Source organism: Spea bombifrons, chromosome 8, assembly GCF_027358695.1.
Source record: "Spea bombifrons isolate aSpeBom1 chromosome 8, aSpeBom1.2.pri, whole genome shotgun sequence".
Classification (NCBI taxonomy): domain Eukaryota; kingdom Metazoa; phylum Chordata; class Amphibia; order Anura; family Pelobatidae; genus Spea; species Spea bombifrons.
In genome coordinates, this window is record NC_071094.1 from 21973177 (window position 1) to 22117355 (window position 144179).

Consider the following 144179-nt stretch of genomic DNA (forward strand, 5'->3'; position numbering starts at 1 on the left):
TCCATACCTTTGTCCAACATTACAGACTCGATAAATTGGCACCGGAAGACTCACTTTTCGGCCATAAGGTCCTTGAGGCTATTTATTTCCTCTTAATGCTTTTCCCCACCCTTCTTCTTGGGTATATCTATCCATAGTGTCACCTGGGATGGCAGGAAAACTAAGTTCTACTTACCGAGAGCTTCTTCTACCTGCCGATCGCTGGTGATGCGTTTGTTCCCTCCCTCCCATCAGATTTGTTTTCCTGTGTGGTCTTTGTTATTCACTGGGGATATAAGGAGGGGAGGGGCTTTTAAGTATTTGGGGTCCTGCCATATCTCAGGTACGGAGGAGGTCTATCAGTATCCATAGTGTCACCAGGGAAAAGAAGCTTTAGGTAAGTAAAGCTTACTGTTTTAGCGATATACCGACCATAATCAGCCGAAAATATTTGTCTGCAGGGGCCAGGCTGCTTACCTGCGCGTCTCTTGTGCTGGCCAGGAAAAGCAGGAACATAGCGGAGTCACGTGACTGCATGTCACATAACTCTGCTCCGTTCCTTCTCCTGGGGGCACGGCAAGAGAAGTTGTTCGCACAGACTGAAGCAGCAGGGCCCCTGCAGAAGTCTGCAGTTCAGGTAAGGGGGTGGGGGAGGTTGTATGCGTGATTACGGGAATGAATAAGTATCTGTGAATGAATGTTTGTGAATGAGTGTGTGTGTGATAGCATAGATGGGTTAATTGGGCTGGGATAGCATGGCATAGGGAGCCTGTAATTGCAATCCTATCATGGTTCTAGCATGTACTGGCTGATTTAACATGATAGGAGTGTGATTGCTGTTAATTATATTTATAATAATCTGACTTTTTTGTCCAAATTTGGTGTTACTTTATAATAATAATAATAAAAACCCCACACTTTTAATAAAAGGTTTGTGTGTGGGGGTGGGGGGGGTCATCTTCAGTTTCGACCAAGTGAATCGTGAATTTTCGGTTTTGGTCCAAAATTCTCATTTCGGTGCATCCCTACTTATTTTAACTATTTTCCATTTCAAACCATAATATCTGTATATTATTAGAGCTTTAAAAAAAAATTGAATGACATAATTTAAACTTGAACTTGTTTTTTCCTTTTGTTCTACAGCTATGTGAAAAAAGCAAAACACGAAGCAAAAAACGGAAACCTTTCAAAATCAATAGAGTATTTCCGAATAGCAGACAACATATATCCTAGTGAAAAGTTAAAGGGTCGTATAGAAAAACTTGAAGAAGCACTTAAACAGCTTGATCTGCAAGAAGAGCAAGATGACGAGTTTGTGGATGTGTTAAACAGTGGATTGATGGTTTACAAAGAATTGTATGCCAAGCTGTTTGAACATCAGAAAGAAGGTGTTGCTTTTCTTTATAGTCTCTACAGAGATGGACGAAAAGGAGGCATTTTGGCTGATGACATGGGCCTAGGAAAGACTATACAAGTTATTGCATTTCTCTCTGGAATGTTTGATGCTGAGCTCATCAAATGTGTTCTACTGATTATGCCAACCACACTAATTAGCAATTGGGTAAGGGAGTTTGAGAAGTGGACTCCAGGCATGAGAGTAAATGAGTTCCATGGCACAAGCAAGAAAGAGCGGACTAGAGATCTAGAAAAAATACAAAGAAAGGGAGGTATCATAATTACTACTTACCAAATGTTGATCAATAACTGGCAACAGATCTCCACCTACAATGGAAGAGAGTTTGTGTGGGACTATATTATTCTAGATGAAGCACACAAAATTAAAACCTCGTCAACAAAGACAGCAAAAGCTTGTTATGCAATTCCTGCAAAGAATCGTATCCTCCTTACTGGGACACCCATCCAAAATAATCTTCGTGAGATGTGGTCGCTTTATGACTTTGCTTGTCAAGGAACTCTTTTAGGAACATTAAAGACTTTTAAGATGGAGTATGAAAATCCAATTACACGAGCAAGGGAGAAAGATTCCACACCAGGTGAAAAAGCTCTTGGACTAAAGATTTCAGAGAACCTCATGAAAATCATACAACCCTATTTCATCAGACGGACAAAAAGTGACGTGCAAAAGAAAAAGGTGCCTGAAAATCAAACCAGCACAGAAACAAGCACAAGAGGCCTTACTATGCCATCTCTATCAAGAAAGAATGATTTAATAATATGGGTATACTTATCATCAATTCAAGAAGATGTGTATCGCAAATTTATTTCTCTAGACCAAATCAAGGAATTGCTAATGACTACTAGATCCCCTCTTGCTGAGTTGACCATCTTAAAAAAGTTATGTGATCACCCCAGGCTTCTCTCTGCACGAGCTTGTGTTCAGCTTGGATTGGAAGGAGATGATTACCAATACAATGAAGGTGATCATGAAACAGTAACAAAGTTTGATCATCTTTCTGATGAGGCTCTAATTGAGGAATCTGGAAAGCTGTCATTTCTCATTGAACTTTTACAACAACTCAGAGAGGAGGGGCATAGAACTCTTGTTTTTTCTCAGTCACGAAAAATGCTAGATATTATTGATCGTATCTTGTGCAACAGAGGTTTTAAGATTATGCGCATTGATGGAACTGTCCCCATTGTAGAAAGGGAAAAGGTTATAAACAAGTTTCAGAGCAATAGAAGTTATAGTGTGCTGTTGCTTACAACGCAGGTTGGTGGTGTTGGGCTAACACTAACTGCTGCTGATCGTGTGGTTATCTTCGATCCCAGCTGGAACCCAGCAACCGATGCTCAAGCTGTTGATAGAGCGTACCGCATAGGACAGCAAGAGAATGTGGTGATTTATAGGCTTATCACATGTGGCACAGTAGAGGAGAAAATTTACAGAAGACAGATCTTTAAGGATTCCTTAATTAGACAAACAACAGGTGATAAGAAGAATCCTTTTCGCTATTTCACAAAGCACGAGTTAAAGGAATTATTTTTATTAGAAGACACCCGAACATCTTCAACACAAATTCAGCTTCAGAATATGCATGCAGCTCAGAGAAAAACAGATACTCACCTAGATCTGCATATTGCTTACCTGCATACATTGGACATATTTGGCATTTCAGACCATGACCTTATCTATGCACATGAAGTGTGCTCACAAGATGATGATGATCAATATGAAGATGAGTGTGAAGGTCATTACATTCAACAGAGGGTGCAGAAGGCTCATGAGTTAATGCAGATGGAATCACAAATGAATAAGCAACTAATGGAACAAATACAAAATGGAACTGAAGGAGCATGGTTAAGACAAACTGAAGCCCCTGAAAAAGTGAAGGAAAAACGCAATACCAATCCTAAGGAGTACAACTCTCATCCTGTGACTGTTGATCTCACAGTAGATGATATTGGCAACATCAGCTGCCAAATGACCAGTATAGTGATAGGAGATTCCAGTGGGGATGAGGATGAAAGTCTTCAACCTGCTCCTTTTGCCATGACGGTGCCTAGCCTAAAAAATGGAAACACCACTGGAACTAGTTCATCTCCCACTACTTCTTTAGCTGAAAGAAATTCTCCGTTTACCAACTACCAAAACATTTTAAGTCCTGAAGAAGTAAGAGATGCTGATATGATTCCTACTAAGAAAGATGTCGGTTTTGAACTGTTAGGTGAGCCACATGGGGCAGAGGGTAATGCTTATAGTGTTACTGTAGTTTCAGAAAGCATTTCAACACTGAATACAGCTCATAAAACATCAAGTGACCCTAGAAGACATTCAGAAGGTATTGATAGTACTGTAGAAGTTAACACCACATTGGGTATGAAAAAAGAACATTGTGAAACTAGCTTGTCCATGCAAAAGTCCCAATTACCGTGTGATTTCAATCTTTTGTTGGAGGACTCCATGGAAAAAGATGTGTCCAATTGTTCTATGAGGGAGACAGAGAGTGTTATGGAGACATCGGTGGCCCCGGAGATGGAACCAATGCTGGTGCTAGAAGATTCCATAGAAAACACTACAGAAGAGGTCAAACTTTTGCACACATCCAAAGAATTTAAAAGCGAAACAAATGAAATAAGTATCTCAAACTTAAAAACTGAAGTAGACTGTTTTCAAGTATCGGTGGACAAAAGTAGTGATGAAATCGATGATTTAGCAGTTAATGAAAATGCTAAAATTGATATTGGTAATGTGGATATTCAGTTTAATGTCAATTTAGATAGTGAAGATGAAGAGGAAATGCATTTCACTGTTAAAAACAAAGCAAAACGAAGAGTCTTGTCTGACAGTGAGTCAGATGGCTCGGTGTTTGTTGTAGATGAGATTGATAAAATAAATTCTCCTTTTAACAGTCCGTCCATAAAGGGAATAAGTGCTTCTACACCAAAACTTGAGAAATCTTTATCAGACTCACTTTTTGCTCAGAGGAGGAGTTACGGAGGTCGCAGATCTATTGCATCTAGAAGGTCTATTGTCCATGTTGCAGTTGAAGAAGCAACAGATGTGCAGGAAACTATTGATGATGGCACCACAGAAGATAGTGAGGAGGGAGAAGATGAATTTATTGCGGGGGAAGCCAAAGAAACTGAAAATGAAGAGTATGTGGAATTGGAGGAGGAGCCAGTTGGAGAGACTCTCCCACTAGAGGAAAGCATAGTGACTTCTCAAGAGGACTATGAATCAGATAGTTTTGTAGTCAAAAGTTCATCAGAGCAAGAAGAAGATGGCAGCACAAATGAATCTACTGGTGAGGTGGAACTAGGCTCTGGAGAGCAGATGGACTCCCTTGCTCAAGAAACTGATTGTGGGCAAGTAGTTTCATTAAATGAAAGTTACACCTCTCTAGTGAAACGTGGAAAACAATTTAAAGATGATGGATGTGTGAAAGAAGCATTGGACTGTTTCTTGAAAGCCCTTGACATAAAATCAGGGGACCCAGAGGTTATGATGATGACATTAAGCTTATATAGACAGTTATCGTAGATGTAGGTATTTATCCCATTGTTATATCTCTGTTAATCCTGTGTTTGGAAGTAATTGAACTATCTGCTTTGCTTACAGAGATACAACAGGGCTTCTGGAAATTACATTCCATAAATTTCATTACAGAATTCAGTTACTGATGCACATTTACTTATGCAAAAATCCACTTATTTGGTTCTAATGCTTTTTGTTTTGTTTACATCCTTCAACACTTTTCTAAAATAAAGAAAAATAAGCAAGCTGCAATTTAGAACTGATCAGATTACAGGTTGTTAATCTAACTAAACGTATTATACTTTGCTGAACAGCTTTAGATTGTAAAGCCGCATTTACAAATGTGTAATAAACATTGCTTGTACAAACATCCAAATACATCTTTGCCTACTATATTGACCTTTCAGATATTTTTATGGGATTAAAGGGCTATAGTTTAATATTTTATTTAATTAAAACTTTCAATTTTACATTTATACCTCCTTTAAGGTATACCTTTAAGATATGTGATAGCCAACAGGAGTCCCTTTAACACCTTAGTGACCAATGACAGGCCAGGAACATCATGGGGAAAGCTACAGTTAAGGACCAATAAAGTGTCTGGTATGTAATGAGGTTAAACAAGTTTAGCAGTTAAGGATCACGTTCTTCACTTAGCCAAAGTTGCTGCAATGCCTTGATATTGGGGCGTTCATCAACACCAAAGAAACAGGAGCTGTGATTGCTCATATTGAATATATAAATACAATTTTTAAAAATATTTACTTTATTGGGTACACCTTGTTAAAACTGGGTTGGACCCCCCTTTTGCCTTCAGAGCTGCCTTCATTCTTCGTGGCATAGTTTCTACAAGGTTCTGGAAACATTCCTCTGATTTTGGTCCAAATGGACATGATGGCATCATGCAGTTTCTGAAGATTGGTCAGCTGCACATCCATGATGCAAATCGGCTGTTCCACCACATCCCAAAGGTGCTCTATTGGATTGAGATCTGGTGACTGTAGAGGTCATTGGAGCACAGTGAATTCATTGTCATGTTTAAGAAACCAGACCAGGCAACATCCAATTTTGGTGAGCCTGTGTGAATTGTAGACTTGTTTCCTGTCCCTAGCTGACAGGAGTGACACCCGGTGTTGTCTTCTGCTGCTGTAGCCCATCTGCTTCATGTTTTGCCGTGTTGTGCATTCAGAGATGGTATTCTCCATACCTTGGTTGTAATGAGTGGTTATGTGAGTTACTGTTGCCTTTCTGTCATCTCAAACCAGTCAGCCCATTCTCCTCTGACCTCTGACATCAACAAGGCATTTTCGTCCACACAACTGCCGCTCACTGGATATTTTCTCTTTTGCGGACCATTCTCTGTAAACCCTAGAGATGGTTGTGTGTGAAAATCCCAGATGATCAGCCCATCTGGAACCAACAACCATGCCACATTCAAAGTCACTTAAATCCCCTTTCTTTTCCATTCTAATGCTCGGTTTGAACTTCAGCAAGTTGTCTTGACCACGTCTACATCCCTAAATGCATTGAGTTGCTGCCATGTGATTGGCTGATTAGCTATTTGTGATAACAAGCAATTAAACCTAGTTTATAAATGGCCGGTGTGTGTATATATATTGTATGTATATGTATATATGTATGTGTGTATATATATATATATATGTGTGTGTGTATGTATATATATATATATATATATATATATATATATATATATATATATAATATAGTTCTGCTTCTGATTTAAAGTTTTTGGTTGTTTAAAAGAGTGAGTCTAAGGTTAGACTTAGATTACTATTTAATGCAGGAAGCTAGGAAGGAAATAGGCCTAATTGCAAGATTAATCAGTCTCTTCTACTACTACTGCCTGTTTAAAATCCAAAGAGTTAACTACTAGTTAATTATAGTTAAACTTCAGTTAACTAGTGGCTTTAAACATTTTTTAAATAACTTAAATTTTCAAAAAGAAAAACATTTTGTATTGCCTGTGTCGCTGTTTGCACTGCAGTTGTTTCACAGGGAGCATTTTTTTTGCAGACTCTACGCGAGAGCACAGTGCAGTTGCGCACAGTTTTTCAGCAGTAACTATGCCAATAAGAACAACCACTGTCACTCGTAGTACATTACATTTATTTACAGTGTTACAGTCAGTAGAACAATTTATAAACGCATACAATAACATCTGGTGCAAAAGAGAAGAGGGCCCTGCTCTTGCAAACAATCTAGTCGGTGGTTGAGGGGGAAGTGAGACAATAGGCGACTGCTTGGATGGGGATAAGTAGATCTGGTTCTGATGTGTTGAAGCTGTTGATTGTTTAGATGGCTTGATTATGATGGTTGGGAGTAATGGGAAGGAATGCTGTACGCGTCTCTGAACAGGTGGGTTTTTAGAGAGGTTTTGAAAGTTGCGTATGAGGCAGAAAGTCTGATGGAACGGGGAAGGAAACTCCAGAGGAGCGGTGCAGGTGAAATCCTGAATACGGGAGCGGGAAGAGTTAGCAACAGTAGAAGATAGCCACCAAGTCATGGGAGGAGTGAAGGGGCAGGTAGGGGTGTATTTGGATAGGATGATAGAGATGTAAGGGGGTGTAGAATTATTAAGGCCAGGGTCAGAAGTTTAAATTTGATTCTGAAGGGTATGGGGAACCAATGAACCGATAGGCATAGTGGAGCAGCGGATGATGAACGGCGGCAGAGAAAATGTAATCTAGCTGCAGTATTGAGGATGGATTGAAGCGGTGAAATGCGGGAGCGGGGTAGACCAGTTAGTAGTGAGTTGCAATAATCCAAGTGGGATATCACAAGGGAGTGGATTAGTCATTTGGTGGTTTCTTATGTGAGGAAAGGGCTGATTCGGGAGATGTTTTTCAGGTGGAGGCGGCAGGATTTGGTGAGGGATTGGATGTGAGGGATGGAGAGAGCAGAGTCAAGGGTGACACCAAGGCAGCAAACCTGGTCTGTTGGTTGGATAGTGGCTTTGTCAGTGGTAATGGAGATATCAGGAAAAGTGGACAGAGCATATGGCGGGATTACCATGCGTTCTGTCTTAGAGATGTTGAGCTTTAGGCAACGGGACGTCATCCATGATGCAATTCCTGATAAACAGAAGAGAGGGGGAAAGGTCAGGAGCAGAACTATAGATTGGGGTGTCTTCTGCATACAGGTGGTACTGGAAACCAAAGGGGGAAATAAGTTGTCCAAGGGAAGAAGTATAGACTGATAATAACAGAGGACCAAGAACTGAGTCTTGAGGAACACCAATAGATAGCGGTAGGGGAGAGGAGCAAGTTCCAGTGAATGAGATTCTAAAAGTACAGTCAGAAAGGTAGAATTTAAGCCATGAAAGAGCAGTGTCACAGATGCCATGAGCATGGAGGGTTTGTAGGAGGAGAGGGGGTGGTTGACTGTGTCAAAGGCTGTTGAGAGGGCCAAGAGAATAACCAGTGAGAATAGGCATTATTAATTTTAGTGCAGTCTCTGTTGAATGCTGTGGATGGAAACCGGATTGTAGAGGGTCAAGTAGAGTTTGAAGAGAGAACGTTTGTTAGTTGACGTATTAGCCAAAGTAGCAGCGTAGAAAGGCTAGAGAGTGAGACTATTAATGTGCAATCTCCTTGTCTGCTGTCCTGTTGCTCCTCATCCACCCAGAGCATAAGGAGCAGCAAACATTGTGGAAAGCAAATAAGAAGGAGGAAGTGCATCTGATAGTTTCACCGGTTCCTAGGATGAGCCGTCAGCTCTGCACTCAACAGAAGGCTGTGTCATTGAGGAAAGAGGCAGAAGAAAGTCTTAGGGCAGCCCGCATAGTTGGTTCTACAACAATTGGTACCATCGCCTCACTAGAGACAGAGAGGGACAAAACAGGTGTTCCAGAGACAATAGCAGCTACGGCTAGTAGTGCTGTCAGCCAGAGAGCAAGACCGGTTTGAGAACTGCAACACCCCCAGCACACACTTGAACAATTAGGGCATTCCACTACAGGAGGTCAATGTCCAAATAGCAGGCTTATAAAATATTCAGACTTATTGGGCAGTTGATTGCTGTTGGGGCTGCATCATTTTCCATGATTGAAGGGGAGTCTCACACAATGGCAGCTGTCGCTCAGCAATACAAACTTCACTCACATTCCCCTTTTAGTAGGAGTATTGTCCCCTTGTTGTATTATTGGTCCTGTGTTGCAGCAGTGAAAGAGGAGCTTTCCAAGGCTGCTGGTCAGGGTGTGCATTTAACACATTTGTGGAGTACACTCAGCGGGCAGCATGCCTTTCTTTCCTTGACAGTTCTGTCACACTGCAGGAAGATTGTTAGGCACTTCCACCACTGTGTTAAGGCTAGCCAAACTGTGAGGGAAGAGCAAGAGAGGGCAGATCTTCCCATACACTGTATATGACAAGATGTGAGTATGTGGTGGAATTCAACTTTAGATATGCTGGAGAGGATTTTTGTTTTCCACTGGTGTTTTGTATTCCATATCGTGACTTCGCTGGCTGGACCAGGACGTCACCGTTTGCAGCAGAGGGACTCACTGTAGATTTCGGGCTCCTTTTTGCAGATGTTGTGCCTTTTTTGTATGTAAGTCACTTTATGCGATTGCGGATACTGCACCATTGGTTTTATTTATATTTTAGATAATAAAGAGGATTTTCTACTTATGATTGATTGTCACCTGTTTGTATGCTACACCGAAGAAGAAGTTTGTTTTTTTTTTTTCTTTCTAATCGGGCTGAAATTAATGTCCACTAAAAGGCCTGATTATCATCCACGTTTGTGAGTGAAATTCATTCTATATACACCACATATTGCTTCGTACTATATTACACTATCTTTGTTTTGTTTCTTTATGTATTTGCTCCCCATGTGAAGGAGTGAGGATTTTTGAGCAGCTGAGGGCAATCTATAGTCCTGCATCAACATCGGTATTGCATTCAGCACAACATCAGTATTGCATTCAGGGCCGGCCCTACCATGGAGCAGAGTGGGGCATTGCCCCAGGCAACGCTTTTGAAGAGGCGCACACCGTAGCAGAGCAGGGAGACTCGCCGCAGGACTGCTGAAAGGTAAGTGAAGTACAAAGGGGGGATAGGGTAGATAATGAGAAGGTAGGGAGCGGAAGGGTAGATAATGAACCCTGGCGTCGGCAGGGGGGGTGGCATTTTAAACTTCGCCCCAGGTGGCGTTATGTCTTGGGCCGGCCATGATTGCATTGCCATTGAATAGAGGATTGTACCGTGATTGCTTTTGTACCCTTCGTGACAATGGCTGTTTTTTACCATTTCTACAGTGCTCGTGTTTAGCTGTAATTTTCTTCTTTCCCGTTTACTGAACCCACGCAAGTTATATATTGTTTCCTGGACAAAAAGGGCTTTTTTTATACTTTGATTGTATCATACCGTAAACTATAAACAAAAAAAAAAAGCTAATGAAAAAACCTGCTAAATATTTTTGCTTTCTTTTTTTCTGCACGTTATGGGGAAATAAGTACAGATAGCGTTTTGCTATTTCAAAAGCATTTTTTCCAAATCTGGTAATTCTTCCTCATGTGCCATTTCGGGTATCTTTTGAAGCTGGCCAATGCAATTAACCCCATCAAACCATATATTTTTGAAGAGTAGACACCCCAGGGTATTACAAATGTCAGTATTTTATCTCTTTCAATGCACTTTGTCTTTGTCAGACTCTGTGGTAGTCATTGTTTGTGTTTGTTTTCACACACATTTCATTTCATGTATGAGTTAACAGATCCTGGTATATGTCACTGCCACACAACATCACTATATGTGTTCAGCAACATCTGAGTAGAGTAATACCACCCATGGGCCATGCATGGGTGTGTTGGGTTGTTTGGGGGCTAAATAGCCACATTTGGGATGTGTGAATTTTTCAAATTGGAAATTAGACATGTGGACCCGGCCAATTCAATTTACCCCATGAAATCATTCTTTTTTTTTTTTTTTTTTTTTTTTTTTTTTAGTAGACACCCCATGGACATTTAACATGCTGGTATTTTAACTTTTCATGTAAGAAAATAAAGCACAAATTTCAGGATTTCTCATAAAAATATTTATATAAATATCTCACAAAAGTGAGTACACCCCTTACATTTTTGTAAATATGTTATTATATTCTTTCATGTGACAACACTGAAGAAATTACACTCTGCTACAATGTAAAGTAGTGAGTGTACAGCCTGTAGAACAGCACACACAGCCATTAATGTCTAAACCTTGGCAACAAACATGAGTGCACCCCTAAGTGGAAATTTCCAAATTGGGCAAAATTACCCATCTCCCCTTCCCGGTGTCATGTGACTTGTTAGTGTTACAATGTGACTGAGGAGCAGGTGTGTTAAATTTAGTGGTTTTTTTTTTTAGATTCTTTTTATTCCAAGGGGTATATCCCCCCCCCGTTTTTTTTTTCTTTAACAAAACAAGAATAAATATACAAAAAACAATTAGACAAAAAAAAGAAAAGAAAAAAAATAAAAAATTACATAAAATACATGTAACACATAACATGTCAACCGTTGTTGTTAGATGTATATATCACAATCATTATATCTTAAACAAGTGCAGGATAGGCTAGTGGGGTTTTTGAGAGATCAAGAATTGTATCTACCTTATTCGTTCAGGGATGTCACAAAGATGTTTGTAACAATAGTAAGTGTGTCTTTCCACATTTTCTTTGTTTTCAATGATGAGTCTAGAATCTAAATTTAGTGTTAACGCTCTCACACTCTCTCATACTGGTCACTGGAAGTTCAACATGGCACCTCATGGCAAATAACTCTGAGGATCTGAAACAAAGTATTGTTGCTCTACATCAGCGGTTCTCAACCTGTGGGTCGCGACCCCTTTGGAGGTCGAATGACCCTTTCACAGGGGTCGCCCAAGACCATTGGAAAACACATTTCACAATATATAATTTTATAGTTGGGGTCACCACAACATGAGGAACTGTATTGTAAAGGTTGCGGCATTAGGAAGGTTGAGAACCACTGTTCTACATAAAGATGGCCTAGGCTATAAGAAGATTGCCAAGACCCTGAAACTGAGCAGCAGCAGGTGGGCAAGACCATACAACAGGACAGGTTCCACTCAGAACAGGCCTCGCTATGGTACAATATGGGTAAGCATTGTTTATAATTTGAGGACCTTTGTCTTAATTATTTATGTTTGTATTGAAGATATAATTGGTCCAATGAATCTATGTATATGTAGTGTGTGCACTCCATGGTGAGTTGTGATATAAATGTGTAACATTCAAGCACTTTACAATTGACTCCCTATTTATATGCACTCAATGCACTTTATATTTATGCTGCCATAGTCCCTCCATGTGCTCAGATTAATCTTGCAAAAACCTGTTGTCTATATATACTATGTTTTTATATTTGACTGATTTTTTGTGTAATAAAATTATTTATTTTAATTCAAAATACAAGGGCTTGTGTATAACTCTATTTCATATTATGTGTATAAACTTTGTTGGAGTTTCCCTTATTTAAGAATGAGATCCCTATATGCACCGCAATGTTTCATAACATGATGATATATATGGCAGGTGAAATTGGATTCTTGTGTATTATACTCTACATGCTGATGGAGCATCCATAGACTGGAAGCTGAAGGATCAGCTCAGTTTGCCTTTGTGGACAAATGTCCTGAAATGATGCTACTGTGCCTTTGTGATACAAGGATTAAGGGAAAGCTAGTACTTTAAATTTAATCTTCTTACTACCTATCGGAATGAACTGATCAAAAGGGGTGCGTGACTGGCAGCAGAAAAGGGGAATGCTGTCAGAGGATGAAGTAGTGCAGTAGGAGGATGAGATGATGTGTGCTATTCCTAGAAGCAGCGTCAGCAGCATATCCACAAGCAGCGAAACAGCTGCATTTTGGAAAGAGGCGTTGGGAGTATAGTTGAACCCACTGACAGAGCGAGCAGTAAAAGGAGAGTAGTGCTGGTGAAACCTCTGTGAACTTCCTTCAGCACCTAATGTGATGGGGGGGGGGGCGTGTGGCCTGCCCTCTCATGGGTTGCACTGCTATCATGTCTGCCAGCCACTGTTCAAAGTGCATGCTTGTCAACTCATCTAATGGAGCAGAATGCCTTTCTTAAATTGAATCTGCTCAAGCTCTTAACTTGGAGAGTTAATTATCCCAAAAGTAACCCCCCCAAAATGGTAAAAGCAGTAGTTCTCCCTTCTGACTGTATCTGTTTGCGATGTGGTAACTCCTGCTATCTCCGCCAGAGTAGCAAGCTAAAGTTAGGGCCTGGGGTTTGTGCTTCTGAAATCCGCTTCCAAACTTCAAGGACTAACAGTGTTTGGATGCTTTGTCCTTAGGATGGAACAGGTGAGTGGGTGCCCAATGTCATGCAAAATGGTAAAGGTAGTTATTTTTAAATTTTATTAATTATATATCTTATAGTTAAACTTAAGGGTAGTAGTAGACTGGTTAATCTTTATTGGGTGATGTTAAATTATTGATATTAGTTAATTAACACCTAATTACACATTAAGATCATTGAACTAGTCCACTACTATCCTTAGCCCTATAACTCTAAGCTAATTTTGACTATCTTTCTTCCATCCATTGGCATCTAATTCCCTATTCAACATCTTTACACAAGCACAAACTTTTCTCCCATGTCTACTTATAAATACTGCTGTTTTAAATGTGGATGGGGTATCTAGTTTAAAAAAAAAAAAAAAAAAAAAAAAAAAATGATTTGATGAGGTCAATCAAATTGGTCCAGTTTAAAGATGCCCCAAAAATGCACGCAGCGCAAAGGTGGCCTTGTACCTTCCACATAATTGAATTGGCCGGCTTAAAAAAATGTCCGAAATGGGACATGTGCACTTCAGTTTATCAACTTGGAATTGGACACATGTCCCAAATGTGGCCTAATGCCCCCAAACAACCTGACAAACCCAAGCATGGGCGGTGTCATTGTACTCAAGGGATGTTGCTAAACACATTGGGGTGCTATTTGACAGTGTCATGTACCAGGAGCTGTAAATTTATACCTGAAGTAAAATGCGAGTAAAAAAAAAAAAAACAAAAAAAAAACGCAATCAAAATTACTACCACAAAGTCTTTCCCGGGACAAGCACTAGAAATGGTTAAGCTCAACCCTCCCAAGAGGACCAACCAGTAGGACAAAAAAAATCTTTATTAATGAAACACGTACTGCCACTATACTGGGGAAAAGATCATTTACAGTAAGTAAAAATTTCCTGGCATATAGTGGCGGTACCGGTGGAATATATCAATATCCCCCAAAACAAAAAAAGGGAGGGAGAAATTAAAAGCGCGAAGAACGACTCCCAAACTCTGCTTCCGAAGCAGAGGAAATGTCCAGTCTGTAATGTTTAATGAAAGTGTTCCAGGAGGAAAGTGGCTGCTTTACAAATCCCCTCTGGAGAGACTGAAGAGCTGGAGCCTTAATCTGAGCTGGAAGAACCGCACCACAGGACTCATATGCCAGACGGATGGCGTCCATGAGCCATCTGGCTAAGGTTGATTTTGACACTGCTTGACCCGAAGACTTGCCATGGAACTGAAGGAACAGATGGTCAGATGAACGAAAGGAAGAAGTACGCTTCAAATAAACGGTAAGAGCTCTAACATCCAGAGAATGCCATTCATTTTCTTCTGATAACGAAGGGTCTGGGTAAAACATTGGAAGGACTATAGGCTGGTCAATATTAGCTTGAGGCACCAATATTAGCACCTTAGGAAGGAAGGATGGCCTGGGATACAGAACCACTTTGTCTTGATGAAAAACTATAGTCTTCTGAGGCTGAGAGAGCCTGGAATTCCCCAATCCACCGTGCTAAGGTGATAGCTACCAAAAATGCAGTTTTCAGGAGAGGGATTTAAGCGAGACATCCTGAAGAGGCTCAGAGCACAGAGCCTTGAGTACTAAGGTAAGATCCCATGGTGGAAAAAAAGATCTAACAGGAGGCCTTTTAATCGTAATGGCCTAAAAAAATCTTCGAATGAAACGCTCCGATGCTAAATAGACTAGCAGAAAGTGGCTGAGAGCAGAAATCTGACCCTTAAGGGTCGCGACCTTGAGGCCTGTTTCAAACACCAAATTCAAAAAGTGCAGAACGACCGGAATGGACGGAGGAGAAGTCTGCAGTCCTTGAGATTGACACCATTCAAGAAATTTTCTCCAGGCTCTTAGATAAATTTTCGCTGTAGATAGTCTTACTGAACCCAAAAGGAGATTAGCCATGACTGGGTCTATATCTTGCCCTTTCAGGATTAGCCTTGCAGCAGCCATACCGTCAATCTGAACATTTGAAGAGTGTGGAGTGGATCTTGTTCTCCAAGATGTCTGAAGATAACGGAAGTTCCCAATGATTTACTGAAAGTTGGCAAAGGTCTGAAAACCAGCTCCGGTTTGGCCAAAATGGGAGAACCGCCAGCCCTCTTGCCTTGTCCATTCTGATCTTGAGTATCAGTCGAGGAATCATAGATACCGGAGGAAAGATGTACGCCAGATTGAACCGCCACTTGATCTCCAGACCATCCAGGAAAGGAGGGTAATCCATCTTGTAGAGAGAGGCAAAAAGGGAAACTTTCCGATTCAGTCTCGTCACCATGATATCCACTTCTGGAAGGCCTACTTTCGCAACTGACGTTTTGAAAACAGTCGGGTGTAGAGACCATTCTGGTTGGGAGCATCTTCTGCTGAGATCGTCTGCGAGTACATTGTTTGTTTGACCTCTGATGTGGACAGCTGAAACATCCTCTAGATTCATTTGTGCCCATAGCATGATTTTGGTGCATAGATTTTGAAGACTGGTTACTCTGGTGCACACTACCGTCGTGGTGTTGTCGGTTTGAATCTTCACCGGCTTGCCCAGTATCCACGGTTTGAAGAATATCGGAGCCTTGAAGACTGCATTTAATTCCCTGAAATTTGAGGATTGACCTGCTTCTTGGGCTGACCACTTTCTTTGGGCTATACGAAACTGGAGATGGGCTCCCCAGCCGGTTTCGGACGTGTCCGTGATAACTATAAGCCAGTGCTTTGGTTAGAATGATAGACCGCTTCTTAAATTTCTTTTGACTTTCCACCATTCTAGCTGCTGAAGTACTTCTTGAGATATAAGAATGTTCGTGTCTAAGTAATCGTCCCTTCCGTACCAGTGGGACAGAACATGCCATTGCAGACGTCTCATTCTTGCTCGTGCCCTGGCAACCGCAGGAATGGTGGATGTCATTAACCCCAATATGCTCATTGCCTTTCTGACGGAGCAGAGAGGATTAGTTTGTAGCTGGGTGATACTTAGCCGAATGGAAGGTACAGACGTAGAGAGATTGAGTCTACCAGAAAACCCAGAAACTTGATCTCTGTGGTTGACTTGGCTACGTTTAGAATCCAACCGTGGTCTTTGATAAGAGCAATAGTGTCCTGTAAATATATTAAAAGTTGGGCAGAGGATGAAGCTTTTATCAGCCGCTCGTCTAGATATGGAACCACTGCTATTCCTCTCAAACTCAGCTCTGCCGCCAACAGAGTGAGAATCTTGGTGAAGACTCTTGGAGCAGTTGATAGACTGAAGGGTAGCGCCTTGAATTAGAAGTGACTTAAGCCTTTGTTTGTATTTACTGCAAATGTTAAGTCTTCTTGATCTTTCTGCTATCGGCACGTGCAGGTAAGTGTCCTGGAAGTCTAGGGAAGCCATATAATCTACTCTCATCTGAGAGTAACCGAAGAGATGGTTTCCATACGGAAGTGTTGATATGGAATATATTGATTGACGGACTTCAGATCTAGTACTGGCTTGGAACCAGGAACAAGCAAGAGTAAACTCCCTGAAATAGATATTTCTTTGGAATGTTTTCTATAACTCCCTGCTTGAGGAGTTTTGATGCTGCCATGACTAGCGCTGCATTCTTTTTCTTCGGGTATGAGACTAGGAAAAAAATCGTGTGGGGGGGCTTGCAAAACCTGATGGTGTAGCCTTCCGATATCTGACGTATCCATGGGTTGCTGGTAATATGGAACCATTTTTCCCGAAACATCTGAAGGGCACCTCCCACTTTGTTAGAATCTTTATTCTAGACTCTTTATTTTGCTTCCGAATGGAAGATTTATCTGATGATAAATATCTGATGATATCTTTGCCTATTGTAGGGATATCTAAGATTCCATTTAGGTTTGACATCTTGTGGAAGCGCTTTCTTAGTGTCAGACATTTGTTTTAAAAGTTCTTCTAGTGGAGAACCAAAAAGTTTCTCTCTCAAATGGTAGATCACATAATGAAGATTTGGATGCGGAGTCGGCATTCCAGGATCTGAACCTTATTGCTCTCCTGGCAACTGTCGAAAGTCCCATGTTGCGAGTGGAGAGCTTGACCAATTCCTCCACCGTGTCAATCAGGAATTCATTTGATAGTTTCAAATTTTTTTAAAAGATGAGATCTTTATCTGCATCCTCCAGAACCTGATCTTCCAATTTCTGGATCCATAGGCCTTGAGCTCTAGCTCCGGCTGATGCTGCTTTGCATTGAAGACCTGATGCTTGGAAAATCCTTCTATTAGCTGTCTTTGCTCTTTTGTCCATGGTATCTTTAAGACCGGACACCTCTCCAATTGACAATGTAGTCTTTTTAGATAACTGAGCAATTTGGACATCCACTTTAGGGAGTTCACCCCACATTACGTCATCTTGTAGCTTGAAACTTTGTTTGAAGTGTTTTGAGAGAAATGCTAGTTTACTTGGATTTTTCCACTCACGCTGCACAAATTCCATTAGTTGAGGCAAGATGGGAAAACCATTTTTCTTAGCTTCTGGGTTAAGTAATATCTGGTTTACTTCTTTCACAAATTTTCCCAGCTCTTGAGAAGGAAACCCGGACTCGAAATCTGAATCATCAGAACTAGACGAATCCATCGAGGAGCGAGAACATTCTCCAGATGACAAATCTGATGTAGATGAACTTCGCGTTTTTTACTTGGCTTGTCCTGCAAAGTCGGTTTGGCAGCCTCTTTAAATGCCTGAAAAGACTGAGATAAATTGTCCTTGAGCCAGGATAAATGCTTAGACTTGCATGAAGGCTTTTTGGGAGGAGCAGCAGGCATTTTATCCTTCTCTGGCGATGAAGGGGTTAACATTTTGGTATATCCAAGTTAAGGATCACCAAAAAATGTGTGGGGGGTCAGACAACAATGAAACCTGTCCTGACACACACTCTTGTGGTCAGACAGGTTTGCGCAGTATAAATAGGCAGCCAAAATTTGAATCTCGTGCCAAAATCAGATGATCAGAGCCGCGAATGCGCTGTAGCACGGCCGGATCATCAGTGAAACGCATAGCCACCCGCGTAGAGCTGATGGGAGGAGGAGGAAACACTTTCAAACCCTTTGAGGAACACCACATAAGGAACTTCTTCCAGATATGAAAATATATTCTCGAAATAGACAGTCTGACAGAATTCAAAAGTAGTGGACGAAGTTCCCTGTCGTCTAATAACTGATCCGAATGTGGGAGTTCCCAACATGCCAGAGTCATCTGACGTAGGAGTGAAAACCAACTCCGGTTTGGCCAGTATGGCCCGGGCATTGTCTAAACGGATCTTCTGAAGGACACCGAATCAATGCTACTGGAGGAAACGCCTATCCCAGTCAGAAATTCCACCTTATGGACAGCCTGTGGCGAATCCTGTTGGTTGATTGAGGCAAAAGCCGAATCTTGCAACCAGGGAGGTGACTGTCTTTTTGGTTAAGGACCATTCCGCTTGCGACCACCTTAACCTGCTAAGATCGTCTGCAATCCAATTGTCGCAGCCTCTTATATGGGTGGCCGGTATGTCCTCTAGATGACGTTGGGGCCAATTAATCAAAACTGCACAAAGACGGCACCTTATCCGCGCCCCCCCCCCTGCTTATTTATGTAGGAGACAGTAGTTGCGTTGTCCGACTGAACTTTCACGGAGAGACCTTCTATCTGGAGTCTGAACGCTAAGAGGGCTAGAAGAACCGCCTTCAGCTCCCGGAAATTGGAAGAAGGAAGCGAATCTTCTGGAGACCAACTGCCTTGCCTGAAGTGACAACCTAAATGGGCACCCCAGCCGATTCCGGACGCATCCGTGGTCAGAGTGATCCACTCGAGTGGATGAAAAGAGAGGCCTCTGGAGAGATGAGAAACGTTCTCCACCAGGTTAGTTGAGATAAGACCTGCCCCGATATCGTGATGTCTAGGTCTTCCTCCCGTCTTGACCAATTCCAGGAATTTTTCACTGCAGGGGCTGGAGCTGAGACTTTGCCCATCTGACCGCTGGGATGGAGGCTGTCAGCAGATCTAGGATGCTCATGGCCATTCTGTTGAATTTAATTGAAGAGACGCGATCTCCCTTTTGATCTTCGCAGTTGGTGGATCCTGGTGGAAGGCAGGAGGTTGGATTTCTTCCGGATGATGATCCAGTCATGGCTTTCCAGAAATTGAATCGTGGTGGCTAAATCCGCCAGGAGCCTCTTTGAGCCGCTTTGGTAAGCCAGTCGTCCAGGTAAGGTATAACAGAAATCCCCCTTTCTCTGAGATCTGCAGTCAATGGATACAAAATTTTGGTGAAGATCCTCGGAGCCGATGACAGACCGAACGGAAGTGCTCTGAACTGGAAATGATGAATTTTCTCGTTTGCTCGGATCAAAAACCTGAGAAACTTTCTGGAAGCCTCTGCAATTGGGACATAAAGGTAGGCGTCCTTCAAGTCCAGCGTGACCATCACGTCTCCCTTCTATAGTAACTGCGCGACCGATTAAATATTTTCCATCCGAAAGTGGTGATACTGGATGCGGCTGTTCACCCTCTGCAGTTCCAAAACGTGGAGGAATGAGCCGTCAGGCTTTAGAACTAGAAAGAGTCTGGAATAAACCCCCTGGAAACATTGAGAAACTTGAACTCTCTATAACATTTTTCACTGAGGATGGATACGAGGAGATCAGGAAATGACTCCTGGGAAGATGTATGAAACTGATCCTGTACCCATCTTGGGACGGGCAAGGAATTTTCTGTCTCCATACAGACCATGACAATTCTGCCATCTGGAAGACGTCTGGAAAGGCCTGGTGTTCTTATATGGATATCTCCTATTCCGCCTAGTACGTCTATCCTGAGGGAGAGCCCTCTTGGTATCTGACATCTGTTTTATCAGATCTTCTAAGGGGGCTCCAAACAATTTTTTCCCTTCAAATGGTAAATTACAAAGGGATGCTTTGGAGGCAGTATCTGCTGTCCAGGTTCTCAACCATAGGGCTCTCCGAGCTACAGAGGATAAACCCATATTCTTAGCCGATATCTTCACCATCTCGAGAGGAATCTGTCAACAATTTATTGGACGGTCTCAAATTTTTCAGTAGCCTGGAGATTTCAGAATCTTGGTCTTCTGGTAAACATTCTTCCAAGGCTTGGATCCAACAACTTTGTGTTCTAGCAACTGCTGCACTGGCTACTCCCGCTCTGCATTGAGAACCCGAAGCCTGAAAAATCCATCTGCAAGAAGTCTCAACTCTTCTATCCATGGAGTCTAAGGCCAGAGACCCCTCGAATGGGAATGATAGTTTTCTTAGACAACTGCGCTATGTGGACATCAACTTTGGGGGGCTCATCCCACTGCTCTTCACTTTGGAGCCCGAATAGATGTTTAAAATGTTTGGAGAGAAAGGCCCTCTTACCTGGGTATTTCCATTCCCTCTCCATAAGCTCTTTAAGCTTGGGCAATAAAGGGAATCTCATAATTTTATCAACCCCCACATATGATAACATGTACGTCACCTCTTTTTAGTGAATTTTCGAAGCTCGTGGGGAGGAAAAAATGCTTCATTCTCAGAACTGTCAGAGGATGTAAAGACTGAAGATTGGGAGATTTCACCAGATGACGGATGCGACCTAGAAGATGACCTAGATCTCCTGCAGGAAGATTTTTCCGTTACCCTGGACTGTGCTTGAGCGGCAGAGACCTGAAACGCCTCAAAGCTCTGTGCTAGATTTTCCTGGAACCAACCCAGGAAGGATTGCAAGTCCTTTTGTTTGTCGTGAGTTACGCTGTCGAACAGGCATTACACATTTTTTTTCCTGCATCCATCAGGAAGTGGGGTAGCACACTCTGAGCAAGACGCATGTCTTTTTTGGAGCAGGTGCATGTCTTTTTTTTTTTCTTTTTCTGAAATCCCAGGCAAAACGGGACTAGACATCTGGTGAAAGAAAAGAAACTGATAAGCTGAGATTTTTTTTTTAATTATTTTCTCTCGGAGGAAAGAGGAAAATGAAGAACAAGATAACATATCTTACCTTCAAATACTCTGAACTGGGGGGGGGGGCTGGCAACACGGCATCCTGTGCTGAGAAATGCCCATGCAGACAGGAACGAAAAAACCTTTTAAACAGGTTCAAATTTGGTGCCCTTCATTAGATCCTATTTGCGCATGCTCAGCAGCGCGATCGGATCTTTGGTGGAACGCAACGTTGCCTGGGCTTCAACCTACTGCGCATGCTCACCAACTGGCCGGAATAAAAAGAAACCGCCGTCAAACCCCTACGTAACGTCCGCCACTACGGAGGGGACCTCGCTCTGCTCACCACCCGGGGAGCAATCGGAGGAAACCCCCCAGACAGCAACCCGTGCGCCTCACCAGACTGCCATCCGGATCTTGGACGGAAAAATCTCCCAGCAGGAACGCATCAACCGTCCATCCCTGTAAGGGACAAGAAAAAAACTGGGGATTATCGTAGGAGGCTCGCATTTATGGTAAGGAGGAGGGGTTTGTTTGATTTAACCCTTTATTGTTTCAGCGTCTTCTTGTCCAGTGAGAAGCACTACCCGCTCAACTGCCACTGTATGCCAGGAAAATACAAGTTTACTTGAAAGTTGGGGGATGCTTGTCATGTTACAAGGAATATGTACTAACCCCTTAATGACAATTGCCGGTTCTGGCACGTCATGCACTAACATGCAGGACCGTGCCAGGACTGCCATGACTTTAAACGGGTGCAGAAAGCGATCTACGTTCTTTCTGTACCCAAACGGTGTCGCTGTAATGCCTCGACCTCGAGGCATTCAGCAACGCCACGATCGGCACTAGAGGCGTCAACATCTGTCATAGTGCCTGCGGACGCCCGTTTTAAAAGCGTTTAGGAGGCAATCAACGATCACCTCTTAAACTTCAGTGGTGTCGCTGGAATGCCTCGATTAGGAGGCATTCAGCGACACCAAATACTTACCCCAGGAGAGCGGTCACAGCCCCCGCTGCAAGTGATCTTCGCCAGACCCTCTAGAGAACTCTGGCTCCGCTTGCAGGTTGAATGCAGGCACTGCATTCAACCATGCAAGTCAATGGAGCCCAGCTTTTCCCACTGATGTCACTATCAGGGGAACCTTCAAGTTGAAAAAAAAATGTAAAAAAAAATTAAAAAGGCAAAAAAATATTTGTGAGCAAGTCCTAAAATTAGCACATTAGCTTAAAACAATTCTCGCATGGAAAGAGTTAAAATACTGGCATATTAAATGCCCATGGGGTGTCTATTTTTAAAAAATGTATGACTTGATGGGGTAAATTGAATTGACCGGGTTCAACAATGTCCCAATTAACACGGAGGTGAAGGATGGCCACACATCTAATTTCCAATCAGAAAAATGCACACGTCCCAAATGTGGCCTTTTAGTTCCCCCAAAAAATTACAAACCCATGCATGTGGGGTATCACTGTACTCAGGAGAGGTTTCTGAACACATATTGGGGTGTCGTGTGACAGCGGCATATACCAGGAGCTGTAAATTCATACATAAAGGAGGTGTGTGTGGGAAAAATACACACAAAAAAATACTACTGCAAACTTTGAAAAAATGCTGGTGGTAAAATGTGTGCATGCAAAGAGTTAACATACCCTGGTGTGTCTAGTTTTCAAAAATATATGGCTTTATTGGGCACACTGAAATGGCCCGGCTCAAAGATGTACCAAATAGGGCATGGGCAGTGGATCAAATGCCAAATTTCAACATTGAAAAATGTGCATGCCCCAGATGTGGCCCTTCTACCTCCCCCCCCCAAACAGCCAGGCAAAATCATTCATGTGAGGTATCGCTGTACTCAGGAGATGTTGCTGAACACATATTGGGGTGTTTTATGATAGTGACATATACCAGAACCTGTTAATTCATACCTGAATTACAATGTGTGAAAAAACAAATGCAAAAATATGACTACCACAAAGTTTGACAAAGACTGGTGGTAGATATGGTGCATGGAAAGAGTTAAAATACTAGCATTTGAAATACCCTAGGGTGTCTAGTTTTCAAAAATATGATTTGATGGGGTAAATTTCATTGGCCGGCTTCAAAGATACCCAAAATGGCACAAGGGGGGAAGAAGTACCAGATTTGGAAAAAATGGCTTTGAAATAGCGAAACGCTACCTGTACTTATTGCCCCATAAAGTGTAGAAAAAAAGAAAAAAAAACATTGGGTATTTCTAAATTCAGGACAAATAGTAGAATCTATTTAGCAGGTTTTTTCATTATCTTATTACATTAGATGAGTAAAAGATTTTTCAACTAAAAGTCACTCTTTTCTAAATTTTTCACCATTTTATACTTTTTTTTTTAATAGTAACATGATACAATTAAAACAATGTAATCTAAAGAAAGTCCTCCTGAAAACCATCAATATATAACTTGTGTTGGTTCAGTAAACAGGAAAGAAGAAAATTACTGCTAAACACGAGCAGAGCAGAAATTGTTAAAATGGCCATTGTCACGAAGGGTACAAAAAGTAAAATCAGCCTTTGTCACCAAGGGGTTAATAAGCTATGTTTGAGTTTGGTTTCCAATATTGTTGAATGGACCAGGCAGTGGCTGAGTGAGATAATAAGGGGTTGCAGTCGATGGTATATATTCCAAGTGACGTACCCCAGGGATCTGTACATGCTCCCATTCTCTTTAATATTTTTATTAGTGATATTGCAGATGGTCTTGATGGTAAGGTATGTACTTTTGCTGATGACATATTTGCAACAGGGTTGATGTTCCTGTTGGGATAAGCCAAATGACAAATGATTTAGGTAAACCAGAAAAACAGAGCTGTGGCAACTGATGTTTAATGTGGATTTAGGTTAAGTACAGGATAATGCACATAGGGCAGGGGCGTCCAACATGCGGCCCAATCGGCAGCCAGGGCAACCAGGATCACAAGAGCCCTGCTACTTACCTGGGGAGGGTCTTTTGTACTGCACAGAGGAAGCACATGACTCTGCTCCAGTCCTGCTTCCTCTGTGCAGTACAAGAGAACGCATAGGGAGGCCACGCCCCCTGCTTAAGTCTGTGAGCGGTATAGAGAGCTGCAGTGCAGGTAAGGGGGTGGGGAGAGTGTTTGAATGAGTATGTGTGATTGAGGGAATGCATCTGTGAATGAATGAGTATATGAATGAGTGTGTGTGTGAGATAATGGATGTGTAAGTGCTGGAACCTAGGCATGATGTGACTGTGATTACTGTTGGCAATCACACTCCTATCATGCCAAGTCAGCCAGTACATGCTGAAACCTGGCTAGTTGCACCCCTTGTGTATTGATGCTGCCAGCAGTATGGGGTCTGCACATCAACTACAGCCACCTTGTACCAGCATGTACTGGCTGACTTGGCATGATGGGAGTGTGATAAAAGTGTGGTTAACACACCAAAATTGGACAAAAAAATACAATGACAATATTAATTTATATATGACTGTTGACAGCAATCACACTCCTATCATGTCCAGCCAACCAGTACATGCTGGAATCTGGTTATGCCTGAGATTGCTGTGTGTATATATGTGTGTGTGTGTGTATATATATATATATATATATATATATATATATATATATATATATATATATATATATATATATATATATATATATATATATATATATATAATTTTTTTTTGTACAATTTTGGCATGTAACGTACTTTTATGAAGTGTGATTTTTTTTTTTTTTTTTTTTTTAAAGGTGGGGGGGGGTCATATTCGGTTTTGGCTAAGTGAATCCTGAATTTTTGGTTTTGGTCCAGAATTTTCATTTTGGTGCATCCCTAGGATAAATAGTTCTTTCATTTTTACTTATCCAGAATCCTGAATTTGTAGTCACAAAACTTTCTAGGCCCAGAAATCAGTGAGAGGAAAAGTAAAGGTTTTGTGTCATTTACATTATTTTAATCTGCATATTTTATTAAAGGCCATATTTTCTCACAGTAAAAAATGAGTACGGCCTGCCCACTGCAGAAAAAACTTGGACACCCCTGACATAGGGCATAAAAAAAACCCTGGGGAAGAGTGTAGATTTGATATTAGCGCCAACATCAGTAGTTGAATAAAGGGATTTAGGGGTAATTATTTCAGAGGATTTTAATGCTGCTCTCTTGTATTGTCTAGCAGAATGCTTGTTTCTATAGGGGAGGTATTAGCAGCAGAAAGAGGCATGTGCTTATGCTGTTGTACAGAGGACAGGTGAGACCTTACTTTGGAGTATTGTGTACAGTACAGGACTAACGTCTAAAGTATTTAGAAATTAAGCAGACTAGACTGCCCGAATGGTTCTTCTCTGCCAACACACTGTCATTTATTTAAACTGTTATGATGTGGTGTAGGTAACAACCTTAGAACAGGCAAAAGGTTAAAACTACAAATTCAACAAATCCTCTTTTTTATTAATAAATATAAAACTTTCATTTTCTTCCTTCCACCATGATAATATGATATCCAAACTTGGTCTTCACAGGAGGGTCAGTGTAAATAGGTTTGTCCATTGTACTGACTGCCAGGGCAAATGCTGCATCTTGGAACGGTCCCACCATTGAGCCTCTTGTCATCCAACCAAGGTCTCCCTAAAATAAGCGCAGAAAATGTTGACAGTTCTCAAACTGTTAATCTATAATATTTCTACAGAATACTTATACTTACATTCTTGGATGAAAGTAGGAACAAGTCAATTGAAACTGGTAAATCAGTGTCACTGCCTGTTTCATTTTTGCCTTTTATATGGGAAAATGTATATTAATAACCTCTCGTAAAATACAACTCCAATAATCCTCTGTTACTCAAAAGGGGTGTCATACCTTAAGCTGGTTTCCAGGTATAACCCCCCCATCTTAACTGAGCCTAGCCTGCAACACATTGTGTACCATCACCTACAGCTGTGTGAAAAAAGAAAGCACATCCTCTTTGAATTATATGGCTTTACATATTAGGGCATAATCATCTGTTCCTTAGCAGGTCTAAAAATTATGTAAACATAACCTCAAATGAACAACACGACATTACACTGTGTGATTATTTGTTCAACAAAATTAAAGTCAAAATGGAGAAATGTAGAACTACCTTTAGCAGCAATAACTTGAAGTAATAGTTTTCTGTATGACTATCAGTCTTTCACATCATGGTGGTGGAATTTTGGCCCACTCCACTTTACGTTGCTTCAATTCATTGAGGGTTGCCTGCATTTGTTTATGCACAACTTTCTTAAGGTCTTGTCAAAGCATTTCACTCAGGCTGAGGTCTGGACTTTGACCGGGCCATTGCAACACCTTGATTCTTTTCCTTTTTCACACATTTCTGCCAAGCTTTAGCTGTCTGATAGATGGCTTCACATTTGACTCTGGAATACTTTGGTATACAGAAGAGTACATGCTCAATTCAACAACTGTAAGATTACAAGGTCCTTTGGCTGCAAAACAAGCCCTCATCACCCTCCACCACCGTCATTGACAGTTGGCAATAAGTGTTCGTGCAGATATGATTTGTTTGGTTTCACCAAACGTGGCGCTGCGCATTATGGCCAAACATCTTCACTTTGGTCTCATCTGTCCAAAGGACATTGTTCCAGAAGTCTTGTGGTTTTCTTAGATGCAACTTTGAAAACCTAAGCTGCACTGCCATGTTCTTTTCAGAGAGAAGAAGCTTTCTCCTGGCAACCCTTTCAAACAACCCATACTTGAGTCTTTTTGTATTTGTACAGTCATGAACTTTAACATGCTGAGGCCTGTATAGTCTGAGTATTTTTTTTTTGCGCAATTTCTGTGAGAATTGCATGGTCTGAACATGGGGTGAATTTGCTGGGACATCCACTCCTAGGAAGATTGGCAACTGTCTTTAATGTTTTCCACTTTAGAATCTTTCTCATTGTAGAATGATGGGCTGTAAATTGTTTGGAAATAGCCTTATAAGCCTTCCCAGATTGATGGTCAGCAACAATTGCCGATTTTTTTTTTTTTTTCTTTTCTTCTTGGCACTGTTTTAAAACACACACATACACACACCTGAATGCTCCGCCCCGGGAAATTGCTAAAACTCCAGTTTTTATAGCAAGTGTGACCACCTCCGATGATCAATTAATCAAGGGCATTTGATTGGCAGCACCTGTCTGCTACTTGGTATCTTAATTCCTATGGAAGCAGTAAGGAATAGTTTTTCACAGATGGCTTCTCCATTTTGGCTTTATTTTTATTAAATAAATTGCCATGTGTTCTTCACCTGAGGTTGTATTTTACCTAATACTCGATGTAAAACCATAGACTTCAAAGAAGATGTACTTTCTTTTTTCACACGACTGTACATCTATTGAAAACCGTAGATACTAAAGTGGGATCAAGGCTTTTCAAGAACAAGAAACGTTTTGTTATGCTTATTATTTGGCTTGGCAAAAGAGTATGTATGGATGGATTTATGAAAAGTTTTTAAACTATTCTGGGGAAAAGAAATTGGTAAACTGCGACCAGCTTAAGGTTACCACATAAACCTATAGCAAGACTGCACCAATCTGGCTGCTCTGAGGGGGAAGATATGTCCAAATCATGGATTTAATAGGGTTAAACCCAGCTCCTATGTGATGGACACAGCCTACGTTTGGCAGCATAACATGTATCTGGGTTTAGCAACTGGATCCACCATAGCTTTGTTCAATAGACTCATGTTATCGGTGAGCGTCTCCTGCAATAATCACCGACCAGGTCCCGTATAATTTTTAGAGCAGTGAGTGAGGTGAATTTCACAGACTTATGTTAACCAGACTGTCCCCTCTCAGCCACACAAGACATATACTCAAAACAAACATGCCGCTAACTAACACACAGTATTCTTAACCATGTGACACTCGCTCAAAAGATACACATCTCAACCACACATACCCGACTCAACCAAATAATCTTACCCCTGTCTGGGTCAGAGGACAATCACTCTCCCAACTGAGTTTCAGTAATAACATAACTTGTTTCAATTCCAGCTCCCACAACTATCAGCACCTGCCTTTGTGTTATTGATGGGAGAGTGGTCCAAAAGCACAAATCAATACCATTACCCAGAAATACTGTTGACTCTGTAATTGCATCCTTGCTTTTATTAAGTGGGTGGGACTGGAGCTATAATTTAAAAGACTCAGTTATGGCACTAGTTTCAGACTCTACATTTATTATGCAAAACCAGGGCAGCCTTTCGTAATACATAAAATTAGTAAAAATATATGTGCTATTGAACAGACCCACAATGTACACGAGCGCAAAGCCTTACCCCTTGCCTGGCCTTGTCTTCACTATACTGTGCAGCCACTTCACTGAATCGTACTCCAGATTTTAGCTTTTCCATGGCTTCCATAACCTTTCCATGCTTCTCACACAGGATGTGTCTTACCTGAGAAAACACAAGCTTTTCTAGTTTAGTATAGTATAGGTCAGGGGTGTCCAAGTTTTTTCTGCAGTGGGCCACTTCATCAGAATTGTATAAGTGCGAGGGCCGCACTCATTTTTCACTGTGAGAAAATATGGCCTTTAATAAGATATGCAGATTAAAATAAAGTAAATGACACAAAACCTTTAAATTTCCTCTCGCTGATTTCTGGGCCTAGAAAGTTTTGTGACTACAAATTCAGGATTCTGGATCAGTAAAAATGAAATGGTTCTATTTATCCTAGGGATACACCGAAATGAAAATTCTGGACCGAAACCAAAAATTCAGGGTTCACTTAGCCGAAACCGACCCCCACACCTTTAAAAATAATGAAAAATCCCACACTTTTATTAAAAGTAAGTCACACACCAAGATTGTACAAAAAAAATTAATGTTATATATATAATAACAGCAATATGTGGCATGCCCAGATTCCATGATAGGAGTGTGATTGCTAACAGCAATAACACTACTTTTATAGCCAGGCAACCAGTAAATGCTGGAACCTAGGCATGATGGGACTGTGATTGCCGTTAGCAATCACACTCCTATCATGCCAAGTCAGCCAGTTCATGCTGGTACAAGGTGGCTGTAAGTAAGACCCAATACTGCTGGCAGCATCAATACGCAAGGGGGGCAGCTAGCCAGGTTTCAGCATGTACTGGCTGACTTGGCATGATAGGAGTGTGATTGCTAACCGCAGTCACAGTCCCATCATGCCTAGGTTCTAGCACTTACACATCCATGCTATCACACACACACTCATTCATATACTCATTAATTCCCTCAATCACACATACTCATTCAAACACTCTCCCCACCCCCTTACCTGCACTGCAGCTATCTGGATGCTGCTCAAAGACTTCAGCAGGGGGCACGGCCTCCCTCTGTGTTCTCTTTTACTGCACAGAGGAAGCAGGACTGGAGCAGAGTCATGAGATGTCACGTGAACTCTGCTGGGTTCCACTTCCTCTGTGCAGTACAAAAGACCGTCCCACAGGTACTAAGCAGGGCTCTTGTGATCCCGGTTGCCCTGGCTGCCGATCTCACGCAGGCCTCACCTCGAGGGGCCGCATGTTGGACGCCCCTGGTATAGATGCTACCATCAAAGATTATGTGATTAACTATAGCAAAAGAAGAACCACCACAATGGTATAATAAAAATAGTTATTAACTGGATTTTGGAAATAAAAAGGTTGCTCACTTAGGTGTGATATATAGACTCCTGGGGAAGCAGAACAGTTTAATCATTTTATGGCGACTATCATCTCTAATATAGACTAGGAAGAAAACAAGCTGGGTCAGCCATGAGTAGGCACATCCAAATTTAATACAGGGATTGTGTTTTAGGCAATTGTTTGAGGAACCACCAATGGAGACTGTTCTGTACTTCGTATTCACAAATGGAGACATTATTTAGATGTCCCACTAAGGGTTGTGTTTGGGCTCCAGTCATAATCAGTGTGGTTTAACATACGGAAAGATGTTACAATCAGATTTTACAAAGGCTGATTTTTTCTGCAATGGAAATATGCTTTTTGATAGCATTTGATAGCATTTGACAACCTGGACATCTTTAGATGGAGTCCAGGAAAACTGAATTACCGAATACAAGACAAGGTTTTTTTCTTGAGAAAATACCCCATCTCTTATATTCGAAGTTGTCTTATAATTAGATCTCAAATAGAGGTCTGACTATAAGACTAAAATCCAGATCCCCCACAGCGCTGCAGGGGACCTGGATCCTCCTCTCTGGCAGCCGGTGGACATCTGCGTGAGGCGCTTAGACAACCTCTGCTGCTACCTGGCGCTTCTGCCGGAGCTTCTATGACTGAGCACCGGAACGTCATGTGCTCCATCATAGAAGCCCCAGCGGAAGGGCCGGGCAGAAGCAAATACGGTATTTCGGGGTTGTTTTGCTAAAGACTAGAGAATAGGGCTGCAACAACTAATCGATAATGAAAATCGTTGCCAACGAATTTCATTATCAATTAGTTGAATCGATTTTTATCGATTACAAAATTAGGGTTTTTTCAGAGCAAATGCTCTGAAAAACACCCCTCATTTTATAATCAGTTTGTGACTCACAGCAGCAGTTACTACTTACTAGTCCCTCCCTGCAATCACTGCCGGAGAAAGAAAGGGGCGTGGCCAATCGGCAGTGACTGCAGGGAGGGATTGGCTCCCCTCATTTCCTGAAGCGTCCACATGGCTGTGACACTCATCTAACCGAGTATAAAATTAATATTTGGGCTGCTGAAAGTTAGGGGAGGTGGGGGTTAATTTAGGGGCAGTTGTGGTTGATGGGGTCTTCAGGGTTAAATTAGGGAGAGTTGTGGTTGATGGGGTGTTCAGGGTTAATTTAGGGGCAGTTATGGTTAATGGGTTCTTCAGGGTGAATTTAGTGGCAGTTATGGTTAATGGGGTCTTCTCTTCAGGATTAATTTTAATGCTGAGGACTGAGGGTTAATTTAATTCATTTAATAAGGTTAACTTAAGGTGCAATTAGAGGTAAAGGGGGACAAACTAAGAGGAAAATAAATCCTGGGGGCAGTGAAGATTAACCCTGTATTTATTTATAAAGGTATTGTGTCTGTGAACGAGGCTGTAAATCTATGAGTGCACTATGGCATATCAGGGGGGGTGTATAAGGCATACCTGGGGAGGATGGAGTGACATATCAGGGGGTATAAGGCATACTGGGGTATATAAGGCATATGTGGGGAGGGCAGTGTGGCATGTCTGGGCTCAAATGTGCATAACTGGGGGGCAGGTTGGGAAATAAAAACAAGAAATGCTTTATCAAAGTTTTTTTATTCTGCCATTTGTTTAACATCCTACGTTACTTTATTAAATTTTAAATAAATTAAAAATGTACATTTTTTTTTTTTATCCGATTAATCGAAAAAATAAATCGGCCAACTAATAGATTATGAAAATAATCGTTAGTTGCAGCCCTACTCGCGAACATTGCTTGTTGGTTAGACCACAAGAAAACAGAAACCACTGTGGTACTCCACAGAAGTGGCAAGTATAGGCGAAAGTAGCATTTAGTAGTTATAAGCAAACTCTGAATACAGAAGATGAGAACAAATATAAATCTAAGCTAAAAGGATCAATAGGTATTGTTAGAAGCGCCAAAACAAAGTTAGGAGAATACTGCTATGTTAACTAAAAAGGGTGCTAACAATTCCTACATATGTAAGGAGAAAGTGTAAATTAGCATAAAATGGAGAGTTTTATAAAGGAGGATAAATATCTACCCAAATAGGTACTTTTGTAAAATGTGTGGTTACAGATGAAGTTCTCCATAGTGAAAAGGATTAATCAATGGGACCCAATTGGATGCACCCCGATTATTAAAAGATCTTTGGAATATTCTTGACAAGCCATTAGCAAGGTTATTTAAACAGCTGCTATCAAACCAGGCCCTCATTTACAAAAAAAACCCCACAGTACATCTTTCTGCACTGAGCTCACCGGTACTGGGGGTTTACTTGAGCACCAGAACTGTGATAAACTGGTAAATTAGAAGGTCCAAAATGAACTTCTTGGCACTTCCTCTCTTACCACTACTACCCACCCATGGATACATCTGTGTTTCTTCTGGTTTAACAAGACAGGGGCAGTTTGTTGTTTTTTAATTGAAACGTTGCATAAAGCAAAAAAGGTAGGCACATGCGTCAAGTGTGAGATTGCATTGAATCAATTTGTGGCTCAATGTTGTTTCCCCATCATTAAACGCTGTATCTGTTATTAGTGCCTTGTTGCAAATAGTTTCGCAAAGGGATTAAACTGGGAATGCTCTACAGTACCTTGACAGCAGTTCCACCTTTGGGTGCTTGCGCTTTCTTATCAGCTGCTTCCCCTCCAGATGCCCCACCTAAACCAAAATATAGAAAGATTATGTTATGGCAGTTCACAAGTTACAATCACAGAATCAAATTGCACTTGGTTGGAAGATAGACACATTCATTATGTATTCTATGGAACCACCGACTGAAATTCACAGCGTTGTTGCTCCTATGTGTTAAAGTTAAAGAGAGCTCAGCTCCTTTCACCAGAAGGCCAAATCTTTATGTAATACGACAATTGAGCAGTTATGTTATAAATGTGTAATCACCACAACTTGTAATAGTTTAGCGATTACATCTACATTATTCAATACTGACATCTTCCATGCCGCTTTCCTTCGGTTACCGAGTTGGACTCATCTTGATTAACAGACACTAACACGGTATTAATTCTGTTATTGTTAGGCAGCCATAAGAAAATATTCCACCACTAAATTACCTTTTCCCCCCTTTCCGCTTTTTGGTTTCGGCGGCATCAGCGCACAAAATTTTCGAGCCTACCTACGAAAAAAAATAGGAGGAAAAAAATCGCTTTCGTCGCATATTTGACGTCATTAAGCGACGGGACCCATAATTCCATCAGCGAGACGCTGTAGTGGAGCGCAGCGTAAACGTGAGAATTGCGTGTTATGAATAACAGTTTGCAATGTGAATATTATTTACGTAAAATTAATGAAGCAGCTGCTTCTGTTTTCTTTACTATGTGAACGTGCGCTGGCTGGTGTTAGCGCCAAACCCAGCGGCCTCCTGTTTGTACGGGAGACGTGTATGCCGGTGAAACAGTCCGGGTTGTGTGACGCGTTTCCACAGCAGATAATTATACTGAGACCGAACCCATGTAGCTGTTCATGTCTCTAATGACACGTGCTTTAAATCCTAATTCATACTCGGAGCCTATACAGCTTTCGCAATATAGGATTAGAACGGAAATTTTAAATATAAATACGAAATACTTACATTCGCATTGTTCAAAAGCGTCGTTGGGTAGCCGAACAAATCACGAGGTCTGTATCCATATCTGGAACAACATGGTTTTATACCCAGATCTTACTGTTTTTTTTTTTTTTTTTTTTTTGCATGTCCCTTTTTTCTAGCAGCTGAGAGTATAAATGTGCCGCAATCATCTAAAAAGTTATGTGTAGAGAGGGAGCAGAAAATGTTTGACACATTAGTCTGCCCATTTTTCTTGGTTTTGTCACAGATTCAGAATACATTTAGCACTTTGCCTATCCCATGCGTGTTTAAATTCCCCTGCTGTATTAGTCTTTACTGGGAGTGTGGTGGATACATGGGACTGCCTCCCAACAGAAGCAGTAAAGTAAAAATTCCTTACATTACAGCTATATGTCTGGCCCAGTAGTTTTAGATCATGACCTCTTGTCCTAAAATTTCACCTCTTTCCCTCCGGCACCTTGTTAAATCACTTAAAGCATTTGAATGTTTCTGTCACATCTCACTGTTCTCTTTTTTCCTGAAAGCTGCACCTACTGAGGTCCATTCATTCGCTTAGCTATAGGATATGGATATTAAAAACAGTTTAGTATCCCATATACCCTCACCGATGAAGAATGCATGTTAAAAGTACTTTGTAAGTACTTTATTATGCATTCTTCAACCTGTTAAAAAAATACATTACCTTAAGGAGAATCTGCAGCCCCCTTCATGGTCCCATTCACCCACTGTTGGCATTATATATACCATGCATTGACAGGGGGAAAATTGTTATTTAAAGGGACCACTCGGCAATCGTGCATTTAAGTATAGCTGATGGCTGGATGGCATCACATAACAATTTGGACATAGTAAAACGTAAGGTGGAGAGGGCCCTGCTTAAATAGGCCTATAATCATAAAAAGCTATCGATAAAAACCAACTGAAAATGTTTTAGTCTTGTATTGTTGCCCCTTGGAAATCCCCTCTGTTTTAAATAACAGTTTGCCCCAACTTATCTAGCGGTAATAAGCCAAACACGGGCATCCCGAGGGTAAGAGCTGGAAATGAGTTCCCCCTCTTGTGCAAGTTTTTCATTTCCAGCATGCAAGTATGGTTCTAGGGTCCTTATTTGAGTTTTGTGCGTGTTAGGATGTTTGATCAGAAATATGCATATTTGCATCTCATGAAGCAGTGCCCTAGAAGGTTGTTAACTAGACTGTAATTCCAGTGCTACAAAATTCTAGTTTTTAACTATACAAACAATGTAAGTAAATGTACAACCGTCTTTTCCTATGGTCTAATGTGCATAAGCGTAGGAGGAATACTTCTCACTGTAATTATGGTGACAGCTCTATCAAAATGTTCCATTTGCCTCCCACTCCATGCTGAACAAAAAGATTAACGTGTACCCAGTAAAGTGGAAATATAAAGCTGAATATTGGAAATATCTCCATCTTTAAGAGCGCCTTTGTATTGAACAACATGATAATCAAAAGGCTTAAGTAAGAAAATATCCTTTTTCTTTAATTTATGGACCTTCATATCTCCCTGTTAGTATGGTAAAAATACATACAGTATATTTTTTCATAAATATATTGTGTGAAGTCCCTAAATGATCCCACAAGTTTCTGTCTGACTGAAGGAATAGGTATAGAGTTGTGACATGTCAGCCATAGAAAGAGAGAAAGTAAATTTGTTAAAGATGATACCTCTATTGGCTAACTGACATATAATGGATTGCAAGCTTTCAAGACAATCCAAGTCTCTTCTTCAGGCATATATGCGGGCATAATATGCCTGAAGAAGAGACCTAGATAGTCTTGAAAGCTTGCAATCAATTATGTCAGCCAATAAAGGTACCCCCTTTACCAAATTTACTTAAGAAATAGTAATACTAGTAAAACTATGAACTGTTTTTACATTTGTAATTATGTACCTTTTGGACCTTCTGAATCTGTGTAAATAGATTTATAAATACAGTTGTGTAGAAGTACACACTCTTTGAATTCTATGGTTTTACATATCGTACTTACAAAGGTGAAGAATCAGTTGCACGCAAAACCTCACAATGTTGAACCCAGTAAACACATTCATATTTAGTAAACTGATACATTTTTATTACTTTTATGCAAAATAAAAAGCAATACGGATCAATACATTGCAAACTGTACACAAATTCAGTTAATAACTGGAAAGAGACAATTGAAAATATGCAATAGATCCTCTCTAACAAAAGATTTGGCCATGATCCATCAAAAGAAAGCCCAACATCTTTTGTATCGAAAACAATGAAAATTAGCGAATTTAAATCATCATCATAGCTCAAGACTCCGATGGTTACACTGTAAACAGAAATCAGCATGTCCAATAATTACAAAGTACAACATCGAGGAATATATATATATATATATTTATATTTTCTATTTATAAAATACATTAATGTACAAAGATGTGGATTACTAGAATGTAGAATGGCTGGTATTTATCAGGAACGAGTGCAGGGTCATTTTTACAGTGGCGTGGCTGACCCGAAGTCTCTGGGTTTTGAAGGGACAGATTCTCAGGGTCATACTGTCTGGAGCTGATTTGGTGCTTTAGCTTTCAGTATGTTATGGGTGATATCCCTGCTTTGATGCATATTAATTATGTCTATCTTTAGTTAATAACAAGCCAAGGTTTCAATGAGGACCGGTATTAGAGCCATTTCAGTAACACATTTGATGAGTCGCTACATAGAATGTACATAGCAGGCTATTAAAAGGTTAATATTTAAAGAGTCTCGGAGTCGGCTCATTTAAAACGTTCCCAGGTATGTGTACTGATAGGAGGAGGCTACTTGTCGCATGAAATGAGCAAACTTTGTTTAATGAGCACTATGGTCATATTTACTAAGGCAAAACTGGTGCAAATCTGTGTCCAACTTCTATAAATCAATTACCATGGTGACCAGAACATCACAAACATGGTCTAAACCTCACTTTGTCCAGAAATTTCTAAATTTTGCCTTGAGAAATATGGCTTAGAATACTGGCACCTTATACATGGTGGAATACATACATATATGTAATACAAAATTAACATATATACACTATTACCTATACAGTATATGTCTATGCAGTCTCACAATATGTGAAAATGGAGTAGGAGGTAAAGCAAAACAAAAATAGACAATAGGCATTCAATTCTAGCGCTTTGTCCACTGTTAAAATATGTTCTTCTGTGCCACCATCAGCAGATTTTAGTATCTCTTCTTAGTTTGTGATGTTTCAGTATCTGTTAGTGTAATGTACCTAAGGTAATAATGCTAGTGATTTGTTTGCTCATTGACCACAACAACACTGCTATAATGTTGCAGCAATAGTATCTAGGATGCACTTTGAATATACCACAAAGGTGTGTGCGGTCATTTTATACATTTTTGTTTAGTGAAAAGCCTGGGATCCTCAGGAAAATACTCAGAACACGTTTCTTTATCAAAAAGCCACTACTGCTGTTCCTCCAGCCCCTGATTGTCAAGTTACAGATAACCAATTATCAACATGTTAACACATAACTTCTAGTAATGGCTTCCGTTCAGTTCTAGTTCATTGGCATGTGACAGGCTTTAATAAACAAGGATTCTCAAAAAAAGATTGTATTACCTACAAATATACAATTTAATCATATGGGTAACAGTTTCCACGCAAGGCTTGGTAAGTGCTAGAAATGCTGTGCGCCAATGTTTCGCACCTCCATCGATGTAGATAAATAGGTGAATGCATTAAATCCAAACTGTTAAAAGTTCAACCAAATCATGATGATGTTTTGTGGAATGTGAAATGAAATATTGAATCCTTCTGAGATATTAAATGTTTTAAAAATAATCATAGAAATAGACAGTCAAATGATGTGTACATGACTGCAGCAGTTTTTATAATGCAATACTGAGTTAGTCACACTGACACCCAAGGGTTGCCTTAGGACACTTATATAATCTTTAAATTGGTCAACAAATTAAAATTCAATAGTGGATTTAGTGGAATAGAAAGACAGTCCTATATGTCGTATATTCAAAATTCAGTCTCCATTTGCCTAGTCACAGACAGAGCTGTATTCTAAGCTCAATATTTTCCCTTAACACCCCCATCTTTAAAGCAGTAAAATGAATAATGGAGCACAAAATATATAATCAAAATGCAAAGCTTAATACCATTGTGAAACATATTTTGGGTTACATGCAGAAGATCCTGTACATTCCAGTAGATATATTTTGAACGAGATCCTGTTTTGTAATACACTTACTATATTTCAGTCTGTGTTTGGCACAATTTGACTTCAAAGACCATTCATTATTTAGTTTGGGTATAATGTTAACTAAAGCAGGAAGCACATGTGCCTGTCTCAAACAGTCTGTGATTGTGTTTCAAAAGAAACCCACTCTTCATTATGTATTCAGGAAACCAATAATGAAGCCTTTAGATGCTTTATACACTGAAATCCACCAGTTAAAATTCAAAGTTAAAAAGGATCAGTCTGGAGATTAACTGAAATGCATGTTCAACAAATCACCTTTTTTATATAATTATTTTTCAGTTATTTTGTTTCATCAATTGATTCACTCTTGTGTACTTCATGGTAAAGTTTTGGAATTGCTATTTTTCTCAATTTCTGGAGCAAACTCATTCATGACTCTTCTTGCGAGAGGGTTGGTAGTCTTCAGAAGTTCAGCAGCTGAGGGACGAGATCCCAGGCTACTCTTGCTGCCTTTTCTCTGGAGAAGAGCTTTAAAGTCCTCATTTTTGCTGGATGTCCCAATGGTACTCAGGGTGCCAGTTGAAAAGTCGCTATTTGTGGAGCCAGATGAATTTTTAATAGGTGATACTGAACTTTGCCTACTTCCAAATGAGTCTCCAGAGTCTTTCCATCCTAATAATTTTCTTTTGGACCTGGAAAACAAGTAACAAATATATATATTTGTACAGCTCAAGCATTATTCAAGCAACTTTATTAAATACTCACTATACATTTTTGCACCTGCACATCTGCTACTTCATGCAAAAATGGATTTCTGATTAGAAGTTGATAGACTTGTGCACATGGACCAAAAATAATTCGGATACATTTTTCATTTTTTTGTCCACTCCGTTTCGGACAATTAATTTTGTTTCCTGCCCTTCCAGTTCGTAGAAATTCTGAGGACTTTTTACATTTGGAAACAACTCGCTCACACTCTCTCACCCACACTTTCAGTGTTTCCCTTCTTTCTCTGCAAATTGCTCCTGTCTCTCTACAGCTCAGCTTCTTGTTCTTCTACTTATTTGTGTTCTCCCCTTCTTTTTTCTCCAGTGATTCGCTGAGTTACCCTGGCCTCCCGCATCAGGGCAGAGCCACGGCGTGCATCACGGGAAGAGACACTCCCCCATTCCTAAAATCGGGGAGAGGTTGTCCATATAGCACTTGGCAAGGCTCCGCTCTGACGCAGAGAGTGCTCCAGAGGGCAGAATAATGCAGACAGATCTGTGAAGAAAGAGAAGCATTTCTGCACTTTTCTTTCTCTGTGGATTTTTCTGTATTATTCTGGCCTACTGGAGGACTTCTGAATCAAGGCGGAGCCTCGAGGGATAGGTTGTCCCAGTGGTGTGCCCTGATGCGGGAGTGCTCCAGGAGGCCAAGGTAACGCAGCAGATCGCCTGAGACAAAAAAGATGAAGAAGGCGAAGAAGCGGAGAGCTTACATCCGTAAGTATTCACTAAACGTGCACATTACATTAAATATTAAAATTCATAGGAATCTGCACTAGAGTCTGGCGGTTAATTCAATATTTATTTACACATACCTGTGTATGACTGTAAATAAGTCTTCAGTAGTACGGGAACTCACAAACACTTCATCATCATCTTCAATAATAGACTCTGCTGTTTTCCTTGATACACACCGATTTTCTGATGTATCTGCTAAAGTGCCTACAGTATAAAAAGAATAACTGAAAAACACTAATGGAGTGATGGCGTTTTATGTTGCTGTCAGAAATGCATATGAGTAAATAAACCTGGTGGCTCACTTAAGTGTGTTTTTCATAGTCCATTCCAAGGTGTATATTTTATGTAAGTTAAATAGAAAACAAAAACTACTTGTTCTCACTTATGTTTATAAATTATATATTCTTTCTATTACAAACAGGAAAAAGTACCAAAAATATATTCATTGACATGCCCTGATTTGGAAACCACCATATATGCCCATATCATTTTCATTTATTTTACATTTCTCTATTTTATGGTTTATTCTTAGGGTTTTTATTTTATTTTTTAACCCAATACCGAACTCTGTTTATATCTAACAAATTCCCTCATTAACTAACCACCACCTCACTAACTAAAACAATTATGTATCTTAAAAAATGGTCAAAGTAAAAAATAAAAATGTATTTTTATAAACCTGGGACCAGGGAAGCACTGGTTTATTACAGTTCTCTGTCTCGCTCCAACTCATGATCAAGGTGAGGAGAGAGGCAGAGAACAGAGACAAAGGCAGTGTCTTTGTCATCTGATGTTAACTATACATGTAGAAGCGATCACGTGGAAGGGGATCAGCTGTACTGTAGAGAGAGTGCTTAGGTTATAGAGCAATGCAATGTAGGAATAATTTAGACCAATGGCTTACAAGGAACATTATAGGTCCTATACGATCATTTTGTTACATACCTGGTATGCCATTGGTTGTGAAGGTGTTAAGGCATTGGTAAGAGGCCATTCTTAAAGATTTTTTTTCTTTCTTAAAGAAATTCTTTTTAGACCCTAGTATCCGTTCGGCATATTTGCTATCTATAGTATGATTTATTAGAAGAGCTAAATGTATTTGTAGTAGTAGTTAGTTTGTTTTGCTTTATTAAAACAGTAAAATCAGTCTTAAGAAAAAAATTATCCCTAGGACTAAAAACATTGGTTGGGGCGTTCTTTGCCCTGTGCATTTATCATATACAACGTATAGCTCTCCTCCTTGTGCACTAATCAATGCAGGTAGAAATAATTGCTGATAGCCAGGAGAGATTTTAGTTTTATTGTATGGTGCAAAGCATCACAAATCATTGTATTAAAAAATATTTACCTATAAAGTAAATATTACTGGGTATTTTCAAAAGTGATTAAGATCAGACACAAGGCTGTGGTGAATATGACTATATTCCTTTTATATACGCAAACCACAGAGGATTGGGTTTCTTAATTTATGCATTAGCCTAGAGGTTTACATCTTAAAAGAGCTTCAGTATCATAGTTGGAGCTTAATGCTACATACATTTAACCACATTAAAATGCATATATAGTTTGAATAAACATTTTACGAGGATGTGTTCAATGCAAATCTATTTATAATTTACCAATGACTTTTCATTTTTAATTCTCCTGTTTTTACACAGATACAGAGAAAGATTAAGGACCAAAGCGATAACTTTTTTTTATGTTAATCTAATTTATGGACTGCAACAAGGGCATATGGTGCCTGTATAGGCATTTGTTGTAATGTAGCAATGGTACTGGACTGATATTTCTAAAAATTTTCAAGAATCGGTATCTTAAGTTTCGCTTACCTGCCAAACTCTCGACAGATACAAGATCTGGTTGTGCAGCAGAAATAGTTCCTCCTGCATCATATTTCTTGAATTCAATAATGTCAGGATAGGATTTTGCTCCAGCATCAAGAGTGATCACAAGGCTTGGGGACAACCTCTGCTCAGAGTTAGTACATGTTGCTTGACTTGTTGGAGGTGGACTAGGAACTGGCAAGTGTAACACACTGGGTTTTTTAGGAATAGGCGGTGGAACCTTTACCTTTTTTTTATCTGCATAAGCTAGGCTTTGTATGGTGATTCTTTCTGGTATGTGCTTTCCTTTTATCAGTTCTTCCTCTTCAGCACTACTCTGGGAAAAGCTCCTATCCCCTAAGGGGACTGCATACAAATAGCCTTCAGAAGGAGGTGAGGGTTCTATAGAAGGTGGTGTCTCCACACGAGTTTCTGCTTCATAGCTCTTTTTGTGTCTGATTGTCCCAATGACCATGTATGCATCCTGAGGAGATGACTGGTCTCTGACATATTCTCCAGGGGAATTCGGAGACATCACAGGAGATTCTGGTGTTACAGCAGAGGATCTGTAAGCAAGATTTATGGGTCTTCTGGACATTGGAGGTTTCTCTGCAACAGGAGGCTTTACCTTTTTATCTGGCAAAGGGAAAGCTTCATCAACAAGTTCGTCAATAGGATCTATACCATCCAAGTTATCCTCTGGCTCTGATTTGCTTACTGAGCGAAGCCGGATGGATCTCAAATCTGATTGTGTCACCATTGGCATTATGGGCTGCACAGGACTAGTCTTTTGATTTAACTTAGTGCCAAATGTTGACTCAGAATGATTTCTACTGGTTTTCACTTTTCCCTTTGAAGATTTTCTCACACAAGTTAAGTCAAGGTGTGTAGGTGGTGTTAATGGTACGTCGAATGGTTGCCGCACCTTAGGACTTCTGTCGATGGGTGAAACAGCTGGCAAAGATGACTTTCTTTCAGGAACAATTGGCCTCACCCTATTACTTTGGTAAGGAGAGTGCCCAAGAATCAATGATGTTGGGACTGCAGTTGGAGTCTCTGACTGACTAGAGTAACCACTGGAAGGAGACATCAAAGCAAGAGGTTTTCCAGGTGATGAGATCTTTGAGTCTGGCCCTGTAGAGACTTGGGAGGGAGTTGTAGCCCTCGAATTGGATGTTAATGACTCTGAACTTCCTTGTGTCTTTGTGTACTCAATCACAGTGTTTCCTGTTGCCATGGTAGATGCAGATAACGTCTTGTATAAATCATTAGATTTGTAGTTACTGTGATCCCAGCTTTGTGAAAAAAACATGCTTTTTGCTGTTGGCATAGTTGCCGTACCTTGAATGGCTGACTGAATGTAACTATGCCCCTGGCTGTCAAAGGCAATGCAAAGACTTTTGGGTCTCTGGTCTTTAGGCATAGTGGATGCGGGCTGTAATTTCTGGGTGCTGCCATCTTTGATCAAAGAAACACTGCGTGCTGGAGGTGATGGCTTTTTCTTTGGCTTCCTCAAGGAAATACTTCGTGACCTCCTTCTTTCCTGGTTATCTTGCTCAGCAACTACAGATACATTCTCTGTACTGGTACTCTCCTCTGAGCTCCCACTAGGATAGTTCAAGGCATAATCACCACTACCTCTCCTGTTCTCTGTGTAAGCTATATCCACTGAGGACAATGAACCTGAGTCTGTTGGCATAGAAAGTGACCTTTCACGAAATGTGCATTCCCCAGACAATATTGGCATGGTAGAAGAATTACTAATACCTGGTTGGACGGGATGGAAATTACCCTTGGATTCAACATCCTTTGCATGATTCACAGAAGGGCTTGGGAGGGTAGTACATACAGTGTTTCCATTGCTCCTTGTCACATTCTCTTTTCTAAGTTTGTAAGAGCCCCCGCCTTTAGAAATTCCAGGAGATGCCATTGATAATGTAGAACATTTCATAGTTTCACTAGGCTGGCTTTTCACTGGGCTAGATGGGGTCATATAGTTGAATGAGCATCCCTGGGTAAGACTGCCAGAGTCCTTTGCTCCATTGCATGATGCATTAGCATACATCACACCTGTACTGTCACCGTCGCTAGGGTTTTGCAAAATATGGCCAAGGTCACTGAAGGTCTTTCTTAAAGGCAGTTGTTGAGGATGTGGAGTAGCTGCTCTACCACCTGGGTGCCTTCCATGAGAACTCTCGGGTTTTGAAGGTTGCTCTTCTGTGACAGGGGGCTGTTCACTGCACGTCACACCATTGGCATTACCTATTAAACAATTAAAAGAATGTATACGTATATTAAACACACATTTAACCCACCCCAACTCTGGTTTGCTTAATAATTATATAATTTATAATTGGGATAACATCAAACAATGATAATGGAGAATAATCCCATGTAAAATTAAAACTATCGTTTTGTACTCTAGTCATAGCATAGTTTTTCACTTTGCTAAATAATGGGACTTGCAAAGGCATGAGGAATAGCTATAGATAAAATTACTTACTGTATAACATATAAGTTCTCTGTAAATAATCATATATGCAATATGTAATACAAGCATGCTATCTTAATCCATATATGATATACAAACATATTTATCAATAATCCTGATTTGCTTCCAGGTGTCCTGAGAGGCCAACATATTTCTAGTATGTTTGGCTGTTCCCAGGTCATGTCTACAATCCATCTAAACATTGCCCCTTTTACAAATTCATTTAATCAATAGGTGATAGTACAATGAGACACTAGGCATTATCCAAACCAGTTTGAGACTGTTGGCAATTACGTAATTATATTTTGTTTTTAACGAACCTGCAAATTCTGAGCCTGAGTTGTATGAGTAAAAGACAAAATTAAACTTTGTACTTTTATTAACCTGTTTTTGCTGGAACTGCTGCTGATGCTCCTTGTTTTGTGTTTGACTCTGTTGAGCATGCCTTGCTTTCTCCATGGTCCTGTTGTGGTTGATGGGAGAAACCAATAATGGTCCTTCTGCGTCTCAAGGTTGTTTTGGGGTTTACTGCAGTCTCAGTATTAAATAAGGAGTGGCGGGAAGTTGCATGTTTATCAAACACTTCACCTGCAACAGAAAGAATGAGGACAATAAGGCAAAACAGTCTGGACTTTTTTTAATATATATTGTTACAGCTTTGATCTTGGTACTCTTTTAATTGTATTGTTAACTGTTGAAATGAAAAATTGAAGTTATCCTCATTCAGTTATCACAGGTTGACCATATCTGTACAAAAGGTGCATATTATTTATGTATGAAGCAAATGTACATTGCAAAAGAAGAGCTTTGTGTAAGGAAGATAAGCCTAGCAGCAGCATTTTGGATAGATTGCAGAGGAGAGAGTCGAGAAATATCAACCAGAAGACGGTTATTGTGGCTTCTTGGGTGAGGAATGGGCAGGAGGAATTTTTTAGGTGCAGGTGGCAGGATCTGGCAAGGGACTGAATGTGAGGGATGAAGGAGAGGTTTGAGTTGAAGATGACTCTGAGGCATAGCGCATGGTTAGTGGGGAGAGATAGTGGTGTTAATGGAAGGAGGGAAGATACTGAGTTCTGTTTTAGGTAGATTACATTTCAGGTAGTGTGACATCCCATAAAGAAATAGGAGACAAATAGTTGGTAATACTAGACATGAAAGAAGATGAGAACTCAGTAGGAGACAGGTAGATTTGAGTATCATCTGCATATGGATCATAACGGAAGCCAAATGAGTTGATTCTTTTTTCAAAGAGACGAAGTGTAAAGAGAGAACAGTAGAGGGTCAGTAGAGGGTCAGGGACTGATCCTTAGAGGACACCAACAGAAAAGTGGAAGAGGTGAAGCTGACAGAGAAGGAATGGTTTGACAGATATGAGATCCTGGAGAGAGCTATTCTATGAGAGGGAATCAGAGGAGATACCTATGTTTAAAAGGTGTTTATGAACTGGTAGCATGAACGGAATATACTTGGTTTTCAACATATCTAATTACTTCCATAACCTATAAACATTGGTGTTTTTCTGTCATACAACGTGTTTGTTAGCAGAATATGTATATTTTTATCTTATCCACCTACAGTACTATAGACCACATACTATAACATTACACAAGCAGATATTTATGAAATTATGTTCTATCATGTACCTGATACATTAATGGGCACAATATTGGTCTGGATAGAGTTAGACTGGTGCCATCGTCTCTCCTCTGGGATAGGAAAAGGGAATGCTTTAATCCAGGCCACTTGCTTGTCGGGTGTAGTTGGTAAACTCAGACATGTCTCCCGTGGCCTGACTCCTACTGTGGTTGTCTCATCTTCACTCACCCTTCTGTTGGCCGGCTGGCAAGACATAACATATTAGTTATGGACATCTAATAAATGGTTTAAACACTTATTGTCAACTAAAAAAAAAGGTCCACCTAATAATATAACTATCACACAAAACAAGCCACTCATGAGACGTGACACATTTAAAATTCAATCAAAACAGCAAGCTTTGGTATTACCAACGCTTTGAAGTATGGAACACTTACCAAGTAGACAAACTCAAGCCGTTTGGGTGTGTGTCTTGTAGGAGTTTCTGGAGGAATTGTCGTAGACTGTGAGAGGGCGGAATAACGAAATGTCTGCCCGGTAACTTTAGTATCTAGGTATCGATCTTCAAATTCTTCAGAAAAGGAATCACCTAATAAAATAATAGGAGAAGATAACATAACCTAAAATGCTGCTGCCATTGATCAGCTTTTTGAGATATTATTGCTTTAGCACAATTTTGACACTTACAAATTACTAAAATACTAGTAATATAAAAAATACAATTATGTAAAATTATAAAATGCCCAGGGAAAATAAAGACAATGTATTGACTTTAGGATTTTATTTACTTAACTTATGTGCACAGAATGTCACCATGTAATCATTATGTGGTAAAGTACTGCACACACTTTTATCTGGATATGTCTGTGATACACCTCTGAATGTACTTTGTTGTACAATTCGTGACTTTACCTCATTGTACTATTATGAATAAAAGAGACTTGAACAGGAAAAAAAAACTTATGTGCACAGCAACAAAGCCATAATACCACTGTTTCCAACACAAAAACATAATCATACAAAATTTCCTGCCTTCCTCAACTTCCCCAAAAAATCTTTTTGATCATTGCCACGTTCACCATTGAGCATATTAAATCTGATATGGTGTGAGACAAAGGGATCTATTCTATATCTAAAAGGAGAGCTGATGGGAGAGTTGTTTCAACTCCTTGCCTTCACTACAGATAATGAAGGGCCAACAACAATGTATTCTGACCCAGGTCAATTAGGCCCTTCAGTTTGCTGCTGCTCAATAGCCCCCCCAACCATCCCATTTACATTATGGCTGGCACAGCCTCCATAGACTATATTAATAGGTACTACACGCCTTTAGACACAGAGATCCGAATATGATGTAATTTCCCAGTGCTCTGTAATGAGGATGGCATCTATGGAGGGGACAGCTGCGGGGGCTGCCACGGGGTAGGCCTTGGGCAGTGTCAGAGGTAATTACGTCTCTGCCAACACCAATGAGCTTCTACTGCATCAACATCTTGGGAAGACACCAATTAAACATTCACAGTGCTGGTGGAAAAAGTAAGTGAACCCTTGGATGTAATAACTGGTCGAACCTTCTTTGGCAGGAATAACCTCAAACGTGCACTTCCAGTAGCTGCAGATCAGAGCTGCACGCCATTCAGGAGGAATTCCTTGCATACATTTTTAAGCTAAGCCATATTCTTAGACTGTCTGGCGTGAACTGCTTTCTTCAGGTAATTCCACAGCATTTCTAATGGGTTAAGGTCAGGGCTCTGACTGGGCCACTCCAAAAGGCGAATTTTCTTTTTTTAAAGACATTCTGTAGTAGATTTACTTTGGTGTTAAGGGTCATTGTCTTGCTGCATTGCATTACATCTACCGAGTTTCAGCTGGAGGACAGCCACCCTGATATTATCCTGTATGAAAAATTAATTGTCCCCTCAAGGATGGCAAGCTGTCTAGGCCCAAAGACAGCAAACCATGATGCACCTTCAACTGTACTTCATCGGTGGGATGATGTTTTCATCATTTGTATGCCCTTTTATGCCATATGTAGTGATGCATGTTCTTCCTGAACAATTCAACCTTAGCACACAAAATATTTTCCCAGTGGCGTTGTGGAGTGTCAAGATGCTCTTTGGCAAACTGCAGGCTTGCAGCAATGGTTTTTTGGGGGGAGATCAGCTTCCTCTGTGGTGTCCTGGCATGGACTCCATGCCTGTTCAACATTTTGCATATTGTAGACTCATGAACAGAGATATTGACCATTTCCAATGCCTCCTTCCTCATTTAGCATTCTGCGTTGTGCATCTTGGCTGTGCGCCTACTTCTAGTACTTCTAAATCAGCTCCATTTATAGACACTGTTTAACTGTGAACTGATGAATCAGTAAACCTTTTGAGATTGCTTTGTAACGCTTTCCAGCTTTATGCAAATCAACAATTCTTGATTGTAGGCCTTTTGAGGTTTCTTTTTTGTGAGGTATGGTTCATGATGTGTCTTAAGAATAGCAAACTCAAAATAGTTTTATTGTAACTAAATTACATTTCATATTTTAACCCCTTAAGGCCTGGGTTGTTTTATTTTTTGTACCCTTCCTGACCGAGGCTGTTTTAACATTTTTGTAGTGCTTGTGTAATTTTGTTGTTTAGTGTACCCATACAAGCTATATTTTGTTTTTTACGACAAGACCATTATTTTTATCACATCATGTAATTTCATATAAACAAAAAAATAAAAATATGATGAATTTGAAAAAAATCACTTTTATTTGGAAAATATTTTACTCATCTATAAAAGCTAACGAAAAAAAATGCTAAAAAGTTTAGAAATACCCAATGTTTTTTTTCCAAGTTATAGGGCAATATACACAAATAGCATTTCCAAACCATTCTTTTTTTCCAGATCTGGTAATCCAGTCCCCATGTTCTATTTGGGACATCTTTAAAGCCGACCAATTCAATTTACCCCGATGAAACCATGTATTTTTGAAAACTAGACACCCTAAGGTATTTCAACACTTTCCTTGCACTAATTTACTACCACCCTTTGTCAAACTTTGTGGTATTAATTTATTTTGTGTTTCTTTTCACACAAATTGTACATTAGGTATACATTTACAGCTCCTGGTATATGTGACTTCAAAACATCCATATATGTGTTCAGCAACATCTCCCAAGTACAGGAAAGCAGAGAGAGTGCTGTCACGGGCTGGTGGACTGCCTCTCCTGAGTCAGCAAAAGTAGGGTTGTATGTTGGTGTGTGTGTAAGCATGTTAGTGTGCATGTACGTAGGCTAGTTTCTGTGTGAGTATGGAAGCAAGGACAGTTAGAGCTTTCTTTGCATTGTATATAGATAACTGTCTTTTAGTATTAAAAATACATAACAAAAAAAGAAAATAATTTTTTTGAAGCAGCCAGCTTGCTGTGTGATGCTGCAATAAAATACCCCAACAATCCCTGAGTAAAGTGATATCATCCATCAGAGGTTGTGGGGGTAAAAGGCCACATTTGGGACATGCACGTTTTAGTTTTTCAACTTGGAATTTTGACATCCTGTCATCCTGAGCCCATGTCTTATTTTGGAAATCTTTGTAGCTGGCCAATTTAATTTTACCCCCATCAAACCACTTTCTGTGCACTAATTCTACCACCAATCTTTGATATTTTTTAAGTAATTTTTTGTGCTTACTTCCTTTTCATTATACTTCAGGTATGTATTTACAGTTCCTGGTATATGTCACTGCCAAGCAGCCTGATATATGTCCAACAACATCTCCTGAGTACAGTTATACCACTTGTGCATAGGTTTGTGGGGTTGTTTGGGGCTAAAAGGCCACAATTGGAACATGTGCATTTCCGTTTTTTAACTTGGAATTTTGACATATGGTCATTTTGTGCCCATGTCCTACTTGGGACATGTTTAAAGCTGGCCACTTCAATTTACCGCAGCAAACATATATTTTTAAAAAGTAAACACCCCAGGGTATTTAAATGGTGCTATTTGCACTGATTCTACCACCAGCCCTTGTCAAAGTTTGTGGTAGTAATTTGCTTCGTGTTTTTTTCATGTATGAATTTATCGCTCCTGGTATATGTCACTGCCAATTCAAATGCTGGGAAAAGGGATGCATAGCTTAAGGAGATGGCCAACAGATTCCATCAAAAAGGCTACACCAGAATCATTACACAAATGGCTCTACAGAAGGCACTTAGTGATGAATTATCCTGCCAAGGTCAAGGACGATCCTGCAAGAGTGGTATTCTGCACCTGAGTAAAAACTGCCTTTCAAAATTTTAAAAAGATTATACAATGCAACTGGAGCATCGCAGCCAACGACAAATCTCACATGATCTCGTAAACTCATTTTTCTCATCCCCATACCGGCAAGAGATATCACATTAAACATGCAGAGTAAGGGATCTATATGATTACTTGTCCGTGCGGGTTTAACACTTGCCCCCCTTGGAAATTCAAAGAGGCCCACTGGAGCAGATGAGAAACGGTAGGCTGTTCAGGGTAGGTTAACTAGACACAGAGAGCAGAAGAAACACCTGGCAGTCGGCAAACAAGGGGCTGTAATTCTGTAAACCCCCTGGTGTCAGAGTGGCTTGGTCTGTTCTCTTCCTCTCCCTATAGCTGATTTCTTCCTCTTCACACTGGTAGCTGCTCATTCACAGGCACAGAGTCCCCATCTGGGCAGAGACACAGTGTGTATGCTGCAGACACAAGGTAGTTTATTTCAAACATGTATTGCAGCTAGGGTTAGTTAATACTCCAGCTGCTGAGACTACATTTTCCATGAGTCTCAGCTAGTCTGGTATGTTAATGGAAAGTGAGTATTCAACAACTGTCAAAGGTTAGCTTTCACATCCTTATGGATTGGTATTGCAGCTGCTGTGGAATGCACATCTCATAACCCATTTGGATAGCTGAAGATCATGAAAAATGTTATAACAGTCATTTTACTACCAAATGTTACTACATTTTACTACCATGACTGCTGCAAAGCTACCAAGCATCCTATATTCGCTCCAAGCCTTTATGTCCCTTTTTACTACCCTCTTTATTTGTAATACCTCTTTGCTTTGCATACACAGAGCTACACTACATTAACTTTTCTTGACTGCAACTCCCATTATGCAAAGCAAGCAACATTGCTAGCTGATTATTATGGGGATAGTAGCTAGAAACTGTAGACTGGGCTTTGGGGAGGGGGTACACTAAGTCTACAGTACAAACACTAACCTTTGTTGACTACATCTACAATAATATTCAGCCAGTCATATTGCTAGCTGAACATCATGGGAATTGCATTTATAGCCTGGGGTTGTGGTGGCCTAAAGTATACACTAACTCTTTGTGGTTGACTGCAGCTCCCATTATATCCAGGCAGACATTACTGGCTGAACATCATATGTATTGTAGACTGGGATAGTTGTAACTAATCTTTACCACTCCAGCTATTGTAGACTAATGTTCTCATGTTGTGTATGTATGTGCTGGTCTGTTAGCTACTATTGTGGTCATATAATTTTTCCCATTAATGGGCGGCTAACATTTCCCTCCCACCAGGAAACCCCCATGTCTATTAGTGTATGAAATAATGTAAGCAAATAATGTAAACAAATGACAATAAAGGTGCTGTGAGGGGCAATACGTGGGCTGTGGGGGACAATACAAGAGCTGAGGTGACAAGGGACTAGCATATGACAGGGGGCAGGGAACTAAAAAGCTAGCTGGGGATATTACATCGGGACTGGGTATATGACAAGGGCAATAGATATGATAGGTGGCAGATAAACTGACAGGGTGGGAGTATGACATAAGAGAGATGCAGAGACCCCATAACTTTTATTCATTATTTATTCAAGTTTGACTATTAATGTTATGAAAAATTCCTTTAGTTTTTATTTAAATAAATTACATTGTTATTTGTCTTTTAATTTAATTACAATTGTGTTTGTCGGAAAGAAATGGGGGAGGGGCATAAGCTATCTTGCACCAGGGCCCTCAGCTCACTAGTTCCTCCACTAATGAGGCAGGCATCAAAATCAATTAGCAAATTTTTCTATCAATGTATACTGGAGCAGCAGAATGCTTACAGGTGATTTACGTTTTCAACAGCAAAATTATTAATTGATTTACATGGCACTATCATGTTCTGTAGCAGTGTACAATGGAACCTAAGGACTAGTACATTACATGATAAAAATAAACTTACAGAAACAAAAGGTGAGGAGTGCCGTTCTCAAATGAGCTTATCTAGACGGGGGAGACGGTATACACTACCGTTTAAAAGTTTGGAGTCACTTAGCTTTATTAATGAAAAAAAAGGGAATTTCTAGCTTAAGAGTTTTCTAATGACCAATTGACCATTTAAACTAAAACTTGTATTAGCGAAGATGACGTGCCATTGGAATACAGAGGTGGTGGTTGATAATGCACCTCTGTACTCCTATGAGTATATTCCATTTACAACATTAACACTGTCTACACTGTGTTTCTGATCTATATGATGTTATTTTAATGGATGGAATTTGCATTTCTTTCAAAATCAAGGACATTTCTTAGTGACCCAAAACTTTTTAACAATAACTTATATCATAGGTGAAAGTACAATTGTTCAGGGTGGATTATCCACACAACTGGATCTAAGTAAATAAAATAATACTACTAACCATATGAACAGGCTAAGTGAAGAGTAAGAGGGTATAGTGAGGCAGTAGTAGATGGGAGGAGGGGAGTTAATAGGCTACCCTGAATAAGTATGTCTTAGGGGTTTTTAAAGCAGTGGAGAGATAGGGAAACCATGAATTAGTCCAGTATACAAGCATAAGAGATAGAGATTACAGCAGAGTGGAGGAACCAGGTAGGTGGAGATAAGTGGGGAGATAAACAGCAAATTGTTATTGTGTAATGTAAATCCCACAATGTTTATTATAAGTTATATGTAATGTTATAGCTATGTAGCACATCACACACTATATAGCAAATATACAACAAATTTACAACTCTATGAAATATTGGCCCTAATAGTTAGAGTAATATATGACTGACACCAGTGTCATGTATTCAGGTTTATTCATTGAATTGTGAGTTCAGGTAAGTAGAAGAATGTTTTCTAGCTGATTTAACTATGAATTATGGAAAACTAACCTTGGCAAATTATTCCACAAGATGTCCTGAGTTTGCCATGCATAAAGCATTGCTACGTTGGTGGAGCCAAGAAGTGATGGGCATTTAGTAAGTAAAAGTGCTTAGTTACACAAACACAATATAAATTAAGAGCAAACCTTACTTTTTATATTTGTAGGGTTTACCGGCACACACATTTTGCTATACGTATCAAAATTGTAAGGCAGTCAGAGGAGGTAACTGGATAAAACCCTGAGATGAGTGTTATCTATATGTTTGTAAGCTGTGATTGCCCACAACCAAAAATACATTTGAGAACCAAAAAACACATTATACTTACACATTTACAGTCCAAGTCCTTACCTTGAAGAATACTTAGGTTGAGCTCAGCTTCCTGATGAAGCTCCTCAACACAAGGCGGCCGTTTAGAAGATAAGAAGACATTCACAGGTTGTTGTTGCCAGTTTGCTAATTTGGAATGATCCACAGGTGCAGCAGCTGCAATAAAAATATTTTGTATGTAATAACAATGATAATGCAGGTTACCCAACTTGCACTAAAAGGTCAAAGTAGGAAATTTTTATTATACATGTTGTATTTGGCCAGTAGCAAGCCAGGAAGCCCTGTGACATGTAAAATTCATATGCATCAGGTAAGATGCTGCAGCACTGAAGTTGTTTGGTATTAATTTTTTTTCATCATAAGAAACAGAAGCATCATATTTTCTTATTTAGCATGAGACACTTGTTAACATACTATAAGAACAGTACCTATGTCTCTCGACACTGCAAATTCTGGATAGATTAGCCATAATAATCTCATCATTTTTCTATGGAATGTATATATTTTAATAGGTAAAATAGCTCTATATAAGGGTCCAAATGCGAATTGTACGTTTTCTTCTTGAAATGGAAAACATAGATACATAGAGTTCGACTGATCAATTGTACATGAAATATTTGTTATAACATTAACAACTTAAGGACCAGGGATTTTCCTGGGTCAGAGCAACTTTTCAATTTTTGATACGTGGTTGTTTAAATGTAATTTTCCTCTCTGTCATTTAACATACCCATACAAGTTAAATGTTGTATATAATAAATATATATACCGTATTTGCTCGATTATAAGACGACCCCGATTATAAGACGACCCCCCAAAATCAAAATATTAATTTAGGAAAAAAACAAAAAGCCTGAATATAAGACGACCCTATAGGAAAAAAGTTTTACCAGTAAATATTAATTCATGTAAATTATTTTTTCATGTTTAATAAAAGCTATGATTGAGAAAAATATATTTTTTAAATTTCCTTTTATTTGCCAACCTGCCCCCCCCAGTTATGCCACTCTGCCCCCAGAAATGCTTTATACCCCCCTATTTGCCACTCTGCCCCATGATATGCCTTATACCCCTATATGCCACTCTGGCATATAGGGGGTTAAAAGGCATATCATGGGGCTGAGTGGCATATAGGGGGTTAAAATGCATTTCTGGAGGTATATAGGCATATCATGGGGCTGAGTGGCATATAGGGGGTTAAAATGCATTTCTGGAGGTCCAGAAATGCATTTTAACCCCCTATATGCCACTCAGCCCCATGATATGCCTTTTAACCCAGCATGTACTGGCTGCCTTGGCTTGATAGGAGTGTGATTGCTGTTAGCAGTTTGATATATATATATATATATCAAACTGCTAACAGCAATCACACTCCTATCAAGCCAAGGCAGCCAGTACATGCTGGAACCTGGGGATGATAGTAGTGGGATTACAGCCTCCCTATGCCATGCTACAACCCCCACCCCCCTTACACATCCATGCTATCACACACAAACACATTTAAATACTCATTCATTCCATTAATCACACATACTTCACACATTAAACACACATTAATCACACATACTTACCCAAAAACCCTCCCCCACCCCCTTACCTGAACTGCAGATCTCTCACTGGAAGACTTCTGCAGGGGACCGGCTGTAGAGCAACTTCTCTGGCCCCGCCCCCAGAGGAGGGAGGGGGAGATAGAGCTCTGTGAGGACGCTGCAAGCTTCCTGTCCTCCTGCTTCTAACAGAAGAGACGCTGCTCGCGACCGGTAAGCAGCATGGCCCCAGCAGACATTTTTTGGGGGGTCTGAGAAGACGACCCCGATTATAAGACGAGGGGTATTTTTCAGAGCATTTGCTCTGGAAAAAACCTCGTCTTATAATCGAGCAAATACGGTATATAATAAAAAAAGGTTTTTTTACTATTTTCTCATCCATTTTGTGTGTTGCTGCAAGAAAATACCTACATTTTTGTTCAGCAACATCTCATGAATAAAATGCACCATATATTTTGAAAACTAGACACCCAAGTGTATATTAAATGCTGATGTTTTAGCAATTTCCGTGCCCTCATTCTACTGCTTCTCTTTGTCAAAGTTTGTGGAAGTATTTTTTTGTTTCACACACATTGTAATCCAGGTATAAACGTACAGCTCCTGGTATATGTCACTGCCGAACACCACCCCAATATGTGACATTTGTCAAATTGTTTGGAGGTTAAAAGGCCATATTTAGGACATGCACATTTCAATTTTTCAATTTGGATCTGGTCATCCTGTGCCCATGTCCTATTTGGGACACACTTGAAGCCACCAATTCAATTCCTGCCATCAAGTCAAAACTAGACACCCCAGGTTATTTCAGATGGTGGTATTAACACTTTCCATGCACAAATTCTACCACCAGCCTTTGTCAAAGTTTGTGGAAGTGATTTGGTAATTCAGGATATGAACTTACAGCTGCTGTTATATGTCATTGTCTAACAATACCCCAATATGTGTTTCTCAACATCTCCTGAGTGCAGTGATACTACATGTGCATAGGTGTGTTGGAATTTTGAAATCTAGTCATCCGGTACTATTTGGGACACCTTTGATGACGACCAATTCAATTTACCCCAATCAATACCCTGGATTTCTTTTTTTTTTGTGTAATTTCATGCAACCATTTTGCCACAAACGTATGCTAAACTTGTAAACTTTTTTTGTGTATGCTGCTATGTTATTCACTTTGTGTCAGCTTAAGGTGTATTTTCTGCACCCTAGGTAAGCAAATGCTGCTTTAGCTTAGTAAATATTTTTGCAATGTAAACAAGCTATATACATTTTTAACTCAAAAAAAAATCAGAGGTTCTCCACTGAGCATCATACTGAGCTGTGAAATCGATCAAGGTCTTTGATTTTGCAGCTCCCACGTGGCTACTGTGCAATGCTATGAAACAGTGCATTAATATGCCATCCCAGAGTTCTGCTTCAATCAGTCACAAGGGGATTAGGGTAAGGTCCTGATCCTACCTCTAACCACTCCTACCAACAAAGGTGTTCCATTTTGGGCACCTGAATTGTTGGAATATGTTTTTGGGGTGTGTCTAATAGATACTGGCGTAATCCAAAGGAAATGGACCAGCTTGCTATATATATATTGTAAGGCAAACCATACCTCACAGAACATCCCTTATTAAAAGTGTTTTTTATTGTGTAATGATATGCTACTTGTAGTAGGCTAATATAGCTGACATTAACATAGGGACTGGGGATGCTGCAATAAGTAATCACCGGCAAACATTAAGTACACAGGGACATAAATACATCCGTATGCAAATATTCAAAGTGCCTATCACATTAGGGACGTAACGTTTTCTCAGTGTACATACTAAATACTTATTGTCTATGAAGAGATGAGGCCTCTCTGGGAGATAATATCTAGCTCTCTGAAGGTAGATACAATTAACAGATCACTATAAACTAGAATACATGGCATTTCAGTTTAAGGAAGAGCTGATTTTTCACAATCGTTATATTTCCTTCCTAGAAACTGTTTCCTGAGATCAAAACATTTGCCAACTGAAACACAATCAGTTCCTCTTTTGTTTAACTCGGGTTATTTGTGATGTAACCACTTTTGTTAATTTACAGAGCAACTTATGGTTCTTAAACACTATTAAAGGCCCAGAATGGCCATCTCCACACTGAGCAAACCACCCATACTCGCCTGGTCTGCCGCTCCAGTGGCAGGATATGGCTAGCAACACACTACGTGAGCATACAAACATAGCGTGCAGCTGCATGTATCCAGCCATCTGCACCACCTATGTCACCAAGTGCCTCAGCCCTGGCTAGAAATCAGTGTAACATATTATATATGATAAGAAGTAACAACTATGCTCCATATATACCAAATATATATATGTGATTTGTTAGATAATCAAACACAATGATTGTATGCACCTACAACTAGAGTTAGAACTCTGAATCTACTTCTATTCATACAATTCATATTCTAACATTCAATGGTAGTACATTAGGTTTCACTTTGTATTCCTTATGAAAATGAGTTACATTCTTTTCATACCCAGTCAGCTTGCTACCTATTGCAAACACAACTGCCAAGAACACAGAAATTGCCAATATCCTGTCAGTATTTCAACGGCCCTGCGGTTATACAGCACAATGACACGCTGTGTCCTCACATCTAAGTTCTAAAGGCTGATTTTTAAACTGTTTATGCTGGTACTCACTGTTCTATGTTAGGTACAGTACAAAAATATATAAAAATGGGCACTATTTCTGCTATAAAACATCTTCTTCCTCCATGTAAGTGAGATGTCTTATTTTTCTACCCTATTACTTGAATGGTCTATATTCCGATATACAAACTATTATCAACAACAGGCATCTAAATCACATTCATTTTTCATTTTGCCAATTACCTATAATTTTAGTTCCCATAACAACTCATCTTTCAATGCTATTGCTCTGTCCTCATTGGGAATTCTAATAGGATAGTTTCTATGTGAACAGAACTGGATATTCTATGCTACACATGGAGCAAGGCTATATATATATATATATATAAATAATCGTAACATTTCTTGTTATCCTTCAATGTACAAAAATTGACAAGCAATATCCAGTAGCCAGGATAATTGGGTTTCTCTCTATCAGCAATATATGCAGCATTGCTAGCCAAATAAACAAACAAAAAGTACCCTGGGGATATTATCTTTAACTATGTTCGATTTTATTAAGCAATTTGGTATCACTTTCTTATAAGGCAAAAACTTCACATTTGAAATAAATAACCATTATTATTTATTGCATTACATATCATAATATAGCAGAGTGTCACACCTATATCACACTTATCTTGCTTTCCACTAACATTAAATCATTACACTATTAATGGACTCCCACCCCGTATTACCTTAATATATCACCAATATACATCTGACGCTGATAACTACTTTATGGGTTTCACCCTCAAAAACAGTAGGCAGATGTCCTGTTGCCCCCCTACAGGCTTTACGCATCTTTTTTTCCCAGGTGACCTCACTCACCATTACTCTACAATAAAAAAATTATATACAGCTGCTAAACAATCAGCCAACCGCTGAACATTGCAAGTAATAATGGAGAATAGCAGAAGCCTGCAGATTTCCCCACCATGCCCCAACACAGGTTATAATACTATAAGACTTCATATTTTCTTATTATCCTATGTAGTAAAAGGAACCTTACAATCTATTAAATATATCACTAGGTCCCTTTTATTCCCTAAAGGTACTAGACACTAATGCATGTAACAGATCATGGTTCAAGTGTACCCTACCTTTCCATTGAACATCCTTTTCTTCTTGAGCTCTCCAGCTGCGATGCAGTACATTTGCCAGGGTGTGACACAGTTCCCCAACAGTAAAATATCAAAACCAAATGCGTCAAGAGGCTTACATTTTACTATAACACACCCAGGTTCTATCTGTTAAAAAGGGAAGGGGGAAGCCGTGACCTTGTGGTTAAAAAGAGGGAGTAGGGCTGCATGTTATTATCTCTTTTTATATGTTGCATATAATGCTTTGCTTTACGCATACATTTATACAGGAAAGGAGACAAAAATAATTAAACCCAAGATTAGCAAATACTAGTGTTACAACTGAGACAGTCACAAAGATGGGTGATATTTCACTGGGCCTTACAGAGAATTTTGTGAGGCTTGTTGTTATATATTGTTGTTCTGCATGTAGTCCAAGAATGTGCCGTTAGTGTAGATAAAATAACAGATTCTGGGGCTACACATTTACAAAAGGCCTCCTCCAATATACATATACCGGTATGTCTATATACACACACACACACACTCCAAAACAAAAGGATGATGATGTATACAGCATAATTTTACCCTTAACCTTACCCTTGATAAAAAGTTAACTTGGCAAGGCATACCTACTTTGTAACTTATGTACAATTTTCATGTCCACAAAATGTACAAAGCTGATACAATCTTTGGGCAAATATGTGTTCACTCACAGCTATTCTACTTGTCTTAAAACAAAATTAACAGCAATGCTACTTTTTTTAATTTAGGTTTTATTAAGAATCAAAGGTACCTAATCCCATTCCACAGCAAAGCATAGTTTTACTATGAGAAACGCTATGTGTTGTGCCTACCTCCTCCCATTACATGCACTGGTACCTACCAGGCTAATGCGCCAATGGCAAAGATGGGACAATACCGGATTCCTTGCTGAACCTAGTTGTAAGAAGAATAATGAACATGGAACACCTGTGCATATGTGCCAACAACTTCTCTTCTTAACTGTTATCACTTCTTCCAGCTCATTGCCCCAGGATTTCACCAATGCCTACCTCTATCAGTTAGCTAAGTCAGCTACTTGAGTTTACAAGCATACAATCTTTCCCCATTTCTTCACTAGTAGTCAGTCACTCTCTATCCCATTCCTCCTTACTTTCTAATACATTATGATTTTTGCTCTCCTCTCTTTATGTACCAGTTAAGTTGCCAAAGTTCTGCTTATTCCAATGCTGAAGAGTTCCAAACTTCCATTGGCATTAATATCATTATAAAAACTCTATGGCGGGAGCAGCTGCATGCAAACCACACATCACCAAATACAATACTAAGCGTCGGATTGAGTAGTGTAAAGCACGCCGCCAACCACTGGACTCTGGAGCAGTGGAAACGTGTTCTGTGGAGTGACGAATCACGTCACTGAATCACGTCACGTCTCTGTTTGGCTGATGTGTGCGTCTGGGTTTGGCAGATACCAAGAAAACATTACCTGCCTGACTGCATTGTGCCAACTGTAAAGTTTGGTGGAGGAGGGATAATAGTATAGGGCTGTTTTTCAGGTGTGGGGCTAGGCCCCTTACTTCCAATGAAGGGAAATCGTAATGCTTCAGCATAGCACAACATTTTGGACAATGCTTGGCTTCCAACTTTGTGGGAACAGTTTGGGGAAGGCCCTTTTCTATTCCAGCATGTATGTGACCCAGTGCACAAAGCAAGATCCATAAAGACATGGTTGGATGAGTTTGTTGTGGAAGAACTTGACTGGCCCACACAGAGCCCTGACCCCAACCCCAATGAACATCTTTGGGATGAACTGGAACTGAGACTGTGAGCCAAGCCTTCACAACCAATCAATGCCTGACCTCACAAATACTCTACATGATGAATGGGCAAAAGTTTCCACATAAACACTCCAAAATCTTGTGGAAAGCCTTCCCGTAAGAGTGGAAGCTGTTATTGCTACAAAAGGAGGACCAACTACATTTGTCTATAATGGTTATGTATTTAGAATATAATGTCATAAAAGTCCCTGTTGGTGTAACAGTCAGGTTTCCTAATACTTTAGTCCATATAGTGTATAATTTCTGCTAATTTAGTGAAATTTGGCTAAACTATTTTTGATGGCGTCACCACTTTTTCAAGGAGCAAAAGTGTTAGGGCAAATGGGAGTTCCTCTTTAAGCATCCGCATAAGGCACAGTGATAAGTACCATTATAGTTCGTTTCTGGCAAAATGCAGTTTCTTCATAAAATAGAATGTAATCTGGGGTGTTTGAAATGGTAATATTTGCAGGTTTACTATTGTTGAGTTACTCTAAACTAGGGCAGTGGCATTCATTCAAGGTTAAAAAAAAAAAAACTTTTGTAGTCGGGGTCGTCAATAAGATGGGCTGCCCAGGGTCCATGCATTCTGAACTGGCCCACAATAGTTCACCTATTTGTCCTATGGTTACTTTGTGTTACTTCTCTAAGAAGAACACAAAGGCTTGATTATATAGAGGGCTTCAGAAGGAGCAGGTGGCAATAAGAGCACAATTAGGAACAGCAGTAAGAGAATTATTGTGAGGGCCCACAAACAAAAGCTTACCTGATGTCCCCCCTATAATAAAGATGACCCTGTCTGTGGTTGTTGCAGGTTAGTTAACATTTTTGATACATGAATCAATTGTGCCCAAAAAATATCTTATGAATTATGGATCACAGTAATATAGATCAAAGTTTCCTTCGTGATCTGTAGTAAAGTATTGTTACCTCCATGTTTCAGGTACTAATGGAACTTGGAAAATAATTAAGTATCAAGGTAAATGTCACCTTCTGTCACTGCATTTATCAATGTTGCCTTTATTTAAATGGAAAATAAACTCAATATCCAAAATACTCCCATTTCAGAAAATGAAATTTCTCTTAACATGTGGAGCTTAAATATATTAAGGCTTTATTATCACTTTATTAGATACTTTGTGAGTTGTTTCACTATTATCATCTGTAGATCAGTGTAATTCTAACAACTCCTGCTTGGTATTCCTGACCAGTGCTTTGATTTCTGCAACTGCTGCATAATGACAACCCCAAATTAGCAGAAAGCCCACTGCTGTTCAATATTTTGCACACTCAATATTTTGTGGACCAAACCAATGCATTACAAGAGTGAACACCACATGACATGTTGGTCATAGGCAGGGGCAACAGGAAAGGTGAATAGTAGCCGCCTAACCTGCTCTGATTTTAAGATAATGGAAAACAAGTTTTTTTTATCTTCCAGTTCATCATATAGGTATTTGTTTCTACTGTTAAAAAAAAAAAAATATTCATACCATGATCTGGTCCTTTCTGTGCATATTTATGGGTTTCATGTCTGGTTCTTTTGGTGAAGACTATCTGGCTGCACTTTTTTCCTGACACTGTAGTAGCCCAATAGGCTTGTGTGCCATAAATATATTTTTTTACACTTGATTCCCTAGATTATACTGTTATATCATAAGGAGACCTTATAGAATGATAATCTCCATTGACCCACAGGCACTTCCAAAGTCTATATCATATATGGGGTGTTAAAAGATATATGATCCAGGTAAAGTTAATTATGTGGGGGATCCTTGATTCCCTGTAGGCTTTAGAAAACAAGAGATCAAGAGAAAAACATTATTGTACCAATAGCTGTTTGATCTTCCATTAGTATTATGATTTATTAACTTTGTGTAGAAAATATTTTAGAGACTTAATGACCAAGGTATTGCCTGTGAACACCCCAAAATAATGTTTTGAGAACATTCTGACACTTTAAGGAATGTCCCTTTCTTGTTTTGTGAGGGGATTAAATCAGCTAGCTCAACTGCTTTCCAGTATCCATGGTAACTGTGCAGATACAAATATATACATATGCACTTATACTGCATAAACATATTGCACCAATCAGAACAGTATCACCACCAACTCTAAATATAGTACAGTTTAGTTCTGTGGCATCCATATCATCGTATGCAATCATGATTTGCAGATAAATCTCTTACCAGAATGTAGGTTTACACATGGAAACACATAATTACACGATTGTTCCCACATCAGTGCACCTGACAAAGAATATCAGATACAGATTTCATTTGACATACAAAGGGGTATTTCTTTGAGGACTGGCTATATGTATATTCCTTGTTCAACATTTTATATTTGCAAGATAGGGTTAGTATACTTCTGCTCTTAAAGAAACACCTAAAGGAGGTTTGCGAACTGTTAATTGTAATTTGAACAATTTAATCTAATTTTTGCTCTCAACCTTTGCTGCCAACACTTCTGCTTAAAAAGCCCAATGTAGAGCAAATATTTGGGTATATTATATTATTGCCATTTGTAAATCCAATATCAAAATAATGGTGGTCTGGGTAGCAAAAATAAGCCCTGTATATATTTTTAGTATAGTAAATGAAATTAAGGAGATGGAACATGTGACACTCGATACAAGACACTTCATCGGCATACAATCTGGGCAACCTAGCTAAAATATAATTAATGTCTTTGGCACATACAACCCTGATAAGCAGTGAAATGTTTTTTTGCGTTCTTATTTTTGGGGTACTATATAAATCGTATTGTAAGTGCCTACATGTAACAATTAGCAACATACCGTATTATAGTACCAGACTCGTACTGTTTCCTTTTCTGACATTGTGGGGTTTTTTGTTTTTTATATATATATATATATATATATGTTATACCTTTTGGGTCCTCGATTGATCTACTTGCAAAGGGAAAAACAACAGTGCAGATATGATATTATTTCTTATGTAGAAATGCTCCTTCTGTTTTTTTGTAGTAACTAAGCAAGGTTCTAAGTTCGATGAGTGAGGAGAAGGATGGAAAGGGGCAAATACATATGATAGGATTCTGCAAAATCCCCCCCCCCAAGCGTTTGCAAAAGGGACAACACGAAAATGCAAAGGGATCACACATTAAAGTGCATACAATGGTTTGGGTGCATGGTGTATGAAACCGATTCTGTTAAAAAATGTATATAGTAGTCTAACCACCTTATCAATCTATAGAATCTACAGAACAATCTATATTCAACTGGAACATTCTGCTCTGTTGCTATCGTTATAACACCAGTTTTAAAACTTTGTACCAAGATAATTTTTAAACAAAAAGGATATACAAAAAGGAAACTATAAACAGGCTGGTCATGAACTTCTTGGGCTGGAGTTTGATTGCACCTGCATGTTTCATCCATAAACAGGCCATTAATTAAAAACATGTGGTGTGACATAATAATGGCAGCTTTCACTCCCAGCAAAATGTAAGAATGATAGTTTTTTCAAGTAAAGCAGGAAAGTGCACAGTAAATAACATCAGGTGTTTCATGATTATTTTATACATCAAGAGTTTTGAATAATTTGAAACATGACAGTTCCTCTTTAAAGTACCATGTGTCCTCCTCTCATTCTCTCTTTTTTTCAGATGCTTCTCACTGTAAAGATTTAAGTTACACCATATGGTCTTCTTTGCACAAGTAAACGTTTTTAATTTGTTTGCTCACACATTCTATAAATCACAGTACTTGCAGTGATGCACAGTCATCTCCATTCCATTTAAGTGTCTCCATGGAAACCTATTAAATAAACCTATTAAAGGTCCCTGACAACTGACCAAAGAAGAACGCATATTAAAGAACTTTGTGCAGTCTTTAAAAATAAATAAATAAAAAACACTTTGGTATGATATGCAGTTAGGTAGCTGCAGCACCATGCCTCTTGTGTGGTCAGATAGTTCTTGCCACTGATTGGCTGTCTGAAGCAGCCAATTAGTAGCAGGAAACCGCTCCTATTGAAATCAACACATGTGCAACCCCTCCCTGTGACGTTCGCAGAGCCAGAGCTATCATATGAATTAGAGTGCATATGATGGCCGGAAGGATACTGACACATTAAAGAGGGAATTCAGAGAAGGGCTCCTAAAACAGTGAATAGTTTGCAGGATAAAAATTATCAAGAAAGACCAAGGGATCTCAATGTGTGTAGCGTGGAGGAGAGAAGAAGGAAAGGGTATATGATGAAAACGTAAGAGGATTTAACACCTTCACAACGGAGGGCGTACTACTTAGATCATCAGAAAATGTCCCTTGAGGACAATGACGAGCCTGGCATGCCTTTGTTTAAAAAAATTGCCCCCACGTGACCAAGATGGCGGTCATGGGGGAACTGCTGGACCAGCAACAGCAAATAAGATTCCCCCCCAAGCCTTTGATTGGGAGCAACCACTGAGGCTTTCCTTCATTTCCCAGCTGCCATAGACAGTTTCTGGGACAAAAAACAAAAACTGTCTGCGTTTCTCACCCTAATTAAGTTGTTTTTTTGTTTACACTGTACAGCCAATACACTGTATTTGCAGCATGCTCACACCTGTTTGGTAGGCCTTATTTTACACATTTGTATTATTTGAGTCTGGAACTAGCTTAGCGCACCACCATTTTTCTTTTCCCTATGGACTAATGATATATGGTACCCAAAGTAAAAAAAAAATCCATAGAAACAAGTCAGAAAACAGCCTGAGGGTACTCTGGAGAGTACTTTGGAAAACTATGCTGACACCTACATGATATCAGAGTGAAATTCCAGGCTAGATTACCCCTTTATTATCTGTAAATATGCTTTTTTTAAAAGAGTGCTGGGCACATTTCATCAAAAGTTAACAACTGAAGGAGGTATACTGTCAGGGTCCCAACAGGGACACAGTCTAATAGTGGAGCCCAGTTGCAGGGAATGCATTCACTTACAAAGCACAGTCTTGCAGGCCCCAAATCACACAAGCAGTGTGAGCAGGCACTAAGCCAGGTCCAGCAGCACGGTACAGAAGGATAATCAGAAGCGTAGTCAGATAGTCCAGATTCAGGGACAGGCAGCACCGATTCATAGTCAGGTACACAGACAAGAAGTCAGATATCCCATACCAGGCCACAAAACAAGCTCAACAGTTTAAGTATAACTGAGCAAGGCAGGGGTGTACCTAGAGTATTTGGCACCCAGGGCAGATCCTGCATATGGCACACCTGGTAGGCCTCTGCCCCTAAAACAGACTGCCTGTGCCACCGTTGCCCCTGAAGCAGCCTGCCTGTGCCAACTCTGCCCCTTTAGCAAGCTGCCTGTGCCACCTCTGCCCCTGAAGCAGCCTCCCTGAGCCACCTCTGCCCCTGATACAGTCTGTGTGTTCCAACTCTGCCCCTGAAATAGCCTGCCTGTGCCAACTCTGCCCATTTAGTAACCTGCCTGTGTCACCGCTGCCCCCCTAAACAGCCTGTTAACAATTTATTAATTCGGGGGGGCACAGGAACCTGGACGGGAAAAGAGTTTCCTTTCACATTGTGCGAGCTCTACAGTGGTAAGCTGTGAGCCCGCATTAGGCGACCATCGGGCCACAGGACACCCCCCTGATGAGTGGCACCCAGGCAGACCGAACCCTCTTGCCCCATTTTGGTAAGCTAATGGAGCAAGTAATCTGGGGTAGAAGCAGGTTTAAATAGTCTTCTGAACAGGTACCAGGTGATCAGTACTTAGTAGCTGCAGGTGGAGGTACCCTGAGTGCAGATACCAAAATACCAATACTATGCATCAGCAGAACAGCCAGAGAAGTGGAAGGCAGAACAGAGAACCTGCCTGAAGATTTGAAGTCTCAGGTTGAACTCCTGTACTAGGCACAATCCCAGCAAGCCGTCTGCAGGCCTTTAATATGAGCTGGAGCATAACCCTGACAGGTACATACACAGAGAGGAATATAAAAAGTAACATAACATAAAAGTTGGGAAGCAAATAATTTTGGTACAACCCTCTATAGTATTACTGAGCCAGAAGAACAGCTGGGAATGTCATCAATAAGACCAATATAGAAAAAAAAATAGTGCTAAAAAGAGAACAATGAGCTAAAGTAATTATGGCTTTGAGAAGAAAACCTATGAAACCAAAATTAGCCTAAATTTGTCAGGTTCCCATTTGTTACAGTTGTTTGTTACCCGTGTTCCCCCATGATGGACACTGGCAGTAGTGTCCAAAAGGGCCTGGGAGCAGTACTAAGGTGTATAACGGAATGTTAATGCTAAGAATAATTAAAATGATCAACAGAGATCATCGTGTTGCACACAATCCTGTGGATAATTACACGTTCACGTTTGCTATATTCATACCTACACCCAAAGTAGCTGAAGTTAACCAATGGTGTATATATGGGAGTCACTACCCTAGTTCTTTCTGCACCTACATTGTGCAGGGTGTTATTTTTGCACCACCCATCCTCTGTGCTGAATCCTGGGACATTAAGTCAAATGCCAGCACTCAGCTTCAGAAGGATATGTGGCCTCCGTAGCGTAAATGGATTGGTTACAAGCAAACCTGGGAAATCTACGGGTTTCGCCACTGGAAAACTGCTGACATGCCCCACTCCCTGCCCATTTCTCTTTTTAAACTGCGGGGTGTCTCGCAACATCAGCAGGACCGCCTACCGACATCAATGGGACCGCCCACCAACACCAATGGGACCACCCACCAACATCAATGGGACAACCCCCAACATTAGCAGGACCGCCCACAGTCACACCATGGAAACACCTTAAATTTATTTTTCTTAGAATTCATTTTTTACAGTGCCTTCCAAAACTGCATATTCTATAAATAAATGAATGTTTATATTCACAGCATTAATTCAAATTAAAAGGTATTTCAAAATCTTTAAAGGAAACTGTTTTATAAATTATGTTTTTGTGGCATCTTAAGGAAATGCCCCATTCTTCTAAATAAGTAAGCAACTGCTAGGCAGAACTATTAGTTAAAATGATTAAAAGGCATATTTATACTTGCACTTATAGAATGCTTTATATAGATATTCAAACAGCATTTGGTCAGTATTTCCAGAATCCAGATGGATAATGTCGGTGGGAAGCACAAGAGAAAAGAGGGGGATGTATAGTCATGGAATGTAGAATGATAACCCTATTAACCCTCTAAGAACATCTTCATACATGTTTGTATGCACTACGAGAGGTAGGTTCTGCTATACTATGTTAAAAAAGACATTCTCACAGCTAAAATATACATTTTAACTGATATAGTATTCACATATCATATGACTAATGTAATGCATAACCACAGATACAGAAAACAATCTGGTATATACTGATACTCTCTTACACAGTGATTCATATCTCTAGTTTGAAGGCTAGTGAGCGGACTGTGTACCAATTTGAGTTTGTTACACCTAATAAACCTTTTCAGACCAGTGATTGTTAAACGTAACCACTGAACAGTTATGCTGCCGAATATGATGACACCATATAAAACAATAAATAAAAATAATAGTTTAAAGAAATGCAATCCAACCTCAGTGTAACTTAAGAACGTGAGTCCAATCCCCGCCTCCACTCAAAAAAAGATATATATCACGACTGACAAGCACACGCTGGTGCATTTGGCTAGGTTTATCTGAGGTGAGCATTGGATTATAAACTCTTTCACAGGAACCTTGTCTGTTTTTCTCTATATACACACAATATTAACTGCACAGTTCTGATGACATTGTAAGTGTGATATGTAGAAAGGTATGATACATTGAGGGTGTTATACTGAATTTGACACATTAAGGGGCTGTTATATGAGAGAATACTGTCCATATACCATATTTTTATATTCCTTATGTACATAAGAATACAAGGAACTCAAGGCTAGTTAAATAACAGAAGAAATAGTCTTGTCACTGGATTCAAATAATTATATGAATGCAAATATTTACATATTTATTAGTATATTTACAAAATGCCTCTAAATAATAAATCATAATATTTTTGGTATATATATATATATATATATATACATTGTTTTATACTGGTAATATGTTTGAAAGTAAAAGATGATTTTAGCTTCAGTCCCTTACCTTTGTTACGCGAGATACTCATCAGTGCCTTATCCATATTCCAAAAAGCCCCTTTATCAATTCAAAATGTCTGTGTGATCTGTGCAAATTCCAAGATTTTTCTCACACCTCCTAGTTTACTCCCACTTGCTTACTCCTTCAACTGTTTTTTTTCCTCTAAAGATAGATCCTCTAAAAGGAGGATCCAAAGGACAGCTGTTCAAACAGAATTTTCTCCTGTCTAGATAGAGAGATGCATAGAGAGATGCATAGATCGATTCTGAGAAATCAAACGGTGTGAGATAAAATGTGATTTTTCTTCAACAACCGACAAAAAGAAAAAAACAAGAAATTGATATAGGTGTTATATGGTAGGAAACTACCACATACATTATATATAGTAGCCGGTTTAGGAGTCAGGTGAATGGGTTAGCTACACTTTAGTATACGCCATGAAGAAGATGTCCAGCTTGCCTGACTTCTGTATCATAATGTCCTATTGCATTTGTCTATATTCTGTTTGCACAGGTCCAGCAGTCCTATTAATCCTGCAAGTGTATGGAAGTATCCTAGTGCCAGGCCCTTTCTGAACAGCAGACATCAGCAGAAATGAGATGTACACAGAAAGACTCGTCTTTGTGAATGCTAGTGTGTTCTGAGCACTGCTGGTGGAATATTTCAACCTCACGAAGAGAAAACGGGGGAGGAGAGGAAGGCAGCAGGAACTTGTGTTTTACTAAGCGTCTTTTCCTAACAATTGTTTTCCCCTCCCTATACTTCCTTCCGTCACATAACGTAGCGTTTTCCTCCATTGTGATATAACCCTAGCTAAGTTGACTTTCTATCTGATGTTAGGATGACCTCCTTTCTGAAGTGTATAAGGACAAGCTTAGAAAGCAAAGAGTTACCATCTAGGTACTAGAAGGTGACGCATAAAAGAAAAACATCTAACTATGATCACCCCTCCAATAATAGATAATTCAGGGTGTGTTCCAATAGCTGGATATGAAAGACTCTTTTTACAATAAAACTTACATTTATTAAGTAGTTTTCTGATTCACACGTAAAGCTGCTACGACACGTCACACTGTCACATTACTGCTCATTAACAGTTAGTTGCTAATTAATTGCCTCATTTGTGTGCAGGTGAGAATCCCCATTGGAATATCAGGGCAAACATACAGAATAATGTTAACCCCTCTTTCGCTAGTTAGAGATACTGCTTCATAAAAATACAAGGAATATAGAGGTCACAAATACATACTTTACTGAGGGTGATAGATAAGTTTAACAGCCTCCCAGTGGATGTGGTAGAGGCTAATACAGTTAGGGAATTTAAACATGGTTGACATCCTGACCCTTTTTTGACAATGGTACATGGTTTCCATTGAAAGAGTATTCACCATAGTTAACAGCATTTTGTGTTTCAATTATACAGAGCTAGACTGGGAATGAAAATCAGCCCTGGAAATATTTAGACACCAGCCCCATTTATTTTATTGCATGATCCAGCGTATGTGCCCACACGCCACATTAAGGGCATAACTAGAAACCACAGGGCTCCGGGGAAACCGGTACCGTGGCCTTTATTATTTAGTGTGTGTATATACTCCGTTCAGCCATAACATTATGACCACCTGCCTAATATTGTGCAGGTCCCCCTTTTGCTGCCCAAACAGCCCTGCCCAGACTATGCATGGACTCCACTAGATATCTGAAGGTGTGCTGTTGTGTTTGGCACCTAAACGTTAGCAGGAGATCCTTTAAGTCATGTAATTTGTGAGGGTGGGGCCTCCATGGATGCATCCTGGTGCCATATGTTCTCCAGGTAAGTGACACATATGCACCAGGCCATCCGTGTGATGTAAAGGAAAGTGTGGTTCATCAGACCAGGCCACCTTCTTCCATTGCTCCGTGGTCCAGTTCTTAAGCTCGTGTGCCCATTGTAGACACTTTCGGTAGTGGACAGGGGTCAGCATGGCCACCCTGACTTGTCTGCTGCTACACAGCCCCATATGGAACAAATTGTGATGCACTGTGTGTTCTGACCCCTTTCTATCAGAACCAGCATTAACTTTTTCAGCAATTTGAGCTACAGTAGCTACAGTAGGAGAGGGAGAATAAACAGCATACTGCTGTTTAACCACATAGGGGAACAAAAGAAGGAGACGCAAAAAGGAGAAAATTATTTTTGGAACTGTTTCAGTGGACATATATGTCATATTTAAGTATGTTTGTACTGCAGGTGTTTTCCCCCCCAAAAAGGCATATGCCTCTGATACTGCTACAAAAATCGTCCATAAGAAGTGGTTCAGAAACTATTTAAAACACAGCTGCATTGGTAACCAGAACATGCTACAGATGGATACATGTCAAAGCCATAGCAAACAAATGTGTTTTATGGTAAATATTTTTTTTTTCCAATTTCAAAGTTGTGTCCTCGGGCAACCTATTGATGAGAGTTTTCACATCCTATATTTCCCTTTTAAGATGGTATGATGTATGATGTATGATGTATGGTAAGATGTATGTCACTGCCATATGACAAACATATGTAATCTATAATACTTCTCTGTTTTGCTGCCTGTTTCATAAACCTGCTCAGCATCCTCCCACGCCATAATCGAAATCGTATCCTAGCAACTAACTCTGCAAAAACTTTATTGAGCTGCCAGAAAACAATCTGAGAAAACTAACCCTTTTACTGGCAACACACATGACAGTTTTGTGATGGCACATCCAAACAATAATTCTTAGATATAATAGAGGTGGTGAGGGTGACCTCTTTCTTCTATAAACGTTCTCTAATGTTTCCTAGTGATGTATTTTGTGAGTGAAAGTGACATGTACCATAAAAGAATGTTCCCTTGCAGTATAACTGCATGATCTAACAATATGCCATCGATTACCCAAAGCTCAGAAGCAAAATGAATATGTGCTTGGTGTCCCGCCACACAATGGGACTGTTACAGGGAAGATCTTCCCAACTGGCCTATTTACGCTTTGGAGGCAAAGCTTCCTGGAGTCTCCAGGTGAAAACCAGAGAGTTCCTAAATATGCTGCTCATGCACACTTAACATAATGTGCTTAGAGGGGTAAAATGGTGAAAGAGCCTGCAGAGTGCCTGTTGTTGATAATTTCTGTAGCAAGCGGTGGATGGCTGACAAGGGGGCAGGTTTAGAAGATTTTAGGTTAACACCAGAAGCTTTATTCCCCATTTGTGTTTTCTACTTGCAATTCTCAAATAGCTACCGGGCTATCTTTGACAAATTATGTTCCACCTTTATCCATTCAGTATATTAGTATAATGTATCTTACACATGTCTTGTTAATGGCTTGTTTTTCTAATGCAGGTTTGTTTTCCAGTGCTAGGAATGATTTAGACATCTAGCACTTCTCAATCATGACAGCTGTCACATAGTTTTACCCAAACTGCTCAGATCTGCTATAAATAGTAGAGGCGACATGTGTGTGTGTGTTTTTTTTTTTTTTTTTAACAATTTGTTCAGCTACACATTTTCCTTATCCTGAGAGTAGCAGTAAATAGGCAAATCCTTTATACACGACAGGTATCATTGCAGAATAAAATCAGGCTGTGCTTCGGACAGCTAGATGCAGTCAGGTGTAAAAAAAACAATTCTTTTAAAAACATTTTTACAGCTTAACAATTCAAAAGTACTCCTAGTGTTCTTAAAGGGGAACTTCCTCATTTTTATTTTTAACAGATGAAAAGTCAGTTTCCCAAAATATTGTGCTGTTTTCTTTTTTAAAACAGTTCAGGTTTTTACATAAAATAATGCTTTCAGGCAGCTGCATATTAGTCATTTACATGTGTTCTAGCTCAGTTATGTGTAGACCAATCTAAAAGACAAACACCCTGACTCCTTATCATGTCGCCTTGTGGTAACAATAGAACGGTTCAGCCTTTATCACCCTGACAGAACCTCTAAGTATGAATGTCTAGTCTAGGAAGGAATGGACTTCATTAGTGTTGTTGTCATAAAGTTGTGTGATGTTTAAGCAGGTGAAGCCACTCAGAATTACAGGACTGTCAACAATGGCAATCTCCAGGTCTGCAAATTAAGAAAGTTTATCGAACAAAATGAGACAATATATTTTATCAGTGCTAACCTACATTTTTTTATCCATGGGAACTCTCTTATCTAACACGCCAGACACCTTGTTAAATATGGTACCACGCTATACATTTTATACTACTTAATATTATTATTGTTTATTATCTTGTATCTATGATGTGCCAACAAGTGCAGGAGATGAGTGCAGTGAACATTATTTCCATCACCATAGATCATTCCAAAATATTAACCATAATGCTGTAGTTCTTTTATGCATTTATTTATGTCATTAAAGATTTAATCAAATTTTATATTAGAAAGCTTTTTTGAATAATTAATTAACAATTCAAAGCATGCTCTAGATAATTATGTACTGCATGTTCTGCATGTACAAAAAACAATAAAAAAAACCCAATAACACACTGCTCTGTGTGATAACAGACTGCCATATACATTATTCCGGGGAAAAAAAGAAATGTCGGTGCGCTAAGCTAGTCACAGGCTCAAATAATACAAATGTATAATACGAGGCCTACCAAACAGGTGTAAGCATGCTGCAAGAAACAGTGTATTGGCTGTACAATGTATACAAAAAAACAAAAACTGTCTGCGCTTCTTACTTCTTACGCCTTGACGTGGCGGGTGAGCTTAATTATGCTTTGGCCAATTCATATAACCAAAACCTCTCATTTATATTATGTTTATATATTTGTTGCCAACTTTATTAGGGTAAGAAGCGCAGACAGTTTTTGTTTTTCATATACATTATTCCGCCTAGATATAAAGACATTATACAGTGGTCAGCATTAATATAAAGGCTGTCCATATTGCATACTGCTCTGTATGAATATAAAGATTGTCCACGTTATGTAATGCATATTGTGGATTAGACATATGCACATGGTCCAAAAGTGATTCAGATTAATTTTTCTGTCTGTTTTGCCCTATTTGTTTCCAGGCAACAAATTTTGTTCTCTGCCCATTCGTATGAGTCAAAACTGGGGGGGCACTTTAGGGAACAAAATTCTTTGGCCGGTGCCCACATTCACTCTCACACTCTCATTCCCTCTGTCATGCTCTCTAAATGTTTCACTACCTTCTCTGCCGAACACTTCCGCTTCCTCTGCGTGTTCTTCTAATTCATCTTCTATGGTCTCTCTTCTCTTCTCTAATCTATGTTCAATATTACTCCTTAATCTGCTATCTTTTTCCTCCGTCCGCATCGCCGCGGACATAACCCTCTGCAACTTTCGCCAAAATTGTGGCACTACAGTGACGTCCTCCCTGATCCTACAATGAACTGAGGGCAATATGGCAGTGCTTGTGTTAAAAGTACAAATTAATTTTTGTACACTGTTTAAAAGTTATCTTTTTTTAATGCTACAAATACTGAAAAAGTAGATAAATGGAGGCGTAACTACAAGGGAGGGGCTTAACCAGGAACAGGTATCACCACGGGAACCCACGACCGGGGCTCTGGATGGTCTCAGTCAGCCCCTGCTTATATTAGTAGTCACGTCTTAGTTAGAAATTCAAGTAGTTAGCAATCTCAGCTTCACAGGCCAAGTTACCAGGACATGGTCTTCTGTAAGGTATATTTAATCACTGTTTCATGAAGTTGTGCACATTAGAAATTGAGTTATTGTGTGCAATAGGAACAGTTTTGAGAAAATAAGATCAAATAGGTGTTTTAAAAGGCATGTTTTGTTTACTGGATTAGACATTGAACCAAACCGTAAAAGCTTTTAAAATCATAAAAAAATGAAAATCTTAAATCAAGCCCTAGATAACTAGAGAACGTGCAGCCCAAGAATTTTTTTTACATTTTTTTTTATTTTACTTATTAGTACTTCCTACTTTACCTGCAGCTTTTTACATTAATCCCAGGTTCAAATAAAAAAAAATCTCAGGCTCTCCCAGTCTGTTATTGACAATTTTCTATGCTGCTCTTGAATCGTATCCATTTTTGCAGTAGAATGTTGATGCTCCTATTGGAGCATCCCAACTAGTGCCTTTCTCAACTCATATTTGAAATTCCTTCCCTTTACCTTCTGGCTAGTCTGCTTTTCATAAAGGCTACTACTGAAAACATTGGTTGTCGCCATTAGAGAGTACAATGTTTGTATTAGGCTACTATTTGAAAGAGGTAATGTTTGAGTATGAGTTTATTTATATAGTTCTCAGGTGGAATCATGTTCATTCTAGGTATGCTTTAATTATTTTAAAGAACAGTGCAGTACTTTTGCACATGAATTTACTATATTGTTTTATCCTCTCTCTAGAGATAAATGGACTTTCCTTTTGGATTTTCATTGCTTGATGAATTAGACAAGATGATTATTGTTAAAGAAAGAATTACAACCACTGTTTAAACTCTTTTTCTGTTTTTCTGTATTTGTAACTGCAAGTTTTCCTGTGTGGGCTTGAAGAGCTGAGGGCTCAGAATGTAATCTGTAATGTTAAGAGTCTAAACTCCCCCTTTTCCTCTAATCCTTTGCTAACACTTGTAATCAGATTATAGAAATGTCTGTCTTTCATATTTCACAGAGGTACTCATTAACTGTATAGCCATTTCTCCACATGGAAAACTTCTGTCCCCTTTATGTGGGGTTACAACCCTCTGTGGCTCTCAAACCACCTTTTCTTCTGCAAAGAAAATCCTAATGCAGGCTGCATCATCTAATGGAGTGCTTCATAAATAGATATGAAATACACATTTGTAGAGCTGAAACAACGAATCGATAAAATCGATAATAATCGATAACGGAAATCGTCGACAACGATTTCCGTTATCGATTAATCGAGTGATCGATTCGTCGTTGGAGCACTAGGCTCCTTTTACTTACCTCCGCTTCTGGAGAGAGAGAGTGAGAGAGAGAGAGAGAGAGAGAGAGAGAGAGAGAGAGAGAGAATATTGCTTTTTTTTTAATCCGATTAATCGATTAATCGACAAAATAATCGGCCGATTAATCGATTATTAATATAATCGTTAGTTGCAGCCCTACACATTTGTTATAGTCATTTACCAAAAAATCTCTATTCAGTAACAACTTTGAACCAAGTATTTAGCTGGATGTGTAACGGTTATTTGGACACCACTCATTCAGAGTGGTGAACTATAATAAGATTTTTCTTCTGTGTCATCGGTCAAACTGGAAAAACATATCTTGAGTTTTAATCTATCCTGAACAGAGAGGTAAATGTTGTAAATTTGACAGTTTAAGCATCTGGATAGCAGCTGGATCCACGGGTCACGGTGTTTGCATCTTATCTACCAGATATCCCATCTACTCTAATTAACTGCGGTCAATGTCTACTAAACATTTTTTGTTTTTTTTTTGCTGCTAGAGATAGGGTGCATTTTGCTTTCCAAGGCAATGCAACAACCTGTTGAAACAAGGGCGTAACTAGAAAATGATGTTTTGCAACTTCCTTGTTCTTTAGTATAAACATAACATCAAACAACCACGCAGATGGTAATTCAGAAACTTTCTCAAGAACCTATATGGTCTAATTCTTATCTGAATATAATGGAATCTCCTGAAAGCTTTTGATAGTTGGTTACAGAGCTGTTTTGCTCCTTCAGTTTGCAAGATAGCAGCAGTGTTATGGTTGTGCCTCTTTCTGCTGGTAATAGGTGTAAATACAGCAGTACATAACATGCTATTTTTTATATTATATAAAATCTTGCATAGAATGCAGAGGTCATATCGACTAGATCAGGGCTCTACGCACTTGGTGAACATTGTGCTAGATATCTCACTCAAAGAAGCACACTGCTAGTGTAAGTGAATACTATTTCAAGTCAAGAACTATATAAATGCTTAAACTTCTTTAGGACAAAGTTATTTCTATACTTGTGGAGGTAAGTATTTCAACCATAATCCTCCTATTTTATTTAACCCCTTAATGACAAATGACAAAATGCATTGTTTTCAATGGGTTTAGGGACCGCCCATTGTCCTTAAGGGGTTAACATATCCACACAAATTATATATTGTTTTTTACATATTCAGCATGTGTGAAAAATGCTGTAAAGTAAGAATGTTTCCAAAATAGACAATTTAATAGTTTAATATTTTAATAATTTAACAAAATGTAAATTGAGTGAACTTAAGAAAAATCTAAATCAACATTTTGTGTGAGCCCCCTTTGCCTTCAAAACAGCATCCATTTTTCCAGGTGTACTTGCCCAAAGTCGGGGATTTTGTAGACATATAGGTGTATGATTAAACAATTATACAAAACAGGTGCTAATGGTCATCAATCGCAGAAGGCAACAGTGAAGAATGTTGGTGGTTCCATGCAAGTTAGTGGCTGCATATCTGCAAATTGATTTGGGGATTTGGTTAGAATTAATGGCCTCCTCAATGCTGATAAGCGCAGACATATACTTGATCATCATTGCAACGTGACAACAACCTCAAACATACAGTAAAGCCATTAAGAACTTTGCCAGCCCCTTCCTCACACAACACCACTGGGCAGCTCCACTCCTCGGTGCAACACAACATTATATGGCACCCCTTCCTCCCTCCTGCATACAACACCATCCGGCAACCCCTCTTCTGCCTGCACAGGACATGGTGTGGCAGCCCCTCCCCTTGCACACAAGAAAATCCAACAGCTCATCTTCTCCTTGCACATAAAATGATTCCCACGGTAACAAGGCTTTTATAAGTATAAGGATGCACACTGGGAGCAGCCACCTTTACCTACTTTCTGTTATGGATTCCAAATTGTAACATTACCGTTTTCCTTTAGTGGATGCCAAATGCATCTGACAGCATTGGGAAGCAGTGGCGTCGCTACAGAAGGGGCAAGGAGGGGCTTGGGTTAATCCTTGTCCCCCCTGCTGCCCCCCCCCGAATTTGGAATAAAGTCGCAATGCAACTGAATTGTCTGAATGAGGGAGAGCATGAGTTAATAGTTGGGTGAATTGTCTGAATGAGGGAGAGCATGAATTGTCTGAATGAGGGAGAGCATGAGTTAATGTGTGGATGAATTGTCTGAAGGAAAGTGTGAATTAGTGAGTGACTGTAAAAGTGTTTGTGTGCATCATAGATGCATAATTATGGAAGGGCAAAGATGGCACTAGCAGGATGTTTGAGCCTTGGGGATCAAGATGGCACAGGCAGGGTATATATGGAACAAAGATGGCACAGGCCGAGCTGCTTGGGGACAAAGTTGACTTGTGCTGTGCTATTTGGGGACAAAGATGGCAAATCTTGTGTGTTATCTGGGTGCTGGTCAGGTTCTATTGTGCCATTTGGACTTTGGCTTTGGGGTGTGCAACCTGTGATCTATGCCTGTAATTTAGGGGTTTTTAAATATACCTTTAATGCTGTGTTTTAATGTGAATTCCAATTGATCTATACCTGCAAAGCTGGGTTTTTGTGTTATTCTGTAGATCCATATCTGCTATGCTATGTTTCCATACATTATTTATGTATACCTGCAAATACAGGGTTTGTATGTCTTATTCAGTTGATTAATACATGGAATGCTGTTTCCATGTATTTATTTGATCTATATCTGCAATGCTACGTTTCATATATTATTACTGTATACCTGCAAATACAGGATTTGTATGTCTGATTCTGTTTATTTGATATATACCTTCAGTGCTGCGATCACAAGTGAATTTCAATTGATCTATACATGCAAAGCTGGGTTTGTGTGTTAATGTGTTGATCTATACCTGCTATCTGCAGCAGGGTCTAATATTTATATATATATTTATATATATATCGGCAGCAGGGACTAATAATAATAATATATATCGGCAACTGGGGCTAATATTAATATATATGAGCAGCAGGGGCTAATATTTATATATCAGCAGCAGTATCTAATATTTATATATATCGGCAGCAGGGTCTAATATTGACGAAACTGACAGTTCAGCTGTAATTTTGGAATCATGTTTGAATCATAGTCTTTACTTCAAAGAGATAAGTACTCACTATGTAGTTAAAAATGCATGTCTAACGCGTATATGCGATGGGACCATCACATAAATCAATAATAAAGAGAGGGGCTTGTTGGGGGCATTAATACATACAAATAGTGGTGGCAGAAGGCCATCATACAAGGGTGTGGGGGCACCACATTAATCTTTACTAAAAGGGTGCTGGCTGGGGCATCAATACACAAGGGCAAAAACACTAAGGGGGGGGTATAAACGACAATGCAGTGTGAAAAATCCAACCTGATGTAGCTGTCTGTGACGTAGATTGTGTCCTGCTGTTTGTGTGTTTTTGGTTATCAGTGTAGCAGAGCCTGTCCTGGGGTGTGTTTGGGTGTTGGTGTGGCAGAGTCTGTCCTGGTGTGTGTGTTCAGGTGTTGGTGTGGCAGAGCCTGTCCTGGTGTGTGTGTTCGGGTATCAGTTTGGCAGAGCCTGTCCTGGTGTATGTGGGTGTGGCAGAGCCTGTCCTGGGGTGTGTGTTTGGGTGTCAGTGTGTCAGAGCCTGTCCTGGTGTGTGTGTGTGTTTGGATGTGGGTGTGGCAGAGCCTGTCCTGATGTGTGTGTGTGTGTGTGTGTGTTTGGGTGTTGGTGTGGCAGAGCCTGTCCTGGTGTGTGTGTTTTGGGTGTCAGTGTGGCAGATCCTGTCCGGGTGTGTGTGTTGGGGTGTCGGTGTGACAGAGCCTGTGTTGGTCTGTGTGTTTGGTCATCTGTTTCCTGGCACCTAACTTACAATAAGAATTATTTCATTTATACTTATCCAGAGATAAAATGCCCTCCTGAAGTTGTAGTGACTTTAGGGGACAAAACGTTCAAGGCCCTGAAATCATTTAGTGGAAAGGTTATATATTGTGTTATAATATTTATTTCAAGGATTAGTCCTACTAAATTGTGGCTTCAGGCTTCCCATGTTGAATGATCAAGTATTATGTTACTTCAATAACAAAAGTATCATTCCATAGCACATTACTTTTGGCAATATATATATCGTGGAAATTATGAATGCCCCCCCAGTTTGACTGTGGTATCTTGTGTGCCCCCCCCCTATATATTGTTTCTAGAGTCGCCACTGTTGGGAAGGGTCTCTGACCCAACCCCCAACTGCCCACAAAACTGGGATAGTGGGAAGGCTTTATGAGACAATGTGACATAACACATAAAATGTGACTGTCCATTGAAAAACAGGACAGTTGCGGGTTATCGATAGTTTCATACTACACGTTATTGCAATAAATATGGATAAAGCTTGAAATAATTTGTATTGAATAGACATGACTTAAAATCAACAAGGTTGTTGGCTTAATTTACAAATCATTATTTCTTAGCATGAAGTGTGAGAAAAGAATTCTGGTATTGTCATGAGCAGACCACTCTTCGTTTAGTGAGTCTAGAAATGCATGCCCCTGGGAGACATTATAAATATGCATAAAGATTTGAGATTCCATGGAGACCCTGTTGATAATTATTTTAGTGTACACTTCTGAAGTGAAGCCTGAGGTATAACGTATAATTAAACAAATATTTAGGCAAATCTGAAGTATATATATATATATATATATATATATATATATTAGATGCAGAGCTATATATATATATATATATATATATATATATATATATATATATATATATATATATATGAAAAATATGTGTGTGTTTTAAGGAGTGCGTAACTTATTTAGCCAGCTGGAGTGACTGAAGTTATATAGTTCAGCTCATTGTGGCAGAAAATGGCATGTTTAAGGATTTGCACAGAGGAAACAGTATCATACTTAGAGGTAAAGTATTGGCCTGAAGGGGACACACGCAGGGCCAGTATGACTTGGCTGGCTGTAAATTGCCCAGTGTATCTTTTTAGGTGGTAGCCCAATAGGGACCCTCTGTTAGGGGATTATGTTAATGTTATGTTTTAGCTCCTCCCAAGGGGTATTTATTTCTAAACAGGGGGGTAAGTGCTCTTATGTCGTTTATGCGTGTGCCAGCATTCCCGGGGAATCCCGTCCTATTATGATGTTATTAGCTGGGGCTAATTGCGGGATATAACTATATGTTTATATGTTTGAAGTTTATGTATGTCGCAGGTGTTTTGATAAAATCTGTAACCATTTTTAAAATCCAGCAGTTCTCCTTGTTTTTATTGGGTGATTGATGATCGGCCATGCCCATGTCAAGACATATTTAGTAGGTTAGTAACATAACAGTGAAGGGACTAGTGATGCATATAGCGACTGAATAGACGTTTACATAAAAATGCCAATGTGATGCATACATGCAGACAGGCCTGGATTGGTCATCAGACACAATGGGCAAATGTCTAGTGGCTAAAGTGCTTTATGCCTCTCACCAAACACTTTAGTTTGATGAAATTGAAATAGTTTAACTGAGTGATGACAGACTATAGCTTTCTTCCCCCTTAAATGTTGACACCAACAGCAGATTTAAGAAGGCAGATGCCCATTGGCCCAAGCCCCCCAATTTCAGACTCCTAAACAGGGAGGGGAAGCAAGACTGAATAAGCTTACTCAAACTCATTAAGTTTTGTATATGCTTTTCTGTTTCTGCTTAAGACAGCAAATTGTTTCTATGGTGCCCTCCTCAACCACATATTTGGATCAACAATGACCACATTAATTGAGTGTTTCCACAACCTTACAACTTCCCTGCACCAGGGGCTAATACAGGGTGTTAACAGTCCAAATCTACTGGCATTGGATAATAATGGTGGCACCTCTGAAAGTTTTTTTCTCTGGAATCCAGATAACCTGAATGATCATAGATGAACACATATCACCCCCAACCTAAAGCAATGACATCTGCATGTTGTGTTTCTCCAGGGGGCTGGCTGGAGACGTAATACAATGTCAGGCTTCAAGATCCTTGGATTAAAAAAAGCATATCAGTTATACAGGAAGATAATTTAAGACACAACCATCCTGGTTCAGTATCCCCTCAAGGAAAAAATCTTGGTATGCCTATGCCAAAAATGTTGAAATTTACTGCCTAATATATGTGCTCTATACACCCTTCTTTGTCCATTTTTTTGAATTGTTCCTGTAGGTTGATAACTATTGCCCCATATTTGATAACTGTGATGGAACCCTCCAGCCTCCTCCTTTGTAAAGACTACCCCCAGCAGGATATCATCTCATCACTTGCTGAGGGAATTATCCCTGGGACACAGCCAGGATATGCAACCAGGGAGTGACTGCCATTGTTTTACTTTAATATCAGACCCCCACCCCATGGTGCACTACTATGTTGCCCCCCTTCCCACCAGTTCCACCACTACAGACATTTACCCTGGCCAAACCTTGGAACTGATTTTGGCCAGTAATAGATAGTGGAGGTTGGGACTCCATTGTATTGTTAATCCCTTTACTGACCCTGTTGTCTCTAGCAGGCAGATTAAGAGGGTGGTTTGTATCTTGTTTTGTGTTAATGTGTGTTTTGCTGGCTATATCCAGCCCTGTGTGTGAAAAATAAATCAGTATTCGTTTTGGTTATACCCTACACTCGGTAGTCTCGGCTTGTGACTGGGAAACCATGGAAAGATCGTGTTGTCCCAGGCTAAGGGAGCACAAGTCAGCAGAGGTAGTTGCTCAGTCTCTCCAGCTCCGTGACAATAACTATGTCCCAGGCAGCCTCACCAATAAAGGATGCATATTAAGGTGCTTTGTAAGTTCAATATGCATTCTTTAAAATGTTTTTTAAAAATCTGTTACCTTATGGAGAAGCTGCGGCTCCAGAATTGTAACAGATTGCTTCCTTCATGGTCTGATGATTTGTGTCACTCATCACTGATGGCAGGAAAGCACATTCATTGAAACAAATGGTAGGGTTTTTCACGCATGTGCATCTCCCCTGCAACACTCCTCGAGGTGGTAAGTATATCCACAGAACATGGCAAGTGTGGGGAAGGGCAGGAGGTAAATAGGCCAGTGCATATGGGGGACTCTGCACTTTCATCATACATGCAAAATTGCATCTTCAAAACCATAATCCAAACAGTAAAGGTTTCCCATATTCTTTACAGATCAGAAGAATTTAAAACTTTCCTACAACACAAATTGCTGATTTTCTGGTTAACAACTGGGAAAATGGCTCACACCCACAGGGGGGATGAATTATATCATACATGGCCAAAAACATAGAGGTTAGATTCACAAATTCACTAAATATCCAAACTATGAACACCACTTAATCAATAACAGCAAAATCAATAAGCAAGCAGACAAATCAATTTGTCAAAACAGACAAATATTCTTTCCTCACTGCATACAAGCTTTGCATTCTATTAAGAGGTGATTTGCAAAGCTCACAAATACCATTTAATTACTCAAATAATCAACTATATATTCTACTTTATTGCTATAGTTTGAGATTATGGCATATCTTAAATTGTACTGACAAGGGGGAAGGTTGGCAATTGATTTTGGGCCACTGCAAAAAGTATCTGTTTGTTTTTCTTGGAATTCTCCATATAGCTACTGGGGTTTTTAGCATAACAATGCTGAATTAACACTCTGACTAGATCCTTATTGGATCCTTTATAGGTTTTCCATGGAGTTTGTCTGGGGTATTGTGGGCTGCACAAATCCAGAGTACAGGGAGTCCATTGTCTACCAAATGAGTTTTGGATTCTTTTGGTATTAGGCCAATAATGAATGTCACCTGCCAACCTGCCAGCTCTGGCAACTTGCTCCTGCTTAGCGATGTGCTGGTCTTGCATGATGCATAGCTCAGAGGGTGAAGTGACCTTGAAGAAGCTTGCTATGCATTAAACAGGACCAACCAAGCTCTTCTTATGGGAGAACCTCACGGGTGGTCTATGGTAACACATATTAATGTTGGTGAGTTCAAAATGCAATTAACCTGCAAACTCAATCTTAAGCGAATAAACCCTAAAATGAGGGTATTGGCTGTATCAGCATTGTAATAAAAATTGGATATGATGGAGGAACTAGGCAATTAATGAAATTCAGTACTCTGAAAATGAGGAACAGTGTTTGAAGAAATGTATGGAGAGGCTAAAGTGCTGATGGCAAAGCACGTTGGCTGGAGTTGTATGGAGAAGTTATAGGGAGGATGAAAAGAGCTGTTATAGAGTATGTGGTGACTGAAATGGTATAATGAGTTTTTTTAAAGGGTAGTGGATACAAGGGACTCGATTCAGTGACCCATCTTAACTTTAACTGGTGTTAATGGTATTTGAGAAAGCATGGAATATGATTCAACTCCCTGACTAAATCAAGTTATACAACTTAGACAATTAGCACAACTTAAATGTATACATATTTTACATTTATATCTCAAACCTTAAAACCCATGATCCACATGTAAATAAACTTAATGCACTGTAAAAAGCTAATAAAATACCTTTTATATGCACCAACAATAGTTTACAAGTGACATCTTAACCCTTATATAAATTATATGTCACAGAATACGGAGTAACAGATTTATTTATTACACACTAATGGATGCACCACATAGGGTCTAATGAGCTTCTGCTGTGGCAATGACTTGCACTAACATCAGACATTTTCCTTTGATTTTACATCACAGAGGATTAGATGTACAATCAGGACACTCTGGGCTGTGATTATCAAAAATGCTCCCTAAATGTGTAGGTACATTTGAAAAGTTGTTTTTTTTAGATTTTTGCTCTGGGCATTGACTTGCTTACTTGTAAAAATGATTTTAGCATTCAGTTTTTTGGCCTTTTTTAAGGGTCATTGAGTCAAGTCTAGGATTACTGTCAATACCAGTTGCATTGTGGGTTTTAGCAGGAACCAGAGCTTCCCTCCCAAGGGTGATTTTGACAGATGTGCATGTGCTGCAGTAGAATTAACCATAAAACTATATATTATATGATAGCTATGTGTACTGTAATGCATTTTAGTTAGGCTTGGTGTATATTATGTGTATTTTTTATAAAAAAATACAGGGGTTATTGCTAGTGAAAGAAATACTGAAAATATTGACACCCCAGCACCTGATTGCATACGATGTATACTTTAATTGAAAAACTGAATATCACCTTTGAGGTAGTTAAACAACATTACGTCCACAGTCATTGCAGATTTCCTATGTTTCCTATGTATAACAAATTGCAATGTTTTTGTGTGCTCACAAGATCCTCAAGCGAGTATGAATAACATTAACCTATAGGTGACTCAGAACTCTGGAATTCCATGTAGTTAGACTGCTTAGACTTGGACAGATATCCATCCAACCTTTTGTGTGTGGTGGCTTTAAGACCTATGTATTAAACTACTTATCTGTCTACCTAATATTAACACACATATTTGTTTTTTCTTTAATTGCACCGCCTACTTTCTTTGATGGTAAAAATAACATTAACATGCTAAACATGTCTGTACTGCAGTACTTGCACATGACAAGCAATAATATTGTGTACTTGTTTATTAGGTTAGGTGACTCATTTCATCCCCTGCAGAAAAGATGCAAACAGGGATTATGCAGATTTGGGTGTAAGGTAGGTAGGGGCAGAACAAGATGGAGGTTTGTACCTGTTGCTGGCTGCATTCTGTGATGCTTCTTGCTTCTCTGTTTGTGCGGTGAGTTCCCCATCATTCTGCAGCAGGAGCCTGTCCTCCTATCCTCTTTCTTTCTCTCCTTTCTTTGCTCCTACACTCCCCCTCTAGGTATTTACATCACCTCTGCCTGTCTGCAGGTTTCAGCATCTCTTCTCCCTCCCTTTCTCCCTTCTGTCTCCTCCTCAAGCTACAGTTTTTTTTCAGTTATTTCTATCTCTCCTTCTCTTTTTACCTCCCAATATCCTTGCCATTTTACTTGCACAGTGTATCTCCTCTTAGAATATTAGCATCTCTATTCCTTCTCACCAAATTATTGCTGTCAGTATCACCCTCCTCCCAGCGTTCTTTTTTCTCCCTATCCTCAAATCTCTCTCTATCTCCACCTTCTTTTACCTTCTCCTGTTTCTCCTGGTCCTCATAATTCCTCTTGCTGATGCACCTCTATTTCTCACCCTCTTCTCTAAGATCCCCTTCCTATCTTGGTGTCTATCCCTGTCGTCAGTCTGCAGAGATCAGCTAGTCAGTGGTCCAGCCGCTCTGCCTCACTGTATCTGGTCCCCTCTTATCTCTCTGGCTTATTCTGTTCACATACGTCGCTCTGCTGATACCCCTCCCTGCATCACCACTGCATACAGCTCCCTCCCTCCGCTTCTCTGCTTATCACCATACCTCTTTCCCATTCTACCTCCCCGCACAGCTAACATTATATATATATATATATATATTTATATATATATAACCTACACGTTGTATATGTATTTGTCTATGAATATATCCCTATTTTGCTTTTTATTGTCTCCTCTACTTAATATCTCTGCATCCCTTCTGCATTTTCTCCTTATCGTTCTTTCTTAAGCCCCTTTCTTTCCCCTTGTGCTATATCTCTCACTTCACCCTCTTTCCCCCTTTTCCTTCCTTTCTTCATTCTTCTAACTAGGGGAGAATGGTTTCGCAGCAGGGATGTGTCTCAGAGATGCTGATGTGAGCACAGTTGAATGATGTACTCAAGTCCTTGCCTCTGCTCAATGTATATTTTTCCTCCCTTCCCTTATTTTCTCGGTTTCTCCTCCCCTACAGTCTTAAAGGGTCAGTCCTATGTAGGAACACTGCCAGTATATTTCATTGATTAATGAATGTGTGTCATACGTAAGAAAGTGACACAAAGGACATAACATGGTTAATATATTTAAAGATTACTATTTTAGAGGAACAAGTATTGCAGTTGTAAATTTAATGGATTAACACTTTTAGGTTTGGTGCAAAATAATGTCATCTATCCTGCTTTCCTGTAGATATATATTTGTTGACATGTAACGTAACTAAATATGAGAACCAATTCTAACTTGATTAGAGTATTGCCTTGCACTTAGAACTAAGGTAAATTGTAATGGAGTCTTGTAGGACAGGATCAATGAATGTTACAGAAATATTTATTTCACACCTTCCATTTTGACACTGTTATATAATGCTTTTTCTGTGCCAATTATTTCTATAATAATAATAATAATTATTATTATCATTATTACGGTAGTTATATTATTAAATTGGTCATCATACAGATAACAGTCGGTAATGAACACGCATACATAGGGAGTAAAGGTTGGGTATAACATTGACAATTGTCATATAAATAGTCCCTGGAACCTATATATAAAATATAAGTAAGTAATTAAGATAATAATTCTGCTGGCATCTCTTAGATCGCAAGCATTAGAAAACTTTGCTCTATGCACATACAAAAGTCGCAGTACAGTCAATTTCTAATCCTGCTTCTTGGGCAAAAAAAAATCATATTTTTATTTTCCAGACATGGCATTTTGTGCTAACTGCACATTCTTTCCCTTGATACTTTTGTGCATTGCATTCAATTAAAATCAGTCCAAACATCTAACATGGTCAGAGGGACACTTTGTTTTAGGAGGTGTCCTTAGAGGCACCGTTAGGGCGGGGAGATTTTTACAAACCTTACCTGATCAATAAAAATAAGTAATAATATAATGTCATTTATAACCTTCCTTTCTGTTATTTATATACACCGTAGTGTCATAGGGCTGTTAGAACACTGTGATTCACCCATACTCAACAAACTTCTAGAAAAGGGTGGCAGATGGGTCTGTTCACGCGTGTTGGGATTTCATAATAAAAAGTGAAGTGAGACACTTAAAACCACAACTCTCCTTCCAACTTTCCCTTTAGTGAATAAACCCCAGAGAGGGATTTATTTCCAATGAGGTAGTGCCCCAAATACAAAAAATACAGGTACAGGGGCCAACAAACTGAAGTTTATTTAAAAAAAATGCTTGCATTTATGAGACTTGTTAAAATGTAAAAAAAAAATGTTGAGAAAAGGTATTTAATAACCTAATGCCTCCTACTTACTGTTAATCATCCAGTAATAGCGTATATATACTTAATGGGTTTTGGTGTCTACATAAGGAAATTACATGGGTCTAGACTCTTAAACGTATAGAAGACCCTACAAATGATGGATGATTACTATGAATATTAATTTACAACATTTTTTACAATTATTGTAGCAAGCTGTTTCTTTAAATGCTGCTAAGGGCTTAAAAAAGGTACATAGCGGATCTTGGCTGTTGCAGTTACTGCAAAAAAGGTAGCCCAAAACACATTGTGACATTTTTACAATTTTGTCATAAACACATTGTGACGTTTTTACAATTTTGTCATATATATATATATATGTATATATATATATATATATATATATATATACACACTGTATGTATGTATGTATGTATATGTATGTATATATATATATATATATATATATATATATATAGCTATGTATATATATATATCTATATCACAATTACATTATACTGAAACACACCCCTTACATTTGAGTAAGGAAAGCACACAGAAATACATCTGCAACCATCTAGTTACAGTAAGGGGATAAGTTTCTATTTCCTATGAGAGGATGGTCTGTGCACAGAGTTAGCTCTGTTAACCTGCAGCACTGCATGGCTGTGACAGCCTTCCTTGAAGAAGTTGAGTAGATGCTTCACTGCTCTCATACGCCCTCTTCTGATCATTTTCAGCTATTACAAGTATGTAGAGAAAATGGTTGTAGGTGTTTATTGAGTAAGCGCTTTTAGAACTATAAGAGGCTGGCCACCTAAAGAAGTACTATGTAAATCTAAAGCTCTAGTATATATATTTTTGGGGAAAAAACAAGGACAAGGAGCAGACAATTAAAATGCTGCATACCTGTACGTAGTACATACATTAGTATATGAGGTAACTGTGAAAGAGCACTTTTTAAAGGGACATTTAACATCTCAAAAACTATTACAAAGAATTATTCATGTTAAAGTACTTACTTTAGGGAGAAGCTGCAGTTTATGAGTTCTTTAAGATGCATTCTTAAAAAAGTTTTTTAAAAAGAAAAATACTTACCAGATGGACATCTCTCATCCAACATGACACCACATCCTGCGTGCCCATAAAAAAAGTATGCGTGGCTAGAAGGTCCTGGGGGTGACTAGGAAGCTGCACCGGGCCAGGCCTAGGGCAACCATCAATTAAATGCACCACTGTTTACATCCCAGGCCTTCTGATATGGTACTCAGGCATTTTGAGTGTACAAATACATATACATTGTGCAGTCTACACTAACAAAAATAAAAACCACAGCTCTCAGAAGTCGATACAGGTGAAATGTTTATTGCATTAAGATAGTGTATACGTTTTAATCTTCTACCTTTATATAATAAAAGTGTGGATTTCACCTGCATCTACTCCTGAGCGCAGATATTTTGCACCACGTTGGAGCAATGGGGTTATTTACCTAAGATTGGCACAAGGTGTATACATTGTGCAAGTAGAATTACTGAATAAATCCCAACTCTCCCCAATCAGCCCATGGTTGTACAATAATGCAGACCATTGTGGTTGAAAAACCACCCTGGCCCTAGGCCCTAGGCCCTAGGCCCCAAGCAGTTTTCTAGGATGCCTAACAAGTTATCTGTCCCTGTCCCACTAAGCTGAGATCTTGCAGTTAGCAGTGTGCCATGAATAGTTATAAACGTACAAGCAGCAGAAACACTGCATTTATATCTATAAACTATCTAACAGCGATGATACCATGCCCTCCAAGTACCCAGTTTTTGGGGGGATGGTCCTAATTGTCAGGTACTGTCCCATCTCTGACCTCTCCGGACCGGCCCACCAAGCTATGAAATGAATTGAGTCTTCAATCACAACCCCCACGTGGCCTCCTTCTAATTTATTGAAGCTGTGCATTGGAATATGGCATCATATCTTGGCATTCAGCTTACCCTAAGGGGTAAAGAAGCTTGCCCTGGCCACGTTGCCAAAAGGGTGACCTTGTTTATGTTACCCCTCTAGGATGGTCCTTTTTATTGCTGCGCTAATATTGGCTTTTAGGGTAAAGTTTATTAAATTTGATTTTGGTTTTTACTGCTATGTATAATAAATATTTTTAACATTTGCTAGGGAGTGTTTTCACTGATTGTGAATTAGTATATGACAAATGAACACAACCAGCTGTTAAAAGCTGTAACACAGCTGTCAGTAGAAAATAAGCAAGCATTCTGCTCTCCTGAGTTCACTAGGGGTGTAGAATTAATCTGTTATGATAACGTAATCCTCCCAACAAATCACTGCGGGGTGATTACAGAAACTCAAGCTCATATAACTTAAAGGGACACTCATGTCATCCTATGCACTGAATGGTCCCTTTCCATTCCTGTGTGGTCCCATTCCAAATGCACGGAGGGATTCTCACAATCCCCCCAGATGAATTTACCCCTTTCCCTGCCCTCTAGCTATTTGGCTTGCAGGAGATCTGTTTGGCTGAACACAATTACTGCAATGTGATATAGTCACCACTATTCAGCACCAGCACTGCGTCGGTGAGGTTTGAAAGAGTCCCCCTGTGCAGAAACTGCTCCCATTAAATTCAGCTGGAGCACTTTTCTACCAATGATTGGCATTGACACAACCAATCAGTGGCACAAAACATTGTCCTGCGGAGGAGGTATCTATAGTTTTAGTGAATGCATATTAAAGTACTTATTACTTAATAATACACAGTATTGATAAGGCTGCATTTGACACTACACTATCTTCTTCACATAAATATTTGGTTACTATAACTAATATAACTTCACTTTAACCAATGTGACTTAAATATACAATCCAAGTGCATTTCAGTACTGGACTGGGATTGCTGGTTTTGATAAAGCCCAACTGGATAATTAACTATATGAAGGGTTCGCTTTCCATGCAGTAGCCCCCCCAGTGATCCTGTTTTTATTCTATTTTTTCAAGCATTGTTTATAATAAATAAAGTACCCCCCTCCAACATTTTGTTACATAGACAGTACATTGTACATACCCTGGATTGCCTCTGTAGGTGTGAATTCAGCAGAACATCTGCAGAAGGAGAGCTGAGTGGTCCCGCTACATCTAACCCAACACGAGGTTCATTTAAGAAAGTGTATTTTGTCCCTCTGGAAAGGGAGGAGAAACATGCAGTCTAAGGTTGTGCGTAGCTTTTTCCCTCCCTGCATCTCTCCCAAAACTAATTCCAGATTCTCCCCTCACTGCCTAGCCAGCCCCCTATCCGCTGGGAACAAAGACTTTAACCCATACTTTGCCATACATAAAAAGAAAGTTAAAGGGGGTAAAATAAAGTTCGACTACGTCTATTTAACATTCATTCGTACAGCCCCACCCCTAACATAATACAGCTGGAAGATATAAAATTCAGATGTTTGGAGAGTGTTAGGGGATGCAGAACAGTTTACTTAGCTGAATGAGAAAAAAATGGATATTGCAATATTAGCCCAAGAGGCTTCTGAGGCCTGTAAAGCTTATGTAACTTTATATCGTTTTCTGTGTTGGCTCAATTAAAAAGTATCAATTTAGCCAAATGAAGCTATGAAACTGCTGGATCGGTTTTTATATTGTAGCCTTCATCATATTCTCACATTCAATTGCTATGGCTTATAACATAGAAATTCTCTAGAAAGCATTTTCCACCTTCCATTCCTCTCACTCCTGTTGATCAGCAACCTTTCTGTCAAACTATTTTGATCACCCTTTACTCTCCTGCAGAGCAACTTTGTTGCCCACCTCTTCATCTTTTATTGCCTGTGCTGCAAAAAATATGTAATTTAACACTAGATCATCATTTCTTGATATTTCTCTCCACGTGAGTCGCTTCAGGTCAAGAATTCCCTCACCTCCTGATGCTACAGAACCTCACAACGACCTCTTCCCTCATAGATTCTACAGTTGTTTGAAGAACATCGGAAAGCTAAAAAAATTAACTGGTCTAAATCTTCCTGAAAACACCTCCTAATTTGTAGAAATTCTTCGCATTGAATAAATAAGTTTTACACCTTTAACCACTGACCCTTTAATTTTAGACTAAGGAGGGGGTTTGCAAAAGGAATATAGATTCCACTGTCTTCATTATGTATTATACATGTCTCCGAACATGTCAGTTATCCAAATAAAGACACCTGTTTTGGGGTGTGTGGCTAGAGGTAGGGAGGGCCAGATGTAGAAGTTGGCTAGGTCAGAGGTGAGGCTGAATAGCCATCTTGCTGCACTTAGAGTTGTGAGGACAGGCATAGGGGTTATATGATGTGCCATGACATGACCGTGCAGTAAAAGAGCGTCCGCTTGCACAGTGTTCCAGCGGCTATAAAGAACATCTTCAGGCAAGGTAAGGGTGTGAAGTATGAGAGATACAGTAAGGTGTGATGGAGTGACTACCTGGGACAGCGGCACAGCACCTGAAAATTGGGGCTATCCTGGAAAACTAGGACCATTGGAAGGTATGATTATAAGGGCCTAACCCAGGCAGGTTTGTCACAATAGAAAGATGCACAGGTTGTCTTGTGAAATAATCACAGCTTTATTCTAAGTGCAGTTTTATGTTGAGACACTCAATCCTTAAAGGGTTGCATAAACCGCATGGGCATTTCAAAAATATACCACACAGTCAGTGGCACATGTAAAGAAACCTTTTAATTGTATTACTAGCCCTGTTCTTAGATGCATGCATACCCCACCCTTAATTATACCACGGCAATGATTACAACTTAAACAAGGGAATGTACCCACCAACAGTTTTTAAAGAAAGATTTGTTGCCGAGAGGATCTTGCCTCACCCTTAACTATCATCTGATTTGTTTTAAAGGCCGATATTGGCCTCTCCCCTAAATAAATGGCCATAATCCCTTTTTTTTTTCAGGATGTGCTAATTCCTCAATATACTGTAATATCCCTGACCGTATTTGAAAATACAGAACTTCTTGTACCAGAAGGCTGCATCTGCCCTGCATAATGCATAGTTCAATCTGTGACGTGACTGACAGAATCTTACGGATTCATATTCTACAGCGCTAACCATGTTCTTCTTGCAGGAGTGAAGTTAGAGAGTTAAAAGTGCAACTCTCCAGTCAGCTTAACAGCAAACTCCATATTTAGTGAATACTATGGTTTCCTTTGTCTTTAACATATATGGTACTTTCCTCCCATACTTTAACACCCTTTGTGTATTAAAAATAATTTTAACCCCTTTACCGGTTTCTATCACATCACTTGTTTCATCTTTCTTCAGAAAAAATATTTTGCTTCACATATCTTCTGTTAAACATGCTTGTTTATATGCACAGAGGTTAAAAAAATGTATGACACAAAGACATCTAACCGCTAAACATTTTGGAGCTACAGCGCCCTCATGTGGTATTTTCTATACCTACAAATCACATGAATTTTTTTTTTTATTGCACATTATTATTATTTATAGGGCCAACAATTTACGCAGCGCAATACATATATTCAAGGGGTATGACAAGACGAGGTTTGACTGACTAAGACAAGCCGATACTTTAGGTGGAGAGAACCCTGCTCGCAAGCTTACTACCATGTATTATAATATTCTGTAAGGTAGCATTGAATGTAGCATCATATGGATCACTCTGAAAGTGATATTTTTCTAATTTATGTGACCATTTGACTTTCATTCATTCAAAAATAATTATTATATTTATTGGGAAAGTTAGGGAAACTAGCTAGCAGAGAATGGGTTATATTATGGTGCCAACGGGTCTGTGAAAGGAAACGCTTTATAACTGATAACACTATTTGCAGGCACTGGCAGGAATTCCTCTGTCATTTTTTTAACACCTCTGCGGTTCTCCCCTCCCTTCCATGGAGTGAGGTTGTTTTACATGGGGCTGTCACAACATCCCGGGGGAGGGGTTGTTGTTGCACAATGTAGTGTAAGCTTGAGCTAGGGGTTGTAGTATGTGTGTGCTGTGCTTGGAAGAATCAAGAGTGTTCCTGGAGGATCAGATTTACTGCGAGGACTGGGGTTTGTGAGTGGACATGGAAAATACTGGGGAACTGCCTGGGTGAGGATGAGCCATCCTACCTACTGGGGCCACATCTCCCCCTAATGGGTGATCAGGCTTCCCTGTGCGTCACTGCTTCATTGGTAGTCTAAACTAATGGAATGGAGCCAGTTACTCAGTAATATATCTGAAAGGCTGTAAGGCAACACTATGTGCTGATCTTTTAAGATTATTTGTGGAAAACATGGCTGATGTGGCCACCATATCACCCGGTGCCATATCATGGTCATATGGCGGTTTCCCGCATTGAGTACAGAGGCTGCCCCGCTAGCTGGGTTCAGGCTAACTAACATTACATCTGCAAACAGAAGCACTTTATATTTACCTGGAATCTACCTCACTAGGAAAATTGAGGTGCAATGTATGGATTAAATACTCAACAGAAAGATATTGCACATAGTATATTTCAGAGCAATATATATTTTATGAACTGCACCTTTTATCACACCTGTAAAAGGGAGTATGCACCAATTTCGAATTTACCTGATTTGAATTTCTAGCGCAATATATCTTCATCAACTGCACCTTATTCAACGTTTACGAACGGAAGTACTTTACATTTATTTAGATTCTTATTTCATTGCAATTTATACTTCAAGACATCTTTACAGAATTGCACCTAATTTTGCACGTGAACTACATGTGAACTACACAGACTGCATCGTTTGCACCTTCCCTTGTAAGTGCAATTTTTAATGTTGTTTTGCTGCTTTTTTCGCTGCTGTTACTTGCAAAGTTACTGTACCACTGGTAAATGGTAAAGTATCTATTTTTAAGGGAAATCCAACTGGAAATCAGAGCATGATTGTGGCACACATGACACAGCATGCAATGTAAAGGTATAACTCCTTATGTTGCAAATAGTGTCTAATATCTTAACACCAGCCACATATTTTGCTCAGGCTAACAATGGCTCAAAGTGTCTGAGGTCTGTCTATGAAAAGTGACATTTAATTGAAGCGAACACTAAATCTACTGTCTGTAAATCATGCTGAGAAACAAGAACTAAGGGACACTTACACTACCATTCAAAAGTTTGGGGTAACTTAAAAATGTCCTTGTTTTTGAAAGAAAAACACATTTTGTCCTTTAAAATAACATGACCATTGTAGCTGGAAACAGCTGATTTTTAATAGAATATTTTCATTAGTGTATAGAGGCCCATTATCAGCAACCATCACTCCTGTGTTGAATGGCACGTTGTGTTCGAGAATCCAAGTTTAAGTTTTAAAGGCTAATTAAGCATTTGCAATAATGTTATAGCTAGAATTTTCATTGTTTTCCATGAAAACAGCTCAGTGACCCCAAACTTTTCAACAGTAATGTGTGCATAACTTTAAGTAGGTTTTCCTGCATTTTGCTTCAAGTAACAAAAACCTACATTGCTTGATACTCCACAATAAAAATATGCCACATACAGAAAACAATGGTACTGAGGCAAACTCATAGTGGCCACTCTTCACCACTCAGAGATTCATTCAAATGTTTTAATATGTCCATAAAGCTCCATGTATATTTCACAATGGATGTCAACCGAGGAAAAGAGAGATTGACATTCAATGGCTTCAGCGGGGATGCAAATGGTGGTGGTCTGTATCTGAAGCATGGCTGCAAGAAAGGGGTGAGGGTCCTGACTGCTCTTGGTAGGTGAAGGACACATTAAAGTGGTCAGGGGCAAGTCTACTAAAGTTCCTTCCATCTCTATCCATTGTTTGAAGTGGTAGATGCTCATGCAACTATCTGCTGTAAGGGCCCCAAGCCTCTTTTATGCCTCCATAAAGGGTATCGTTCAAAACAAAGTGTACTATAGGTGTGTGAGGGGCCTTTAGAAACCCTGCAAGCTGTAAGATTTAAATCTTTTACTTGATCTTTACAGATCAAGTAAGGGGTGATAATGTAGATATTGTATGTGGGGTCAGTCTATTTAATTTGAAACCTAGCTGCCAAGGCCACAGACCAGGCGGAAGTCTTAGAGACGTTAATTATTTCAGAATTAATATATTTGATTTGTGGATGTATAACAAATACCAGCATATTGTCAGCATACACCATAACTTTATTCTGGTGAGATACGAGTCTCAGGCCATGGATGGTGTTACTTGCACAAAATTGCCTCCAGGAATGGTTCAATCATCAATGTGAAAAGGAGAGGAGACAGAGGACAGCCTTGATATTTTCCCCTTCTAATTTTCCACCGCATTTTATGAGGATCTACTCTCTGTGATCTGTGTATAATGCTATGATTTTCAAATATTACACCATCGGCATTAAGGTAGCAAGCATAAGTTGCCAGTCAAAAACCTCGTCTGCATCTGTAGTAAAGTACAAAAGTTGTTGGCTAAAACACCTAGCCGTAACAATCACTGTCAGGTTCCTGTCAGGTATCTCTTGCAATTGTCTGGAATGAATGTAACATTATCTGTGTGAACCTTATCCAGTATGGAGTTACAAACCTTGAAAGTGTGGTTTTAAAGGCCTTATATTATGATAAGCACAGCGGTCTTCTTAGTTTGCTATGTTTTCATGGCCTGATAAAGCTCTTCTACAGTAATTGGGTATTTCAAAAGTAGAGTTACCTGAGGTGTCAGCAACCAGGAGGTGCAAACCTGGATAAATATTGTTTTTTCTTAGATCTAACCTTAGAAATATACTTTTCATAACATTCAGGCAAGCCAACCGACATATCTATTGCCATATTTGCAGAAGAATCACCTAGAGTGTAAGAAGGATCAATGACTCTTATGGTTCAAAAGGTATCCTATTTATCTATGGGATAATAAGAGTCCCTGATACACTGGTTCTGAAAAGATGAATTAAAACCCCCAAGTCATCTTTTTCTGGAGTGGAATCAAAAGCTATAGTACTTGTTATGTCCTGTCTACCCATTGTACAGCGCTATGGAATTTGATGGCGCTATATAAAACAATAAATAATAATAATAAGAAGAAGAAGAACCAGGGAGTGATTACATCATGTGGCAGGGCAATGAGTGTTAAAAAGCCTCAAGTTAAAACAACATCAAATAGTCAAGTTTGGAGTGGCATTTATGTGAGTAGCAGTATGCATAGTCACAAACTTCAAGGTGGAATGCCCACCAGCAATCAACCATGGCATAGTTAGCTTTGCTTGCAGATAAATAATTCTTTTTAAGAATATGCATTGTTTGATGGCGAGGCTGCATAGGAGAGTAATCTAAAGTAAACTAGCTCAGACTGCAGCCATTCAGGCAACAAATTAATCTCAACAGTTTACTATATTATGTATTATTAGCAAGTAGTAAAGTAAAGTAAATCCTGATCCTAAACTAAAACTTTGCTTATGAATAACTTTAGAAAGAGACGGTTTCAACTGTGCAGATAATAAGGGAGGATCAAGTAATGGTTGAATCATGAAAAGCCCTTAGGACATCACTGTGGGGACAAGCAAACAGCCTCTTTCTACAAGCCCCCCCAAAAAAGCATATATTTAGGTCAGCAGAAAAAAAAAGTTAATATACCTGCTTTCTTTGATTCTTGACAATATAATACTCACAGATTATCGAACATATATAAATGATTGCAGTTCCATCCACAGAAATGTACAATAATGGAGCAACGTCTAATCCATGAGGACCTCATTACTGCTAGAAGCACAGCTGCAGCCACTGGCACTTCATTGAAAGTAAACCAGTGTAACACAGAGTCAGTGATTGGGGAAAACCAAAAAATAATCCGCCCTACTCGGTTTCATAGAGTCCTGAATAAACCCACAGTGTATCTAATAAGGATGGCACATGTCTACACCAATACATTCTGTATCTCGTGTTCCAGGCTTAGGGCCAGAAGATCTGCAAGAAGGAAATATGGGTAGTGAGTTACATAAAGGATTTTCATACTTACAGAAAACACAAATGTATCAACCCTCTGTTCAGTAAATCCCCAGTGTTAAAAAGATTAAATACATATTGTATGTGGATTGATGAAATACAAATGTTGCATGCCCTATGCATTAAATATGGCTCTTAAGCGCAGCCTATATTATACCTATTATATAGAGAGTCTGTGTTTAGTCTCACTAAGTACTGTGGGTAAGCAGCTACCCAAGGTTTCCTTACTGCTATTGATGGGATGCATTCAAGCTAATATTACAAATGGCTTCTGTTGTTTCATACAGATCCAGTTCTATTAATGACTTTTCTGTGGGATAAGTGGACCAGTGTCCTACCAAAGCCTACCATGAAATACCATAAGCAATCTTTTGCCTTAACCGTCATAAAATGTACCCAGGCTAGTCAATGCTATTATATAATCCCCTACCAAACATTTTATTGAGTATCACCCTAAGATATATAATCAATATGGAATTTGAAATAAATGACATCTATGAATAGCTCCCAAGTGTTCCAGTTTACAGGGGCATGCTAGACCTAGTTCATGTAACATGCATTTTGGAGTTTATTTTGTGTAGACTTCAATGTTGTCCAGCCCTATTATGGGCTTCATAAGACTAAAGCAGATTTCTTCTTGGCTCATTAAGACTGGCTTTATGTCTGCAGATTTGGATTTAAATTGAGGGGTTGCTATTATGTTTTTCGATACAATGTATGCATCCGGCTTAACGTATCTTAAGTTTTGTGTTATCGTTTCTTTTTAAGGAGAACACCACAAGCAAGATTTTTTACACAACTACCGTATTTGCTCGATTATAAGACGACCCCGATTATAAGACGACCCCCCAAAATCAAAATATTAATTTAGGAAAAAAACAAAAAGCCTGAATATAAGACTACCCTATAGGGAAAAAGTTTTACCAGTAAATATTAATTAATGTAAATTATTTTCATGTTTAATAAAAGCTATGATTGAGAAAAATATATTTTTTAAATTTCCTTTTATTTGCCAACCTGCCCCCCCCAGTTATGCCACTCTGCCCCCAGAAATGCTTTATACCCCCCTATTTGCCACTCTGCCCCATGATATGCCTTATACCCCTGTATGCCACTCTGGCATATAGGGGGTTAAAAGGCATATCATGGGGCTGAGTGGCATATAGGGGGGTATAAAGCATTTCTGGAGGTATATAGGCATATCATGGGGCTGAGTGGCATATAGGGGGTTAAAATGCATTTCTGGAGGTCCAGAAATGCATTTTAACCCCCTATATGCCACTCAGCCCCATGATATGCCTTTTAACCCAGCATGTACTGGCTGCCTTGGCTTGATAGGAGTGTGATTGCTGTTAGCAGTTTGATATATATATATCAAACTGCTAACAGCAATCACACTCCTATCAAGCCAAGGCAGCCAGTACATGCTGGAACCTGGGGATGATAGCAGTGGGATTACAGCCTCCATATGCCATGCTACAACCCCCACCCCCCTTACACATCCATGCTATCACACACACACTCACACTCATTCACAAACATTTAAATACTCATTCATTCCCTTAATCACACACACTTCACACATACTCAAAAACCCTCCCCCACCCCCTCACCTGAACTGCAGATCTCCCACTCGCAGACTTCTGCAGGGGACCGGCTGTAGCAACTTCTCTGGCCCCGCCCTCAGAGGAGGGAGGGGGGAGATAGAGTTCTGTGAGGACGCTGCAAGCTTCCTGCCCTGCTTCTAACAGAAGAGACGCTGCTCGCGACCGGTAAGCAGCATGGCGCCAGCATTTTTTTGGGGTCTGATTAGAAGACGACCCCGATTATAAGACGAGGGGTATTTTTCAGAGCATTTGCTCTGGAAAAAACCTCGTCTTATAATCGAGCAAATACGGTATATCACATTCAATAGCTTAATGGTTTAGAGATGAATAATCAAACAATGACCTGCAACATTGACAAGTGTTCCAAACATGCTTCAAAACCGCTTCACTGTAGTGCAGTTATATGGTCTTCTTTCCCACATAGGAATTTCAGGTGTTTTATGATTTGAATCAGTTGCTCAAGCAACTTTTAAACATCACTCTTATAGTGAAGATTTAACGGCTGCAACAATGAAAAAAGGTAAGCTCACTTAGACTCACTGGCCACTTTATTAGGTACACCTGTTCAATTGCTTGTTTCATCTTGTACAGCGCTGCAGAATCTGTCGGCACTTTATAAATAAAGAATAATAATAATAATAATAAAATAGCTAATCAGCCAATCACATCGCAGCAACTCAATGCATTTAGACATGTAGACGAAGTCATGACAACTTGCTGACGTTTAAACCGAGCATTTACAGGTAATGGTCCGAAAAAGAGAAAATATCCAGTATACGGCAGCTGTATGGACGAAAATGCATTGTTAATGTCAGAGGTCAGAGGAGAATGGGCAGACTGGTTCGAGATGACAGAAAGGCAACAGTAACTCAAAAAATACCATCTCTGAACGCAAAACACGTCGAACCTTGAATCAGATGGGCTACAGCAGCAGAAGCTCCTGTCAGCTAAGAACAGGAAACTGAGGCTACAATTCGCATAGGCTCACCAAAATTAGACAATGGAAGAACGTTGCCTGGTCGGATGAGTCTCGATTCCAGCTGAGACATGCAGATGGCAGGGTCAGATTTTGATGACTACTTCCAGCAGTATAATGCACCATGTCCCAAAGCTCACATCATCCTAAACTGGTTTCTTGAACATTAAAATGAGTTCACTGTACTCCAATGGCCTCCACAACCACCAGATCTCATTCAATAAAGCCTTTGGGATTCGCATCATGGATGTGCAGCCGACAAATCTGCAGCAACTGTGTGATGCCATGATGTCCAAAATGATGTCCATGATGGACCAAAATCTCTGAGGAATGTTTTTGGCACCTTGTAGAAAGTATGCCACGGAGAATGAAGGCAGTTCTGAAGGCAAAAGAGGGTCCAAACTGGTACTAGCAAGGTGTACCTAATATAGTGGCCAGTGGGAGTATGATAGAGTGGGTGTTTTAACTAGAGCCAAATTAAACATAACATCAATCTCCCCCCTCCACCAGACCTCCTGGCATACATGGCTCAGCTCACATGATAACCACATGAGCTAGGCTACTGATGCATTGTAAATAGTAAGGGGCATTTAACAAAATGCACTATAGGCACCATATACATACCATGACATAGATGCTTGGGTGAGAAAGCACTTGGCATTGAAATCCCTGTTGGGCCATGTGAAATCATGTTTACTAGGAAGCTTTTTCTTTGGCAAAATCATCCTTCGTAACACTGGGCAACAATTCACTATTTACATGGTGCCTACTAGGCCTGAGTAGAGTTTTAGCCTAATAGGGCAATTTCACATGGAATTTTTGTCAAAGAGTGTGGGAACATGAATTACTATTAGAATAAAACACAAATCCCACAGATATTGTCAGTGTAAACTACTGGAAATTGTGGAATGGGTACAGTTTTTTTCATCAGCTTGAGCTCTCTGGGGACACTAAAGAATATTTTCTGGAACGTTTTGAAGGGCTGTGAGAATTCCCAGGCTAAACAACATTTAAATGATTGTCCCATGAGATGGATAATGGAGAGATATGATTGAAGCTCTTAGAACCAGTTGACCAAATCAGTTAAAAGGGAGTAACTGTTGAAAAGAAGAGGTTTTAGAAATTAAAGGAAATAAAAAACAACGGTTATTAAGGACACATTGGAAAGATCCACCAATCAGCTTAAAGGGTATTGTGGGGTTGATATAAGGAGCCCAATGGTGAGCTGTAATTAGGAAAAATATAACTTGCTAAAGGGTGAGGTTCTGAGGAATCAATAAGCTACACAATACAGTTGGGAGCAGCTGTATGAGAATATGATTACAAAGAGCTAAATGTTTACTCTGAAAATAACCCACACATCCTGCAGATTAGAAGGTCATTAACAGAGTCATGGAACTCATACACATAGATATCCCAAGACAGATTCTGTCCTCCACCTTACAAATTGGCATAAAGCCCACTTGAAACTCATGAAAACAGTATCCCATGACTAAACATTAACACAATAACATGCTCTATTGAGTCATACTAGCCTCAAAAAAACATGTTGGGGGGAGTTGTGGTTTTAACTCCTTCAATTCACTATTCATAATGAAGGGCCATCACGAGCAAATAGATCCAGCAAGATTGGCTTGTCCCTGTATATAATGCTTAATGCAATGGGTGAGGAGATGATGCATTATACAGGATCAGCCAAGCTCTCCCTGCAGCAGAGGATTACTAGAGTTAACCGGTCATGATGTATAATGAAGACAAGGAACTGAAACACACCTCTCCTTTTAGTATATAGATAGTATATAGTATATTGTGCGTTGACAGACTATCCATACGTGCACAGCAGTTGCTGGTGTATGCGTTCCAATATGTAACTCAAGCAATAATGCATGCATTAGGTAGATAGCACCAGAGATAACCTTAGGGCAGAGTCAGCAATGATTTGGTAAAAATGAATTTGGGGTATGCTATTCATAGTATAACAAAATGGTTATTCTACTGATACGTTTTTTCCCCCCATCATATAAAACACTGTTTATAGACTAGAGATTCAGCAACATTTTATGAGATTCAACTCCTTATCAATAGCAAGTGGTCACACTACCTGTCAACAAGACCAGTATATTTATATACGTACATATTATACGTACATATTGTTATGTCAATATTTAACCATAGAGAAATTAATATACAGACACATCCACATATCAGTTTAAATATATATATAAAATACAGGAACAGAATACAGCCTTAGGGAATGACCTAAGGTACAGTGCCTGTACTTTCGAGCCATTGTAGGCATGTATGACAGCTTGCATAAAAATAAAAAAAAATAATATTAGATACATAGAATCCTTCTCATGAGTTTTCGGAGGGGGGCTCTTTCCCCACCCTTGAAATTCAAAGAGGCCCACTGGAGAAGCAGCAGAGAAGGGAGAAACAGAAGGCTGTTTAGGGTAGGTTAACTAGACATAGAGAGTAGAAACACCTGGTAGTCAGGGGAATGCAACAAAAAAGTTTTTATTATGGTAAACTGTCAGCTGTCAGAGTAGTTTGGTCGGCTCTCTCTCTCTCTTTTCCTCTCCTTCTCTCCTTCACATTTCACTCTACCTGGGCAGACAGTTTACATGCTGCAGACACAAGGTAGTTTATTTTAAACATGGGTGAACACAATAGGAATTGTAGACTGGGGTACTTTTGGCCAATCTTTACAACCTCACCTATTGTAACCTAAAGTTTTTATGTTGCGCATGTACACACTGGTCTGTTAGCTACTACTAACATGGTTGTATCCTTTTACTATTAATGGGTAACATTTGCCAACACATTTATGCAATAGGGAGGAGATATTGGGGTGGGAGAAGGGAAAGGCGGGGAGGACAATACATGGGCTGCAAAATTGCAAATTAAATTTATGAGAATTCCAAAGGTGTGGCCGTTCCCAACAGATCACAATTATGAGGCAGTAAGCCAGCTAAGCAATCTGGATGTGTTTTCCATGCTCATTTGGGGATGTTTTGTTATCTCCACTTCACACAGAGTTACTTTCAACTGATTAAAGAGAAATTGTGATCTTTGGAGTGTTTGCCAAATAAATAAAACTACCTTTTACCTAAGCTTTTTTGTCACCACCAGTGTGATTGTTTTATAGATATTTGGGTTAAGAAGAAATACTCATATCAATTCTAGGAACAATTAAGACATTTAGAGGGTTTCATCTTGAGCATAAAATACAGTGCGTTGTCAAAAACCTGGTTTTATTTCCTTTTGATCCAATAAATTTCCTTTGTATGCGGACCAAAGGCTGCCATTGTTATTAGTCATGTGATATTTTGGTGACCTTCCCTGCTCCAACACCACACTAAGCTTGGTGTTTGTGCAGATGCTATTTTTGCCATCCCTACATTGACTTCCATTAGCCATTTTTTTACCATATATGATAAGGATAAAGGTAGTTGTAGATTGGGCTAAACTAACAGAGCTAGAATATATACCGAGGGCTAATATGCAGCTGCTGGACAGTCAAAATGTTCAAGCATTGTACTGTAAGCAGCCCCACTGTCATATCTGAGAACTTTCTAAGATTCCCACACAGACATGATTGGGCGCTTCCATTGGTTTTTGAATGCCTGATAAGGTATATTATGTATTCTGCAAGAGTGAGGCTTGTAAATGTCTTTATATTACCTAGACAAAGACAGTGGTGGGTTTTGTTAATTTTTGTAAACTGTATTAAGATAACACAGAACATAAACACTATGGTTACCATATTTCCAAAGAGAGTTCCCAATCCCAATCCATCAGTTTAAAAATATAAACATACAAAACTGATCAATACTATTTTGTATTAAGGATTACAAAACACTATATTTTCTGTGACACATTAAAATACATAAATCGACAGCTTACAACATATACATATATATATATATATATAATCCACACTGTTTATGGGTGTTTGAATGTTTTTAAACAGCATTAGATGCATTCATTATTTAGTTTCACATTAGTATATGTTTGAAGAACGTTTCCTAGGCAGGGAATCTTAGGAATCTAAGCAAAAGTGTTGCTTATCGATGACCTTTAACTCAACAATAAATACATTACCATAACTATTAAGTAAATAATCCCCAAGATGGAGAAATGAATCAGAAGACTTGGACCTGAAATAAATGTAGTTGCAATAGAATGGTCAATAAATGTGTTCTTAAAATGTATGTTATTAAGGGACACCCTTTAAAATGTCCCAGACACCCCCACTAAAGGAGAATGCATATCAAAGTACTCCGAATACCTTATTTTCCAACATAAAAAGAACAAAATAAAGAAGCTGCTGATGTGGTATTTTGCTGCAGCAGTTTCCCTCTTCTATGGTCCAATATGCTGCTAATCAGGAAAGGGTTCCTATTAAAGCCAACAGGAAAGCTTGCTGATCACACACACACCAGAGTCTGAAAAGACTACACTACCCTTACACACACCTGCCCATTAATACGCATATACACATGTACTGCCCTTACACATGACTGCCTTTACACATATATACACACACACACCAGCTTACAAACACACACATATATACACATACACTGCCCTTACACACACCTGTCCATAAACACGCATATATGCATACACTGCCCTTACACACACCTGTCCATAAACACACATATATACGCATACACTGCCTTACACACAACTGCCTATTAACACGCATATAAACATACACTGCCATTACACACGATTGCCCTTACACACACCTGCCAATAAATACGCATATACACATCCATTGCCTTTACACACGACTGCCTTTACACACATATACACACACACACACCAGCTTACATACAAATACCTGCACTGCCCTTACACACACACATATATATATATATACACATATACTGCCCTTACACACACCTGCCCATTAACACGTATATACACATACACTTCCCTTACACTCCCCTGCCTTTACACACACACACCAGCTTACAAACACACACACATATACACAGCCCGTACACCCCTTTCTCCCCATCTCTTTCTTTTCTTATCTTCCATCATCTTCTATCTTCCATCCTGTGGTGGGAGTGCAAGGTCTGTCACTCCAGGCCTCTGCTTTAGTGATCCCTCATCACTATCAACCAGCTATTGATGCAGAGCACCGGGGTGACGCCAGATCCCGGCGCCCTGCATGATTTGCATCATATAGATTTGCTAATGTTTTTTAGGGGCTTTGTGGTGAATCACATTGCTGGTAGAAAATATCAGCCCTTTTTAAATATCGTATAAGAAAGAATTACTTTTTTTCGGAAAGTAAATAAAACACACAACTAGATCTGATAAAGAAATTGATATATAGGCATCCCCTTACCCACATCCAGACTGGGACTCCGTACCGGTGATCTCAGCAGTTTGTGGTTACAGAGCACCCAGTACATGGCTCCTGTTCGGCGATGCATTCTTGTGATTCTCTTGTGCATTGAAAGTAGTTCCTCCTCAAGCTCTTCAAGGAGTGATACTGAGTGAAGGCTTATATCAGAGAGCTGCAGAAGTAGTGTTATCAGGCAACGTACATGTGCATCTTGAAATTCATACACAGGAACAGCATCACCTGGAATGGGTGACACATGTTTGTATTTGAGAGATCTTGCAGAATGGTTGCATGTTGGTTTTGGAGCATCACTGAGCAACACAAGAGGCAATGCGTTTCTGAAATAACCTGGCGTTGGTACCAATGTCATACCATGTTTTGGATTTTCTGCACTCTCTCCATGACTTTTGAAAACAACTGGACTCTGAAGCGTTCGTTTTTTTGATGCCCCAAGTAAACTTTGCAGAAGGTGGTGATTTCCCCAGGGTGACTGTGGGCTAACGGTTCTTTTATAAAAAGGCATTTGGTCCAAGTATGGGATGAAATAATTTATAACATGCACATAGTACAAACACATCTATTCATAGTTACAAAATACACTCCTTGTATTCAAATCTTCTTCAATTATCCAGATGGTAAAATAAAGTGCAGATGGATGCATGTATCAAAAATCCTTTTCCACAAGCTTGCTTGCTTAAAGCTATAGTTGAGTACATCCAGTGATCCAAGACAGAGATGTGCACAGATAAAGTGAAAGGCTCGTCTCTGTGATCTTGGTCATGTTGTCTTGTTTATAGGGGTGCATTGCCAAGCATTCCAGGCACAGATAAATCTAATATCCCATATCCTTGCAGGAACTGATATCACACTTCATGCAGCCTCTTCCTCTAAATGGTAGGGCTTGTAGTATGTGGGATTATTAAACGTTATAGAGGTTTGCAGATTCCCAGACTAACCAATCTCCACCCACTGTACGGATGTTACAGTAACCTCTTCAATGCCGGAATTTGAAGCAACCAGACACGGAATAGGTACTGGTGTTTCACTTTAGCAAGTTTTTGAACACAGCAATGAAAAATTCAATCGAAAAACACTTGCCTATGAATTAACCTGTTCATTACCCTACAGATGTACCAGTATGTCCATAAAAAGCAAGGCAGTGCGTCCTTTAGAATGAACCAGTATGTCATGTCTTTGGTGGCAGGGATCTCTCCCTGCTCTTACACAGGAGATAAGGACAGTCTAAAGACAGCCTTGGATCTTTATATCTATATATATTAGTGTAAATGTAGCATTTAATAATTGCCCCCCCCCCACTTTGGTCCCTGTTTCCCTCCCCAAAATATGAAAGCTGGAGACACCACTGGATCGCACACATTCAAAAATAAAAAACTGAGAGGGGCCTCAGTGATGTCATGGTGACCCTCTACAATAAAAACGTTTGTGGGGTATTCCTGTAATAAGGGGACGTAAAACATAATTTGGGTCATTGTTCAGCAGCGGAACCTACTTTGTATAAGAAATCCTAAGTGAGTGCACAAGATGTGTTTAGATTTAACATATTGGCACTTTGATTTAAAGTGTTTCTATGGCATCAAATGAAAAATTGTATGGGCACATGAAAGACTGTACTAAAGGGGTTCACATGCTTATTTAATTTTACAGCACCCGGGGCTTTAAGCCCTTAAGGACCAGGGCCGTTTTACACATTGTGTCTTATGACTGTTTGGCACCGTTTCTTTGCATGCTGCTTCCAATAGAAGCAAATTTGGAGCAGTCGGCAAAGTTGGCGACATACCCGTTATGTCATTGGCGACAGGTTATTTATGGTTATACAGAAGAAAAGTATTAAAATGATACCATTTATTGGCTGTGTTTAATTGCGCGCTTTCAAGACCAAGTTTTTAGGTCCCTGCCTGGTCTCAAAAGCTCGCAATTAAACTCAGTTGGCCAATAAATGGTATCATTTTTAACTATATACTTTTCTTCTGTTTCATCAACATCTAACACGGTACAAAACCTTTTTATTGTTATACCGCGCCAAATTCCATAGAGATGTACAATGGGTGGACAGGACACAAGTAGTATGTAACATAACAATTTGACTTGAGACAACAGGTGAGGAGGGCCCTACTCAAACAATTAATCATACATCTTTACATGATGTTACGTTAAAAAACACAGGTAAATGTGTGTGTGTGATAGACAGCCTTATGCAAAGTGAAATGTATTGTATTACAATACAAGTTGCTCAAAACAACCTAACTCAAGGAAGCATTAGTTACATATTGGCTTGACACATTTAAAAAGGTCACCATTCAGGAGCGTGTCAAATGCTACATTTTACAGATTCCTGCTTCTAAAATCCATATGATGCATTTGCACAGTAAGAAGGGTACACAGAAACCCACCTCATACAGACCATTAGGGTAGTTAACTTCTTGTTTGTTCCTCGAGGGTTGGTCTACTGACACCACACCATTTGGTAGAAGCAGAACAAATTTACCTATAAATGTAACTTTAGAAAGAGGGCTCTTTCTGGAATTTGTGCACACCCCAAATACAAAAATATGTTCCATGGCAAGTCTTGTTGGTTTAGTTATAGTTAATACTTGAGAGGGGCCTGACGCCAAGAACAAAGATTGTTCCATTTCCTGGTCTGAAAGGCTAAGAGCTGAGAATCGAGTCCCACAGGAAGTTATGTGAATCAGTACACCAGTTTCCACTTTTCAGGACTAAACACTAATATATTTAACACCATCAGCCTGTACAGAAATAACCCTGTGAAAACCAGTTTCATGGTACGAAAGTATGGGGAGCCCATTTGGCATGACTCCAAAATGTTTTATGCTTCGTAAAATACAGTGTTAGTGTTATCTTGAAACCAAAAGACATTACTATGCATACTTCATGAACACTCAGTGCTCCCATTTAAGTCACCAATGCAGACAACTGAATGTCAGCAAACAACCAATGCTCAGAAAGCATGTATGTGATAGGCAGCTGCAACATCAAGAGTAAAAATTCAAACACTGAGCGTGTGCAAGTATACCGATAAATGCTTCCTGCTTTAGGTTGAGACAGCTGGGGAGGCATTAAACTAGTCATTTTCTAACTAGAATGTTGTCACAAATGTGCATGCAATAAAAAAGCAAAGCAATGGAATCAATGCAAAACAGACTCCAATAAGCACTTGATATGAATATGGCTGGGGTTTTCCTTTAAGCAGGGTCAGCCATGGCAGGCTTGAGCCCAATTCATTAGACCTCAACTAAAGCATATTGGTTCCAACACCACTGGCTTGCTTCTAAGTACCAACTCACTTATTTCTAAATACCAATTAAACTCCAGTGTATACATTTTCTTTGCCCACTGTTTAGTAATGAGTACACAATACAAATTCAGACGTCAAATATTTACTGGACAAGAGATTTATTTTGTAAAGAATGGGGAGATGTGTTTAACCACTGGTTTGCTTGGCTGCCAGCCTCTTGTCTCTCTCTTCGGCAATGGTTAGGCGGATACCCTTTCCACGGGGCAAGGAAATCCAGGGCTTGTTTCCCTGCAGGAGGAACCAAAATAGTGTTTAATAGTCATGCTGTAAAAGGGTTAATATTGCTGCATTGCTTTGTCTCCTCACTTTTGCATACCATGTCACTGAATCCTGGGTTTCTCCTAAATAGAATACTATGACCCACTGCCTGTTACTATCTTAGCCCGCTGAAAGGTAGTTACAGCGCAGACCAGGCAAGAGCACTTACCATAAACTATTCCATAGATCAATTCATAAAGTTAGACTACTGCAAGCCTACTTTCTGGGTACCCCAATATAAAATCTCAGCTAAAATTATACATTTGCAAAATGGGTGACAACGGTGAAATGTTGCTCTCAACACTCTACAGATTACTACGCATTAGAAAAAAAAATCATTTCATTTGAAATTTATGAAAGACTATTTAAAAAAAAAAAACACCCTAACAACTCACTTTGCCAATGACGAAAATGTTGGACAGCCTAGTGGCAAAGCTGTTTCCGTTAGCATCTTTCACATGGACCACATCAAAAGAGCCAGGGTGTCTCTCTCTGTTGGTGATAACACCAATACGACCCAAGTTGGCACCTCCAGTCACCATGCAGAGGTTACCTGTGGGAAAAAGGAAAAAAAAAATATATAAGTTTTACAGAGTGCTGAATATACCAACCCAACGCACAGTACTTAAAAGTACACAAGGGTTTAAGTTTTAAACATGTCAGTTTATACTGACTTATTAGGCTTGTTAACAGTTCTAAATAAGCTAAAACAAAGTATCTTGTTCAGTTAAGTTTGAAAAATGCAGTAAACTAAACCAGCCTCATACTCACCGGTATCAAACTTAATGAAGTCTGTGATCTTTCCAGTTTCAAGGTCAATCTGGACAGTATCATTGACTTTGATCAGGGGGTCTGGATAACGGATGGTACGGGCATCATGCGTTACCAAGTGAGGGATGCCTTTAGTTCCCACCCAGGTCTTCCTTACTTTGCACAGCTTGTACTAGAAAACAATCAAACGAAATGTCATACCATTAAGGCACTACGTTGATGCTCCAAACCACAAGCTTAAAATGTATGCTTACAAGCTCTTCAGTTATCCCAGAAACAAAAAGCCTACTTAAATATGCTCCCTGCATATGCATTGTAGCTCACCTACAATAGTCCTTAGGTGACAAGGTAGTCACACTTCTATGAATGCCATAATAATGCTAAAAAACTCACAGTAGAAGAGGCATGTGCAAATAGGGCACCATTTCACACCTCTACTATACCTTTTCACAGTATTGTTGTTGAGCGATACGGGAGTAGTGATCCACGAATGTTCTTTATACTTTAAATATTTAAATAGACTTTTCATATTGTTTTATGGGGAAAGCATGCTGATGTTCTGCGATAACAGCGTTTGTTGCTACAGTAACAAGCTCTCATAAAAAGGCAAAAATTAGAGCTGCCACTGAGAAGCCATCCATAAGTCAGGGAGCAGATCCACCTTTAACTGGACTGTTTTAAATGATTGCTCAGTGGAGGGAACATAATGGTACCCAAGTACAGTTCTACAATATACAGTAGCTGGCACACTACAGGTTAAAATAAAAACTCCTATCACCTCCAGTGGAAAAGTCTTTGATAATGTGGGTTCAGGTCGAATACCTATATAAAAATAACTTAAATTCTTAGCTGAGGTTCCCTATCTTTATGCCAAGCCTACCTAGACCATATAACTGAACAGGCTATATTTTTAATACAATACTTGGTTACATGAGTTCAAAACTTTTCTGAACAGACAAAGCGTGTACACCCGCTACTGGCAAGAATATAAACATAGCTGTTGAGTTCAAAAGCTAAATAGACCAGGTACAACAGTTTCTTTTGCCCAAGGAAACTTGGTGGATTTAACTTTAGTTCTTGGGAGAATAGCTGTACAAAACTAATAAAATAATCAAATTTTTAACCAGCTGAAACACTAATCAAACTAAAAAGTCAACATCTACCCTTCCTAATGACATTGTGTAACAATGTTTCTCCTTGGTATCAACATATCGCTTTTAGCCAGGTTTGGCTTCACTACTTCAAACATCTAAAGCTTACCTTAGCCTCTTCAGCTGTGATTCTGTGCACTGCAAATCGGCCTTTGGTATCATACACCAGACGGAAGTGTTCACCAGTCTTGTCAATGCTGATGACATCTGTGGAATGATTGTGTGGTCAATTACTATACATTAAACTTAAACTGGGTAGTTACAAGGCCAAATTAGGACCCCATTCTAAAACCTTTAGTCTGGTGTTACGCATGGACATATCCAGATTAACCAGCCATTTTAATTAAGTTAGTTAGGCAAGAGATTTAAGACTGCTTATGCTCTAAGAAACCATTTAAAGCAGGAGCATTTATACTTTAAATGAATGTACATACAGGCCGACTAGATGTGCCAAATGGTTATAACCTGCTGTTAAACCACGTTACACATGAATATCCCATTATAATGAGTGCAGCCTACACAAAGAAAAATATTGGTGCACAGTAAAGAATGATGTTACACCAGAATGTAAAGCAAGAGTCAACACATTTGTAACTCAAAACTATCTTGAGAAGGCTTTTAAGTTCCTATGGCAACAACCAAACTGTGCCTGGTTTTATGCCACAAAGGCTACTCCTGTGAGAAATTCTGCTGCACAGAACATTGTTTTATTTCACTTTCTGCTTATTTTTATCTACAACCCAGAAGGCTGCTATTGTTGACAATTTCTCTCCCTACTCAGATACCACACTGAGCTGATCTATTATGGAAATGCTACCAAGTGCTGCTTGTACTATGGAAGGTGCAGCTAAAGACACTATGCAAAAATTGGAACTTTAAAAACTCCAAATGCTTTTATACGATACTAGCAAGCAGATTTTTCACCATATGGGCAAAAATAAGAGGTACATTTATGAAATGTTTGCAGTATAGGTGGAATGATGCCTTTAGAAAAGTGTTGAGTGCTCCCATTGAAGAATTGTTTTCCTTCTGAATGCACTGTTGCTTTTCAAAAGTTTTCTATTAAGAGCTTCAGTCTTCAGATAAAAAAAACCCTTGCAGTCCTATCAACTTCCTATTTTCTAGGATACTTGTGTTAACAGCACTTGGATACAATGCAGCCCTGCATCTTACAGCTTCTAACTTACATTAAGGAGAGAAAAGCTCTCAACAGAAACAAAAAGCATAAGATAAAGTAACATTTGCCAGGAAAACTAAGGAAAGTGGGCACAAATGTGGGGACGTTACACCCCCCCCAAAAAGGAAGGTATAGCAATGCAGAAATGCACTCTCTCTGAATTACATGGAGAACAGTAAGGATATAACAATCTTAGACGGCATCTACCACCTATCACATAAATGTAGCATCCGCTCTTACAGCAATTAACTACTCACCCATGAATCCTGCTGGGTATGTGATATCTGTGCGGACCTTGCCATCAATCTTAATGAAGCGCTGCATGCATATCTTCTTTACCTCATCCCCAGTCAAAGCATACTTCAATCTATTCCTCAGAAAGATGATCAGGGGCAGACACTCGCGAAGTTTGTGGGGACCGGTAGATGGACGTGGCGCCTGTAAAGAGAAGTTTATTAATATGAAGATACAGATAACTAACATATGGGCAATTCAGTAGCGTACATAAAAACACGTTATTTATGGAACAAGGCCGCATGCAATTGTATAAACATCAGGATAATAGCAGCTTGAAGCCACATTCATTTTACACTTGCAAGACTTTATTTCATTGCAATGACAGCATTACAAGAACTTAGCAAAAGATTGAATACATATATAGGTGCAATCAATATTTAGATACTCACAAAGACTCCAGTGAGCTTATCCAGCATCCAGTGCTTGGGTGCTGCGACGCGCTTTAAATGCTTCTTGGGTCCGCGAGCCTAGAAAGAGAGAAAAAAAATGCACCGTTATATAAAATAAAGTATCTTGCACATGCCAGTTACTTAAGCAAATGTAGCATCCAAGGCATAGACTACTATTCCCGTCCTACTTAAACTTTACTCACCATACAGTAAATGGTTGTATATCCTATATCCAAAGATAAATCTAAGGTGAAACTGGACAGCACTGGGCTTTTATGTGGGCTAGAGAGTCCTGTTTTAGTTTGCCATATTTATAAAGAACTATGAACACCGCCAGCAACATGGTCATAGAATAACCCACCTCGCACAGATATATTAGGCCCCTACACAAATGTTTAAATAGTATCACCCATACACGAAAGGTCTTTCACGCGGCACACGAAACACATGACTACTTAATACAAATCGCACTAAATAAAGGCGTAAAGAATAAGGAAACGCATCTTAGCACACATGTAACCAACATGTAACGCAAGCAGTAATTGGAGGCAAACTATAAACCATAAAGTGCTTTTATTTCGCAAAACCCCACATTAATACATAATCTGCCGTGTCGCTCAATAACCAGCACGAAAGTTTGTCGCATCCATTGCCCGGCTACTACGAGGCACCCAAATGCACTCGCGGCCTACTGGTCCCTCGTACCGATCTCTTCCCGGTTAAATCCCTCCATTATGGATAATCCCTCAATACTGCTCAAACACAGACGCCTGAGTCCCGTACTCCATAACTATATGATAGTAAGGGCCGAAAACCACAATATCAACGAAGATGGTGATAGATTAAGTTCAGAGAAAAGCAGAGAACAAGTCTCACCATGGCTGCGTCTGCAATGGAAAGGACCTCCTCCTTCCGGAACCGCCGAGTTAACAGTGCGCTGCAAACGGAAGGCAAGAAGGGACATACTTAAACCGTGTGTTCTGTATTAGTGTGCTGCACTCTGCTGGAAGGTAGGTAGTATTGCATGTTTCGTTCTCGCAAATCGATTGCTAGATATATTTTATAGCACAAGGTCATGTTGTATTTCACATTAATGTCCACCCGCTGCTCCTCTTTGTTGTTGTCTGTTTTTATATGCACAGAACTATTTTGGTAAGTAGACACAACAGCGAAAAGTCCTTATATACCAAACAGTCTTTATTCTGTTGTTGTTGTTAATATGTGTGTTATTCTTTACATAAATCGTTTTACAAGGCAGGGTGGCAAAAGGTAGGGAAACGTTTACAGAACACTCAAGGAGAATTAGTAACAACAGAAAAGCTATATATCAGATACTCTTCCCTACATTTTGCCATCCTGCCCGTTTCATATAATTAGCAAACCTCCAAAGTGCCTGTCTTTGGGAAGGACGTTGACTCTTTTAGGGGTGAGCCTAGGAATAGTTGCACCTGCATGCAGCATTTCTTCATCTTCACCTAGTAACTAAAACACACTTACATACTAACATGCAAACTAGATGTAACACCTTACACATAGCTACACATGCTATCTCCTGCCTCTCCATCCAGGCCCACCCTGACCCTCTAGAACCATAGTCTAACACACATGCTAAGACCATATGCTGACATACACATTCATGCTAACACCATACATTAACATATACTGTAATACCATACGGTATACCAAAGCTAATACCATATACTCTCTACCACTAAAGAGTAATACATACTCATGCTAGCACCCACATTAGCACACCCCTGTGAGGTGTGACGTGTAGGGTAGCAAGGTGTGATTGATAGATTGGGGTATGATGAACTGATTTTAGTGTAAGTGTTTATGTGTAAGTATGTGTGTATGAGTGCTGGTGTATTAATTACTGGGGGGCAGTACCTGCCTCCAAGCCATAAGGTGACTACCTGGTGTCTCTGTCCTTGACCATACCCCACCCAAGTATGGCTACAGGCCCCTGGGTGCAGCCACATCACTCCCTGCCTGTATCCACACACCCCAACACATGTGTGTGTTGACTTCATATAGATGAAGCCTGTATGGCTTTCCCAAGTCAGCCAAAGCAATTAACAAGAATATGTCGCTTTTGAGAGCATGATCAGTAAAACATCAGATAAAGGTTACAAGGAGCAGGAAAGAGACGCTAGGAATAACATTATTAGCTCAGGCAATTTACAAAAGTTTGTTGCCTTTAAGAACCTGGCCAGTATGTGACGAGGTTTGGGGTGGGAGAAACAACATTATCAGCCAAGTTTATTTGCGAAGATATGACACCTTTTAGAACTTGGCAAATTATACATTGGATGAAGCATGTAGTGTGCAGGAGATGGATGTGAGAAATGACATTCGATCTTTGGATGATGAAGACGATAAGGAAGGTAAAATGGAAATGTGAGTCAATCAACCCCTCAAATTAAAAAAAAATGGCCTTACTTCATCTAGATACCTGCCAGGGGCATAACTAGAAATCTCAGGGCCCCGGTGCGAGAATCTGTTAAGGGTCCCCCCACCCCCAACCCATCTATCCCTTCCTCACGATCTACCCTCTCCCTCCCTACCCCCCCTTCTCACGATCTACCCTCTCCCTCCCTACCTCCCCTTCTCACGATCTACCCTCTCCCTCCCTCCCCCTTCTCACGATCTACCCTCTCCCTCCCTACCCCCTTCTCACGATCTACCTACTCCCTCCCTACCCCCCCTTCTCACGATCTACCCACTCCCTCCCTACCCCCCTTCTCACGATCTACCCACTCCCTCCCTACCCCCTTCTCACGATCTACCCACTCCCTCCCTACCCCCTTCTCACGATCTACCCACTCCCTCCCTACCCCCTTCTCACGATCTACCCACTCCCTCCCTACCCCCCTTCTCATGATCTACCCACTCCCTCCCTACCCCTTCTCACGATCTACCCACTCCCTCCCTACCCCCCTTCTCACGATCTACCCACTCCCTCCCTACCCCCCCTTCTCACGATATACCCACTCCCTCCCTACCCCCCCTTCTCACGATCTACCCACTCCCTCCCTACCCCCCTTCTCACGATCTACCCACTCCCTCCCTACCCCCCTTCTCACGATATACCCACTCCCTCCCTACCCCCTGATTTCTGTCAGTCAGGGGGGCCCAAGAGTTGCCTGCGACCCCAATAGTTCCGCCACTGATACCTGCCCCTGTTATCATCAAATAAATGTATTTAATCTAAATTGCATTTGTATTAGTAATGTTTTCATAAGTACTAAAGCGTATGTCCTTTTCTTTTACTTGGGCAAATAGATTTTAATTTTAAATACTGCACTATTTCAAGTGAAAACCAACTTTTTACATGGCTTAACTGTAATATATTTGAAAAATATGTTGTATAAAAACATGAAAATATGATGTGATATTAATACTGCTCTGTGGAATACGACGGTACTATATAAATTAATAAATAATAATAATTAGTAAAATACTAATTATTGTAAATGTGTTAAAAACCTTTAGTATAATGTGCTGAAATTAAAATTCTATATATTATAGAATTTTATTTATGTTTCAAATCAATGTTTTACATCTCAGAGGTACCTTAATGTTACATAAGAATAGGGTTGAGGCCCAATGCCCCCCGAATAGACAGTAGGTCTAAGACAGTAAGTCTGTAGGATGTAATAACATTGCATCGTGCTTGTTTGTGATTGAAATGCAGGTTTTATGCAACATGTTGCAGGGGAAGTTTCTTTGCCTGTAAGCATGAATGGCAAAGCTGCCATGTTGGCTCTCGTGTAACTATTTTTCTTTCCAACACAATTAGCCACTTATATTCATAAAATAATATTATGAGGAACATATAGATGTACATAGGACAACACTATGTCTCGAGATAAACGTCTTTAAAATACAGATACTGAAAAATATATTGCCTGCCTTAATAAATCTTTCAACATATAGTAATGCAGAGAACAGTAAAAGGTATTTTTGTATTACAATGCAAAAAACAGAAAGTTGCAGAATCTTGTAATACCTTTTTTATTGGACTAACAGTATTAAAATAATAGACGAGCTTTCGGGAGTCCTCCCTTTATCAAGTCAAAAGCATTTCAAGTAAGTCACAAAAAAGTAATCATGTGGGTCTACATATGGGTATTTCCATGCTTCCAATATTATAAGTATATGTAATATATAGTAAATAGTAGGAGCAAAACTAATTTCAGTGAAAAGCATTAGCCCTCATATAACACACAGAGCTTCACCCCACAACAAAACCATTGCTTTATTGCTTTATTGATATTAAGCTATAACCAAAAAATATGATCAGTCATTTATGACAAGCAAATCATGTTGTTATCAAAAATCCTGGGATCTGCATATTGGCAGCTGATCCATAGCTGTGTCAACAGCTTGCAGGCACAATCATCCAATTTCTGATTATATATGTAAAGTGGTAAAAATGTTTCCCCTCCCCCTTTCAAAGTCCTTTCCTCGTATAAAAAAAAGAATTACCCTCCCTAGGGCTTGGCTGGGGCAAGTCCAACATAAAGGCCTTATAGTTTATTATCCAAAACAAAAAAGCAACAATGCTAGATGTGCTCCATCTGGCCCTATAGAGTACATAATTACCAATACGGACTGCACTTAAGATCGCAGTGTGACAGTGTAAATGCTACTTAAGCCTTACTTTAGACATCCCGGTGGCTGTATGCAGAACTGCAAGTAAAATGCTAAAACAAGACTTCATGCAGAATCCCAAAATCCTAAAAAGGGAGCAGAGTGGCATAAAGGGGGGTTAAAAGGCATATCATGGGGCAGAGTGCCATATAGGAGGGTATAAGGCATATCAGGGAGGCAGAGTGGCATATGGGGGGTATAAGGCATTTCTGGAGGCAGAGTGGCATATAGGGGTTAAAAGGTATTTCTGGAGGCAGAGTGGCATAAAGGGGGTTAAAAGGCATATCATGGGGCAGAGTTGCATAAAGGGGGTTAAAAGGCATATCATGGGGCAGAGTGGCATATAGGAGGGTATAAGGCATATCAGGGAGGCAGAGTGGCATATAGGGGGCTATAAGGCATTTTTGGGGACAGAGTGGCAAGTCTGGGGACAGATGTGCATAACTGGGGGGCAGGTTGGCAAATAAAAGGAAATAAAAACATTTTTTTTTTCTCAATCACAATTTGAAAAAAATAGTTTACATGAATTAATAAAGAAATAAAAGTTTCTTACAAGAATATCGTGAAGAATAATGTGATCACTGTTTTGTTCCACTGAATAAAATGGAACTTTTTCATCTAAATTTTTTTGCAGTAGCAAATGTTTTGATTCCATTATGTGTAATGTATTTAATTTATTGGGGCCTTTTAACACTTTTGCTTTCTGGCATCTTAATACAAATAGCGTGATAAAAAGAATGTTTTTTATAGTTATTTGTATGGCAAATAGTGTGACTCGGGTATGTATAAGCGGTGTGTGTGGGTATAAGAGCCGCAAGATAAACTATATGGGGCTGGTCTCCAAATGTTTCCAGGGCTGCTTTTCATTCCCAGTCCGGCCCTGTCTATCTGCCCCAGCCAGGAAGAGTGAGAGGACTTTAGGTCTCCTTTTTCTGCTGCTGCCGAGTACATTATGTTCCCATATTTGCTTTTTTTTTTTTTATAAAGTGTCTGCCTTCAGTGGTGGATAAGCCTTAGGTACACTAGGCATGTGCCTAGGGGCCCTCAAGTAGTTGGGTCCTTGACATGCTAATGCATAATCTGTCAGCAGTAAGTGCACAGTGCATGCTACAGTACCTGGACAACCAATACTTAGCATGGTTATTTTTATTTTATTAAAAAAAGGCTGTTGTCTCAGTCACACAAGGAGTACCTATACATGTAAGATTAGTAAGGACTGTCATTTATGTGACTCTGAGCAGAGCCGGCCTTAGGTGTTCTGGCGCCCTGTGCGAACTACTCCTCTGGCGCCCCCCCCCTGCCCCTTCAAACTACCCCCCCTCTGCCCCTTCAAGCTACCCCCCTCTGCCCCTTCAAACTACCCCCCTCTGCCCCTTCAAACTGCCCCCCTCTGCCCCTTCAAACTACCCCCCCGCCCGTTCAAACTACCCCCCCGCCCCTTCAAACTACCCCCCCTTCAAACTACCCCCCCCCTACTTCTCCTTATCCTAACTTACCTTGAGGAGTCCTGCCGGCATTTCATGTTGAGCGCCGGAATAGTCCGGCGCTCAACATGAGATGCCGGCACCGCGACAGAGTCACGGAGAGTAAGGGGCGTCGAGAGGTTGCCGAGAACTTCACTAGCAACTGCTCGGCGCCCCTGCCCGGGACATAAATGAAAACATTGTTTGTTTTTTTTGGTTTGTTTTAACTTTATTTAACATCCTCCATGTTAAATAAAGTTGAAAAAAAAACAACAACAAAAAAAACGATGTTTTAATTTAGGTGCAGAGGGGGCGGCACAGGTCGCACACCCCAAAGGCCGGCCCTGACTCTGAGGCTATTGAAGCTATTTGTGCAATCAAGTAAGGTATTTGGAAGAACAGCATATTTTCATACCATCCAGAATTTGGATGCAAACAGGAGGTGCCTGTATAGGACTATCCCTATTTGTGCAGCTTTTAGAAGACGAATAATGCGTTTTTTTCAGCACAATTCAACATCTTAACATACTTCTGCTATTTGTACACACATTATTAAGACTAGATTTGTAGAATGCTTTAATACACGGTATACCCATACCCAGCACACATTGTAAGGTCACAGAAAAGAGGGACATGGGATTTGGGTCTCAAGGAATGATGCTCAGAAACAGGATAGTTTTACATTCAATGTCAACAATTTAATTTGTTATTGTGGGGTTTAGAAAACTGACGCCTGCCATACTCAAGCACTCCTAGAGAGGAATAGCAAGGAGAGAAGAGGTACAAAGGATTTGAAGAAAGGGGTTTCCATCCTAAACTGGGAAAGTTGAGAAGTGTGCACTAATAGGGGACAGAACATTGGTAAATATGCACACACTGCAAAGAAGTAAGTCCAGGTATCCAGGTTTTGTATAATCAAAGCAGCAGTTATGCATGCCTCTTGGTGCGGGACAGTCACAATTTTGCCACTCTATCCCGCTGCGGGATATGACTTTTCAGGACCAAATCCCATGGTCCTGATTTCATCCAGTGGTGTCTGGGGCACCAAATAATGCGTGCTGGGCTTGCACAGATTGACCCTCTACCTCCCAAACCCCTCCCCCCTACATCCTGATTCGCCGGGGTTGAGGTTGGGAGGTATGGCTGTATAGTTATGGTTATTGAAGTCAAGGAGTCTAAACCACAGTTGTTCATCCAACTCTGCCTTTAGTAAATAGACCCCTTGGATTAGTATAACCTTTCGGGAAATGAGTCACAAAGGATTGTGTTTATTATAAATAATACATCTGAAACAGGACATTTTATTAACAATTATTGCAAACATTATCAAATAATTACACTTGTGGTTGCTACAACTTGGGTTATGAACTCAAGCTTGTTTCTGGAAATTCAGGATAGTTGGCAGGCATTTTCACCTTAGGATTTTGATGAGTAAAACATTAAGCTGGGTTTGTCTTTGCATCCTTCTTGGTAAGCATTTCAAAATAATTCTTCTGAAAAACATCTATGTAAATGACTTTACATTACTGGAGTAACAGGTGTGTTAACAGTACTACAGTGTAAGAAGTTGCTTTATATACGTGCATCTAAACATCTTCCAATTTAGCTACAAGGGGCTCCTTTAAATTTCTTACCAGAGAATCTGCCTCATCCTATATAAGAGGAAGCAGCAACTACTTCCTGCTTCTATAGCTGTCCTCAAAACTGAAATTAGTGACTTGTTTGCAAAGTGAATATTTTAGAACCTAACTACATAAACAATCTTTTTTTTCCTCTTAGATGTAATAGCTTTCTGTAACCGTTTTTCTTCTATTAGAGTATATGTGAGTATTGGTGAAGTACTCCTCCCATTATAATGAGAGCACCTGACTGAGAAGATGTTAATGATGCTGGCTGGATTTCTCACTACCTTCCATGGCTCTTTCCCATCTTGTTTGCTTTTTACCCCTCCGTGAAATGACCTGTTAGTGGCCTCTACTATATAGGACTAGTTGAGTGACTGTAGCCAAGATGCCAGGGCTTCCCCAACACTTACTGTTTCTCTGTCTGTTTATTGGCCTTTTCCCCCCAGCCATTGGAGGGAATGGTTTGAGGGCACTGGCAAGGTCCAGTTCTTTGCCACTGATTCGGACGCTGATGGAACATGGGCCGCAGGTACCACACGTGGCTGCCAAACGGGACTTTAACGTGCAGCACCTGCGTTTCATGCTGGAGCTGTATAGGAAATCTGCAGATAGTGATGGCAGACCAAAGAATGGCCGGCAACCAGGAGTTGCAGTGAGGCTGGTAAGGCCTGTAAACCAGTCATCCTTTATTGCAGGTGAGTAGTTTAATTACCAGTCATATTTGTAATGATGTGGCAACCTATGATGTGACAGAAAAATCTGGGTTCTAAAGCGGGATGCTTGGCATGTATATGTGTGTGCGTGTATACCAGTGTATGTCAAAGCATGTCATTGGTGCATATGAGACATTAAGGGAAATGCCTGCCACAATGTCTGTTGCATATGTGCCTGGAACTTATGGGTATTTAAACCTCTAAAAGGAAAGTCTCAACAAAAAATGCATTTTAACCTACTTTGCACACTTTCATTTTTTTACTAGTGTACCTGTCTGCATTTTGCACCAGTTTTTTTTTTTTTTTACTGCTTTTAGTGACTTTCTAGCAGAAAAGAGTTTCCAGTAAAGTCAGTGTATCTTGACCATGAGTGCAGGGGCTCTTAGAAAACCTTGTAAAAGTGTTAAGGGTGACAGTCTGCTGTCACATGCATCACGATCTGCATTTGATGGCTGGAGAGTCCTACAAGAGAATACAATACAGACCCTAGAGCCAATGTTTGGTACCAGAGTGCCCCAACATTTACATCATAGAGAGCCATATGCAAGCACTCAAAACATCTCAGGTTTATAGAGCATGCCCTATGATTGCATTCTAGTTTTTTTCTTATTTCTTTTGAAATTATGTTTTATAGGGAAAGTGCCAAGAGAGGGTTAGGTACAATTCTGTAGGAGCTCTACTCCATTGGCACTTGCAAGCCACAACAAGAGGCGATGTGCCTCCTCATGAACCTGCAGGAAGATGTTTGGAGGCGATCGGGGGAAAATATGTGAATGGGGGAGCCTAACTAAGAGAGAAAATCTGGTTGCGTTAATGGGAGGGGGGCATTACACTAGAGAAATGTGTAGCAGGGAGGGCTGACAAGGGTAATAGGGGGCGATTGCCCCCTGGGATGCTTTGATTTGAGGAGTTTGGGTCACAAGCAGATGTAGCAGTGATTTTACCTGTATTTTTTCATATAACCACTGGGGTTTCTAGCATAACAAGGCCATTAGGCAAAATTGACACTCTAATTGGACCCTTTTTGGGTTTTCTATGACGTTCTTGTGACCCAAAGGTTGTAAAATTCAGTCCATCAAATGATTTTTAGACCCCTTTAGTGGCAATTGGCTCTTGACCTAAAGATGTGTGGCTTTTTAAAAATATTTAATTAATGTGTGTCATAGTTCATGTTCTCCTTCATGGTTGAGTGTGAGTCTGCTGTGTGTGATGTATATAAACCCAAAGAGAAATAAGCAGGAATCTTCTGCAAAATGAACCAGGGACTGAATGGTCCCTGGCCATCATTGCTGCTAATCACAGCACAACACACCAGTCAGGATGCAGAAGAATATGCACTTTTTAACTCATAAGGCAATGACAGTAGTTTGACAGTCAGCAGCTTTAGACAAATCTTATCAGACAAGCAACAATGGCAAATACGCAACCGTAGTATAGGTAGACTAGACAGTGAGAATCATAGAAATGGAAACAAGGCTGAAACACAATGTTACAACTTTAACCCCTGCAAGTCAGTGTAAAATTACAGTCCCAATAATTTTCCTAAAAGGGGCTACAGACAGATGATGATGCCCGTGTTTAGAGATGGCGCTCTTAGCTCAGCAATTTCTTTGGAATCACCTGCTACACACACTTTGGTCAAAGTAGGTTTTTGGGAGGATAGTTGGTTTAAATATGTCTATTTTAAATCCCTTGTCTATATATTCATAGAGGAATAGGCTACATATGCTACATCATTAAAGATATTTTTAACTTCTCAGGCGCTTCTAGAGGTTGATGTAAAGTCCACCAGAAAGAAACAGTTTACAGTAGTTGATCAAGCCTGAACTTTGAAGTATGACGTATTCCATATTTTATGTACTTAAGATGACATTGTTGGATACATCATTGCAAAAAGGATCTACACAAAAGTGTTTTCAAATCTGGCAACATATTCCAAACACACCACCTGGAATTGCATTTCTCCCAAACCACTCATTCCCTTTTTGGTATTCTGATGCATTTCATTGCTCAGAGCATGTTCACGAGACTGGGGTGACTAATCAGACCTTGTTTGGGTGGTTACAAATTTCTTGGTTATGTCTTAACATCTGTCATATCCCGCTGCCTTCTGGCACCATTTCATCATGATGTAAGGGCAGTTCAAAAGATGACCACTCCTCTGAGGGTATGTTAATCAATTTTAACTACTGTTAGTGCTGTTGGAGACCTTGTGGTCCCGGTTCAACAATTCCAGTGCTGAACTGGATGGCAGCTTCATGCTGGATCTTCATTAAATTATACGTTGAGAATAAAATTCAATGAAATATGAGTGCAATATATAATAGAGATGGGAATTATATCCAAAACTCCACATTGTAGTCAATACTCTGTGTTTGAGGGAGAACCTGTTTATACCCAGGACTTGAGTGACATACCCACTAATGCCACAGCCTCTGTCAAAGTTTCACTCTCTGTTCCTGAATCAGTTATAAAATGTGGTTGTTCTATTGACCTCCCAGGGGCAAAAATATTGCCAGATTGTTGGCACTCAAAGTGATTAAAGACAGCAGTGATGTCTGTTTACCAAGTTACTGGCATACATATTGGCAGATTCAGCAACAGGTATTTACCAAACTGAAACTAGGAGAAGTAACCATTTAAGACACAATTTTCTAATATATATCTAATGTATTCCATAATGGGTTCCAATCTGAAACCAGGTTCTGCCAAATTCTGCATAAACCAATAGTAAATTGTTTTATGTTGCTGTTAAATATACTTTGCCAAATTTAACAATTTTGTAGCTAAATACATATAGAAGTATCTTTCTTTGTAAAACCTTTCCCAGAAATAATTGTGTAAAAAATTGCATTGTTCAATATTTTTCTAGGGAACCCTCGTTGTGTGACACAAAAGCACACACATTGTCATATGAACATAGGAAGTATTTTTTTATACGCCTTAATTTCACATGTCTGTTCATTTTAGTTATTGTGTGTATTAACAGTGTAACTACATTTTATTTCCTCTCTTGTAGAAGGTCACTGGCACGTACAGAATCTTACTTTCAAACCCCAAGGTTTGGTACAAATAAAGCAGTTGGTAAAGGCTACTGTAATGCATCCTGGTGCACTTGTTTTGGGTGATGCTTGCTTCTCCTGCAAATTGGATTTTCTTGCAAATGCTGGTATCGTACTGAAGACCAGAGTTTTTCCTGGGAACCGAAAGTGGGCGGAGACGGATTTCACATCCCACCTCAAAGCTCTCATTGAAGGTCCAAGGATGCCTTTGAATCTTGAGCTGCAGCTTATATGCAGGAAAGTTAGAATGTACCCTTTTACGGCAGTCTCTCCTTCTTACATCCCATTCTTGCTCCTCTATCTTAACCAAACTTTACACAGTATAACCAGCGAAGAAAGGGTGGAAAATGAGGAGCAAGGTAATGAAGAGCCAAGCCTACTGATAAGGAAACCTCGTCAAACAGGGGCCATAGGTACTAAGCTTCCAAAGTTCTCAAACCATAGTGGACAATCAAGGAACTCATGTGTCCTACGCCCATTTTGGGTCAGCTTCCACCAGCTGGGATGGGATCATTGGATCATTGCACCCCATAGGTATAATCCTGGCTACTGCAAAGGAGACTGCCCAAGACTCCTTCACTCTGGTTATAATTCTCCCAATCATGCCATCATCCAGAACTTTATAAATCAGGTGGTTGATGGGAGCATCCCTCGCCCTTCATGTGTCCCATACTCGTATGGACCAATTAGTGTTCTTATGATTGAACCTGGAGGCAAAATTCTCTACAAAGAATATGAAAATATGATGGCGGAGTCTTGCACCTGTCGGTAGAAATGAGCAGACCTTGCTTTCACTTTTGAAAAAAATACAAGCACTTTAAAAAAAAAAAAAGTCACTTTAACTATTTAATATATTTTTGTATATTGTATGTGTGTTTACATGTGTGTTTGTGATTTAATGAATTATACTATAATTATGCAGGTTTGCCCAATATTCCTGTGAATTGTCCCTCTCCCAGCCAGAATTTAAAATAAATATTTTTTTCACTTTTTGTAATCCTTTTTTAAAGTGTTTTAAGATTATTGGAATTCAGCTTAGCTTTGACTGTTACTGAATTTGACACTGGTGTTTTAACAAACATGTTTGTTAGACAAAAGTTGGCCATAGAAACAGCGGCTAGTGAGGGCATAAAATATTTGACCCCAAATCTATTGCCCAAGATTCCTCAAAACGCCAGTTGTAAGACAATTGAATGAAATGCAATCCTTGGAGGATAGCAGAAGCATTTAGAAATTTGCATCTTCTTTGGTATAAAATTGTCCCAGCATCAAAAGGCAAAAAACTAAATTTTAAGAGTTTTTTTTTTCTTTTTTTTAAAAGAGGAAAACCCTTGACCTATTACGTATGCTTGAATAAGTACTCTACCTCTATAAATTGTATCTCTAACTGTAAGTTAACCCCCCCAAAAAATGCCTCTTGACAAGAAACAGGATTTTACGTTCAATGTCAGATAATATGAAACTAAAGGTTTTTTTTTTGTTTTTTTTTTGTATGGTGAGGTGAATGCTGCAATAGAATATTAACTGAGAGAGACTAAGTGGGTGCCACAGGGTTGGGTTACAATAAAGAGAATTGCCGCTGCCCATTATAGTCACAATGGTGACCTTTCCATTTAAAAAATGAATATAAAATAACATAAATTGTCAGGTCTCTGCAGGATATAGGAATGCGGGAGCTGCAGGTTGACACGAAGGAAAACAAAGCCTGGTCCAGGATTCTTAAGGCATCAGTGTATCACAAATCAGATTGGTGCAGTAGCACAAGGGGTAAACTGTCTCAATATGTCAACAAAATTGCAAAATCACTACTGCAACACACAAGCCTCATTGGTTACTGTGTGATTCCAGCATGGTCCAAAATATAAGCCAGACATCAGGTTCCTGACACGTTGAGTCTCTTTATAGTTCACCAAGATGAACCGACGTGACAACAATTAGATTCCACCATGAACCACTACCAGAATTGTGATAAGGTGAACAGGTTATTGCAGTTTTGGTTTCAGGTGACTATATTGGCAATGCAGCTGGAACACACAACAAGGTGTATGTGGAACTGTATGGACTTAATACACAGTGCTATAGCCTAGGCTGTGTAAAATAATACAATATCAACAAATGTTAAAGTTTTGTAGCTTTTTTTGAAAAAGTTTAAATCAATTGGACAGTTAATTAGCAAACTATTTATTATAGCGCAAATTTTAAGATATGGATGCTTATAAAGGGTAAATATTAGCACCAGCAATATAATTACACTTTAATGGCCTAGGGTAGTGAGCCCAGTCACCTCCCTCCAGTACTATGTTATCATCACGTACACATGGGTCTGAATAAACCCTTCCACGCAGTGTTCACTCAAGCCAGCGCTGGAGGTGACCTGCTGAGCACATCTCCTGCAGGGCATTTTGCTTAGGTGTGTGGAAGAGCCAATGCATTTGGTGGGATTCGGGATTTGCACAATGGAGAACACAGAAATGTAAATGATCCACAAAGTTATATGCATTAAAGTGCATATGATGGCTGGAGTGTCCCTTTAATAAAATGGCTAGAAATGCGTGGTCACATTCTGCAGTTACCAGCAGAAAAGGACACAATAAGACACTGTGTAGAAATCAGTCATATCTATACGCTATAAGGACAAAATTATTGAGACACAGTTCTTAATAATTAAATTCGGGTGTCTTGGTCAGACCCGTTGTCACAGGTGCATAAAATCAAGCACCTAGCCATGCAGTCTGCATTTACAAACAAAATGGGTCCTTCTGAAGAGCTCAGTGAATTCAAGAGTGGTACTGTGATAGGATGCCACCTTTGCAATAAGTCAGTTTGTGAAATTTCATCCCTGCTGGATATTCCACGGTCAACTGTGAGTGGAACAGCAGCAACTAAGCCACAAAGCAGAAGACCTGGTAAAGTCACAGAGCGGGGTCACCAAGTGCTGAGGCGCATGGTGCATTAAAGTCGTCAACGCTTTCCTGACACCATAGCTTAAGAGTTCCAAACTTCCACTGGCATTAATATCAGCGCAAAAAAAATATGTGGCGGGAGCTTCATGGAATGGGTTTCCTTGACTGAGCAGCTGCATCAAAGTCTCACATCACCAAGTACAATGCCAAGCCTTGGATCGAGTAATGTAAAACACTGGACTCTGGAGCAGTGGAAACATGTTCTGTGGATTGATGAATGATGCGCAAGTCTGGGTTTGGCAGATGCCAAGTGAACATTGCCTGTCTGACTGCATTGTACCAACTGTAAAGTTTGGTGGGGGTAATAGTATGGTGCTGTTTTTTAAGGGTTGGGTTAGAGCCCTCACTTCAAGTGAAGGAAACTCTTAATGCTTCAGCATACCAAGAACTTTTGGACAATGCTATGCTTCCAATTTTGTGGGAATAGTTTTGGGAAGGCCCTTTTCTATTCCAGCCAGGCCTTCTCATCCAACCTCAATGCCTGACCTCACAAATGCTCTAGATGAATGACCACATATTCCCACAGAAACACTCCAAAATCTTGTAGAAAACAATGGAAGTTGTTATATCTTCAAAGGGGGGACCAGCTATATATTAATGTCTATTTACTCCGATCAGTCATAACATTATGACCTCTGACAGGTGAAGTGAATAACACTGATAATCTTGTTATCGTGGCACCACCTGTCGGTAGGTGGGATATATTAGGTAGCAAGTGAACATTTTATCATCGAAGGTGATGTTTTAGAAGTAGGAACAACGGACAAGCATAAGGATCTGAGCAAGGCCAATTTGTGATGGGTAGATGACTAGGTCAGAGCATCTCCAAAACTGCAGCTCTTGTGGGGTGTTCCCGGTCTGCAGTGGTCAGTACCTATCAAAAGTGGTCCAAGGGGGGGTGGGTGAAGGCTGACCTGTGTGGTCAAATGCAACAATTACTGAGTTACTGTAGCTCAAATTGCTGAAAAAGTTAATGCTGGTTCTGATAGAGAGGTGTCAGAATACATAGTGCATATTCGTTTGTTGCGTATGGGGCTGCGTAGCCGAAGACCAGTCAGGGTGCCCCTGCTGACCCCTGTCCACTGCCAAAAGCACCTGCAATGGCCACGTGAGCTTAAGAACTGGACCATGGAGCAATGGAAGAAGGTGACTTTGCCTGATGAATCACGTGGCTGGCCGGGTGTGTGTGTGCATCACTTACCTGGAGCATACATGGCACCAGGATGCATCAATGGAGGCCTCACCTTGCAACTTACAGGACTCAAATGATCTGCTGCTGTCTTGGTGCCAGATACCACAGCACATCTTCAAAGGTCTAGTGGAGTCCATGCCTCGATGGGTGGCAAAAGGGGGACCTAAACTATATTAGGCAGGTGGTTATACACTTATGGCTGATTGGTGTAGGCTCTTAAACATGTAAGACTTTTACCAGGGCAATAAATGGAAGGCTGCTAACCCAAAGGGCTGCCACACTACTACATTAAATGTTCACTTGCTGCTTAAAATATACCACTCACTGACATGTGCCATGATAACTGATACGATTATCAGTGTTATTCACTTCTCCTGTCAGTGGTCTTAATGTCATGGCTGATTGGTGTAGTTGGCCTAGGCCAGAATACATCACTGGGTACAATGTCCTAATATACTGCAGAAAGAAAAACATATTATTGAATTCCATATTTTCATTCCCCCAAAATTTGGTAACAGTTTTTCCTGTCTAAAATGAAGTATAAATACATATTGTAAGAGACGACGAAGAATCTCCTTTTTAAGATATGTCATGGAATGGTATCCAAAGTGCTTTTTTAAAACACTGTATTGAACTTTCACGTGATTACATGTTTCTGTTTTGAGGCTAAGTCGTTTTGGTAAAAATAGCTGGACAGTCTAATGTTTTAAGATATATAATCAATTTTAAAAAGACACCAGCTTTCTTCCAGTGGTGCTGAATAAGATGTTTCCATAGCCTTATAACAAAAGCAATTTTCTCTTGAGAATTTTTCGCTTGTCACCAACCCTCTATGACATTTCAATTAATTACATAGTATATATGACTCATTAAAAAAACCACAGATTTAATTATTCTGTGAATTTCCATATTTGTTTTTTTTAATTTGCAATAAAATTACTAATTATCCAGGTAGGGAGTCCTACATTATATATTGCGCATTTTTTTCTGCTCATTTATCTATTCCAAATGTATCCCTTGAGGTGAATATAAAATACTTTTTCATATTTTAATATTATATGGTAGAGCTAAAACAGTTTTGAAATTATCTGCATTTCCACATCAGAAAATCCCAATTCCCTCCTGGCCTTGAGGGCAAATACCTTAACTCTCTAAATATGGTAGAATAGGGGAGATTATTAATGAAAAAGGATTACAATTTGTCATGAACCAGGTAAGCAGGTCGGGTAGGAGCCCAGTCGCAGGGGATACAATGGGTTCTGTCTCTACCCCACGATGCATGATGGCTGATGATACAGACAGGTGCAAAGAAACACTGCACAGGCAGAATACTGTATTTGCTCAATTATAAGACGAGGTTTTTTTCAGAGCAAATGCTCTGAAAAATACCCCTCCTCTTATAATCGGGGTCGTCTTATAATCAGACCTCAAATAGGTCTGACTATGAGATGACTAAGATCCAGATCCCCCACAGCTGCAGGGGACCTGGATCCTCCTGTCCCCCCCCCCCGCCGTGTAGCTGGGGCAGCGTGTAGATGCGATTCGCGTAGACAACTTCCGCTGCAGCAGGAAGGAGGTGTGGCTAGCAGCGGGGGTTGTCTGCGTCCATCGCGCAGACCTTCCCCATCTGTCAGAGATCAGAGTTCCCCGCACCGGTGCCGCTGCCCCGGCTACATGAAGGGAAGTCAGAAGCACCGGTAAGTTTGGAGGAGGGAGGGAGGGGGGGTATTAAATGGGGGGCATAAGGCATTTCTGGAGGCAGAGTGCTCTGTGAAATGCCTTTTAACCCCCTTAATGCCACTCTGCCTCCTGAATGCCTTAAACCTCCCTATACGCCACTCTTCCCCATAATATGCCCTTTAACCCTCTAAATGTCAGAGTGGCATATAGGGGTATAAGGCATTTCTGGAGGCAGAGTGGCACATAGGGGGTCAAAAGGCATATCATGGGGCACAGTGGCATATAGGGTTAAAAGGCATATCATGGGGCGCAGTGGCATTTAGAGGGTTAAAAGGCATATCATGGGGCACAGTGGCATATAGGGGTATAAGGCATTTCTGGGGCAGATGTGCATAACTGGGGGGCAGGTTGGAAAATAGAAGGAAATAAAACCAAAATATTTTTCTCAATCATAGCTTTTATTAAAAAAAAATAGTTTAGATGAATTAACATTTACTGGTAAAACTTTTTTCCTATAGGGTCGTCTTATATTCAGGCTTTTTCTTTTTTTCCTAAATTAATATTCAGATTTGGGTCGTTTTATAATCCGGGTCGTCTTATAATCGAGCAAATACGGTACTTTGTAATGCACTGTATTGAAGAAGTTGTCAGGAACAATAAGTACAGGTGGTAAGTCTCTTGGCAGGAAGCCCACTAGCAGGGCGGACAGCAGGAAGCCCACTGGCAGGGCGGACGGCAGAAACAACACAGGGTGAGGTACAGGGCCAGAGCAAAGTGGTCCAAACAGATTAATGCAAAGGCCCTGACTGAAGAGCAGGGCAGGTTTATATAGGCAGGGTTCCTCAGGTAATCAGGCTCAGCTGTCCCAAGCAATCAATAATGGGTGCTCCAGAGAGGGAAGAGCGGCCACTAGTGTGTGCAGACACACATGACAGCAAATACATATTGCATGGTCCGGGCTAGGACGGTAGAATCCTGACATGATTCCTTAAAGAATCATGAGTAATCATATGTTGATGAGGTACAGCGGTTATCTCACCACTATAGATCTAAGGTGCAACGTTATAATCTGTTTAGCGATCTTACTCCCCCTGAGAAATTCTGTGAACAAGATACTGTTCTGAGGAGGGAAATTTTTAACATATGGATTATTAATTCTACCTAAATCAGTTATTCAGATAACATTTATATTAAAATGGGAAAATGAATTAAACAAACTATTTACAAAGAAACAACAGAAAAACATATTCATATAAACTCAGCAATATTCCTCTTATACACCCATACAGGGGAAAATGCTATAAACATTTTGGTAGAATTTTGAGCTGTGTTGGCGATGCGGTAAGAAGAGAGGTACAATGTTAAATATGTGGTGGAGCTGTGCACTTATGCAACCGTATTGGAAGTCTATTAAAAATGTTATTAAATGGCTCACTGATGATCCCCCATACAAATAAATAAAAACCTAGATACCAGAAATCAATAATTAAACATCTGCTCAATGCACCCAGACTCTTGATCCCCTCTTGCTGGAAATCAATGACCCTACCTCTAAAAGAGACTGGATCTCTAAGGTGGAGGAAATCAGATCATTTCAAGAACTGTCCCATGTGTCTCTAGACCAGTCTGTAGACCAGCAGGAGAAATATAGGAGAATGTGGTTCTATTGGCTGGGATTTATGAAAAGTGAAATTGCTGTGAGGTGCTTAATATAAGGAGTAGAAAGGCTTTTTTTGTCTCACCTTTTTCTTTTTTTTCTTCTTTCTTTTCATTCTCTCCTCTTCCCTCACCTTCCTTTCTCCTCTTCTGATTTTGGGAGGTGTTGTTGGAGAAAACTGGCGGGATATTTTTGTAATCACATTGATGAAATTATAGTTGGATACCAAACCAAATTGGATACCAGATTGGCAAATGCTTAAAAAATCTGATCTTTTTAAAATTTATTTTAAAGAAACAGGACAACAATATTCTATTTGTTTATTTGTTCTCAGGCGTTACCTTTTTTCACTACAAAAAAACAAGCAACATTTGTGTTTATTCACAGAGTTGGTACAAGGTTATATGCCACTTTAGGCAAAACCTAATTTTGTCATTTTCCCCTCCCCCAAGTAGTTTAAGTACAGATCAAACAAACAACACAAGAAAACACAATATTGCGGGTATAGATCAACTGAATAAGAAATACCAACCATGGAAACCTAGGATTGCAGGTATAGAGCAACTGAATAACACACAAACCCAGCCTTTTATGTATAGATCAACTGAAAAATCATGGTGGCACCACTAGCCAAAGCATTATGCTACATCAGAGAACCTATAATATTGATAACATTGGACACTTACATGGAACTAACATATATCTGATAACATGATAAAATTACCTAAGTACCTTTTGGTAATTAATAATATAGATAGATTAGATAGATAGATAGATATATAGATAGATACTTAGATGATAGATACTTAGATGATAGATAGCTATATCTACTACTGTTAATGTGTGTAACTATTTATAATATAACAAGCCTGTATTGTTTCTTAGTGAATTCCATTGGATGAATGTTGACAGTGCTTGTATTTGTGTGTATTGTACAGCTGGGAAGTGTGCCAGACCTGCTATATAAATATCATTAAGGAAAACAATTACTTTAAGGGCATTCTCCGTAAAGGACAATCGCAAGTAAGGACATAGTTTTCCCGTTTACATATGCTTGTTTTGCAAGAAAGGATGCCTAACATCATGACACCAGCACTTTTGAGCATTTTGTGGCGGAAATGACCTGACAATTGTATTGCAGTGCATGCATTGATAAGCAAAAAAAGGTAGTGCTTTACTTTAAGTGGTCTTACCATTGTGTACGTTAATGTGGGATATGACTTTACTGTATATACAGCAAAACACTACTATAGTCGAACAATAGAGAACAGCAGGCCTCTAGCATGGTGACTAGGAAATCTTCCCTTTTTCTTGTGTATGTGTTAGCATGTTTGTGTATATGTAGATGTGTGTTTGTGTGATGATATGTGTGTGTTGGTGTAAGGATGTGTTTGTTATTATATGTGTATAAGCGTGTAACTTTGCGTGTGTCACGGACCGCAATGCAGCCTATCTGCTGAGTACCCGCGTCGATATGTACCTGTTCTGCTGCTTGGCCACAGCCATTCCCAGGGCTCTGCTTCTGAGTACCCACGTCCAGCGGGCACTTGTGGCTTGGTCCCGTCGATATCTCCTCCCCAAGGGGTGGGTGGTATGCGCGTGCGCCATGCCCCCCTTTTTGTTAAAATTCATCCGTGGAGGCGACACTATGCGCTCCACGTCATTGGCTGGGGGCGGGGCTTGGGAGCGTGACAGGTTTTAAAACTGAGCACTCACTTCCATTCAGTGCTCGGTTATTGTACTGGCTAAGCTGCTACTCTTGTAGTAATTATTCTACACTACTTTTTGCTGATTTGTGCTTGTTCCCGACTACTCTGAATGTAGTGCACCAGTGTGTGTGTTAGTAGGGTTAGGGGGCAGGGGGCCACTTGGATTTGCCTGCCCCTACAGAAGGTGCCAGCCCTCACCTCCTTACAAGTCCTCTCTGTCATAAATCTCCATTCCAGGAAAGCAATGTCCAATACTTCCTTACAATCAGAGGATTATAATTATGGAGCATGAATATTACCTATAGCGACCCCACAATTCATCATTAACTTGACACTAGGCCTTTTCCTTGGTTGAGTTTATGTAGGGGAGGGGGACCTTGATCTTTCATGGAGCTTTGCCACGTAGAGGAACATTTGAGGGGATTTTTTTAAATTGTATTGTGTGAGTTATAAGTCTTCTTGCATGTCCTCACTTGCAACTCACAACATTTAAACTTGTGTGTGCTTGCTTGTATACAAGTTGCCTTATGAGCGTTAGAATACGAAGATATGTAGCTTAATTCAAATGTGGTTTGTTAAGGTCAACTTCTTTGTGAATAGACCCCGGTGTGTACTACAAATGGATTCCCCCATGGCAGCTGAGGTGACTCCACAACAGTGTTAAACAAAGCTATAAAGAAGGAATAGAAACTAACCATTCCAAGTAAAATGCTTACTGTGGTGTTATACACAACAGGTAGAATATCTAGTGAATGTAATAGAAACCCTATTAGGAGAACATCCATTAACAGACAAATAAGGATCCATGTTTTGTTTAGTAGAAGCATAGACAGTGTCAAAAAGATGTTAAGAAGCAAAAAGCACATGACACCCACAAATATGTTAAATCCCCTAACCTCTCCACCCATGGACAAGTATTTTACTATTCCCCAAGTGAACCACATAGTCCCATAAAATGTAAATGCAAAGCCCTCCAAGGTCTTTCCACTTGATAAAGAAAATATGCCACTTATATGAACCATACAGCCCGTTACAATCAACAATGTAATTGTGGAATGTGCTTCTACTGTAATGGAAAAGGCAGCAAGTGTATTGAAGGCATGGCCAATAACATCCACTTCTTGATTCTTAAAGGAAGTAAAATAAGAAAACTGATGGCTTTTTGCTTCTCTTACTTTAATGAATTTGAGTCGGGATAAGACTCTTTGAGTCATCCATTTCCCAGGCGGGAGCTTGGCATCTGTGTTTAAGCCATAAAGCTTCTCAAATGCATTTACTATAGAGTATAAGAAAATGGCAATGTTAACTGCTTGTGGTGCAATATTTGTAATTCCACTGGTATTGTAGCTAAGTGTGATGCAATAAATGGCAAAGAGTGCCGTGTATATACCATCACATAAATTATGCAAGGACATCATTGCTGCCAAGACTAAAAAAAGCATTGCAAACACAATCATGAATGGAAGAGGTAAAATTGACACATTTAAAGTATGAGGTTCATTCAAAAGGCAGTATCCTTCAAAAATTTTCAGGATCGCAGTTAAGCTAAAGAAAGTGCCATATAATATGTCTCCTGACCCGAAAGATGTAATAGAGCCCCCTAATTGGTATATTCCTGCTGTCCATAGCCAGGGGACCTGGCCAACAAAGAAAATATTGGTTATTCCCAAGAGTTTTCCACTGAAAACACTCGATGATATTATATTTGCTATTATTCCAGTTACAATAAATGGGTTGCTTGATGTGAATTTTTGGTTACATTTTGGAGAGTGAATTTGTTTTTTAGCTGATGATGCAGTTTTTTGTTTTGTAAAAGAAATCAATCTCACTGCCACCAGATAAATGCTTACAATGGACACAATTATAAAGTTACAAGCAACAGCTGATGGTCCTAAATTCTCATCTTTGAACAAGCCAATGAGATGGAGGTTGGCAAGACCAAGAGCAAAAGCCATGATCGATAAAGGTCCTTGATTGTGTAAGGTTCCTACACATCCCATAATAAGGAAGGCACACGAAAGAGCAATGAGACCAGGAAGCATTGCATTCTGAAATGCTTCTGTGTTTTCTATGACATTGTTCTCTGTCAATAGATTGAGAATACCAGAATTGCACCAGAGCATTGACACTGTCATGCAGAATGTCACAACCATAGAATCTGTCGTGTAGTTTTTCTGGATCCCTGAAGGGGAAAAAAACAAGCTATGGTCACTCTGACACATGACTTTTTTGTATATATTGGAGACTTCATAAATACCTAAAAATGATTTAATGTTCTTACAAAGCGATTGCTTCTCCTTCATATGTTATTTCTTAGATTTTGGAAACAAAACTTCTAGACTGGCATCCTTAACATTACATATGCCTCATTTGGGTCTATTCACTAAGAATCGAGTGGTCAGTGTCCTGTAAGACAACCCTACCTATGCCCAGGGGTGTACTTTGAGTACTAAAAAAGATCTCACTCACTCTTACTCACACTCTTTCACACTCACTCTTTCTTATGCTGTGTTACACTCACTCATTCTTACTCACTCTCTCACACTCTTGTTCTCTCTCTATGTCTTCCTACCTTCTCTGCTGACCACTTCAGTGTCCTTGTCTCCATTCCCTCAGCTCTGCTTCTTCTCTTGCCTTCTTTCTTTTTTCTGTCTTCTTTCTTTATCAGCTTCTCCCTGGTATCAGCTCCACTGACCAGGCCTCACGGAGCGCTCTCTTTTGCATAAGTACTCTGGGAGGACTTGTCAACTGATACCAGGGAGTTGATGAAGAAATAAGGAAGATATGGAGACAGGTACAGTGAAGTGGTCTGCGGAGATGGTAGAGAGACGGAATTACCAGGAGACCTGGGACCTCTGTGAGCCAGTGTGGTACCCCCCTGATGAGTGGCACCTAGGTGAAAGGCCCCCTTGCCCCTCCAAGTACAGAGAAGGTCAATGTCATCACTCAAAGGGTAAAACGTATGGGAATAACAGATGTTATCCAGCTTTGGCAAATGATGACCTCAATTGCTCATCTTTGGCCCAGTGAAAGGCTATCCAAAAAATAAAACAAATACAATGGAAAAGGAATATAAAAATTTTGATCCATGCTCAACGGCAACAGATTGTAAAAACGCCCACTAGTCCCACAGGAGTATTTATATTTACTCCTGTGCACCAATGGTCTCAAGTGTTTGGAGGCTGTTGGCCAGGGATCAGATTTTTTTTTGCTGTCATTTTTTCTTTTCCGTGTGGCATCTTTTTTCTTGGTTTATTTTTGGATGACCCTGAGTAGAAGATGAGTCAAGGGTATAATTTGACGATATTGAATACTGAAAGATGATCAGTAATTTCATTATATATCCTTCAAGCACCCAAGACCTCATCCCTCTACCTAGGTATCTTAGATTGTTGGGTAGGTTGGGCATTTTTATGTTTTTTATTTATTTTATATGGACGTGAAGAGAGGCACAGAATGGTGCCCATGTCTCTCCAAAGGCTGTTCTTGTATCACATTAGCCTCCCTTAACTTTATTTCTCACTCCCATTCCACTCACATTCTGAGGTCCCTGCCTCCCATAGGGTACTTTTATTTATTCTAAACGCCCCATCACTTGACCAGGAAATGAGGGTGGGGAGGTATAATTGGGTACAATACACCCCATTATAACTTTATTACCCTCCACCATGTACAGGGTATGGGAAGATGTTGACAATCATCACACCCTTGTTTAACAAGGTTTATTTGTTTTTACTTTACTGTTTTCTCTTTTCTTCATATACTTGTGCAACGGGGTCAACCTCCAAGTCACCTCGCTAAGTTTCAACTCACATTTGTAACTCACAATCAACTCATAAATTAATGTGTAGGGGAGATACTTCCTTTTTCTACTGACATAAACTCAACTCCTGCAGTCCAATGAGAGTGTTCAAATTTTTATAACTTCAAATGTGAGCTGGTTTTAGTGAATTTTCCAGTTGTACATTGGTCCAACCTGAGCAAGTTGCAAACTTGCTTTTTTAGCCAATGTACATGTCCTCTCAGTTTAGTGAATAGAACCCACTGGTGATGATTAACAAATACGTTGCAATACGTTGTAGGAGAATCAGTGTGTTTAAAGTAGTACAATTGATTAATCTGAATGGTTAGCAATGCAGTGACATTAAGACTAACTAAAATGGTGACATGCCATATGATCCCTAGCTCATTGGCTTGTTGGTGGATTGGCTGGTCCACAGTAGCTTTGGAACTGCAGCTTCTCTTTTTTTTACAGATAAATAATGCATATTAAAGTATGCATTCATCATTGGTGGGTGTATACAGGGCATGGGAAGGTAACTTTAAATCATGTGGTCTGGTAGCAAGATAACAACACTTATATATTAAGCTAAATATTTTAAATAATTATTTATGTACCAAACATGGCAATACCGTTTATTTCTATTACCTTTAAGATGTCCTTAAAATATTCTTTTAAACAAATACAATTGTACAAAGTCGATTTATTTAGGTTTAGTTTCTGAAATTTATTACACATATCTTGAAATCTTTATCACTGAATGGCTCTTCCTGGAGCCTGACCATTATAAAAAATAATGCTATTGTTACCTGAGTGTGCCAAGATAGCAGATAAAATGATTAATAAGACACCCAGGGCTGATCTTGAAATAAATGAACTTGGTGAGCTGTAGTAATATACTGCTAATAGCAGGGTGCCTGTAACAAGAGCATATAAGAAAAGTCAAACAAAATAACCAATTAAAGTACAGTTAGCATTAAACATTAAGTGGCTTTAATTACAGTGTGTTCAGTAAATTAAGTTAACTGGAGCTCCAGGGAGGTATCCTTTATTATATGATGCCTACAGTAAATAACATAAATGCATTATATTGAAAAAATTATTGGGAAGATCTAGCTATTATTTGGGCTATCCAGAAATTTCAGTTATATGTACCGTTATATGGTAGAGAATTTACCTATGCACATTTAAAGTGGCCTGGAGTTATTCCATTACATTCTATTAATGCTCTGAGGAAACTTTTTGCAACTTTCGTTATACCGCATGAACCGGTTAGTGATAGTGGACCACTCACATCTTTAGAACTTATGGAGTCTCTGAATGTTACTCACAAAAGAACAGCACCTTATCATCCAGCATCTAATGGATAAGTAGAAAGACTTGTGCAAATATGGACACCATATATTAAACGATAACTACACAGTATGACCAATATGACAATCATATCTATATCAGCTTCTTGGACATCCCCTTACAAAACCATGGCCATTAATATGGGGTTGCCCCTCACCCCTTGCGGCTATAATAGCCTACACTCTTCTAGAGAATCTGGAGATAAATTCTTTTTATTTTCTGTCTTGTTTGTATTTTCTTGTCTTGTTTTCTGTGCAGCATCCATCCTAAAACCTACCATACATGAAATTGTAGAGATCCTATTAAATTTGTGGCTGCAGCGGGCCACCTAGAAAGGTCAGTGGTTTGTCTATGAAATCCTCCATGGATTTGGTTTTAGAGAATATTTAGTTTGTGAGGGTTATTTTGGTTTTTAGGCATAGTTATGCCCTAAAATCAAAAGATGAATGTGTTTGGTTATCTGTGCAAACTGCTCAGTTTAACAACACACATGTATGAGTTTTGGGTCTCATACTAGCATAGCTATATGTTCAGGAGACAAGGGAGATTATTTTTTTGTATTTTCAAATTCTTTAGAAATGTGAGGTGCCTTTAAAATACTTAGATGGTATACATTCAGGGAATACCGTATTTGCTCGATTATAAGACGAGGTTTTTTTCAGATCAAATGCTCTGAAAAATACCCCTTGTCTTCTAATCGGGGTCGTCTTATAATCAGACCCCAAATAGAAGTCTGACAATGAGACTAAGATCCAGATCCTCCGCACCGCTGCAGGGGACCTGGATCCTTCTGTCTCCCCGCCCCACACCCCACACACGCTTACCGTTGCTTCCAATTTCCTGCTGTATACCGGGGCAGCGGGTTGACGTCCACGCGATCCACGTAGACAACTTACGCTGCAGCCGGAAGGAGGTGTGGCTAGCAGTGGGGGTTATCTGCGTCCATCGCGCAGACCTTCCCCGACTGTCAGAGATCAGAGTTCCCCGCACCGGTGGGGTGGGGGAGTGTTAAATGGGGGGGGGGGACAGAAGGAAGACTGCTGCCCCGGTATACAGCAGGAAATTGGAAGCCCCGGTAAGTGTGTGTGTGTGTGTGTGGGGGTGTTAAATGGGGGCATAGGGCATTTCTGGAGGCAGAGTGCTCTATGAAATGCCTTTTAACCCCCTGAACGCCACTCTGCCTCTTGAAATGCCTTATACCTCCCTATATGCCACTCTGCCCCAGAGTGGCATATAGGGGTATAAGGCATTTCTGGAGGCAGAGTGGCACATAGGGGGTTAAAAGGTATATCATGGGGCACTGTGGCATATAAAGGGTTAAAAGGCATTTCATGGGCCACAGTGCCATATTGGAGTGGCAAGCCTGGGGGCAGATGTGCGTAACTGGGGGGCAGGTTGGAAAATACAAGGAAATAAAAACAAAAAATATTTTTCTCAATCATAGCTCTTATTAAAAAATGTAATAGTTTACATGAATTAACATTTACTGGTAAAACTTTTTTCCTATAGGGTCGTCTTACAGTCAGGCTTTTTCTTTTTTTCCTAAATTAATATTCAGATTTTGGGGGGTCGTCTTATAATCGAGCAAATACGGTATATAGACAGATAAATACAGTACACTATTATAGCATATGTGCCCGTCACTAAAATAACATGCACTTTCTCTCTCTCTCTCTCTCTCTTTCATTCTTTTCTCCCCTCCCATTTTCTTCTGTCTTCTATATTTGATTGATGAAGTAATTACCCTTCACTTAACATTACCAAGCACGCACAGATTATTAATAAGGATCTATTCTCAAAAGGTTTTGAGAATTTAACAGTTGTAGTTATATGTGCAAACAGGGAAAAGAAAAAATGTCAGTGCGCTATGCTAGTCACAGGTTCAAATAATACAAATGTATAATACAAGGCCTACCAAACAGGTGTAAGCATGCTGCAAAAACAGTGTATTGGCTGTACAATGTATACAAAAAACAAAAACTGTCTGCGCTTCTTACCCTAATAAAGTTGGCAACAAATATATAAACATAATATAAATGAGAGGTTTTGGTTATATGAATTGGCCAAAGCATAATTAAGCTCACCCGCCACATCAAGGCACACTCTCAATAGGGTGAGAAGCTGAGAAGTTATATGTGCTACAACATGAATTCTGGATGGACAGGCAATATTGTTCTCTATCCAGTACTAAGGGTTAATGATGGTTTTTACTTAAAACATAATTCGTTTTAAAGTTGATTAAGAATGACTGCCTCTAGTAAAATTATTCTAGGCTTATTTGCTATTTGACTTATTATTTCTCTATAGCATGTAAAATTATATTACCTGTGATTCTCCCCATGGAAATAGTAAGAAATCCTACAATCTCTTCTTCCTCCATGACGTTGCACTATAATTTCTGCAAAAAAGATTTATCTGGATTGCAACTGGTGAACCAAAAAATTGTGGAGATTGTAGTCCTGCAGAACTACATACTTAAGACCAGTATGAAGTGTTCTTTCTGTTATACTGAGATCGTTCTTGTTTGAACTGGCAAAACCTGTTTTGACTAGGATATAAAATATTGCTGACCTACATGTATTTGTCAAATAACCATCCATTAAAACTGACTACTTTGTTATAATAGGTAGATTACTTTCTGGTTACCACACTTAATCTTCCACGTGACATGCATTAAGGAAATAAAATCTATTTGTGGGAAATTATTTACAACTTTAGATTTTCGAAAGGGATTGATGATGCTCAAAACAGTGGAAAAAATATAGAACTACATTTAATGACGAAGATCTTTTTGTTACTCATACACATGAAAAACACAAAATGTAGTCTTCAATGTAGTCATTTAAAAATGCACTAGCACAGTTCAGAGCTTTTAAGACCTGACTATGGATTTATGTTCGAAATTAAGAAAGAGTCCGGGCACTGACTGGCCATATGGCACACCATGGCACATGTGTGGCACACTTATATACAACTACTGGCCACACTTAATCCAATTGGTGGCTGCCGGCCCTAAGGTGCTTGGGCAACCTTGTCATCCCTAGTGGGGCCCTAAGATAGTTGATAAGCCTAAAGCTGATTGATGTACTCCTCTGATCACGTCAGCACTTGGTATGTGAACAACTAATTTAGCCTTCCAGGTTTCTTCACAATGACTTCATACATTTTCGTTTTAGGTTACCATACTGATTGATAATGATTACTGCTTGGGATTTTGAAGTTGTTTGGTTGTTTCCTGTCAGTACTGAAATTGCTGCTTCATACCAGATGAATCACAATTGCTACCTGTAAATGAACAATGAATGAAGTAGGGGGCTGACACTCAAAGGCAAATGACCAAATCTTATAAAGAACCATAACTGAATGCAGCTCTGAAGACCTCTAAGTTGTGCCATTATTATTTTTTTTAGTTCATTTTTCTTTTATTATTTGGATTTATATTTTCTGGCATTGAAAGGCATTTGCACCCCTCAAGGCATAGTTTGGTATTTTATAACAATTTCCCTATGAAATTAGATCAGGTAAAGGAATTGGAACTGCAATAAAGTTACCATTCTGAGGAGAAATCTTCTTATCAGGAAGCTTTACATAGGGTAGGTGTGATTAGGGGAGTTACTAGCCAATTTATTGGTATATTTGTAAATACTAATGTTTTGTATTTTAGGGTTAAAATAATCTATTTTATTTCTATAGTTATATTTGTATCTGTGTTTCTCAAGATTATATGAGACCTCGCAATACAACTTTGGATACATTGTGAAATATAATAGGATAGCTTGTGTGACAGATATTGGTTGATTCATTGCCTAGGCATGTAAAATGGAGCCTGGAAAAGAAGTCTCGTGATTGTGGGGTACATCCTTCAGTAGATATAGATGGAGAAAGAGGCCTACATTTAAGAAAGTAACCATATGATGAATGTGGGCATCATGTTTATGTTGAAGGGGAGCATAGGAGGTAGTCAATAAAACTGTTTTGACAGGGTCAAATATAACCAGAGATAATCCACTCACGCTGTGATTTTCATGACGGCCTTTGTGATGCATTACAGCAATATAATTATGGGAACTAGCAGCTATAATGCACATTATGTTTATGTTTAGTTAATCCCTACATTGTTGGTATTTTAAGGTATTGTGGAACAACATCTGACTGACGTTTCCTTGTTTCTTAACCAATACGGTGATAGCCCCATCTCTCTTGGCAGTAAATTCCATACTTTTATTGTGCTGACTGTAAAGAATCCTTCCTTCGTCACATATGAAATCCTCACTCTTCCAGTGTCTTCTTTGTACATTTCTGTTTATGGGCAGGTCACATGAGAACTCTTTATATTGGCCTTCGTATATTTATACAAAGATATAATATCCCCTATAAGATGCTGTTTTTCTAGTGTATATAAATGCAACTTTTTTAGTCTCTCTTCATAATTACGATATTCCATTCCCTTTACTTATTTTATAGTTCCCCTTTGCACACCGTGCACAGAATTGCACTGCATATTCAAGCTGAGGTCTTACCATTCACTTAAAAAGAGGAAAAATTATATCCTCCCATGAATCCATACACAGTTTTTTACATGCCAATATCTTACTGGCCTTTGCAGCTGCTGACTGGCATTGCCCACTGTTGCTAAGTCTGTTGTCTACAATTATTCCTAAATCCTCTTCAGTAATTTTTCACAGGGAGATACCATTTAAAATATCCACTGCATTGATATTAGTTTTCCAAAAACGCACAACTTTACATTTGTCTGTATTGACCTTCATATTCCACTTGCCTGCCCAGTTCCCCACTCTAAGAAGCAACATCAAGGTTAGACTATATGTTCCCAACAAACACTGAGACATGGCTCTCAATGCAGGATGGGAGATAATAAATAAACAAACCAACCAACACACCAAAGAATGTGCCAGATCCCCAAACAATAAACAAAATGCATTGCAGTCCTTGGGCCTATAAAATAACAATAGAATATAGTGACCAGAAAAGGAGAAATCAGTCAGAACGGCAGACGCTTTTCCTACTAAACATGCATACTCATTAGCAGTCTCATGTTTAATTATTAATGTAAACAACTAGGTGAACACAAATAATGTTACTTTCTTACCTTCTACTGCAGGACAGGACCATCACATTTTTTATTGCTTTTGTTGGAATGATCTAGATACAAATAGATACTTCAATACATTAATTGTATGATCTGTCATGGGAGTAACCTTTGCAAATACCAGCACACCCTAACAATAACATAGAATAATACCTTCTATTGTATTTGTTTATACAGTTGCTAAAGGTGAAATAAAGACAATATTTCAGACTGTGAGTATGCCAACCTTTTGACATAATTACCTTTGTTTAATGGCAGGTCGAAGTCAACAAAAGCTCATCAGCCCGTTTAAAAAAATAAGAATAAATGTACTACCTTTTGTTTCTTTATATTTGATGGAGATGTGATTTAGGGTAGTTGGTACTTTTAGTCGTAGTGGGGCATACCCCACTATCATTGATCCCAACATGTTATCTGGGATCAAGCTTTTTACCAGCATGATAGCTGATGCTTTGTGTATTTACCATGGTAGCAAGCAGCCACATTGGGGTGTCTGCTCCATGGGTCCATCGCTTCCTAAAAGCAGGAACCAGAGATACATTTTAAAATTCTTTCCCTTTTTGTACGGAAGTGGAAGTTAACATGGTAACCACCTGAGTCTGAGGACATATTGGGGTATGTTAGAGTTTGGGAGGGGGGCATTGGTGGATTCCTAGGGAGACTCTTTACCTGCCTGCCCAGTCCTCTTTTATGTTTAGTTCACCCTGACATAACCCGGTCTGGTCTGCCCTAACCAGACTTAAATGAACCTGCCGGCTATGGAGTCCCTACATACACTGAAACGCTTGATGCGCCTGACCGGGACCAACTGGTGCAAGGTTGTCTGCTGGTTGAAGAGATTATACTGCTAATCCTATTATGGTTTGTGTATAAATATCTTTCCTGTCCTCAATAAACTCAATTCTGTTTGCACCCTACACCAAGTCTGGGTTAGTGCTTGAGTGAATATGAAGGGTTGAGCAATTGAGCTTTCAGTGGCAAGGAAGATCTCTATGGCGGAGCTACTTAGTTCAAGTACAGGTCTCTGTCACAGAAGTCTTGTGCATACTTTCAATCATGTGCAACTTCCTCCAGGAGGAGGAAAGCTAATGTCCGGCAGCCTCCTTTACATTACACTCAGATATTGAAAAAGGACCCAAGAGGGAAGCTACATATGTGGTACCTAGCTGGCACTCTATCCCATTTGGGTTAAATCCCTGAATTGGTTAAATATAGAGAAGACAGAAAGCAGCAGGTCCATGAACATAATATAAAAGTGCTGGTTTCAATTTAAATCTATGGAAGTAAAGGAGAGATTACAGAACGTTCC

General features: G+C 39.6%; 5 protein-coding genes across 7 annotated transcripts in view; 2 read left to right on the forward strand and 3 right to left on the reverse strand.

Moving 5' to 3' along the window:
- Window positions 1-5291, forward strand: part of ERCC6L (ERCC excision repair 6 like, spindle assembly checkpoint helicase) — a 13494-nt gene extending 8203 nt beyond the window's left edge. Inside the window, exon 2 of the mRNA XM_053472914.1 lies at window positions 1123-5291. Coding sequence (XP_053328889.1) covers window positions 1123-4921 — 3799 coding nt within the window. The 3' untranslated portion in view covers window positions 4922-5291. The remainder of the gene's footprint in view (window positions 1-1122) is intronic.
- Window positions 5292-25589: 20298 nt separating this feature from the next.
- PIN4 (peptidylprolyl cis/trans isomerase, NIMA-interacting 4) lies at window positions 25590-33038 on the reverse strand. Its single transcript, XM_053472709.1, has 4 exons — window positions 32914-33038; window positions 32436-32503; window positions 28465-28584; window positions 25590-25787 (listed from the first exon to the last, which is right to left on the reverse strand). Exons 1-4 carry the CDS (start codon window positions 32948-32950, stop codon window positions 25629-25631), a joined length of 384 nt encoding a protein of 127 aa, XP_053328684.1. The 5' UTR covers window positions 32951-33038; the 3' UTR covers window positions 25590-25628.
- A 2464-nt stretch (window positions 33039-35502) lies between these two features.
- On the reverse strand, window positions 35503-105098 carry NHSL2 (NHS like 2). 3 transcript variants are annotated; one of them, XM_053472527.1, is made up of 8 exons: window positions 104530-105098; window positions 52535-52669; window positions 45493-45644; window positions 45103-45298; window positions 43844-44047; window positions 40975-43230; window positions 39223-39349; window positions 35503-38332 (listed from the first exon to the last, which is right to left on the reverse strand). In XM_053472527.1, exons 1-8 carry the CDS (start codon window positions 105050-105052, stop codon window positions 38017-38019), a joined length of 3909 nt encoding a protein of 1302 aa, XP_053328502.1. In that variant the 5' UTR covers window positions 105053-105098; the 3' UTR covers window positions 35503-38016. The 3 variants fall into 3 exon arrangements, with proteins under 3 accessions (XP_053328502.1, XP_053328503.1, XP_053328505.1); XM_053472528.1 differs by lacking the exon at window positions 104530-105098 and adding an exon at window positions 84270-85007; XM_053472530.1 differs by lacking the exon at window positions 104530-105098 and adding an exon at window positions 67717-67828.
- Window positions 105099-107944: 2846 nt separating this feature from the next.
- Window positions 107945-112862, reverse strand: RPS4X (ribosomal protein S4 X-linked). Its single transcript, XM_053472763.1, has 7 exons — window positions 112783-112862; window positions 111907-111984; window positions 111478-111658; window positions 110153-110250; window positions 108893-109064; window positions 108517-108674; window positions 107945-108091 (listed from the first exon to the last, which is right to left on the reverse strand). The coding sequence occupies exons 1-7, from the start codon at window positions 112783-112785 to the stop codon at window positions 107990-107992; spliced, it is 792 nt and encodes a 263-aa protein (XP_053328738.1). The 5' UTR covers window positions 112786-112862; the 3' UTR covers window positions 107945-107989.
- Window positions 112863-119987: 7125 nt separating this feature from the next.
- Window positions 119988-124390, forward strand: BMP15 (bone morphogenetic protein 15). The gene is made up of 2 exons (XM_053474184.1): window positions 119988-120345; window positions 123383-124390. Exons 1-2 carry the CDS (start codon window positions 120036-120038, stop codon window positions 124195-124197), a joined length of 1125 nt encoding a protein of 374 aa, XP_053330159.1. The 5' UTR covers window positions 119988-120035; the 3' UTR covers window positions 124198-124390.
- The last annotated feature ends 19789 nt before the right edge of the window (window positions 124391-144179 follow it).

Excerpts from the sequence above, each read along its gene's own strand:
- RPS4X (XM_053472763.1), bottom strand. Across the intron at positions 110,251-111,477 it reads ATACCCAGCAGGATTCATGG|ATGTCATCAGCATTGACAAG; the intron begins GTGAGTAGTTAA and ends ATCATTCCACAG. Across the intron at positions 108,092-108,516 it reads ACATTTTCGTCATTGGCAAA|GGAAACAAGCCCTGGATTTC; the intron begins GTGAGTTGTTAG and ends TTCCTCCTGCAG.
- PIN4 (XM_053472709.1), bottom strand. The coding sequence starts at position 32,950 with ATGCCGCCGAAACCAAAAAGCGGAAAGGGGGGAAAAG. Across the intron at positions 32,504-32,913 it reads AAGCGGAAAGGGGGGAAAAG|GTGGGGCATCTGGAGGGGAA; the intron begins GTAATTTAGTGG and ends ATTTTGGTTTAG. Across the intron at positions 25,788-28,464 it reads AAGACAAGGCCAGGCAAGGG|GGAGACCTTGGTTGGATGAC; the intron begins GTAAGGCTTTGC and ends CGCTTATTTTAG.
- BMP15 (XM_053474184.1), top strand. The coding sequence starts at position 120,036 with ATGCCAGGGCTTCCCCAACACTTACTGTTTCTCTGTCTGTTTATTGGC. Across the intron at positions 120,346-123,382 it reads CCAGTCATCCTTTATTGCAG|AAGGTCACTGGCACGTACAG; the intron begins GTGAGTAGTTTA and ends CCTCTCTTGTAG.
- NHSL2 (XM_053472527.1), bottom strand. The coding sequence starts at position 105,052 with ATGCCTTTTTATAAAAGAACCGTTAGCCCACAGTCACCCTGGGGAAAT. Across the intron at positions 52,670-104,529 it reads GAGTCCCAGTCTGGATGTGG|CTGCTGCACCTGTGGATCAT; the intron begins GTAAGGGGATGC and ends TTTTTATTGCAG. Across the intron at positions 44,048-45,102 it reads TGTGCCCATTAATGTATCAG|GTGAAGTGTTTGATAAACAT; the intron begins GTACATGATAGA and ends TTTCTGTTGCAG.